Source organism: Oncorhynchus keta, chromosome 23 (assembly GCF_023373465.1).
Source record: "Oncorhynchus keta strain PuntledgeMale-10-30-2019 chromosome 23, Oket_V2, whole genome shotgun sequence".
NCBI classification, from domain to species: domain Eukaryota; kingdom Metazoa; phylum Chordata; class Actinopteri; order Salmoniformes; family Salmonidae; genus Oncorhynchus; species Oncorhynchus keta.
Genome location: NC_068443.1, coordinates 36,427,199 through 36,542,823, shown reverse-complemented (window position 1 = coordinate 36,542,823; position 115,625 = coordinate 36,427,199). Strand labels below are relative to the sequence as shown.

Here is a 115,625-nt window from a genome sequence, read left to right as displayed (position 1 = left end):
GGCTACAGAGGTGAGTGCTACTGGGCGGTAGTCACTTAGGCTGGTTACCTTGGCGTTCTTGGGCACAGGGATTATGGTGGTCTGCTTGAAACATGTAGGTATTACAGACTGTCAGGGAGAGGTTGAAAATGTCAGTGAAGACACTTGACAGTTGGTCCCCGCATGATCTGAGCACACGTCCTGGTAATCCGTCTGGCCCCGTGGCTTTGGGAATGTTGAAATGTCTTGCTCACAATGGCTATGGAGAGCGTGATGACAGTTGTACGGAATAGCTGGTGCTCTCATGCATGCTTGTTTCAATTTGTCTGCAATGAAGTCCCCGCCCACTATTTTCAAAGTTCAAGAATTCAATTTGAACATAGAGCTGCAGAAGTAGTGGAATGTCAGTTGTAAGAAATGCATTAAATGAGTCTGACTTGTTTTTCACGATGGAAAAATAAACACGTTAGTTTGGCTTTACATAAACCGGCCAGTATATGGTGATAGTATTGATTTTAGTGAGGGACCATTGTGATTGCTATATATATATATATATATAAAAAATTAAACCGTCCAGAAGATGGCGATAGTATTTGTTTTAGTACAGCGTGTCTAAACAGGTGCAACATCGCGAGACTTCCGGGAAGTTTGAAACAGACCATGCGGGGTTTCAGAAGTGAAAAATGTCTCATTAGTTTTATTTTCTCAAAATCTAAAGGCACAACCTAGATTTGAGCTATCGGTTTCCATCCAGTTGACGACAGATTGATGCAATGTGTCTAAAATCAGCGCATTCTCCCACCAGAGATGCGTTTCCATCAAATTGACTTGTTTTGGATAAAAGGCTGCATGTGATGACTCCTAAGGGGTTAAATTCCCATGTACCAAATAAAGATACAACTTAAATGGGTTTCCTGCACATTTAACTCAACTGATGGTTTCGTCAGAAAGTGTTATATAGCGATTGTGCCCATTCTGGTCTTGGCATATGCGCTATAGCCAACAGCTCACAGAGTGTGGGTATAGCCTACTAAATGAGTGTATTATGGACAAAATAGAACAATTATTTTGATTTGTTGGCAGCCATCATGTCACCAGAAGACCCTCAATTTATTGGAAAGGAGCATAAAAGCTCATCACCATACATTTTTACAACCCTGTGTAATTCATCTAATCTGTAGCCTAATAAAACAGAAAGAGTCGTGGGAGGACCACACACCAGATCACGTGACTCCAAGTTGATGGTTACTATAGCAATATGCCATAAGTGTTTCCACTGCCATGTCTCACATTAATTGTACCAACACAAAAAGAGCCCACCTTGTCTATTGTTTTGTCGACATTTGGAAAGTTAACCAAATTAGCAGTTTCCATCAGGCCTTGACAATTTTTATACCCGAAATGTGCTATTATGGAGCAATTTCAGTGCCAAACTTATTATTTGAATTCCAGACTTTTCAACGTGCTAGTGATATTTTTGAATTTGTAATGCACAAATTCAATATCCTAATGTAATCATTGAATTCATTAATTGAACTTGTATTTCATGATTTGAAATTGAATATTGCATTCAGTTTTGAAATGTGAATTTAATATAGTCAGTTTCAATATGGTAGTTATTGCAAGTTTAAACCATAATTTCAAGTTAATCAAAGTTTCATATATTAAACTTGTCAGATGCATTCAGAATCAGATAAATTCAGTTCTCTAAAGTCAGATTTAAAACCAGAGACAACATCCTGGCACTTTGCCAGCCAGGAAAGGTAGAGGAGCAGATAGAATCTGTCACGTATAAATAATTGGAGACAGGGGCAGTAATACGTAATAGGGGGTTTTAATACTTCACCCAAAAATACGACAGACCATGAAAAGGCACGGAGACAAAGCCCAAAAACAAGTATACAAAAACACAGGGATGAAACCCAAACAAAACCTTGAATAAATACACGGGACCCGTCATAACAAGTGCACAACAATACACAGGATGAGACCCGTAATAACGAGTACACAAAACACGCAGCACGAAAGCTGAAACAAAGCACTGGCACTCACAAGACCAGCGGACATGGAAACAATACCCTGCAAGACAGTGGTGAACAGAGAGCACATTTATACAATTACTAATCAGGGGGATATGGGAACCAGGTGTGCTTAATGAAACTGTTCAGTGACGCCTAGAGGCTGGTGACGTAGTCCTTTGGAACTGGTGCACGGAATGAACAGCAGTACCGAGGCAATCCGTGACAGAATTGAAACGCTCACTCTGGTAAACATAAACGTCTGGCGGTTTCTAAAGCCAATGTGACTTGTTGAATTTATTTCCTTCCTATGAATGTATATCTAGCATTTGAACCACTTTGGCTATGAGCTATTGTGACCGCAATCCTGAAAGCTAAGACTCTGGACTTTTGGGAGTCAGGGGAAATGTAGTAGAGTAAAAGTAAAAGTTGTCAAAAATATAAATAGTAAAACAAAGTACAGATACCCCCCAAAACGTACTTAAATAGTACTTGAAGTATTTTTACTTAAGTACTTTACATCACTCACCTTTGGTAGCTAGCTAGATGACTACATCCTGAGTTGTGCAGCCTATGTCAAATACAGATTTATACAGGGATTATTTAAAGCACTCATTGAAGAGGTGTTTTTGGAAGATGGGTAGGGACTCTTCTGTCCTTGCTTCAGGGGGAAGCTGGTTTCACCATTGGGGTGCCAGGACAGAGAAGAGCTTTGACTGGGCTGAGCGTAGGGGTCGGAGGGCCAAGAGACCAGAGATGGCGGAACAGAGTAGTAGGGTTAGGGTGTAGCGTGACATCCTAGGTCCAGCAGTAACTTAGAGGGAAATAGCTAGATAGTGTTGCTAATATCAGGGTGACAGCTAAAGCAAATGTATTGCCTTTGTATTCCGATGAAAACTGAAAAGTTCTGAACACTCACAAGTCCCAACTTCAGCAGACAAGTATCAAATTCTTGCTGAAGTTTCTAGCCGGAAGCATAAACTAGCTAGTTGGGGAAGGCTCATTAAGCTAAATCCATTCATCCCCACTCAACTCTTGCTGCACTACATACTGTACGTTATCAATTTTTGGCATCATGGCTGCATTCAGTAAGTTTTTATGTTCTGGAACGTTCAATTGAACAGAAACGGTGCTGTACTGAACGACCAGTTGAATAACGGGAGGGGGTGAGTTGGGGAACGCTGTCAGCATGGTCACTGCCCTTTCCATTTTTTTTGTGTTTTATGAGCATGGCCTTATTTCTATTACAGCATATTGGATGAATGTCATTCATATTCCATTCACCCAGCTCAACGTACCATCAATAGGTTTAGGCTACGGCATGATACTCATATTTTCCCTACACCCATCATGAGGTTACTACAACCTAGCCAAGAATGAAAGTTTACAACAAAGGTGCAAAGGCCGAGAGAAATTAGAGTAATCAAGGTGACAGACAGTGACATATTCAATACCGTCTTGCACACTCTTGCCTGCATCTAGCTGATCTAGGTTGTAATCTGATCCCGTTGCAAACGAGAGTTTCTATTGGACAAATTCAGGTATATTTATCCCTGTTGCGTTCTGTTTGCTTCTATTTAAGAAACATTTTTCAACAGAATCGGCGGAATGAATACACCCCTGATCACATGAAACACAGAACTATCCGCCACATAAAAACCGCATGATCACTTTGCTTGTGTCACGCCCCGACCTTAGAGAACCTTTTATTTCTCTATTTTGGTTAGGTCAGGGTGTGACTAGGGTGGGTAGACTAGTTTTTTATTTTCTATGTTGGCCTGGTATGGTTCCCAATCAGAGGCAGCTGATTGTCTATCGTTGTCTCTGATTGGGGATCATATTTAGGCAGCCTTTTTCCACCTGTTGTTTGTGGGATCTTGATTTTGTATTGTTGCTTTTTAGCCCTACAAAGCTGTACGTTTAGTTTCTTACGCTTTCTTGTTTTGTGCCGGTTATCATAAATAAAAAATTATTAACTTACCCCACGCTGCATCTTGGTCCAACCATCCTGAGCGTTACAGCTTGTTGCATATATAATTCCTTCTTGCGTCTACGCCCTCTTTTCCTCTCACATTTTCCCTTCGCTTGTGGACTTCAGTGTAGAATACAACTGCTGTCTGTGACCAGGCAACAAAAACATTCCAAGCAAACTTTCGTACCATAACCACTAACCGCTATACACAGCCTACATCGTTTTCACCAAATTAACGTCATAGTCAACATAGCTACTAGAACTAACGCGTTAGTAAACCCACTACAATCATGCAGTACAGTGTACAGCAAGCAGTTTAGCAGTTACACTGGCGGGCCTCGGTGGCAATAAATTAATAAAACCAAACGCTTACCTTGACTTGGAAGAGTTCCAGTGTTGGATAGCCATAACATAGCATCCTTACCTGTTTGAACCGGGTGTTTGAGTAGGTTAAACTAGTTAGCTGCATTCGCTAGCTAAGTAAGTGAAAGTCTAATATGTATACACATAGTACAAAATATAGCTAGCTCTCTCTGTCTCTCTTGCTTCTCCTTCATTTTGGAAGAAATTAATTTGTTCAAAACTGTTCAACTATTGTCTTTCTCTTTGAGTGAACTACTCACCACATTTTATGCACTGCAGTGCTAGCTAGTGTTAGCATATGCTGTCAATACTAGACTCATCATCTGATCCTTTGATTGGGTGGACAAATGTCAGTTCATGCTGCAAGAGCTCTGATAGGTTGGAGGATGTCCTCCGGTAGTTTCTAATAATTACTGTGGAAGTCTGTGGAGGGGAGTGAGAACCATGAGCCTCCTAGGTTTTGTATTGAAGTCAATGTACACAGAGGAGGACAGAAGCTAGATATCCTCCGGCTACACCATGCCCTTACAAAAATGTACCATGGTACTACTACAGTACTTTCATTCATACTACTGTGGTAGTTTCAATTATACCGTTGTATAGTCTGAATCATGGAAATGTACCATGGCTTTAGCCTTGAAGTATGATGGTAATACGATGGTACTGCCATTGTACCCAAATATTACCATGGTATAGATCTGAATCATGGAAATGTACCATGATTTTAGCTTTGAAGTATGATGGTAGTGCCATGCACTTAAATAATACAATGCTATTGTCTCATTTTTACCATGGTATAGATGTGGATAATGGAAATACCACAGTTTTAACCTGCATTATACATTCTACCATGGTAACGCACAATTATGATAAATGGTACCAAAAAGTAATTTATTAATTGTGAGTAACCATAGTACAATGACAGTACAATGCATTAAATAAACAAACCTCAAAGAGGTTGATTGGTATTATATTGATGAAATGATATACCAGCATGGGCAAGTTTCTGATAAAGTCAGAGGCAGGCTACAATTGTTGGTCCTAGTTTGTCTGTAACATCAAAGAAAAATGGAAATAGTTGCTATGAAAAATGGGTAATACTTTCTGTATTAACAGTATAGTTTTTTTTCTCATACTTGGGTTCCCTGTGTTGCCAACTTGAAATGTGGGAGAATGTGAGATATACACTTCATGACCAAAAGAATGTACACACTTGCTCGTCAAACATCTCATCCAAAACCATGGGCATTAATGTAGAATTGGTCCCCCCTTTGCTGCTGTAACAACTTCCACTCTTCTGGGAAGGCTTTCCGCTAGATGTAGGAACATTGCATCAAGGACTTGATTCCATTCAGCCACAAGAGCATTAGTGAGGTCGGGCACCGATGTTAGGCGATTAGGCATGGCTCGCAGTCGGCATTCCAATTCATCCCAAAGGAGTTAGATGGAGTTGAGATCAGGGCTCTGTGCAGGCCAGTCAAGTTCTTCCACACTGATCTTGACAAAGCATTTCTGTATGGACCTTGCATTATGCACAGAAGAATGATAGGGCCTTCCCCAAACTGTTTATACAAAGTTGGAAGCACAGAATCATCTAGAATGTCATTGTATGCTGTAGCATTAAGATTTCCCTTCATTGGAACTAAGGGGCCTAGCCCAAACCATTATTCCTCCTCCACCAAACTTTACAGTTGGCACTATGCATTCGGGCAGGAAGTGTTCTCCTGGCATCCACCAAACCCAGATTTGTCCGTCAGACTGCCAGATGATCCAATGGTGGCAAGTTTACACCACTCCAGCCGACGCTTGGCATTGCGCATAGTAATCTTAGGCTTGTGTGCTTGGCCATGGAAACCCATTTCATGAAGCTCCCAACTAACAGTTCTTGTGCTGATGTTGCTTCCAGAGGCAGTTTGGAACTCGGTGGTGAGTATTACAACTGAGGACAGACGATATTTACGCGCTACGAGCTTCAGCGGTCCCATTCTGTGAGCTTGTGTGGCCTAGACATTTCCACTTCACAATAACAGCACTTACAGTTGCCCGGGGCAGCTCTTGCAGGGCAGAAATTTGAAAAACTGACTTGTTGGAAAGGTGGCATGCTGTGACGGTGCAACCTTGAAAGTCACTGAGCTCTTCAGTAAGGCGATTCTACTGCCAATGTCTGTCTATGGAGATTGCATGGCTGTGTGCTCAATTGTATACACCTGTCAGCAATGGGTGTGGCTGAAATAGCTAAATTCACTCATTTGAAGGGTGTCCACATACTTGTGTATATATAATGTATTGTAGCCTAATCTTTGGCATTTTGTAATCATTTACAGTATTTATAGTTAAAGGATGTTGTGCTTATTTCGGCCTGCAGACGGAGCCTCTAGTGGTTGCTTCACGCACTCTCACTCTACAGTGTCTCTCGCGCTAGCCTGCCTTTTCGGCAGTGTTGCCAACACTATTCAGCAAGTATTCAGACCCTTCTAGCGACACATTTTCAAAAAAAATCGACTAGTGACAAATCTAGCAACTTTTTCTGGTGTTATTGGAGACTTTTGGAGACTGACGTGAAAGCACGTATTGTTTTTACTCTTCTCAACGAGCAGCATGTGCTGCTGTGGGCCCCACCCTGTCCCAAAGCACTCACAGGCGGCCCAGTCCTCGGCCAGCAGTCCCTCCCGGCTGCAGTCAGAGCAGGAGATGTTCACCCCTCTGCATCCAGACTGCAAATGAATAGTGCATGGCTGGCTGATCCCACCCTGGCTTACATTTTATTTTTTAACTATTAACCTGAATTAGGGCCAGACTAGTTACCATAGTTTTCTCACATTGCCATTGACAGTTTTTTCTATTGTCTCTTTTTGGTCCATTTAGATTATTAAATGTAATTGTATACAAAAAAATGTTAAAAATGTTATGGTTAAAAATGTTCATGTTTTACTGTGACTTGTAGGCTCCTAAGTGGACCATAAGGTTAAAAACCAAACCAAATTAAGAAAAGTAAACAAACAAAAAAATAATAATAAAATATTATTATTATTTTTTAAATAAGTAACTCCGCCAGAGTGTCTCTTTTGGGTCACTTTTGCCGGTCCCAACCCCGGATAAAGGAGGAGGGTTGGAATTCTGACATAAAAAAAACAAGAATCAACAGAAGAAAGTTCATTTGTAGTTCTAAACATATTTAGGGTGTTTTTTACTCACTTTTTGTCTCTCCCACGACGTTATTCCTCTCACCTTCAGCGTCCATCACAATTACATGCACCTGACCAATTATGCAAATTAGGGGATGACATCATTTAGGGACTTTTAGGACAGTCAATAGCTACTTTCCTTACTGAGGAGTTGGCAACACTGCTCAGGTGAGTCACTTGAATGAGAGAGCCAAGCCAACTGAAAACTAAAGAGAGAAGCACCAGATAAACAAAATATTTTAAACGTTTTCATCATGGTGGGCGAGTTATAAAGCATAGAATATGAAACACCAAGTTAAGTGGAGTGTAATGATATAATTGTTGTCATTTTTTGATAATGTTTTGATAGTTTAATTATTAAAAGTCTGTTAGCATAGAAGACTAAAGATAGCTCCAGTCAAGCTAGCCTGTCCTAGTCATGGTGACAGGACCAATGAACGTTCACACGTTCTTAAAAAAAGGGAAACATTGTAACTTGCTGTTTTTAGGGATATGTTGAGAATTACATGATGAAAATGTATCTATGAGATAAGATGCAATTTTACCATTTTACAAATGGTTTGTTTAGTGTGTTGGCTATTTAGAATAGTGTGTTGGCTATTTAGAATTGTACTATAAGAGTAGCCAAGTCTGTTGAATGTGAGAGAGCCAACTGAAAACTGTTTTGAAGAGAGATGCACCAGATAAACTACCTAGCTATTTTAAATCTTCCAAGGTTTCAGACTCCCTTCATTCTTCTCACCATATGCTATCCAGGTCCCAAGGTTTAAGAGGGTACACTACACTACTAGACCATGTGTGTTGTGGGTTTTCACTATAAACTAAAGGGATATAAGAGGGTACTCGGCCTATGCTTTGCCATTGCAGAGCGAGAAGTTAATGTTGCATTATGTGAGTATCATACATTTCTATGTTTTTGGTCACTACCCCAAAAAGCATGGTAAACAACTACCATGTATTCATGTTTCACTACATGCTGCTAGTACAAAACTATGGTATTGTTTTTATTGTACTACCATTTTTGGAAAAACATTTTTTTACATTTAACCTTTATTTACCCTTGGCAAATCCATGGTTCCAGTGGTATAAAGTACTTAAGTAAAAATACTTGAAAGTACTACTTAAGTAGTGTTTTTTTTGGGGTATCTGTACTTTACTATTAATATTTTTGAACTTTTACTTTTACTTCACAACATTCCTAAAGAAAATCATGTACTTTTTACTTCATACATTTTCCCTTACACTTAAAAGTACTCTTGAATCTTGAGTGCTTAGCAGGACAGGAAACTTGCCTAATTCACACATTTATCAAGAGAACATCCCTGGTTATCTCTATCTGACAGACTCACTAAACAGATACTTTGTTCATAAATGATGTCTGATTGTTGGAGCATGCTCCTGGTTATCCGTTAAAAAAGAAAACAAGAAAATTATGCCATCTGGTTTGCTTTATATAAGGAATTTTAAATTATTTATACTTTTACATTTGATACTTAAGTATATTTTAGCAATTACATTTACTTTTGATACTTAAGTATATTTAAAACCAACTACTTTTAAACTTTTACTCAAGTAGTACAGTGAGTGACTCACTTTCACTTTTTAGTAATTTTCTATTAAGGTATCTTTACTTTTACTCAAGTATGACAATTGGGTACTTTTTCCACCACTTTATATTTGATTTGTGTACCATGGTAGCTAGTACAATGAAACAAATGTTTTTTTTGTTCACTATCATGGCAGGAAAATGGAATGTTAGTACAATGAAAAAACTACCATGTTTTTTTTGGTCACCACAATGGCAGGCAAATACCATGGTATTTGCACCAGTAACATGGTATTTTCCTGCCATGGTAGTTGACCCAAAAAACATGGTTTTTTTTTTTTTTCATTTTTCTACCATGGTACATTTTTGTAAGGGTGACGCTACCCTACAAGAGTGCTGCTGAGGCTACTGTAGACGTTCATAACAGTGTGTTTTAATCAATTACTTGGTGACGTGAATATATTTAGCATAATTTTATCACTATTTTTATGAAATTCACAGAGGATGGTCCTCCCCTTTCTCATCTGAGAAGCCTCCACTGGAATGTGAAATTTGTGCATTTCTACATTTTGTAGAAAAATATAACTAAGATCAACAATAGGGAGCAAGAAAATATCTTCCTTTGGGCTAGAAACTCCTTGCACATTTTGAAAATCACTGTTTTTTAAAACTTTTTTACTTTTAATCCTACCCTGTGATGTCACAGATAAGCACATCTTATATTTTTAACCACAGATCATAAAAACGCGCCGTTTTCGCATATGTAGACTGGTTTAGTGCCTGAGATAATGAAAAGAAGGTTCAAACGTGGCGCAATTTCCCTTTAATTAAACCAAGTCGATTATTTTTCTCCCCTCCTCTCCGATAGAGGGAGAACTTTTGGGTTTGGGTTGGTGTTTGTTTTTGTAGACTGCATTCTGAACTCGGGAGGAAGGATTCTTCGTGTGTATTCAACAAAATAACTGCAAGCTAGCTCGAAAAACGACTGCGTAAATTCACATTTAGCCAAGATTTGAAAGTAGTTACATGCATTTGGCTCCTTTTCAAATTGTTAAAAAATAATATCAGGGTACATAGCTAATCAGTCGTCGTCTGGCTGGACCTTTGTGGAGCAAGGTGCTTCTGAATAGCTAGCTAGCTAGCTAGCTAACAGGATTCAAAAGAACAACTGGAAGCTAGCTTGCTGTGGCTAGCCAGAAAGCCGGGGGAATCAGCACCACGGGGAGCCGGGGCCCGAGAGGGAGCCATCCAGGCCCGCGGCTTGATGTACCCTGCCTGCCTCGCCCCAGCAGCCCACAATGGGGGAGACCAAAGTGATATATCACCTCGACGACCAGGAAACACCCTACCTGGTCAAATTGGCAGTGCCCGCTGACAGGGTCACACTTGCGGACTTCAAAAATGTTCTGAAGAAACCCAACTACAAGTTCTTCTTCAAATCTATGGATGACGATTTTGGGTGAGCATTATTAGCAAGCAGCGTATTATGGTAGTTAACTACTGTATGTAGCTAGCTATACTTTCAGTCTAAACCACAGATGAAATAATCATAATCTTTTTCAAAACTGTTACTATAGCCAACTAACCAACGTCTCAATGTTTCTCATCATGAATGATGATCATGGCTTGAGGTTTATTCCTTTGTTTAGCATTATTCGTCTCTCTGTTCTATTTCTTTTTTGCTTGTGACTAACGTAAGTTTAGCTGACATTACAACAGCCAAAGTTAGGCCTGGCAGAATTAACGTGAATACATAATCGTGTAACCGAAATTATGGTTAATAGCCATGACAAAAATAATGTGAACGTTTTAATACATTTATTTTAGTAGGGGGTGGATTTTAACGATAATTTACCCAATAGCAGTTACTTATTTTACTGTACATACTTTTAGGAGTAGAACTGCAGGCAATGATAACTAACGTTAAAGTAATTTCCAAAAGTTCCCAGGGGTCAAAAACATTAATTTTCGAGCTGTCGTTAAAGCTGTGTTGTATTTTTAAAAGATGCATTACAACAAGCTCAAAACATTTTGGAATAAAAATTATACATTTGACAATAACCGTGGCTATTTGCATGACAATTAATGTTACCCAAAATTCCATAATCGTTACAGCCATACACAGTCAAAATTCCCAATAATCGTGAAACCAGTATGGGACAAAGGAGATGAAGATGATGATATCTTCTCTGCCCAGAAAACTACAATTCAAGCTACCATTCACCAGCTCTGCAAGCATTATATCAAAATACATTATTTACTCAACAAATACACCAGCAACTATCATCATTTACTGCCTTTAAGGCCTGTATGTACTTTTAAAAAAAAGTATAAATAAGCACTTACAAGCAACCAAAACATTGAATCGCTTTTTTGCAAGAAAAGGTGCATGTTTTCAATTTACTGATGTGTGCAACTTAAACACCTGCACATAGTTCTTACATAGTTGGTTAGTAAATAAATCATCACAATGAGTACGTTTACATTTACAGTAATAATTCAATACCAAACTGACTATGGCAGGGTAGCCTAGTGGTTAGAGTGTTGGACTAGTAACCGAGCTGACAAGGTACAAATCTGTCGTTCTGCCCCTGAACAGGCAGTTAACCCACTGTTCCTATGCCGTCATTGAAAATAAGAATTTGTTCTTAACTGACTTGCCTGGTTAAATAAAAAAAAAAATAAAGTAGGCAGATTATGCAATAGTCATCTTACTTTGCTTATTTTAAAACCTGCAGTTTAGGGGAAGGGTGGTTCTACTAAGCTATATGGAATTGTTTTAAGGTCATACCAAGTATCATTTAGCTATTTGATTTCGAATTTTAAGACCCCTTGAAGTATAATAAAAAAATATATAAAAATGATAACCTTTATTTGACCTTACAGCAATTAGCACAAACAAACGCATTGAATAACAGATTTGCTACATGGAACCGATACCCCCCTAAAAATCGAAAGGAAGTTTGTTCTGAAGTGTCTGTCCTATATCTGAGAGAGAAAAGAAAAATCAGGAAACAGTCTCCATATATACTTTCATTCATTTTTTTCAACTAATACCAGGGGACCTTCAGATGAGTCTTGTGAGGCCCATGGGTTTCCTAGAACAAAACTCCACAGAGGGTGTTCCATTAGTGTGTAGCCCAAACCTTTCGGACTCTACAGACAGCATTTGGCAGATCGGCTGTACCGACTTCAAACGAGTCCCAAGATGCGTGTGGGGGTCGTAGAGCAAAACGGAAAAAACCATGGTGTTCGTGAGAGTCACATTTTCCCATAGAGGGGTAGGCCAAACCATTTTGGATGCTACAGATTTTGTTGGAAGACTGATTTTCGGGATGTCTCATGGTCTGACAAACACAGCTCTAACTCTGACCTTTCACCACAGATGCGGAAGTGTGACATCGGCAGATGTGGTGAATTGAGACCCTTTCAAAGCAAAAAAAACGATCTCTAGCGTAAATGGACAGATTTTATTATTATGCTAATTATATTTGCACGGGGGCCCAGACATCAACTCTATAGGGCTAATCGGCGTAAGTTCAAAATCTAAGTAAGCATACGTTGATTAAAACACCTGGTTTTCTGAGCAATCTTTCAAATTATGAAGACGTGTAAACGTCTTAATCGGAGTTCCAGCTGTGTATTTGATCTGTGCATGTGCTAGCACCCACCGAGCGAGCCTCCCTCTTTAGCGCGAGTGAAGTAAGTTCGAAACAACTTAATCTGTGTGTCTTAGAAGTAGTTTTCACATGCAAGCTATATGTCTGAACTCTGAATCTAATATGCTTCCCAAAAATAACATGGTTGCTGTGGTAAAACATTTATTATGATTGGCGATTTTTCTTCATTTATCAGAGTGCCATCCGGTAGCCTGATTTCAGATCTGTCCGTGTAAACAGGATTATTATGAAAATTGTTCTTCTTGCAAAGCATGTACATGTTTTAATCAAACTATTATATTAATCTAACTATCCACAATATTAATGTAACCGTACTCTATGGTGCAGAGGGTTACATTTTAAATGTGAATGATTCTCATTGCGATACAGTTCTAGAAAAATATATCTAAATTATTTTGCAAATGCAAAATATACTGTCTTAACCCTATAAAGGTGTGTATCAATTTAATGTTTTTTTAATAATTATTTCTCACTGATATGAAAGATAAGGTCCATATGCTTCCAAAACCTTATCGCAAGCGATGCGTGTTAATGTTCAGACTGAGCTTCGGGGCTCTTAACAGAACTGCCAGTAATAAAGACTCCATCGTACTATGACCTTATGTGTAATGGAACTGAGTCATGATCAAGGGGTAGACAGAACTATCTCCACAACTTTTCAGATTATTCCACATTTGGCTTTATCAGAGTTATACAGCAAGTAACTGCATGCTTTTCATGATCAACAAACATAAATTGATCATGTCATTTCATATAATTGAGTGTAACATTAGCCCATCCATTTGAAATGTAGCGAGTTAGCTAAGAAAACAATGTGTCATTTAGCTTGCTTCATCAGAGTGGTGCGTGCATATGTATTCACCCACTTTGCTATGAAGCCCCTAAATAAGATCTGGTGCAACCAATTATTTTCAAAGTCACATAAGTAGATTGCACACAGGTGGACTTCATTTAAGTTTCACATGATCTCAGTATATATACACCTGTTCTGAAAGTCCCCAGAGTCTGCCACACCACCAAGCAAGGGGAACCAAACAGGTCAGGCACAAAGTTGTGGAGAAGTACAGATCAGGGTTGGGTTATAAAATATCAGAAACGTTGAACATCCTATGGAGCACTATTAAATACGTTATTAAAAAATGCAAAGAACATGGCAACACAGCAAACCTTCCAAGAGGGCCGCCCACCAAAATTCACGGACCAGGCAAGGAGGGCATTAATCAGAGAGGCAACAAAGAGACCAAAGATAACCCTGAAGGAGCTGCAAAGCGCCACAGCGGAGATTGGAGTATCTGTCCATAGGATCACTTTAAGCCATACACTCCACACTGGTCTTTACGGAAGAGTGGCCAGAAAAAAGACATTACTTAAAGAAAATAATAAGCAAACACATTTGGTGTTCACCAAAGGGCATGTGAGAGACTAAAATTAAGCTTTTTGGCCATCAAGGAAAACGTTATGTCTGGCGCAATACCAACACCTCTCATCACCCTGAGAACACCATCCCATGAAGAATAGTGGTGGCAGCATCATGCCGTGGGGATGTTTTTCATTGGCAGGGACTGGGAAACTGGTCAGAATTGAAGGAATGATGGATGGCGCTAAATGCAAGGAAATTCTTGAGGGACACCTGTTTAATTCTTCAAGAGATTTGAGACTGGGACAGAGATTCGCCTTCCAGCAGGACAATTACCCTAAGAATACTGCTAAAGCAACACTCGAGTGGTTTAAGGGGAAACATTTAAATGTCTTGGAATGGCCTAGTCAAAGCCCAGACCTCAATCCAATTGACAATCTGTGGTATGATTTAAAGATTGTTGTACACCAGCGGAACCCATCCAACTTGAAGGAGCTTTTGCTTTGAAGAATGGGCAAAAATCCCAGTGGCTAGATGTGCCAAGCTTATAGAGTGACCCCAAGAGACTTGCAGCTGTAATTGCTGCAAAATGTGGCTCTACAAAGTATTGACTTTGGGGGGGTGAATAGTTATGCATGCTCAAGTTTTCTGTTTTTTTGTGTCTTGTTTTTTGTTTCACAGTAAAAAATATTTTGCATCTTCAAAGTGGTAGGCATGTTGTGTAAATCAAATTTTACAACCCCCCCCCCCAAAATCAATTTTAATTCCAGGTTGTAAGGCAACAAAATAGGAAAAATGCCAAGCCACTGTAAATACTGAGTGTACAAAATATTAGGAACACTCTGCTAATAGACTTGGGTGGTATACCATATATACCCTATACCGGGGTATTTATAAATAGCCACTGGATGTTTTTTTTTCAATATCGTTAACAATTTCTTAAGTTTTTTAATAAAAAGTATCAACAAATATTAATTTAAGTAAATTCCTGCAGTCAACTTGTGTAATACGTTAGGAGATAAAAGCAGATTGTGTTGTTCATTTCACCTGTCACATTAATTACATAATAAAGATTACCTTAGTTCCCCAGAACAGTTGAGCCAGTCAAGTTTTCGTTTGTAAATAGCACAACGTGAGAAAGCGGGAGCTGTCTATTGACAAGGGTCGCGTTTTATATTGAAAATCACGTTTTTTTTTTATGTTGCTTCAATTACAAATCAGCGTTTTTAAGCCTTTTAATTGAGACGTTGATTGTGAATGTGTGACATTCAGAGTGAGGGTGAATGGGCAAGACAAAAGATTTAAGTGTCTTTTGAATGGGCTATGGTAGTAGGTGCCAGCACCGGTTTGTCTAAAGAACTGCAACGCTGCTGGGTTTTTCATGCTCAACGGATTCCTGTGTGTATCAAGAATGGTCCGTCACACAAAGGATAACCAGCCAACTTGACACAGCTGTGGGAAGCATTGGAGTCAGCATGTGCCAGCATCCCTGTGGAACTCTTACGACACTTTGTAGAGTCCATGCCCTGACGAATTGAGGCTGTTCTGGGGGCAGAATGGGGGGTGGGGACAATGGCTCTGTTTCCAACTGACATTTTAGAGGCCAACCTCTTGGCCGCAGTGGTAAAATGTTGCTGTTTTACTCCCTAGAGGCGATTGACGCACCGGTGCATCAATCTAACTAACATAATATAAAATGCCTATCAAAAATCCAGTGATTTAAGCTAGAGGTACCGTATCTGTTTTTTGATATAGTGCATATTTTTGATACTGAATGTTATCAGATCTTCAACCAAACAAATGTATATAAAGGGAACATGAGTTTACTAATAACAAAAAAGTACATATTTTATTTATTTAGTTAACTAATTTATGCAACACCCAATTCCCCTTTGTGAAAAATAAATTGCCCCCTTACACTCAATAACTGGTTGTGCCACCTTTAGCTGTAATGACTGCAACCATGCTGTTGTTGATCAGACTCTCACGTCGCTGCGGGGTGGTTCTGGCCCACTCTTGCATGCAGAACTGCTTTAACTCAGTGACATTTGTGGGTTGTCAAGCATGAACTGCTCATTTCAAGTCCTGCCACATCTCAATTGGGATTAGATCTGGACATTGACAAGGCCATTCCAAAATGTCAAGTAAGTTCCTTTTTAACCATTTTCATGTAGACTTGATTGTGTGTTCTGGATCACTGTCTTGCTGCATGACCCGGCTGCGTTTCAGCTCACGGATGGATGCCATGACGTTCTCCTGTATAATTCTCTGATGGAGAGCAGAATTATTGGTTCCTTCTCTTAAGGCAAGTCGTCAGCAAAAGCATCCCCAAACCATCACACTACCACCACCGAGACGTTGGTATGAGGTTTTTATTGTGGAATGCAGTATTTGGTTTGACGGGTGGTTGGTGTGATTAGTTGTTTGAAGGGGTTTAGGTCATGGCTCTGTGCAGGCCAGTCAAGTTCTTCCACACCGATCTCGACAAACCAGTTCTGTATGGACCTCGCTTTGTGCACAGGGGCATTGTCATGCTGAAACAGGAAAGGGCTTTCCCCAAACTGTTGACACAAAGTTGGAAGCACAGAATTGTCTGGAAAGTCAATGTATGCTGTTGCGTGGAGATTTCCCTTCACTTGAACTAAGGGGCCTAACCCAAACCATGAAAAAACAGCCCCAGACTATTATTCCTCCTCCACCAAACTTTACAGTTGGCACTATGCATTCGGGCAGGTAACATTCTCCTGGCATCTGCATAATCCAGATTCGGCCATTGTACTGCCAGATGGTGAAGTGTGATTCATCACTCCAGAGAACAAGTTTCCACTGCTCCAGTGTCCAATGGCGGCGAGCTTTACGCCACTCCAGCCGAAACTAGGCATTGTGCATGGTGATCTTAGGCTGCTTGGTCTTGGCAACCCATTTCATGAAGATCCCGACGAACAGTTATTGTGCTGACGTTGCTTCCAGGCAGTTTGTCATACTTTTATATCTGTTTTTTTTAATCATATTTTTTGGGGAGTGGTTGCAACGATTTAGAAGCAGTGTGAATATAGGGGAAACACTTTAGAAATATTTGAAAGTTAGAAAAGTATATTTTCAACCACAACTCCTGCAGCCTTGTTAGCATGCTCAAGCGTACCTGCCCGAGTTGACTCACAGGACGGTGTATTATATTATGATATGCTGTGGCTTTAAATTTTTTTATTTATTTTTATAAATGTGTAGCCCGGCAAGCTGTCAAGTGAGACATGCAGTATGCAGCTGGTGGGAGTTGTAGTTCTAATGAAACAGTTTTCAGCTTCTTGCTTCTTCATAGCTGTCCAATACGTTGAAAACCGGCATATGGTATCAACATTTTGTCCAAGTTTAAACTTGTTTGACACATGCATTAAGGGAGAAAGGACCAAAATAACTGTCTCCTCTTTCTGTTGTTGTCAAAATGGAATGCAGACTGGTTGGACCCAATGGTTGGTCACTTACTCTGGAATGCCATGTTTTTCACTGGCTGGTTTACAAGCCAGCCCTTACGCATGAAACATGTCTGAAATGGGAAAGGAACCTCTAGTCTCAAAATGAGTCCATCTCCCATCCTATCACAGGAAATGTTTCCACTTAGATTGTTGAGCGAACTATCACTTTAACTTTAACATCAGGAATGTGCTTTGGATAAAGTGTTTGGGTGTCTTAAAATACGGAAGACTATGTGTCAGAGCCATGTCAGAAATAGTTTCTCAGTGTTGACCATTTTAGTGAAGTGAAACACTTCAATGGTCTGTTTTGGAGAATGGCTTAAGGCTTCCACATGCTTCCTAGCTGAAACATTTAGTGATATTTTTGTTTGTTTTTGGTGTTCGGCAAGGTTTTTTTGTTTTGTGCGCACATTTTTTATCATGGCAAGCCCGATGTCGGTCGAAGTCGTAGCTCCGGTGATTGGTCAACAGTAGGGATTATTCAATTAAGGTTTTGTCATTCACATATGTCATTCGCATATGCACATATTTTTTTGACTTGAGAAATACTGCTCCACACGCCTTCGTTAGATGTAAAATTGCGCGACTAAGATTTCTTCAGTCATCTTCAATTAATTCTGACTCTTGGAAGTGTTTCAAAATTGGCAAACGGAACTATTGCCATTTTTTTTGTTTTTCAGGCGAAGCTCTTTTTAAGGGAATATGCAAGCACACTCATTTGTTTTGCCTGTCTGAGTATGGTTAGGCGCCAGCCTAGCTGAAGCTTGTTGACACCTTTATGCCTAGCTGTCTAGCAAGACAGTGGAGAAATACAAGGTATTTTGCCAGATTGAGCTCCTGGTAGAATTCCAACTCCTCTGAGGGTCAAGATTGAGAGGTTCATATACAGTACCGGTGAAAAGTTTGGATACACCTACTCATTCCAGGGTTTTACTTTTATTTGTACTATTTTCTACATTTTAGTGAAGACATCAACTATGAAATGACACATGGAATCATGTAGTAACAAAAAGTGTTAAACAAATCTAAATATATTTTTGATTCTTCAAAGTAGCCACCCTTTCCCTTGATGACAGCTTTGCACACTCTTGGCATTCTCTCAACCAGCTTCATGAGGAATGCTTTTCCAACAGTCTTGGAGTTCCCACATATGCTGAGCACTTGTGGACTGCTTTTCCTTCACTCTGCGGTCCCAAACTAAGTAATCCCAAACCATATCAATTGGGTTGAGGTTGGGTTGAGGTTGGGTGATTGTGGAGGTCATCTGATGCAGCACGCCATCACTCTCCTACAAGGTCAAATAGGTTTGTTTTGGGTAATTGTCTTGTTGAAAAACAAATGATAGTCCCACTAGGCACAAACCAGATGGGATGGTCTATCACTGCAGAATGCTGTGGTAGCCATGCTGGTTAAGTGTGCCTTGAATTCTAAATAAATCACATGCAAAGCACCATCACACCACCTCCATGCTTCATGTTGGGAACCACACATGCAGATATCATCCGTTCACCTACTCTGCGTCTCACAAAGACACTATCATTGGAACCAAAAATCGCAAATTTGGACTCATCAGACCGAAGGACAGATTTCTACCGGTCAAATGTCCATTGCTTGTGTTTCTTGGCAAGTGTCGTCTTATTGGTGTCCTTTTAGTAGTGGTTTCTCTTTAGAAATTCGACCGTGAAGGCCTGATTCACGCAGTCTCCTCTGAACGGTTGATGTTGAGATGTCTGTTACTTGAACTCTGAAGCATTTATTTAGCCTGCAATCTGAGGTGCAGTTAACTGTAATGTAACTCTGGGTCTTTTCCAGTGGCGGTCCTCATGAGCCAGTTTCTTCATCAGCGCTTGATGGTTTTTGCATCTGGCACTTGGATAAACTTTCAAAGTTCTTGAAATGTTCCATATTGACTGATCTTCATGTCTTAAAGTAATGATGGACAGTCAAACAGGGCTCTTCTGTATAACCCCCCCACCTAGTCACAATGTTGGCTCAAACACATGATGTAGGAAAGAAATTACACAAATTAACATTTAAGAAGGCACACCTGTTAATTGAAATGCATTCCAGGTGACTACCTCATGAAGCTGGTTGAGAGAATGCCAAGATTGTGCGAAGCTGTCATCAAGGGTAGCTACTTTGAAGATTCTCAAATATAAAATATATTTTGGTTTGTTTAACACTGTTTTTGGGGGTTACTACATGATTCCATTGTGTTATTTCATAGTTTTGATGGCTTCACTATTATTCTACAGTAGAGTAAAAAATAAAAACCCTTGAATGAGTAGGTGTGTCCAAACCTTTGACTGGTACTGTATTTGATTTCAAAACGGTCTGCAAATTGCACTGAAGAACTATTGACATCGTGTTAGATTGGAATTTGAGACTACAGGTTTGTTTGTTTTGTGTTGAACAAAAATGTATATGCAACAATTTCAAATAATTTACTGAATGTCAGTTCCAATAAGGTAATTGGTCAATTGAAATAAATAAATTAGGCCCAAATCTATGGATTTCATGTGACTGGGAATACAGATATGTATCTGTTGGTCACATATGCCTTTCTTAAAAACATTTTTTAAAGATAGGGGCGTGGATCAGAACCAGAAAGCCAGTCAGTACCTGTGACCACCATTTTTCTCATGCAGCATGACATATCTACTTAGCATAGAGTTGATCATGGAATGTAGTCCCACTCCTCTTCAATGGCTGTGCAAACTTACTTGATATTGGTGGAAACTGTAACACGCTGTCGTACACGTCGATCCATAGGATACCAAATATGCCCAATGGGTGACATGTCTGGTAAGTATGAAGGCCATGGAAGAACTGGGACATTTTCAGCTTCTGGGAATTGTGTACAGAACCTTGTGACATGCGGTCTTGCATTATGCTGAAACATGAGGTGATGGTGGTGGATGAATGGCACGACGATGGTCCTCAGGATCTCGTCACTGTATCTCTGTGCTTTCATATTGCTATCACTAAAATGCAATTGTGTTCATAGCTTATGGCTGCCCATAACACAACCCCACCACCACGATGGGGCACTCTGTTCACAACTTTGACATCAGCAAGCCGCTCGCCTACACAACGCCGTACGCTGTCTGCCAATTGCCCAGTACAATTGAATCCCAAATGAATCCGTGAAGTGCACTTCTCCAGAGTGCCATTGGCCATCGAATGTTAACATTTGCCCGCTGAAGTCAGGTCAATTCTTTGGATGTGCAAACCCATAGTATCATCAGCTGTCTGGGTGGCTGATCTCAGACCATCCCACAGGTGAAGAAACTGGATGTGGAGGTCCTGGGCTGGTGTGGTTACACGTGGTCTGTAGTCGTGAGGCCGGTTGGACGTACTTCCAAATTCTCAAAAGACTTTGGCAGCGGCTTATGGTAGAGAAGTGAACATTCAATTTTCTGGCAACTGCTCTGGTCGACATTCATGTGGTCTGCATGCCAATTGCATGCTCCATCAACTTGAGACATCTGTGGCATTGCACGTTTTTAGTTGCTTTTTATTGTACCCAGCACAAGGTCCACCTGTGTAATGATCCTGCTGTTTAATCAGCTTCTTGATAGGTGACAGGTGTGGCATGTCTTCACAATGGAGGGATGTAAACAAATTTGTGCACAGTTTGTGCGTATGGAACATTTCTGGGATCTTTTATTTCAGCTCATGAAACATGGGACCAACACTTCACGTTGCGTTTTTTATATTTTTCGTTCAATGTGGTAACTTAACTAGCTAGCACAGTAATGTAACAAAGCAGGGATTTTAGACTGTTTTCCTATTGTTGGGACCGGGAGTATTTCTAAGTGATTTTGCATTCCTTACCAGCATTTGTGTACACATGGTGAGTCAATGTTGTTCTCTCTTTCCCTTGCAGGGTAGTGAAAGAAGAGATATCTGATGACAATGCCAAACTACCTTGTTTTAATGGCCGTGTGGTATCTTGGGTAAGCGCGTGTGCACACACACTTCATCTTTGTCTTAAGTGTTTGTCAATGACAACCATCTGTTGGGGATCCTTTGACCCCAAACGGCATTCCGTCCCTAGAGAGAAGCCCCGCCCATCTGTCTGATAATATCATTACTACATAATGATGTTAGGAATAACAGTGACACACACACACACACACACACACACTTTCTCTCACACATTCTGTATCTCGTCAATCTTTCTAACTCCCTTCCAAATACACTAGTTATTTATGTCTTTGTAAAACTCCTACATTTCTCATCTCACACACGGACCAATGATTCCAATCTCTCCATGACTGAGCCATCTGGTTCTTTGCTCTGCCTCTTTATACTCGGTTTCTCCGTTTTGAGATCTGATTAAGAGAAACTGAAATCACAGGATCGTAGACATCACTCCAAAATAAAGGGCTTCACTGCGCCTAATGAGGAGATTGAATCACAAGTCACAGAGCGGCGAAATGAAGGAGTGGTTTGTTTAAGAAGGAAATGGTTTGTGTGGGGGGAGGAGGCCAACCTTGTTACTATAACTATGGAAATCTCTGGGCCCTAGATATTGGCTTTATTCCGTACAGTGCGTGGTCAGGAAAGGACAGTCGTCTCTGTTCATGTTTCTGTACGTTTATCTCAGTTTTAATGCCACGTGCACAAGTGCAGTGAAATGCCTTTCTGGCAAGCTCTATATCCAACAGTTCAGTAATCGACATCAATGTAGTGCTGAAAAGAACATTGAGGTAGAACAAAAATCTGTCTGGATGTGTAATTGGCCTTGCCTCTGTCTCTGCCTATCTGATCAAGCTAGTGAAATGTTTGGTATCCAGTGCGTCTGTCTGTCACCTAGGTTACAGACCTGGCTTGCTGTAAAAATGTATTTGGAAAAAAAGAAAAGAAAAAAAAGAAAAAAGCTGCATAGTGCATGTGAATGCAATTTGAATGATTCTTCGATTGAGGATGTGATTCTTAGGGTCTCAAAGTTGGTCTGTCCACCTCTGTGTCCTCAGCTGGTGTCGGGGGATGGTGCTCATTCAGATGGTGGCTCTGTGGTCGAGAGTTTGTCCGAGTTGCCGCCACCCCCCCTGGAGAGGACTGGGGGCATCGGGGAGTCCAGACCCCCCTCTTATCAGTCAGTTCTCTCTAGGTTGTGTGTGTTTAGCTGTGCGCACACATTTTGAATTTGTTTGCATTTCTGTTTGTGAGATGTTGTGCGTGTGAGTAAGTGGGTTTGTCTCCGAGTGTCTTTATAGGCTTAGTCTTGATGAATAATCTCCATTGTGCTTCTAATATCTGCTGAATAACCATGACAACACTGAGCACAACAACATTTTCTCAATGTGGAAATAATTATCTCTGTGACCTCCCCCTCTCCATTTCTCACTGCAGCGGGAAGGCCACAGGTGGACGAGACTCGTTGGACAACGAGACGGAGACGGGCTCGATGGTGTCCCAGAGAAGAGCGAGGGAGCGACCGCGCCGGAAACACACTCGCGAGCATGGTCAGAGAGCAGTTGGCGCCCTCCAGTTCCTCTCTCAGAATTTCTCAACTATACTGTCCAGTTCCACGCATGACACGGGATCTAGCCTAGTTGTTGGATAGGTGTATGAGCTGTACAGCCATATTCCACCCAGACTAACAAGGGGCAATGTGGAGCTATTACCATCACTTTATACCTATCCAAACTACATGAAGTTCCCAGAGGCTAATTAGGAACTGGGCATATAGCACTGTGAGCCCCTCCCCTGTTTAACTCTTGTCACCTCCTCTCTCACCCTCTGCAGGTGGGAGGAATGGCTACTCGCGGGTGGGCCGAGGGGCGGAGCTGGGCCAATACGACAGCTGCTCGTCCTTCATGAGCAGCGAGCTGGAGTCCACCAGCTGCTTCGACTCTGAGGATGACGACGCCACCAGCCGGTGAGAACTTCCTAGATAACCATTACGCAACGTTCCGCCAACCTTCACTTTCTTGCCTCCTGTATATTTGACCTTTAGTTCTCGCAGGTTCTCCTTACCGTAACCCTATTGAACTTTGTCCCCCAGGTTCAGCAGTTCCACGGAACAGAGCTCCTCTCGCCTGATGAGGCGACACCGCCGGCGCCGCCGGAAACCCAAGACATCCAACATGGAAAGGGTGAGATGGGCAGACACGCGCCAGGGTTTCCGTGGCCAAATAAAATGAAACGCCAATAGATATAATTGTTGCCTGCCAAATTGACCGGGAGAACAAAACAACTGTAGGCAGGCTATCAGTGCGTCCCTTGCTCCGTGTCCACTATGAAGTTAGCGTAATGACTGGAAGTCTATGGGTATCTATTTCTCAAATGGCCTGTAAATTAAGGTCTCCCCGGTCACGTTGTCCGGTGCCACACACACTTTCTTACCTCTCTCGCCCCCCGTTCCCTCTTTCTAGTCGTCATCATTCAGCAGCGTCACAGACTCCACCATGTCACTGAACATCATCACTGTCACTCTGAACATGGGTAAGTATTTCTCTGTGGCTGTCTTTCTCGCTCCCTCTATTCTGCGGTCTCTGTTTCCTGATAACTTGCAATAAAGCTTTACATAGACCTCCTGACCACTCATTCTTTTTCATTGTCTTTCGCTCTCACTCTGCCCCTCTCTCTCTCTTCCTCTTCCTCTCTCTGTATCTCTCTCTCCCCCCTCTGTAGAGAAGTATAACTTCCTGGGCATCAGCATCGTGGGGCAGAGCAATGAGAGGGGCGACGGGGGCATCTACATCGGCTCCATCATGAAGGGAGGGGCGGTGGCCGCAGACGGCCGCATTGAGCCTGGAGACATGCTACTGCAGGTGCGTGCTCGTATGTTTGAGGGTTTGGGACTCTTTGTCACAGCCTTGAAACCAGAGTGAATTAAGTGGCCCCCATTGGACATAACAGCAGGGTTGTGTTCACGAAGTACCAAATGGAAGAAAATCGACTGAAGCGAAGGAATCTACCTAAATATGTCCAATAAGAAAATGCTTGTTTCGTTTCCAGTTTCAAAGCATTTTGCTATGGTGAACCCTAGTGAATACGACCCACTTTAGCCCGGCTAAACTCGACCCCACAATTTACGATGGAGTTGAGCGGGCAACTACTGTGGGCGGACTGGAGCGCTGACGTCACATAAAATGACGTTATTATCAAAAACGACTGATTTCAGCACCCAGAACAGCCCACAATTACCCAGAACAATGCCATAGATTGACTGAGAGACTCTCTCCGCCCTCCTAACAGGTGAACGACATCAACTTTGAGAACATGAACAACGACGACGCGGTTCGAGTGCTGAGAGACATCGTACACAAGCCAGGGTGAGTCACACACCAGCAAACACACTCAAGTTGCCACAAGTCTTAGGACATATTAAACCTTTTTAGCTTTCACTATCTTTTGGTGTTGTATTTAATCTGTAAAAAGACAGGTGCAAGTTTTGCCACTTTGCCTAAGCTGTATAAACATGGCATTGTGAGCATTGCCAGCTCTGTGTTAACTGTGTGTGTAAACTCTGTTTACAGCCCCATCACTCTGACTGTGGCTAAGTGCTGGGACCCTAACCCTCGGAGCTGCTTTGCTCTGCCAAGAAGTGAGTATTCACCTGCCGTGCTTCTTCACAACACACCCACAAATGTAAGACTTTTTATTTTATTTTTATGTGTGTTTTGTGAAGTCGATGTACTATGTCGAACCCCCCGTTTTTTTCTCCCCCTACAGGTGAGCCGATCCGGCCCATTGACCCTGCTGCCTGGGTGTCCCACACTGCGGCAATGACAGGGGTGTACCCTGCTTATGGCATGAGCCCATCGATGAGCACGGTCACCTCCACCAGCTCCTCCATCGGCAGCTCCGTCCCCGAGACCGAACGTGAGTCCCACACCTGGGTCCTGTCAAAACTGACCCAGTTAAACTGTATTTAAAACACTCAATCTTGCTTTATTGTGCCATGAAATCTACAGTTGAGGACAAGCTAGTATGCGACGGAGCACATGATATAATGTCTGTCACAGGTTCAGCTAATATTTGAAAGTCCCACAAAACTGCCATACACTGGAAGACCTCCATCCTATCAAAACTGCCGCACTGTCCCGTTGTAAACCTGTAAACCGCGATACCTACCTTCGCTAAGCCCAGTAACCCACCTCCCGATTTTGCTCCTCGCAGGCTTCGACGATTTCCACCTGTCCATCCACAGTGACATGTCAACTGTCGCCAAGGCCATGGCTTCCCCGGAGTCAGGCCTGGAGGTGCGAGACAGGATGTGGCTGAAGATCACCATCGCCAACGCCTTCATAGGTATGCTCACTCTCCTTTTCCTCTCGGTCTCGCTCTACCTCTCTCTCACGTCTGTCTTCCTGTCCTCTGGTTTTTCACTTTCTCCTTTTTGTCTAGTTGTCTTTCTATAATGCCCCCATTTTATGCCTTTGTCTCTTCTACCTAGTTTGTGAGTTAATTGCCATGGAATGTGTATTTTGTGTCTAGACTCGTATGTTTTGTGTTTCTGTATCCAAAGGCTCAGATGTGGTGGACTGGCTCTTTCATCACATGGAGGGATTCTCGGACCGACGGGAGGCAAGGAAGTACGCCAGTAACCTGCTCAAGGCCGGCTACATCCGCCACACTGTCAACAAGATCACCTTCTCTGAGCAATGCTACTACACCTTCGGAGACCTCTGTGGCAGTGAGCGTTTTCACTAGATCCTCATTGTATTTCATGGTTTGAAAACAAAAGCCCAGTCCCTAGCCCTTCTGTGTTTGCAGACAAAACGGCAACATTGATATTCATGATAACTCGATCTCTCTCTCTCTCTCTCTCTCTCTCTCTCTCAGACATGACCCACCTCTCTCTGCACGACCATGATGGCTCCAGCGGCGGGGCGTCGGACCAGGACACCCTGCCCCCTCTGCCCCACCCTGGTGCTGCCCCCTGGCCCATGTCCCTGCCCTACCAGTTTTCCCTCGCCCAGCCCTACAACCCCCAGCCCCAACACGACCTGCCCCAGGGCTTCCCAGGAGTAGGGGCGGGCAGTGCTGGCAGCCAACACAGCGAAGGTGAGGAGAGCTGGGACTCACCAGCGGTATTCAATCATACCCAGACATTAAGAGTGGGGGAACTAGTTTGAATTAACCAACACTACTGCCACTTTGTAAAAAGAAAGTATAAAATGATTTTTTTTTAACGAAAAAATCTATCATAATACTATCGTAACAATATTTTCTAATTTGTTGGCCAGTAAATATCAATGAATCTGTTGGCCCAGGCATAAATCATAAATCTCTCCCATGAGCTTACCCCAAAACGGAGTCACTGCTTCTTACATCACTGCACTAGCATGCCTGACAGAGCTCACAGTGTAAAATGATGATATAGAAAAAGTTGATAAGATTAATGACAGGAGAATTGCAGTAATAGATTATGTAATTTTAATGTTTGTCTTCACTCAACATGTACAGTAATGCACACAGCAAAGCCAGAACATACACCCAGTCATTCACAAAACACTTGCAGTTATGTATGAAGGATAAATACTTTAGTATATATATATATGTGGACACCCCTTCAAATTAGTGTATTCGGCTATTTCAGCCAACACCCGTTGCTGACGGGTGTATAAAATCTAGCACACAGCCATGCAATCTCCATAGACAAACATTGGCGGTGGAATGGCCTTACTGAAGAGCTCTGACTTTTCCGTCATAGTATGCTACCTTTCCAACAAGTCAGTTCTTCAAATTTCTGCCCTGCTAGAGCTTCCCCAGTCAACTGTAAGTGCTGTTATAGTGAAGTGAAAACGTCTAGGCATAACAATGGCTCAGGCGCGAAGTGGTAGGCCACACAAGCTCACAGAACAGGACTGCCGAGTGCTGAAGGGCGTAGCTCGTAAAAATCATCTGTCCTCAGTTGCAACACTCACTACAGCATTCCAAACTGCCTCTGGAAGCCACGTCAGCACAATACATTTTGTCAGGAGCTTCATGAAATGTGTTTCCATGGCCGAGCAGCCTCACACAAGCCTAAGATTACCATGCCAAGCTTCGGCTGGAGTGGTGTAAAGCTCGCCGCCATTGGAGCAGTGGAAACGCGTTCTCTGGAGTGATGAATCACGCTTCACCATATGGCAGTCCGACAGACGAATCTGGGTGTGGCGGATGCCAAGAGAACACTACCTGCCCCAATGCATAGTCCCAACTGTAAAGTTTAGTGGAGGAGGAATAATGGTCTGGGGCTGTTTTTTCATGGTTGGGGCTAGGCCTCTTAGTTCCAGTGAAGGGAAATCTAATGATACAGCATACAATGACATTCTAGACGATTATGTGCTTCCAACTGTGGCAACAGTTTGGGGAAAGCATTTCCTGTTTCAGCATGACAATGCCCCTGTGCACAAGTGAGGTCCATACAGAAATGGTTTATTGAGATCGGTGTGGAAGAGCTTGCACAGAGCCCTGACCTCGACCCCATCGAACTCCTTTGGGATGAATTGGAACGCCGACTGCAAGCTAGGCCTAATCACCCAACATCTCCTCACTAATGCTCTTGTGGCTGAATGAAAGCAAGTCAAGCAGCAATGTTCCACCATCTAGTGTAAAGCCTTACCATAAGAGTAAACCAGAAGAGTTGTTATAGGGCGGCAGCGTAGCCTAGTGGTTAGAGCGTTGGACTAGTAACCGGAAGGTTGCGAGTTCAAACCCCCGAGCTGACAAGGTACAAATCTGTCGTTCTGCCCCTGAACAGGCAGTTAACCCACTGTTAACCCACTGTTCCCAGGCCGTCATTAACTGACTTGCCTGGTTAAATAAAGGTAAAATTAAAAAATTAAAAATAATAATGCCCTTGATTTTGGAATGAGATGTCTGACGAGCAGGTGTCCACATACTTTTGGTTATGCAGTGTAGTTGGATACTAACACACTTTCTTTGTTTTGCTCCAGGGAGCAGCGGCTCCAACTGCAGTAAGACCGAGGGCCGAGGCGGTGCCGGGGGCTCCAACAAGTCGGGTGGGAGTGGCAGCGAATCAGAGATCAGGAGCCATCGGGTCCCCAGCGAGCGCTCTGCGGCCCCTAGCGAGCGCAGCATCCGCAGTTCCTACAGTCATCGAAGCGCACACTCGTCCCACTCACTGGCCTACAGCCCTGGCTTGGTCTACGGCCCCCCAGGCCTGCCTCCTAACCCCCCCCACCTGGCCACAGCTGCTCCAGGAGCCCCACCAGGCCGACAGCTGGCCAACGCTCCCCCAGAGCTCACCGGCTCCCGCCAGTCCCTGCGCATGGCCGTAGGCAACCGCGGCGAGTTCTTTGTCGACGTCATGTGACGCAGGTTATGTCATAGGCGCACCACATAATGGTGGTTAGGGATTTTTTTGTTTAGTGCTGAGGGGGACAGACAGGAGGAGGAAGTCTCTAGAAAATCACAGTTGGGGTCAATGTCATTTCCTTTTGAATTGCCAGAATTGAAATGGAATTGAGCCCAACCCTGCTGGAAATGTCCTCTTGCTCTTGTGCTCCTGAGAGTGTATCTGATTCGCTATACTTTCTTCAGTGAAGAACCCCCACCCTCGCAGATGGAATCAAAGCGCCTTTTCTCAGTTTCCTCCCTGTGAGGCGAGTTTGCTTGGGTCGTGACAGGGAGGGAGGCCTGGGGAACAGCTGGGGATGACTTGGCGCTTTTCTACGTGGATGTTTTTCATTTGTTCTTTTCTCTAGCTCCACGTCCTGTCCTCCCCAACCTTAGTCCGCCAGAGACAAAGTAAAAAAATAAATAAAAAAAACTCCTCTCCATACATCCTTTCACCTAAAATTTGAAAATGAACACTAACCTTTGAACCTTACGTGTACTTTTGTTTGTTTGTTTGTATGACTGAAAAAGAATGAAAAGTTAAATAATGTAGTGCAAAAGAATTGAGGCCCTTTCTGTTCTTATGTTTTTATCATAGCTGGTCGCCGATACATGTAGTTTCTTTTTCAACACTTAACATGAGCTTCCAGCTTAGACTGATTTTAAAAGTACATTTTCGTCTTAAGTTTTCTTACCAACTCTTTCACACTACTCCAGTGTTTCCCAAACTCGGTCCTGGGGGCCCTAAAGGGTGCACAATTAGCTTTTTGCCCTAGCAGTACACAGCTGATTCAAATAATCAATGTATCATCAAGCTTTGATCGTTTGAATCAGCAGTGTAGTGCTACGGCAAAAACAAAAACACTGCACCACGTGGGGGTCCCCAGGATTGAGTTTGGGAAACACTGCACTACTCTTGAGAAAATGTATTTTTATTTATAAATATAGTTTTATGACTTTAAGTTGGTTGTTGTTTTTTGTGTGTGTGTGTGTGTGTGTACGCGTAAGAAACCTGGAGTTTTCCAGGTGGGCGTAGGGACATTATTTGCACAAGCAAGGAATTTCAGTCTGAGAAGGAATGTGAAGGCAATATAGCTTGCAGATGTGTGCGTAGGCTTGACCTGACCATGTCTATTATTTTTTTGTATGTTCAAGCTTCCTTTGAACTGGGTGACCTGCTGCATCATCAAAAAGTTCCCAAATGTAGAGCTCTAGATTTGAGGACACTTTTTTTTATGAGGGGAATATGATATGGGAGCATAACTTGAAGTATTTTGAGATTAATTTGGTAGGTGTGCATCATACATGAATCTGATGTGGAATTCCTATATTATGTAGAGATACAATTGAATGTGCAGGAAATGAAATATTTGTTGATATCCTGCTGCAGTAGGCAAAAATAAATGACCAATGTGCTTATCTTCAGGGTGCGGTTTGCCCATTCCCAGTTCAGTTTAAACCCACCCACCATATCTATTTTATTAACAAACAGGAATGCGTACATACAAACTTTTTACATTGCCAGGAATCCTACATAAACTAGCCTTTTTCCTTGTTTCGACCATGACTTTTGTCAGTCGTGACAGTGGTCTAGGAACATATAAAGAAGGAGTTGTCCATAATAATAAATAAACTCCTCCCAAAGTGCGAGGCATTTCATTGTCTGCTTTCTCTGACCTGATGGGAGATCAAAGCAGTGGTGGAGACTGAGTGGGGGGTCTGGGTTGGAGATCGTTGCGTTTTTATCGCTGTGTAGAACGTTCGTACAGTAGATGAGGGGGATCCAATCGAAGTATACTCTTAAATTGTACACTGAACAAAAACAAACGTAACATGCAACAATTTCACATATTTTACTTAGATTGTATAATGAAAATCAGTCAATTAAATTCATTAGGCCCTAATCTATGGATTTCACATGACTGGGAATATTTGTTGGTCACAGATACTTTAGGGAAAATAGAAAGAAAAAAGTAGGGGTGTGTATAAGAACTAGTCAGTATCTGGTGTGACCTCAATTTGCCTCATGCAGCACGACACATCACCTTCACATAGTTGATAAGTGTTGATCGTGGCCTGTGTAAATGTTGTCCCACTATGCAAAGTTGCTGGATATTGGTGGTAACTGGAACACGCTGTCTCAGAGTATTCCAAACATGCTCAATGGGTGACATGTCTGGTGAGTATGCAGGCCATGGAAGAACTGGGACTGCTTCCAGGAATTGTGTACAGATCCTTGCATTATGTGGAGGTGGTGGCGGCGGATGAATGGCACGACAGTGGGTCTCACGGTATCTCTGTGCATTCAAATTGTCATTGCTAAAATGCAATTGTTCGTTGTCGTTGCTTAAGTCTGCCCATACCATAACCCCACCATTGGGCACTCTGTTCACAACATTGACATCAGCAAACCGCTCGCCCACACTGCGCCATACACACTTTCTGCCATCTGCACCGTACAGTTGAAACCAGGATTCACACATGAAGACCACACTTCTCCAGCATGCCAGTGGCCATCGAAGGTGAACATTGGCCCACTGAAGTCGGTTACGACCTTGAACCGCAGTTAGGTCGAGACCCTCGTGAGGAAGACAAGCATGAAGATGAGTTTCCCTGAGACGGTTTCTGACAGTTTGTGCAGAAACACTTCGGTTATGCAAACCCAGTTTCATCAGCTGGTCTCAGATGATCCCGCAGGTGAAGAAGCCAGATGTTGAGGTCATGAGCTGGTGTGGTTACACGTGATCTGCGGTTGAGGCCGGTTAGGCATACTTACAAATTCTCTAAAACGACATTGGATGCTGCTTATGGTAGAGTAATAAACATTAATTTTTCTTGCAACAGTTTGGTTGACATTCCTGCAGTCAGCATGCCCCCTCAAAACTTGGGATATTTTGTTACAACTGCACATGCTAGTAGCGTTTTTGTGTCCCCAGCACAAGGTGCACCTGTGTATGATTATGCTCTTTCATCAGTTTCTTAATATGCCACACCTGTCAAGTGGATGGATTATCGTGGCAAATGAGACATGCTCACTAACTGGGAAGTAAGCAAATGTGAGCGAAATACGTTTTTTGTGCATATGGAACATTTCTGGGATCTTTTATTTCCGTTTATTTAACATGCCAAGTTACACATCAAAATAGTTAGCGTCATATTACGGTCATTCCTCCCCTTCACACCAGGGCTGCCAATAATATGGTTGCCGTAAGAGTGACATAAATGGGGGAGGAATTGGACCTGTGATAAAACAATTAGGTACCCACTTTCATGAGACACATTCATTGAATGGTTGCGACCACAGCCATAACGAAAGGTCATTTAAATCGTTTTTTAATGCGTTTTTCCTCCCTGCTCTATGTATTCAATGTGCAACATTTTGAAATGTGGCTGTTAAGTGCGGATTTACTTCCGGGCTATTATCAGATCCTTTTCTGTATGTTCCTAGACGGTGGTCAGCTGATGTAGATGAGTGTGAACAGCAGAATTACCTGGTGTGTGTGACCCAGAAATATCTCCGAGAATAAAGGGCCGTGAACCTAGGTGTGAGAGAAGACTCCGGTAAGATGATAATTATATTTAAGACAATTCTCAGCATATTTAACAGTAAAAACGGTATAACTAGTTGAGCCTTTATACAAGCTAGGCAATAGTTAGCCAATTAGGCTGACTAGATTCTGTCTATTTTGCTAGTTAATTACCTTGCTAACTAGTTCTCCTAGTTCCTGCAGCTCAATAGTTGGTTAGCTCCCCATCGTATTTTTTCCCCAGGGCGAAGGTCAATCACCAAAGTTACTTCTGAAACCATAACTAACGTTAGTTAAGGAGAATATCAACAATGTATGAACTTGTCGAGATGGTTAGCTATCTTTTCCGGTCAGGCAGGCAGACATCTTGGGGCAATAAAATAGCAATTAAACCTGTTAAGTGACAGACTATGTCAGGGAACACCAACAACATTCCACTCTCGTGGATGGGAAATGAACTTGCTAATCCAGCTATGTGTGTGTCCAGTTAATAAGTAAAGCCATGTTGTGCTGGAATGGGGAAACTCTTGCTTTCTGTTCTACTGTAGTACTATACCAGGAAGTCACACACAGCTAGAATTCCAGGCATGTCTTTCATTTCATAGTATTAATACGCCTGATCATATTATAAACTATAACAAATGAATAATACATTATTTGGCATAATCAGGAAATTGTCTATTCCTTTTCCCAATACCAGAAACCCTCCACAATGAACCTGAAACCACACCCATAGTCATAGCAAGCTACTACTGGAGTTTTGTAACATTTACTAGCTTTAATAGTTACCATTATACATCTAACCTACCCAGCATGACTACTTTAGGATTTGTGTGTGTACATCACCGTTGTGACTGACTTATTCACCACTGTGGGATCCTTGATATCTGGGTAATTCAGAATCCTCTTTATTCTACATTTGCATGTACTGGGAATTTGACCCGGTGGAATGTAATAGGACCCTCTCAATCAGACGGAGTTCGTTTTCACCATGGCCAGTTTGGACTAAGGAACAGCCACGATGATCGGAGGACTGTTCATTTACAACCACAAAGGGGAGGTCCTTATCTCCCGTGTCTACCGCGATGATATAGGGTAAGTGAGGTGGTAACTGGTTTGGGGAGTTTTTAAAGGAGGTTCATAAGGGAAGACGGAGATGGGAAGTGGTGTCCACCTGGTTGGCCTGAAGTAAGTTGGGGAGATGATTCTGTTAGGGGTTCAATGTAATCCCCGAGCTGACAAGGTACATATCTGTCGTTCTGCCCCTGAACAGGCAGTTAACCCAAGCCGTCATTGAAAATAAGAATTTGTTCTTAACTGACTTGCCTCGTAAAATAAAGGTAAAATTAAAATACAAAACTATGTAGGTATTGAACTTACTCCTTAGGTCATTAGCACAGTGCACCAAACAAAATTACTGAGCTAATAGCTAGGCTATAATCATCTTGGAGATAATGGCTGTTGTATCAGGTCTTAGACAATGCAATATTTCTGCAGTAGCCAATGAGTGAACCCTTTTTTGCATTAACTCTTTTGACTCATCATATACGCTGCTGTTACTGTTTATTGTCTATACTGTTGCCTAGTTACTTTATCCCTACCTAGATACAGTATGTACATGTATCTCAATTACCTCGTACCCCTGCACATCGACTTGGTACTGGTACCCTGTGTATTTAGACAAGTTATGGTTAGTCGTTGTGTATTTATTCATCTTGTTATAATTTTTCAATCATTTCCCCTTTTTCCCCCTCTGTTGTTGGGAAGGGCCCGTAAGTAAGCATTTCACTGTCAGTTTAGGAAGCATATTTGAACATTTGATTAGATTTTCTCACCCAGCTATCTAACCCCACCACTACATCTCGGGTTGATGATCTTGCTTGGCACTACAAAAATAATGCCAAGATTTTCCAGACACAAGATTTGTTGACGCATTCAAATTGCCTTAGATTAGACTCCACACTCTCTTAAATTCAACCACTATTGGTGGGAAAAGTAATTAATTTAACTAATTTAGACTGCATTTGTCGGTTTACTACAGTGGTATGGCCTTTTAAACACCATGTTACTCTATCTGTGTACATGCACAAATGTCTTTGTACATTTTTGTCTCTTTCCTCTCCTTTATATCATCCCTCTACCTCTTTATCCTTCTGTCATTTTCCTCCATCTTGGCCACTGTAGAAATAGGTAAGCGATGCACCAGCCTATCAAGCATGTCCCCTGACCCAAGGCAACCAATCAGTGACTCCCAACGCATGTCCTCTGACCCACAGCAACTACCTGATGACCCTTTCATCATGTCACCTGACATATCAGTGACCAAAGAACACAAACTCAATTACTGCAACCAACTAATGCCTCTGATGTGCATCTACTGTCCTCCCCTTACCCACTAGTATCTCTTCCCTCCTTACTCGACATTGCTTTCTAAAAAACAGATCCTGTTAAATGATCATGTATGGTACCAGTGACCCTTCCGTCCCTATCTCCATCTCTCTTTGTCCTCTCATGGGGAGAGGCTGGCTAGTGCTGAGTCTGTCTCTGCAGACTCCCTCATCTAAAATTGGTTCCAGAGAGATTTGTATTTCTGGGAACTGGTTCTCAGAATCTGTACTGGTTTCAAATGAATAAAGGTATGATAAACTACGAGGCAGTAGCTTTGTGATCAATGTCAGTTTCACTGTCAAGCTCACAGAAGTTGTGGACCCTGCACCTGGGAATGTATTCCTGAATCTTGAACATCACTGATTGGGACTCCAGTCTTGTCTGGACATGCTGCCTCATCTGTAGTAAACCCTTCAGTTATTTATACATCCACACCAGATCTCTAAAGCACTCTAACTGTAACAGTATAGCTACCCGGGCTCGAACCAGGGAATCTCTGCACACAGACAACAGTCACCCACGAAGCATCGTTACCCATCGCGCCACAGACAAGTTAATATGTGCTGGCCTCAGCAAAGCGTACTATTTAGGATGTTTGGAGGGTTACTCGTTTTTTGTTTTTTTTTGGGGGGCAATAGTCTCTAATATTCTACCAGGAACTTGAATGTCAAGTAGAAGGTCTGGAATAAAGAATATGTTAGGTAGTGTAGTTGACACATGTTTGACAGTTGACTATTCCTCTGAAAGTCCCAGGGAGACAGTTGTACTTTATACACACTACTGGTGTGTGTATGTACTATTAACCAAGAGCGTATTGAGTTTGCTTTTGTTGTGATCAACTGCAGATGGAGGTACATCCTCTTCCACATTTACTCATAACATGAAAGCACTGCTTCTCTTCCTTGCTCTGTGTTGCCAACACATTTTCAGGGTAAGTTGCTAGAGGCAGGTTGATTTGTTGCTAAATGACTTTGTGATGTCATTACGTGATAACATAAAACTGCGTCATTACGTAGAATACACAATAACATTACGCAAATTGACTGGCCATCTCGGCAAAAAATATGATTTGACATTTGTTCAGGTACAGACTCCCACTCTTTTCTGTACTTCTGGCTGTACAATATTGATTGAGACATGTTGATTGATGTTGTAAGTTCTGTTTAAGATCAAACATTCGTGACCATCTATATTCATTAGGTTTGGCTCGTCGAACCCGTACTACTGCTGCAGTCAGCCAACAATGATTTGCAATTTGCTGAAATTGCTGCTGGCCTGCTGCTGCCTGTGCACGAGCTGAGCGTCTGCTGCTGACGTCACTCGCAACGTATTTTTGCAGCCAGGCACGTGTGTTGTGACAGAGAATCGTTTTTGTGTCATTTAGAAGGAGAATGCGTGCATTTTAGCATTTGAGTCACTTTTCAAAAGTTGCTAAAAGTTCCAAATACATTTTTTTTAAGTAGCTACATTTGTTGCTGGGTGCTGTTTGGAAAAAAAGTTGCAAAATCTATCAACAAAATTGCTAAATTGGCATCACAACTTGCTCTACCTTCTTTTCTCAGGCGCAACGCGGTGGACGCGTTCCGTGTGAATGTGATCCATGCCCGGCAGCAGGTGCGCTCTCCAGTGACCAACATTGCACGTACCAGCTTCTTCCATGTCAAGCGTTCCAACATCTGGCTGGCAGCGGTTACCAAGCAGAACGTCAACGCCGCCATGGTGTTTGAGTTCCTCTACAAGATGTGCGATGTCATGGCTTCCTACTTTGGCAAGATCAGCGAGGAGAACATCAAGAACAACTTTGTGCTGATCTACGAGCTGCTCGACGGTAACTGTGGCTGACCAAATTTCTCACTCTTATGCCATTTGATATCTATTTTTCCTGTTCGGTTCCTCTCTTACCCTCTTCATCATTTGGTTTCTTTGTTTTGTGCAGAGATCCTGGATTTCGGGTATCCCCAGAACTCTGAGACGGGATCACTGAAGACCTTCATCACTCAGCAGGGCATCAAAGGCCAGGTGAGGATGACAAGTATCTCCGTGTCACTGCCGTAACGCTCTGCGATGGGCTCTTTAGCAGAACTGTGGGCCATCTGTTTTTTGACTCTTCTTTTTCTTTCTCTGGGATTGTGGACACGGGCTGGATGCAGCATCAGGTAATGATGAGCCTCGTTTGGGCTGTTCTATTTGGGACATTAGGCCTGGTTGCAACCATACACTGTTTTCTTTCACTTGATATCCTGTTGATCTTTCTCTCTCTCCTTTTCCAGACAAAGGAAGAGCAGTCTCAGATCACTAGTCAGGTGACCGGGCAGATTGGCTGGCGTCGCGAAGGCATCAAGTATCGACGCAATGAGCTCTTCTTGGATGTGCTGGAAAGTGTCAACCTGCTCATGTCGCCTCAAGGTGAATGATGGTCATAACGCTTGAACGTAAACGGCCTACACAGTTCTGTTGAATATGCTAAGAGGAAAAGTATCTAGGGGAGTTGTAGGAGTAATGTTGTTTCCTCGTGATTGACCCTATCAATTTTACCCCATCCAGGTCAGGTCCTGAGCGCCCACGTGTCCGGCCGTGTGGTAATGAAGAGCTACCTGAGCGGAATGCCAGAGTGCAAATTTGGCATGAACGACAAAATTATAATTGATAAGGCGGGTAAAGGCGGGGTCACTAATGAGGCGGGAAAGAGGTGAGTAAGAGTGGCTGTTTGGACAGCCAGGGTTGGGGGTAGATTCCATTTAGTTTCAGGAAGTATACTGAAATTGCACATTTCATGAGGAGAATTAGAAATTTGCTTTAGTTTCTGAGTTGAAAAGCAATTCTGGACAGAGCTTGACATTAAAGGGCTGGGGCTAAATATAAGACTTGTGCTGCAGAATTGGATAAAGAATGTCTTGTATTGAGTTTACATTTTTTCAACTCAGACTGATGGGCAATTGTGTTGATTCTGACTTAACCTTCTGTGTACAGTAGAATGTTGTTGTTTCAGACAGTTTACTGCCCAAACTGTCAGTCCCTGGACTAAGACTTCTATTTACAGCTTTGCTTGAGGCTTACAATTAGTTTTCCTTTCAGTGTGTCTCCTTTCTCTTTCTGTGCTGTACCTCAGTGATTTAGGGGGAGGAGGAAGGTACTGTATTGATGTCTGGCCTTACCTCCATATGTCCCGCTGTCTTGGCTATCGTGTCATTTATGGTGACTGCTTTATTAAGCATTTGAGGAGGCTCCAATATTTACTGGTATTACTATATTCATTTGTGCTTCGGCAGTCAACTCGTGTGACTGCTAATTGATACAAATCTGACTCGCCTCTTCAAATCTTTAGTGGACTGCTCAATTGGTTGTTTATTTCTTAGTCATTACAGAGTGTTGTTTGTTTACTCGCTTGACCCTTAACCCTGACCCCGTCTTTGACAGTGATGGAAATGGTTAGCATCCACAGGGTTGCGGTAGCCACGGTGTCCCTTTTTATGTGTGTGTGTATTGAGTGTGTTTCTGTGGTGTTGTATTAGGATGTGGGGCATGTAGAGCAGTGCATTTATATGTTTGGTTTGTGTGTTCGTTTGAGTGTGTCAGTATGACCGGGTGGGTATGTGTGGATAGACGTTCAACTCTCTTCTCCCTCTGCCCCTGTAGTACCAGTGGAAAGCAATCTATAGCCATTGACGACTGTACGTTCAACCAGTGTGTGCGTCTCAGTAAGTTTGACTCGGAGCGCAGCATCAGCTTCATCCCTCCGGATGGAGAGTATGAGCTCATGAGGTAAGTGTGTCACAGGCTAAGCTTCAAAACTATATTGACCCTGTGCATGTGCTCACATGTTTTGTATTTGTCTGTATGCATTGTGTCCAATGATTGAGCCATTCCCCCCTGCGTGTGTCTGTTTGACACGATTTCTGTGGTTTTACCCCTGCGTCTAGATACCGAACCACTAAAGACATCATCCTACCTTTCCGAGTCATTCCGCTGGTCCGGGAGGTGGGCCGCACCAAGCTGGAGGTCAAAGTGGTCATCAAGTCCAACTTCAAACCCTCGCTACTGGCCCAGAAAATTGAGGTAGTTATTCGGCCTCTTCAATTATTATTTTTTGATTGTGGTGTTCTGTCACTTTGTTTGAAACTGGTCTTTCATGCGATCTTGGGGTAAATTGTACTCTTTTTGAAGTTAGTATGTTTTGTATCATAACCCTTTGTTTATGCTCGGTCTGTTAATTGTAGTTGTTCTTACAAGTTCACGTTTAGTCTGCTGCATGAGACTTTATCATGTTATGACTTGTCTACCGTTGCTCCAGGTGCGCATTCCCACGCCGCTCAACACCAGCGGTGTCCAGGTGATCTGCATGAAGGGTAAGGCCAAGTACAAGGCCAGCGAGAACGCCATCGTATGGAAGTGAGTTATGTCCATCTCCATCACAGTACACCCTTTTCAATTTTGAATGGCCCTTTCCGATGTTGAATGTCTGTTTCCTACATGGAGGATTAAGCACATGGCTGGGATGAAGGAGTCTCAGATCAGTGCTGAAATCGAGCTGCTGCCCACCAACGATAAGAAGAAGTGGGCTCGTCCTCCCATCTCCATGAACTTTGAGGTATGGCTGCAGGCACACGCAATGATAATTTTGAGCATTTCAGCTTACCGTATTAAAATTGCAGTTGCATACAACTCCTAACCTGGATATCTTTGTCCCCCTCAGGTTCCTTTTGCCCCCTCTGGGCTGAAGGTGCGCTACTTGAAGGTGTTTGAGTCCAAGCTGAACTACAGTGACCATGATGTTATCAAATGGGTGCGCTACATTGGCCGAAGTGGCATCTACGAGACTCGCTGCTAATGTTAGCGAGCGGTATACCAAGCAATGTTCCTCTGTCCTCCATCTCTCCCCTTATCCTTTACTCAATGTTGGGGATGAATAAAAATGTTTTTATAACGCACAGATGTGAAACGTTGTTTTTTTTAAACTAAGTGGTCCTGTAGAAAAGACCGTTTGTGGTCATATGCACATAATACAGAAAGGTCTATGCTTTAATGACAGCGTATTGCTCTGAAACAGATCTTCGCCAGGTCCGTGTCAAGGTCTTTGAAGTGACCCGTTGTTTTTCGGGTCCATCTTCTTTTAGCTAACTAGTTCCTTTCTCTCCTTTGAACTGCTCTGTCTGATCGCATGTGAGGTTATTGAGAATTCACTGTTTCGGTGAGTGGGACTCTTCCTGACCACAAGTGGCTTAGCTCTGACCTGCCCTTGTGGTAAGGTCACATTGCCTTAACTGGCTCCTTGTTTGTCAAATCCGATCATGTAACGTCTTGTCTTTGTTTTCACTTGACTACTTGGGATTTGTACACGCACTTTCTCTGTTGGGTTGCAATGTACATGAACACATGCTAGTGAAGGATTGGTTGTGTTCCAGGCTGACTACATTGTTGTCGTTGCATTGCATCAACCAACGGTTATGCCATGTCATGCGCAGTCGGGGATCAGATTGCTATATGTGGTTACTGGAGGTGATAAACACCTATCTAGGCATGTGAAATCAAGCCATGAGGGGATCTGATTAAGCTGGCACCGGGTGCCCCGTTCAAAGCGACGTATGTCAAGCACTTGGAGTAATGACTTATGAGAAACCTTGATATACAGTGGGGCAAAAGTATTTAGTCAGCCACCAATTGTGCAAGTTCTCCCACTTAAAGATGAGTTCTGTAATTAATCATAGGTACACTTCAACTATGACAGACAAAATGAAAAAGAAAATCACATTGTAGGATTTAATTAATTTATTTGCAAATTGATGGAAAAAAAGTATTTGGTCAAGTTTCAATACTTTTATATCAAATTTATAGCCCTTCGTACATCAGCTGATATCTCAGTGCTGTACAGAAACCCAGCCTAAAACCCCAAACAGCAAGCAATGCAGGTGTAGAAGCACGGTGGCTAGGAAAAACTCCCTAGAAAGGCCAAAACCTAGGAACAAACCTAGAGAGGAACCAGGCTGTGGGGTGGCCAGTCCTCTTCTGGCTGTGCCGGGTGGAGATAACAGAACATGTTCAAATGTTCAGCATGGTTGTATAATAATAAGGCAGAACAGTTGAAACTGGGGACGGCAAGGAGTCATGTCAGGTCGTCCTAGGGCTCAGGTCAGTTGAAACTAACTATATACCCTTTGTTGGCAGAGGTCAAACGTTTTCTGTAAGTCTTCACAAGGTTCACACACCGCTAGTATTTTGGCCCATTCCTCCATGCAGATCTCCTCTAGAGCAGTGACATTTTGGGGCTGTTGCTGGGCAACACTGACTACTTTCAACTCCCTCCAAAGATTTTCTATGGGGTTGAGATCTGGAGACTGGCCACTCCAGGACCTTAATGCTTCTTATGAAGCCACTCCTTCGTTGCCCGGGATCATTTCCATGCTGAAAGACCCAGCCACGTTTCATCTTTAATGCCCTTGCTGATGGAGCTTTTCACTCAATCTCACAATACATGGTCCCATTCATTATTTCCTTTACATGGATCAGTCGTCCTGGTCCCTTTGCAGAAAAACAGCCCCAAAGCATGATGTTTCCACCCCCATGCTTCACAGTAGGTATGGTGTTCTTTGGATGCAACTCCGCATTCTTTGTCCTCCAAACACAACGAGTTTCATCTGACATTCTCCCAATCTTCTTCTGGATCATCCAAATGCTCTCTAGCAAACTTCAGATGGGCCTGGACATATACTGGCTTAAGCAGGGGGAAACGTCTGGCACTGCAGGATTTGAGTCCCTGGCGGCGTAGTGTGTTACTGATGGTAGGCTTTGTTACTTTGGTCCCAGCTCTCTGCAGGTCATTCACTAGGTCCCCCCCATGTGGTTCTGGGATTTTTACTCACCGTTCTTGTGATCATTTTGACCCCACGGGGTGAGATCTTGCATGGAGCCCCAGATCGAGGGAGATTATCAGTGGTCTTGTATGTCTTCCATTTCCTAATAATTGCTCCCACAGTTGATTTCTTCAAACCAAGCTGCTTACCTATTGCAGATTCAGTCTTCCCAGCCTGGTGTAGGTCTACAATTTTGTTTCTGGTGTCGTTTGACAGCTCTTTGGTCTTGGCCATAGTGGAGTTTGGAGTGTGACTGAGGTTGTGGACAGGTGTCTTTTATACTGATAAATTCAAACAGGTGCCATTAATACAGGTAACGATTGAGGACAGAGGAGCATCTTAAAGAAGTTACAGGTCTGTGAGAGCCAGAAATCTTGCTTGTAGGTGACAATACTTATTTTCCACCATAATTTGCAAATAAATTCATTAAAAATCCTACAATGTGATTTTCTGGATTTTTTTCCCTCTCATGTCTGTCATAGTTTAAGTGTACCTATGATAAATTACAGGCCTCTTCTTTAAGTGGGAGAACTTGCACAATTGGTGGCTGACTAAATAATTTTTTGCCCCACCAAGTGCTGCATCTGCCTTCCCTAGGAAATGTTTGTATACATTACGGAAAAGGCACCATGCCGCCTTGTTAACAACCTGGCGGCGGCGATTACTGTTCGATTTGAGAAGAAACAGGATTTAAGATTAATATCATCCATGGATTTGACAAATTCCACAAGGTTATGGTTTAAGTTTTTTAAAGTTTTTTTTATTCCATTGACATGTTCCCTGGGATCTCATGCCTGCACATTCAGGAGCTAAACAAACTCAACCCAAACAATAAAATGTTTAAAACAATGTACTTAAAGCCAGGTACATTTTGTATCTGACAGATGTTAAAGGTTAGTACTGGCTTCAGAAAACTCTTGCTACCAAGAGATAGAGATATGTAGACCAAGTCCATATGACATGCCCTAAAGAGAAGCAGTATTTTAATGGATTATATCATCCCTTATACTGTATAGACAATCCAACATGGTTACGATAATATTCTTAAAATAATTATATAGGAAATAAAACTACCCGCTTTGCTGCCACAAAGACTAGCAAGGGTTGGGTCAACAGCCAAAATCAAGGGATCCCAAGTACAGGAAGGAGATATGTAACGGATAAAATTGTATTACGTATGTAGTCATTTTTAAAACGAGGTCTCGTTATTGCACACAAGTGTTTGGGTTCAGCTGGAACCTCCTGAAAACAAGTTCTCTTGAGCCCTACTGAACAAGATCCAGTTCTTTAGTTAAATGCTGGGCACTATGGTTTGAAAACCTCTGTCCAACGACTGACCTCGAGTGAGACCAACTATTAGTATTATTATAATGTGCAAAAAGGTCAAGCTGAGTCCATGGATGGAGGACATTGAGATGCCTACACATACTAGCAGTTTACACACTCACAGAAGCAAACAAACACTCAGAGGGGGGATCCTCAAGGGACTGATGGTTACTATATTCAGATAATCTGTGGAGGAATGCAACAGTGCACCGAAGACAAAACTGAATTTCCCACTAAACTCATGGGTAACTAAAAATCTACCCACTAAGGTTATAACATCCTGAGTAGGAAGCGTGCATCAAAATAATATCTATAAAATGTTCCTATCGGTGAGAAATGCAACATCGGCTGTCAAAAAATAATTCTGCATTAACCCCCCTCTGACTGATGTGGTACAGTTCAAATTAAATGGACACCAGCAATTTAAAAAGAGTGAAAAAATGAAGTGAGGGACAACGCTATACTTATGATTGGTTGGAGGGGCTTGAACGCTGATACTGTCGATGGACCGAAGAGCAGGATTAACAAACGCGAGAAATGGGAGCCCTAACCTTCGTAGGACTCGTCATCATCCTCACTGACGGTATATCCCCGTGCAGCACTGTGGTGGGGTGAGGCCAAGGCCTTGTTTAAGAAGGGCATGCGGAAGACGGGGGAGGGAGAGCGCTCACGGGTGGGACTGCTGCTGGGACTCTGTCTTGGGCTGATGGCCTGCAGCATCCGGCCCCTGCCCTCCTTCAACATGTGCTTCTACAGAGAAAGAGAAGGTGGCGTGTCAGTCAACATTACAAGTTCATTGGTTGTTCTTAGGCTATAGAACAAATTAGGCCGTGCACACTGATCTATAGCACGATACAAAATCTTCCATGGAAAACCACACTCATCACTATATTATTGCCCAGAGCAGGAAATTAGGATTGCCACAAAATACACCAGTCTACTTTACACCACGCAGAGAGAGAACAGAAGCTCTCTCACCAGTGCTCCCTCGGGGCCGAACATCTGCAGGAAGTTGCCGATGAACTCCCGGGACTTCTCCTCCCACCTCTGGATGAGGTCGATGCTCTTGTTCTCCACCTTCTGCACAAACTCTTTACTCTTCTCCTCCACGTCACGCACCTTCCTCTTCACCTTGTCCACACGCTCCTGCAGGTGGTACTTCTTCTCCTGAAAGACAGGGGCAGTGTCAAATCCAGACCGTGGCAAGCAAGGCTGCACTAGACTAGTAAAAATGTCTTAGCAGCTTTCATTCAACTACTTAAATTAATTCTGCTTCTACTGTCCTCTGACAAATAGACCGATGGCTAACTCAACTTGAGTCATAACTAGCAATAGTTATCACATGATCACCACAACTAATAAGAATGATAGCAACATTAAGTGTTAACGCACATTTATGAAGCTGACGTTGAGCTCTTTTGCAGTGTAGCCGCGTTGCAGGTTGCGTCTCACGTACACGTCGTAGTCGCGGACGATGCGTGTGATGATGTCCGAGGTGGAGATGCCCTCCGTCCGCTGGGTGGGCGCAAACATGCCTGTAGGCACAAGGGGTCAAAAGGGTCATCGTGACAGACACAGGGTACCAGGACGTTCATGTTTGTAATTCCTGCTGGTTGTTATGGTACCCACCCGCCTCCTTGATGTGCTTGTAAACGTCATCCTGGCCTGCTGATGTATATGGGATGTCGTCATGGGCAACAAAGTCGATCTGGTGGGTTATCGGGGTGAATGAGAGACGGATGACATCACACACACAAATATACACAGACAAAATATAAACCACAGTTAACGTGTTGGTCCCACGTTTCATGAGCTAAAATAACATTTTCCATACGCACAAAAAGCTTCTCAAATTTTGTGCACAAATGTTTACATCCCTGTTAGTGAGCCTTTGCCAAGATAATCCATCCACCTGACTGGTGTGGCATATGAAGAAGCTGATTAAACATGATCATTACACAGGTGCATCTTGTGCTGGGGGAAAAAGGCCACTAAAATGTGCATCACAATACCACATACGTCTCCAGTTGAGGGAGCGTGCATCTGGCATGCTAACCGCAGGAACACCAGAGCTGTGGCCAGAGTTGAATGTTAGTTTCTCAACCATAACCCACCTCCAATGTTGTTTTAGAGAATTTGTCAGTATGTCCAACCGGCCTCAACTGCAGACCGACCACGTGCAACCACACCAGCCCAGGACCTCCACATCCAGCTTCTTCACCTGCAGGATAGTCTCAGAAGAAGCCACCCGGACAGCTGATGGGTTTGCACAACCAAAGAATTTCTGTACAAACGGTCAGAAACCGTCTCAGAGAAGCTCATCTGCGTGCTCGTTGTACTCACCAGGGTCTTGACCTGACTGCAGTTTGGTGTCAAAGCCGACTTCAGCGGGCAAATGCTCACCTTCAATGGCCACTGGCACATTGGAGAAGTGTGCTCTTCACGGATGAATCCTGGTTTCAATTGTACCTGGCAGACAGTGTGTATGGTGTCGCGTGGGCGAGTTGTTTGTCCATCGTGGTGGTGGGGTTATGGTATGTGCAGGTATAAGCTGCGGACAACGAACACAATTGCATTTTATCGATGGCAATTTTAATGCACAGAGATACCGTGACAAAATCCTGAGGGGCAGTGTCGTGCCATTCATCTGCCGCCATCACCTCATTTTTCAGCATGATAATGCATGGCCCCATGTCCTAAGGAGCTGTACGCAATTCCTGGAAGCTGAAAGTGTCCCGGTTCATCTTCGGCCTGCAAACTCACCAGACATGTAACCCATTGAGCATGTTTGGGATGCTCTGGGTCGACGTGTACGACAGCATGTTCCAGTTACCACCAATATCCAGCAACTTCGCACAGCCAGAGGAGAAGTGAGACAACATTCCACAGGCCACAATCAGCAGCCTGATCAACTCTATGTGAAGGAGATGTCGCTGCATGAGGCAAATGGTGGTCACACCAGATACTGACTGGTTTTCTGATCCACGCCCCTACCTTTTATGTATCTGTGACAAACAGATACATAATCTGTATTTCCAGTCATGTGAAATCCATAGATTAGGGCCTAATGAATTTATTTCATTTGAATTTATGAACTGTAACTCAGTAAAATCATTGAAATTGTTGCATAATATATTTTTGGTCAGTGTACATACTCTCAGACCAATCAGCATGTCAATGCTTTCCATTCTCCCCTCCATCCCTGTAACTTTTTTTCCCTCTCTCGTGCTCACTCACTCGGTGCTTGGCGAGGAATTCGGGCGTAAGCGTCCAGGGCGCGTTCCTGACGACCTCGTCCACGTAGCGGCAGTGGCTGACTGCATCGTAGCGCTCATCCTCGTTCATCACTGTGAACCCCTTGAACTTGTGCGTCAGGTCGTCACTACACACTGAGACGGGATGAAGAGAAGCACAGAGGTTCAGGGAAATCAAATACACAATTAGTCCTAGTACTTAATTAAGCACCATCTATGTAAAGTTAATTCTCTGAAAAATAAATTATGCTGAAGAACCAAATGGACAGACATGTTAAGAGGAAAGGTTGACACGCACACAGCCAGAGTGAGACACTCACCGCCCACGATGAGGTACGTGTTGGGGAAGAGGCCCTTGGCCTGCATGAGTGCCCGGGCGTGGCCTGAGTGGAACACATCAAAGATGCCATCTGCATAGACCCGCACTGGCCTATGAACTGTGGGAGAAAGGAGGGATGTGCTGGTGATGACAGTCAATCACAAGTCACTTCATTAGCGCAACATTCTATACCCCTCAAACTCAACTTGAGTCTGGACCTTGAAGCCAGTTCCACTACATTTTTTTTCATTGTTCCCCTCTAATCAGGGACTGATTTAGACCTGGGAGACCAGGTGTATGCAATTAATTATCCAGCAGAACAGACAGTGGAGGAAAAAGTAGCTTAATAGAAAATGACTCAAGTAGAGGTGAAAGTCACCCAGTGTAATCCTACTTGAGTAAAAGTCAAAGTATTTGATTTTAAATATACTTGTATCAAAATTACATGTAATTAAGTATCAAAAGTAAAAGTACACTTTTTCTAATTCCTTACATAAGCAAACCAGGTGGCACCATTTTCTTTCTTTTTTCAAATGTATTTACGGATAGCCTGGAGCACGCTCCAAAACTCAACACATGATTTACAAACGAGTCCGCCAGATCAGAGGAAGTAGGGATGACTAGGGATGTTCTCTTGATAAGTGTGTTAATTTGAATATTTTCCTGCTAAGCATTCAAAATATAACAAGTACTTTTGGGTGTCAGGGAAAATGTATGGAGTAAAGTACATCATTTTCTTTAGGAATGTAGTGAAGTAAAATTAGTCAAAAATAAATAGTAAAGTACAGATTCCCCAAAAAAACTAATTAAAAGTACTACTTGAATACTTTACACCACTGAGAACAGAAAAGCAGCAGGCTCCCGACCCCGTGGGGTAAGAGTTGAATACTCCTGTAAGAGTTGAATACCCCTACATTTTCGGAACGGTACATTTGGGGTGAGAGGTTGTTTTTGAGTGAGTATAAGACCGTGAGTGTGCGCACGACTCACATGGAGTTCCCCTCTTGGCCTCCTCCATGCTGACTCGCAGGTATGGAGTGTCCTCAGCCGACTCCAGCTCATCAGCAAAGGAGGCGGGATCTTTTAAACCCTAGTGTAGGAACACACATTACTACAATGAGGTTTTCCTTCATACGAATCATTTCACTCACTTGCCTCTCTTACCCAACACATAGCAACTCCCCATAAACAAAGTCTGCGCACACACACAGACCCACAAAGCCTCTTCCTCACTCACCACGGTGGATTTTGGGACTTTCCCTGGCCGCTCTACCTCCTCGGATTCTCCCTTGGATCCATCTCTCCTCCTCTTCCTGGACAGGCTTGACCTGCTTGAGCTGTGGGCCTCCATCCAAGGGCTGAAAGGGCAAAAGTCACGGTCACACACATCAACCATCATCTTGCTTAGAGACCAAAAGTAATCACTTGCCGTTTTGATACTCTCAAACAGAATGTGTTGTCTACGTGGAAGAACAACGTTAACCAGTACCAGGATGTGCAAATAAGTCATCTTGACTCTACTGAAGGTCACATAGGCTTATTTCGTACAAATTATAAAATAGACTATTCTTTCTGCAGCGAGTCTTCATCGAATTACTTTGGTGAATTCCATTCAATTATTGGCCACAGGGCGGCGTTAATCCACGACCCGGGGGCAGGCAGGTCAGGTGGTGTGTTTCTGCGTTTGCCGCGTCGAATGGTACCGTTACCTAATAACCTGTGCATGTTCTCGGTGAACACATTCACTTGGATTTAAAATCACCCACACTTTCAAATCGACACTTGCCTCTGTTCAGGTTTAATGCTCGGATTTATGTTGAAATAAGAAATGCCTTTTTTTTAAGGAAATAGTTTAGCCCCTCCTCATTCCGGAAATTCATTCGCAATAACATTGAGGGTTAAAAACCGGGTTAAAGACCGTCGGTTTTAATAATCTTTAGTCAAAAAGTACTACTGGATTAGGTAGCTGGTGTGCATGTATTAGGCTATAGTTTCACAATCAACAGTGTGGTTGCATACCTTTGCAGCTCAACCTTTATTGGATAGCTTGCACAGTGTTTCAGAGATTTACATTTGCATGTCATGTCTGAAATTAGTAGCTATTTGCTCAAGGGCGATACTCTGGCAATTCCATGGTACCGGAAGTACGCTTTCACTCCGACGTTTCACTTTGAGATGTATGCCAAACAAAAAAACATTGATTTCAAAGTTGTTTTTTTATCATAAAACTATTAAGGACTACTTCCAACGATTTACACATAATAGTTCACAAAAACATATTTACTGGAAGAACTGTGCAGATGCAACATTTGGTAAAACAATTAAGGTAAAATATCCCGCGAAAAAAATCTGGAACCACATTTTCCAAATATCTGCTCCAAATGATGATTTAAAGTTGTCTGCAGAAAGAATGGGGTGTCAGCTATGACATGACAAATATTTTGTCAATTGAAATTGATTTACATCTGGTAACGGAATTCCATCATTTGTCCCTAATCTGTACTATACAAAAATGCGTTATTATTGATATGAATTTCACTATTCTACATAGCTACACAGAAGGTAAAAATATGCAATATCCTTATTTTGCATATTTGGGTATTATTCTACACACTTGCTATCATTGTAATGAGTTCCGCCTCCAAACAAGATCACATTTGGTTGACCAAATCTGAAACAATCATGGATGTCTATGTTTCACAAGTTTGGACATCACAGCATAGCTCAGTAGAGTAGGAGTACAGTAAATATGTTCAGCATAGTAGATATTGTATGTTCAGTACAGTATACTGTACTCTACCTTTTTTTTTTACTGTACTGTCCAAACTTGTGAAACAGACGTCTATGATTGGTTCCGATTTGGCCCGGTCAGGGCGGACTGACCAAATTTCAGCTACTTTTCAACTTCCATGGAGGTTCGGTGTCGATCGGTGCTCAGTGGGTGAGGATGCTGGTTACAGTAAATGGAAAGAGGGTAGGTGTCATGGTAGATGTCAGTAAGAGCCAGGAGAGGTGACATTAACTGAACTGGAGAGAGAGAGGGGAAGAAGGAGAGGGAGGGGTTGTCCAGACTGTTCAGTTATGCTTTGACCACCAGATAACAGTCAGAGGAAGAAAATAACAAAAACCGTTCTGAGTTGAACATAACAGTATGCCAGTGGAAGGGAGGACAGTAAGCAGGTGAACTATGGGAAATCATTGTTGCCAATTAAATTGCAGTAATTCTGTTACTAATTAATAAACAAACTTGAAATCAGTAAAAACACAAACTAATTGGTAGAGCTACCTTTACTTGTTACTTTATAAACTTTCATTATCCTTCCTCATGAGGGAGAGAAATTATAAAATATCTTAAAGATATAGTATGTGGGTTTTTTTGGTAACAAAATTACAAGGCAAAGTTTCTTAAACTTACAGAAAGCAAATCATTTCTCAAACAAAATGTGACGATATTAGTGGGCAGGGTTCTTTACTTCAACATGATTGTGTTTTGATGCATTTCTAATACCGTGTAAGACTTTTTCTGGTAGATGTTTTCTAAGACCCCTTTTCAATCTGTTATACCAGAAATCCTTTGCTTATTGAAAAATGTATATAATATGCCTTAATTAGAGACTCATCTTTCATTTGACACCCAATTTGACATGCTCTTATGAAGTTCACATGTTGGTGCTCATGGATACTTTCAGATTGAAATCCCCACATGCAGTTTGCAAAAGTCATAGGCTATTTGTAATGTTAGCTGGTGCCAAGCTGCAATGGCTTAAACACAATGTTCCCATAACTCTTTACCCGTGTGTGTCTTCCACGGATTCAGTTACTTTGGAGTACTAGTATTATTCTATTCCAGTCTACAGACATTATCTTCTAGCAAAGTGTGTGTGTGTGTGTCACGCTGTATGTGTAACTGCCAAAATAAAGGAAACACTTGAGTAAATGAGGGATACAAAGTATATTGAAAGCAGGTGCTTCCACACAGGTGTGGTCCTAGAGTTAATTAAACAATTCCCATCCCTTCATGCTTTAGGATCATGTCTAAAAATGCCCAGTTGCCCATTGTTTTTGTTACCATGGCTAGAAGAAGAGATCTCAGTGACTTTAAGGGGAAGAGGGGGGTGTTAACGTGTGTCAGTCACCAGATCTCAATTGAACACTCATGGGAGATTCTGTCGCACCACCATCAACAAAACACCAAATTGTGTAATTTCTCATGAAAGAATGGTGTTGCATCCCTCCAATGGAGTTACAGGCACTTGTAGGCTCTATATTAGTGGTCACCAACCTTTTGAGTCAAAATGCATGCCGAGATCTGCCGCTCTGATTTTTTTATTAAAATGACTTAAATGTAAGCCTATGCAACATTAACCAATTAAAAACAGTACTGTTGCAATGAGGTTTGTGCAGTAAGCTATAGGCCCAATACATTATTACTGCATACTGGCTTTGCTTGAATTTACCTGCCAATGCATTGTTGTTCGGGGACATTTAAAAAAAATATATATTCCAAAACTTGAGGTAGGCTATATGATCACACCGGTAGATCCATTGTTGTATTACTTGTTAGGCACAGCTGAGTGAGCATACATTTAAATTATTTGCTTTTTATTTTTTTTTGCATCTGATGGTCAGTTTTAGCGGAGGGAGAGAACAGCAGACTGAGTGTCCGTCTCAACATCCCTACACTCTCCCTTTCCTCCACTGACACTGACCAAAAAGGGACACGGTCTTCCAGCTGATGGCGAAACTCTAGTCGCACTGCATTATTTCTGCCTCATGCACAAATTCATGTTGTTACTCCTATGAACAGAGAAAGTGAAATATTGCTCAATATTTTTTTTAAAGACCCAAGCTGCTAATAATAACAACGCAAGCCTATCGATACACTTTCCTACTCATTCGTTACTATTTACTGTGCTTGTTGTAGCGCTGAGTGGAAATAGGAAGAACTCGCATTTTATGGCTTGAGTGGAAATAGGAAGAACTCACATTTTATGGCTTGAATACAAAGTGTTGACAAGTGCTGAGTAAGAACTCACTCACAAACTCCCTCCCTCACCTCATAAAAGCAACAGCTCTTTGCTGTATTCATTGACAGTCGCTCTCTAGTCATGGTTTAAATGTTTTGAAATCTCCCAGTATCCATTTTGCCATAGCTTTATTTTATGCCTGCTACATTACTGCAGACTCAGTCATCTGAGCAATCCGATTGGCCAGCGGTAGCATAGTGCACTTGATATCCTCTCCAGGCCCACCTGGAAGGCAGAGTTTGTACCTTCAGACACATGAAATGGCAACAGCTTGCCTACCCGGCACGCAGGGCAGCAGAATTGGCTGCACCTACCACCAACAGCCCGAGACTAATAAAATAAAATAGAACCGAAAGGCTTCATTGGGTTTTTTATACAAATGTTTGGCGATCGACTAGAAATGCCTTGGAGATCGACCGGCCGTTCTGGTGGCTTAACACCCTATTAAGGCACTGTTAGTGTTCCCTTTATTTTGGCAGTTACCTTCAACTGTTTCACACACTTTGGTAGAAGATGGTCTCTGGTCTGTAGACTGGGAAATAATGCTTGTTAAGTCACTAACCACTAGCTACTAACTGATCCCATGGAAGGCTCACTGATCTACACCAATTGATTGTCAGTTATACAAGAGAGAAAGGTGGCTAGGGGTTTTCACACGAAGCTTTAGTTTAGCTGCCTCATAGGGCAGCTGTAGTCTTAGCAAACAGTCGTTCATCTCTTAGGATGCCATGAGTCACCATGCAGACAGATTCCTTCTCTGACTCAGATTTGACAAGCCAACAAAGTATGCAGATAAGTAACCAGCTGTACTTGACAAGTACAACCCTCTGGAAACTAAATCAGTGGGCGGATTCGATTATGCTGAGGCGCGGGGCACTGCTCCATTGCCCGGAACGTGAACGAGCAAAAGAGGGCGTGCGGACCCAACAGTCATGGTGCTTTCAAGACAATCGGGAGAAAAAAATACGAATCATGACGTCAGTGATCTTCAGGACGTAAAATCTGGTCTAAAAAAATAGGCCCGGGTTCCCGACTAGGAATTACGCGTTGGATGACAGTTTAAACTATTTTTCCCATTCGGAGTTCGTTTTTTCCCCCGAGTTCCCTGTTGTCGTGAACGCACTGGAATCAGAGATTTCCAAGTTCCCAGTTATTTTGAACGCGGCATTATACTCAGATAACTAAAAAAGACATCATTCACGTACTTACCCTTCTGTGCTTGGGATTTGCTGTGTAGAAGTAGCTAACGTCACTGCTGAAAGCTATCTAGCTCATAGACAGTGTACTAGGGAAATCTTTTATAGCTACCTAAACGTTACTGCCAAGTTGGTTTGTTCTCTGTTGCTTGCTAACTGTTGGTTAATAACGCTAAATTCATTAACTAGCTAGCTAGAACAATGCACCCAACACTCAGGTAATGTTAGTCCAATGTCTCGAACTGTGCCACCAGCTCGATAGGAAGAGGACGCGCATTGGTTAGGGAGTAGACTAACAGATGGATTATCAGAGTATTTCGAGCTAACTAATGCAGTCCTCGGAATGACAGTTTACTCCACAGGAACTACAACAACCGGGACACGTTTCCAGGAAATGACGTACATTTTAAAGGGTGCCTGACATTTCCGGTAAAATCTCTTCAGTCAGAGAGGAAGATGCGAAGCGAGATGTTACTCTCGCCAAAACCTGGCAAAAATAAGCCCAAATGCCTACATGGGCTTTTTTTTAACCTAAACTTGTCGCCTGCCTTCCCGCCCAAGTACAGGTAGCAGCGTCCCAGACCAGACTGGTCCCAGATTAGTGGGTGTGTCAAAGGGGGTGCTGCTTGATTTCGAAACGCCAATTCCTTTCCATACACCCATACCAAAGATTTGTACAACTAAACTAATATTTATTTATTTACTTCCGTTTATTTGAGTAAATACTTTAACACTTTTCTTTCTTAAAACTGCATTGTTGGTTAATTAACAGCTTGTGAATAAGCGTTTCACTGTTAAGGTCTACACCTGTGGTATTCGTCGCATGTGACAAATACAATTGGATTTGCTAGACCACAGCCTGTCATTTCAAATGAGAACAAATTAGTCCTAGTGGGCAGAGTTAAATACGAATTAGCGAGATCCTATTGGCGCGTTCTAGCCACATTTACATATTTCCGTCAGTTAACGCCTACTCTGTGAAGTGCGCGTGTGCAATAACTCAATTTGCCTTTACACTATTTCTTAAACAACGCACATTTTTAACACGTTGGCATAGGGGAAATTATACAAAACCTCAGTCACTCTGTTCGTAACAGATACTAGTTTGGGGAACAGATAGCTTTATTGAGATTAAATGTTTTATCGATGAGACAATTTAGTAGAATGTCTTCTCCCACTGCCGGCAACCGGCTTCCTCTCACTACCACATTTGATAGTGAGTGGAAACGCCAAGCGGATGCTTCACATTTATACATCCGGTGAAATATTTCTCATTGTTCTATCTGTGCCCATACTCCGGTCGCCAAATGGGGACCACTGATGAATAGATTGGGACGCACATACTCCCTTATCTTTCTGCCTTTGGGACAACGACTCCCAATGTTAGGGCGGAGACATCAGCATCTCGTCATTGTATACAGATTTCTGTTTATTTTTTTGCATGGCCCGATGCCCCGGTTGAGTGAAGATTTCGCTTAATGAACAATATAATGGTCTAAAATAATTCAACTCCACGCACCCGGGACAACAGGCCATGAAAAACGAACTCTCCCTCTGCGGTGTAGAGAACGGACCACCGTGTAGCAACCAATGATTTATCTGTACGCACTAGACCCGAGTTGTGTTGTGTTTAAAACAATATTTTGAAAGCTATAGAAATGCATTTATTAATGTACAGACACCTTAATGCATACTTTTAAATTATATTATGTGAGCTAAACAAAAAAAACATTTACCTTAATGTATAGTTTGTATAGATTACTAATGTTACGGTCCCCACTACAACAAATCAATAATTTAATATATTTAATTTGGTCTTTTAAACATTTAATTGATGCAAGAATTCCATTAATTCCTTTGGGGGGAACTGCTCCTACTGGGGAGTGCCAATATGGCCAATACATGGCATTAACAATCCAGGATTTATACACAATACTGGTGGCAACGAACTGGGAGTGGATGAGGCAAAATATTTTATTCTCTACTCAGGCAAATACATTTTCAGGACACTACACTAGCTAGTATACTACACACATGCAAAGATGTGTATTTATTTTGGGTGATATGTATCATGCATAAGAAATGCACACAAAATAATGTACCAATTATCTTTTATTCATTTCTCTCATACATTGCCAGCATATTTTATGCAATCAAACAACCAGGTGGTCATTTACATCCATCCCTTAAGCTTTACTTCTAAAATACTGGTTTAGCAAAGATAATTACATTTTATCCAGTAAGCGTGAGCCTTGATCCATTTCCGTCAACTTGAGGACAGGACAATGTCAGATCAACTATCTAAGTATGAAGATGACCTCATCTTACTTTTGCTGATCCATATTCAAATAACTGTGGGCCAGATGACAATAACAAAGCCTCAAGAAAAGGCAGGGCAAATCAATAGAGACAAAATTGAGATAAAGTAGATGAGGACTAGACAGCAAACTGAAGATGCAAAAAATAGGACTGCTTATTATCATTATGTACCACTAGTTTCTACTATTGAGTTGTTCTTTTGCCATGAGAATTATATCCGGTTTCATATCTGGTGCCTAGACTTGTGTTAAACGTCTTCCCAGTCCAACCAAGGCATTTGGTCGTACTACCAAAACGGAACATTTTCAAAGCAAACATAACATTTCTTTCAATATACTAAATTAAAGTGGAAATTGTATAGTTCATATTACACCAAAATTATAATAAAGTGGTGGCAAATAAGACTTCCAAAAAGGACAACCGAAAACAGAAACAAAGCTCATGATTCCACAAGATGGTCAACTTGCCTGAGATTGACAGAACACATTACCTTATTATTTCAGAAAACCCACTACTGGAATGCAGCTTATGGCTTTTGTGTGCTGTAAAGTGTTCACCTTTATCATTTAAGGCACAAGGAAGGAATGACTTGATAGAGCTTGCCAAAAGTAACCAGCGAGACAAATAATATAGAAAAGGCCAAATAAAATAAGACAAAATAAGAACAAAAAGTCACAAAAAGTGCAAGATAGTGGCTCATCCTCCTTGGCCTAGCTTTGTGCAGCTTAAGAAGACTGAGAATGTTGAGTGAAGGATAATGGAATGTCACAGAGCAGAGACAAGAGGTGTTTCTTGGTTGGCCAGATACTGAGTGGAATGGATGGGTTGGACATGTCATCCTACATGCCCATCCGAATGCTCTGAATGATCTGGAAGATAGCTGTGGAGAGAAATTGAAATGTTAAGAAAATAAAATCACTGGAGTTCATGGTCAAAGAAACTTGGCGAGTCAAAGAATCTCTTGAATGACACTGGAAAACCCTGACCTGGAAAAAAAGTGTTTTAATGGGTTTTAATTCACTGATGACAGCAGTCGTTATTGAAGCTCAGAACACAGCTGGGAACTGACCAGAATGTTCCACCAGAATTGTCTACTTCACCCATTTTCTTCTAACTCGCCAGTGTGACTATATCCCTCCTTTCCTGCAAGGTATTAATTTAGATTTCCAAGGTGACTAATGTAATTGCTCAATTATGTTCTGATGGAATCTCTGAAAGGGTTGCCAAACCCACTGACTACTAAAAGCTTGGATTGGACAAACAGTGGGAGGTAGTAAAGCAAAATGTCAAACCAGACCACACAGAAACAGAACAAACAGATTATCTGACCCAGGATAAAAGAGAAACAGTCTTCAACAGTGAGCAGGCAGAGGTCCTAGAACACTTATCAAAACTTGTGTCCTTCCCCATTATTAGCGGAGGTGGGCAACAAGCACGTTGATATTGCCTTTTAAAGGCAAACATTGACAAAAAGATGTGTAAAAAGGCTGACAAAACCCTAGGGCTCTTACAAGAGACTAACAAACCCCTGAAGGGACCACTTCTTGGTTTAAATACTGCAAAAACTTTGTACGGTAAAGTTATGAAATCTGTTTTTAGACTCAGGTTTCGCCATCAGCTCGAACATGGTGTCACCTTTTTGGTCAGTTTTACTCTTAGCGGAGGGGGCAGAGCTGAGGGATGGTCCGACAGTGAGAAGCGGGCCCTCCGATGCTCTCCCTCCGCTGAGACTGACCATCAGATGCTGGCACAGTCAGTCCAGTAAAATAAAGAAAACACATTAATTCAATTTATGCACACTCAGCTGTGCCTCACAAGTAATACAACAAATGATCCTATACCTCAAGTTGAAATACAAGTTTTTTAATTATTTGAGAAGAAGAATTCAAGCATAGCCAATAATGTATTGGGCATATAGCCGCAAACAACCTCATTGCTACATAACTGTTTTTAATAGGTTACTGTTACATAGGCTTATGTGTTTAAGTCATGTGTAAAAATAAATAAATAAAATCTGAGCGGTAGATCTCTGCCTTCATTTTGACTCAGAAAGTCAACTAATCTCAGAAAGGTTTGGGGACTACAAGGATCAGATAGGTAAGCAATAGGGTTTCATCTGGCCTTATGACAAGCTCAGTAAAATGTTGGATACACCCATCCAATCCTTTTAGATCAACAAATGTGTGTAGGACATGGGATGGGCAAATGGCGGCCCACGGTGCAATTTCAAATATGGTTGTGCATCAGCAGTTTCTCTCTTGTTAAGTCAGTCACTGAGAAGTCAGTCAATTAGCCCATGTCAGCTACATTTTTTTAGATTGCCAAGTTAGTTTTGAACCAGCTATCTATACTTGTTATCGTGGTCAAATTACTGGCAGGTCCTCATTGATTTTGTTAGTCAGTCTCATTCAGATATCATATGAAAAACCTCTCCACCCTATGGCAAAATGTGTAGAATTGCAGCATAGATTATTTAAAACTTCAATCTTCTCTACACCCCAAATTCCTCTCCGCTGTCAAGAGAGGGGAGCCATTCAAATGTTTTGCTTGCAATGTGGGACAGGGGGAGAATATGGGGATCAATTTCAGAGCTGTTCATTTTCACTGGCAAATTAGTAAAAGTCAACACAACTCACCTGATCCACACACAACAAAGATGAAGAGCGCCAACAGCCAGGGTCCCACGGCTACCTTATCATCCTGAGGGTTTCTCTGTGGAACCAAATACAGTACACGTCATGCTATCGTGTCAAAAGTAATCATTACAAAAACGTTTTGAAACTGCAGTAAAAGTGCAGTAATTGCATTCGACTGTGGTATTTTGGACGTAGTAAGAAAATGACAGTATTAAAAATATATATTTGCAGCATACTGCTGTTAAACTGCACTTTGGCTGCAGTCACTCTACTGTATCATATTGGTCAAACATGCATACCTCTAAAAACCGTAATCAGAAACATACAGCGGTTTAAATAAAAATGTAACTCAATTTGGCATGATGTAAACATGTACTTTCATGGATACTATTAACGTTACAGCTGACCAAAGATTGACAGCATGAGCTGTTGGCACCTGGGCTAGAAACATTGATATATGTGAATATAAAAATAAAAAGCTAGCAAACAATCAGACAATTAAGCGTTTGCCTTTGACTAATTTACGCAGCGTTAACATATTCCTTAACTCGTTCGCAAACCGAAATAAAATGTAAAAAAAATAGTTTAAATTTTTTTACCGTGGATTTGGATACGTTGCCTCTTTGCGTGATATTCTTGCTGTGTTTTTCGTTGGCCATACGAATCCTCTGTTTGGCGACCATCTTCCAAATAAGTAGGTTATTAATTATTTTTACAATAAGTTGGGAATGTGAGTGATATGGTTAATATGGCTCAGTTATGTACTGCTGGCTCTAGTCTAGAGTGCCCACTTTTTAAAAAGGAAGAATAATAGCAGCGCAAATGTCTACGTATACAAATCTTAACCCCGCCCACACAGGAAGACCGCATTTCGAACTTGCAATGTTTATTTGGTATATCTTTCCGCCGCCCACTGTGTGGCAATATAGTTCTTCCCACTTCGATCATTCTACAGTAGCATTTACAATACTGCCTTTGCTCGTGCAGTTTCGGTCCTTGTGTTTATGTATAATTCCTATTTCCTTGACCAAGTTCACAATCCTAGTTCTTCAACTATTTCGACTTTGATGTAGTGAAAGCCAACCTAATGCACTTGACTTGGATGGTATTTGGCATTTTATTAGGATCCCATTAGCTGTTGCAAAAGCAGCAGCTACTCTTTCCGGGGACACATAAAACATTACATAATAAAGAACATTATTAGACAAGAACAACTCAAGGACAGAACTACATCAACTAAAAAACAAGGCACACGTAGCCTACATATCAATACCAATACATACACACAAACTATCTAGGTCAAATAGGGGAGAGGTGTTATGCCTTGAGGTGTTGCTAAATCTGTTTTTTGAAACCAGGTTTGCTGTTCTTTTGAGAAATGCATTGACAATTACATTTTAATTTCAGATTTCAGTACTGTCTTTATTCTTGTATAGGGGGGGATGTAAGATAGGTTAATGATCCCCAAACCAACAGTGATCAGAATGTACAAATATACTGAACAACAATATAAAGTGTTGGTCCCATGTCTCAGGAGCTGAAATCAAATATCCCAGAATTTGTCCACACTGTAAGAATATTTTGAGGATAAATACACAACGCAGAGGACGTGAGGTCAATAGAGTACTAATGATCAATGGAAATAGTGTTTTTTCTGTAATATCAATGGGTCAGAGACATGTGAGTAATTTCAGACCGAGACTCATAGCTACATGGCAAGTTCTCATTGGTCCAAATTGTTTATACATTGAACCTGAAATAGGATAGTTGTTATTTGGCCACTGGCCCAGTTTTATTGCAAGGAATTGTAATTGGTCAACCACAGGCTATGGCTGGGTTATAAAACTACATCCTGTTCCTTTGTTCTGTGGAGAGAGTCACTGAGGACAGGGGAGCATGAACATCTACTGCCCTGCATGATTTGTTCTCTTTGAATAAACCTATTTCCCTCCCCCTGATTTGCTTTGGTGTATGTGTTATTGAAGAATAACACCAACTGCTAACAACACCCACAAAAAGCAAATTTCTCTCAAATTGTGTGCACAAATTTGTCTACATCCCTGTTCGTGAACATTTCTTCTTCTGCCAAGATCATCCAACCACCTGACAGATGTGGCATATCTAGAAGCTGATTAAACAGCATGATCGTTACACAGGTGCATCTTGTGCTCAGGATAATAAAAGCACACTCTAAAATATGCAGTTTTGTCACACAACACAATGCCTCAGACGTCTCAATTTTTGAGGGAGCGTGCAATTGGCATGCTGACTGCAGGATTGTCCACCAGAGCTGTTTTTTAATGTTATTTTTTTATTTCACCTTTATTTAACCAGGTAGGCAAGTTGAGAACAATACTCATTTACAACTGCGACCTGGTCAAGATAAAGCAAAGCAGTTTGACACATACAACAACACAGAGTTACACATGGAGTAAAACAAACATACAGTCAATAATACAGTAGAAAAAATGAGTCTATATACAATGTGAGCAAATGAGGTGAGATAAGGGAGGTAAAGGCAAAAAAAAGGCCATGGTGGCCATGGTGGCGAAGTAAATACAACACAGCAAGTGAAACATTGGAAGAATGTGCAAAGTAGAGATAGAAATAATGGTGTGCAAAGGAGTTAAATAAATACAGTAGGGGAAGAGGTAGTTGTTTGGGCTAAATTATAGATGGGCAGTAATCTGTGAGCTGCTCTGACAGTTGGTACTTAAAGCTAGTGAGGGAGATAAGTGTTTCCAGTTTCAGAGATTTTTGTAGTTCGCTCCAGTCATTGGCAGCAGAGAACTGGAAGGAGAGGCGGCCAAAGGAAGAATTGGTTTTGGGGGTGATCAGAGAGATATACCTGCTGGAGCGTGTGCTACAGGTGGGTGCTTCTATGGTGACCAGCGAGCTGAGATAAGGGGGGACTTTACCTAGCAGGGTCTTATAGATGACCTGGAGCCAGTGGGTTTGGCGACGAGTATGAAGCGAGGGCCAGCCAACGAGAGCATACAGGTCGCATTGGTGTGTAGTACACTGCTCAAAAAAAATAAAGGGAACACTAAAATAACACATCCTAGATCTGAAAGAATGAAATATTATTTTCTTTACATAGTTGAATGTGCTGACAACAAAATCACACAAAAATGATCAATGGATATCAAATTTATCAACCCATGGAGGTCTGGATTTGGAGTCACACTCAAAATTAAAGTGGAAAACCACACTACAGGCTGATCCAACTTTGATGTAATGTCCTTAAAACAAGTCAAAATTAGGCTCAGTGGTGTGTGTGGCCTCTACGTGCCTGTATGACCTCCCTACAATGCCTGGGCATGCTCATGATTAGGTGGCGGATGGTCTCCTGAGGGATATCCTCCCAGACCTGGACTAAAGCATCCGGATGGAGCGAGACATGATGTCCCAGATGTGCTCAATTGGATCCAGGTCTGGGGAACGGGCGGGCCAGTCCATAGCATAAATGCCTTGCTCTTGCAGGAACTCCTGAGACACTCCAGCCACATGAGGTCTAGCATTGTCTTGCATTAGGAGGAACCCAGGGCCAACCGCACCAGCATATGGTCTCACAAGGGGTCTGAGGATCTCATCTCGGTACCTAATGTCAGTCAGGCTACCTCTGGTGAGCACACGGAGGGCTGTGCGGCCCCCCAAAGAAATGCCACCCCACACCATAATTGACCCACCGCCAAACCGGTCATGCTGGAGGATGTTGCAGGCAGCAGAACGTTCTCCACGGCGTCTCCAGACTCTGTCACGTCTGTGACATGTGCTCTGTGAGAACCTGCTTTCATCTGTGAAGAGCACAGGGCACCAGTGGCGAATTTGCCAATCTTGGTGTTCTCTGGCAAATGAAAAATGTCCTGCACGGTGTTGGGCTGTAAGCACAACCCCCACCTGTGGACGTCGGGCCCTCATACCACCCTCATGGAGTCTGTTTCTGACCGTTTGAGCAGACACATGCACATTTGTGGCCTGCTGGAGGTCATTTTGCAGGGCTCTGGCAGTGCTCCTCCTGCTCCTCCTTGCACAAAGGCAGAGGTAGGGGTCCTGCTGCTGGGTTGTTGCCCTCCTACGGCCTCCTCCACGTCTGCTGATGTTCTTGCCTGTCTCCTGGTAGCGCCTCCATGCTCTGGACACTACGCTGACAGACACAGCAAACCTTCTTGCCACAGCTCGCATTGATGTGCCATCCTGGATGAGATGCACTACCTGAGCCACTTGTGTGGGTTGTAGACTTCGTCTCATGCTACCACTAGAGTGAAAGCACCGCCAGCATTCAAAAGTGACCAAAACATCAGCCAGGAAGCATAGGAACTGAGAAGTGGTCTGTGGTCCCCACCTGCAAGACCTGTGTCTTGCTAATTGCCTATAATTTCCACCTGTTGTCTATTCCATTTGCACAACAGCATGTGAAATTTAATCAATCAGTGTTGCTTCCTAAGTGGACAGTTTGATTTCACAGAAGTGTGATTGACTTGGAGTTACATTGTGTTGTTTAAGTGTTCCCTTTATTTTTTTGAGCAGTGTATATGGAGTTTTGGTGACAAAACGGATGGCACTGTGATAGACTGTATCCAATTTATTGAGTAGGGTATTGGAGGCTATTTTGTAAATGACATTGCTGAAGTCGAGGATCGGTAGGATGGTCAGTTTTACAACGGTATGTTTGGCAGCATGAGTGAAGGATGCTTTGTTGCAAAATAGGAAGCCAATTCTAGATTTAACTTAAAAATGTTTGATGTGAGTCTGGAAGGAGAGTTTGCAGTCTAACCAGACACCTAGGTATTTGTAGTTGTCCACATATTCTAAGTCAGAACCGTCTAGAGTAGTGATGTTGGACGGGCGGGCAGGTGCAGGCAGCGATCGGTTGAAGAGCATGCATTTAGTTTTACTTGTATTTAAGAGCAATTGGAGGCCACAAAAGGAGAGTTGTATGGCATTGAAAATCATCTGGATGGTTGTTAGCACAGTGTCCAAAGAAGGGCCAAAAGTATACAGAATGGTGTCGTCTACGTAGAGGTGGATCAGAGACTCACCAGCAGCAAGAGCGACATCATTGATGTATATAGAGAAGAGAGTCGGTTAAAGAATTGAAGGCACCCTAAGGCACACCCATAGAGACTGCCAAAGGCCCGGACAAGAGGCCCTCCGATTTGACACACATTTGACATACTTCAGAGAAGTAGTTGGTGAACAAGGCGAGGCAATCATTTGAGAAACCAAGGCTGTTGCCAGAGGATTGAATGTTAATTTCTCTACCATAAGCCGCCTCCAACGTCGTTTAAGAGAATTTGACAGTACGTACAACCGGCCTCACAACCGCAGACCACTTGTAACTACGCAAGCCCAGGACATCCACAACCGGCTTTGTTGAAATTGTTGCATGTTGCGTTTATATTTTTGTACAGTGCATTCGGAAAGTATTCAGACCCCTTGACTTTTTCCATATTTTGATCAGAAGTGATGGTCGGATTCACGTTTATTGTTGAAGGAATGAGCGTTACACTGACGCCTGTACTCTGGAGCGGGATCGATTTGGAGGTGGAGGGTTCATCATGGTCTGGGGTGGTGTGTCACAGCATAATTTTTTTATTTAAATATTATTTTTTTATTTCACCTTTATTTAACCAGATAGGCTAGTTGAGAACAAGTTCTCATTTGCAACTGCGACCTGGCCAAGATAAAGCATAGCAATTCGACACATACAACAACACAGAGTTACACATGGAATAAACAAAACATACAGTCAATAATACAGTAGAACAAAAGAAAACAAAAAGTCTATATACAGTGAGTGCAAATGAGGTAAGTTAAGGAAATATATAGGCCATGGTGGCGAAGTAATTACAATACAGCAATTAAACACTGGAATGGTAGATTGGCAGAAGATGAATGTGCAGGTAGAGATACTGGGGTGCAAAGGAGCAAAATAAATAAATACCAGTATGGGAATGAGGTTGATGGGCTGTTTACAGATAGGCTAAGTACAGGTGCAGTGATCTGTAAACTGCTCTGACAGCTGGTGCTTAAAGCTAGTGAGGGTGAGAGTCTCCAGCTTCAGAGATTTTTGCAATTCGTTCCAGTCACGGGCAGCAGGGTAACATCTCACAGCAAGAACTGTCAAATCTGGTGCCGTCCATGAGGAGGAGATCCACTGCAGTACTTAAAGCAGCTGGTGGCCAAACCAAATACTGGCTGTTACTTTTGATTTGACCCCCCCCCCCCTTTGTTCAGGGAGACATTATTCCATGTCTGTTAGTCACATGTCTGTGGAACTTGTTCAGTTTATGTTTATGTCTCAGTTGTTGAATCTTGTAATGTTCATACAAATATTTACACATGTTAAGTTTGCTGAAAATAAACGCAGTTGACAGTGAGGACGTTTTTTTGTTGTTGTTGCTGAGTTTATATCTTTGTAGTGACTGGGTGTATTGATACACCATCCACAGTGTAATTATTAACTTTTCTATTCTCAAAGCGATATTCAATGTCTGTTTTTTTATTTTTCGACCAATAGGTGACCTTCTTTGTGAGACATTGGAAAACCTCCCCGTTGAATCTGTTTGAAATGCGCTGCTCGACTGAGGGACCTTACAGATAATTGTTTGTGTGGTGTACAGAGAGGAGGTCGTTCAAATATCATGCTAAACTATTATTGCACACAAAGTCCATGCAACTTATTATGCAACTTGTTAAGCACATTTTTTACTCCTGAACTTATTTAGGCTTGCCATAACAAAGGGGTTGACTACTTATTGACTTAAGTCATTTCCACTTTTAATTTATTCCACTTTGACATTACGGGGTATTGTGTGTTGGCAAGTGACACAAAGTCTCAATTTAATCCATTTTAAATTCAGTCTGTAATACAAATAAATGTGGAAAAAGTAAATGGATGTGAATACTTTCTGAAGGCACTGTAGAACCTAAAATGGTTCTTTGGAGAACCCTTTGAAGAAAACCCTTTTGGGATTTGAGCTAGAACCCTTTGGGGTTTCAGGTAGAACCCTTTTGGGTATCAGGTAGGACCCTTTCCACAGTGGGTTCTACATGGGACCCAAAAGGGTTCTACCCAAAACACAAAAGCTTTTTTACCTGGAACCAAAAAGGGTTATCCTATGGGGACAGCTGAAGAACCCATTTGGAACATTTCTTTCTAAGTGTGTACTGGGGCTGGGCCCAAGGGAGAAAAAAAAGGGGAAAAAAGTAACTTAATATTTTTATTATACACATTTTTTATCCAACCATAGGAGCCCGCTCTCAATGGTCAAAATACACCAGAGAGCATAATTTAACCACAGAAGATTTATAAGTTTATTTAAAAAAAATGTATTACGTTTTTATCACAAGCACATACAGGTATCTGCCAAAATAAAGGAAACACCAACACATCCACTCCACTGAATAGCAGGCTAGTGATTGCTTTGCAACGCTGTGTAATGTAGTTCTCCCCCTCAATGGCCGATGAGCACCGATACGTTTTTTTGCCAGTAGATTGTCGACTTGATTTATGACGACTGCTTGACTAGCTATAGTTTTTAAGAGATGATGTTAACATTCATATACACAAATGTAAATTTACAAACAGAAAACCACATTTTCGTACCCTACAAAAATAAATTGAACTGTATTTTAAGACGGTTAAATGCTCTACTAACAAAAAAGCTGTTAGAATTGTAAGTATATGCATGTCCCTTAAGGTCCTTGTGTAATTAATGTCCCTTAAGGTCCTTGTGTAATTGTAATGTGATATTGTACCAATATTGTGATATTGTAGCTCGATTGTCTATTGTTTGTCATTTATGTATGGTATGCTTGTGTTCCCTCATGTGCTTTATCTATTGATTTGATATAAAAAAAATATAAAAAATAAAAAGAGATGATGTTGACATGATCGGTCCAATCAAAACTACGGTAGATATAACGTGAATTGACGTAATTTAATCTCTGGCCAATGACCTTGAGCCTTGGATTGGCACTTCTAAAGTAAATCTATGGCAGCACCCAAAAGGGGCTTGAATTTTCTAGCTCTCCCTGGAGATTTTGCAGTGATGTAGCGCCCCCATGAGTGACAGAACACTGAGCCAATCATGGCGCAGCTGGAGATTACTTTACGCTCTGTATTTTCTGTCTGCTGCCCCTCCACCTGCATTTTGGACCTGCCTTACTCAATAAAGTAAAAAAGAGACCATGTTTGATTGTGGCTTTATTAACTCAATTATACAATTTTGTACATTGTTTCCAAACTGATATGTGACACATATTAATGCCAAAATAACATGCAAAACAGGCAACCACAAATGTTGTTTTATTTTATCTGCTAAACATGTTGGCCTCTGCCCTGAAATGGGTCGCCACTGCATACAGTGCAATTTCAACAGTGTTTTTGGTCAAGTTAACTAATTATTGTATTTTGTAGAATTTATATAACAACATTACAAACTTGTTTAGCATTATCTAGTCAAATTGTTGCATGATTCCGCTATTTTCCTCCGTTTGCATCAGTTTCAATTGGGGACATTTATTCTGAAGGCGAGCCGCCGATTACACTATTGTTGCTCACGACACACAGGTGGACAAATCGAAGGAGAAATGGCGAAGAGGTGGCTACCCTTTTCGCTCCTGTTTCTAGTTCTCTCCCTGTACTGTGCTGCGTCGGCTGATAACAGCGGCCTTAAGAAAATGAAGATGCAGTTTGCAACAGGGCCACTTCTTAAATTCCAAATCTGGTAAGTTAAGCGAGGACAACAATACACTTTGAGTAGACATCTTGTCTTGTTGTTCAGCTAGCATCAGCTACTTGCCCGTATGACGTTAGCTGTGCACATCATGTTAGCTAATTCTGCTCAGGAAATTGGGTGGGTGCAGTCAAAGAATCCTTACAGTATCCATGTAACACCGTATTTTGGTTAGCTAGCAACATCCACATGTCTATGTAACTAAATTACAACCGTGTTTTGTCTGTTGTTAATGATTATGTAGTTGCGAGGTTGAAAAAAAAACAACATACTATTCTAGCTACTTCCGCTGTCAAATAGCTAATTTTGCGATTTGCGTCCCCATGTGGTCACTACCGGTTAGATTAATATCTACCTTGTCAAGAGAATGGGATTAACTCAGACCAAGGGATGTGTTTGGAATGTGAAATGCCTTTAAGTATTTTAATAATGCATTTGGACAGTAGATGAACCGTGTGCCATACAGCAATCGAAGGTCACCTCATGCTTTGCAGGCAGCATACAATGCATGGAGGTCACAACAAGGGATCAAAGATAACCATGGACTCTTTGAAGTTTAGGGTTGTTTGGCTGTGGCCAAGTGTATATAGCCTTGCCTGTAAAGACAGTTTTTTTCCCAGCGTGTGTCACTGCCTGTTCTTCTCTGGCCATGTTTGTCTATCTCTCTCTTCTTCTCTCACCCAGCATCTCCTGAGGGTACAAGCGGGTGTTTGAGGAGTACATGCAGGTCTTGTACCAGCGTTACCCAGACATCCGCATTGAGGGGGAGAACTACCTTCCTCTACCCCTCTACCGGTAAATTACACTGTGTGCCACCATACTGTGTAAACACTTGACACGTGTTGCAATGTATTCTCCCCTGTGGTTGTTACAAACAAGTTGCCCTCCTTTCGACTCAGAGGTTTTTGCTTTTTTTGGACACTTGTAACTGCCATTGCCTTGCAATCTAAAGCGAAAAATGGTCTTGTATGATAACAGAAAGTAAACGATAAATATGTACGTGTATCAAATAAATGATAGTGGTGCAGCCTGTCCACAAGGTGACGCAGCGCCCCTCATACATTCTTTGGGTAGAACCCTTGACGTGCGTATGCTCTACCGTCTCTCTGGAAGTTGACGTTAATTCTCTTGTTTGCTGTCCTCAGCCACGTTGCTTCCTTCCTGTCCATGTTCAAGCTGGCACTGATCGGACTGATCATTATCGGCAAGGACCCCTTCGCCCTCTGCGGTATGCAAGCCCCAGGCATCTGGGTCTGGGGTCAGGAGAATAAGGTGAGACTCTCTCTTATGTTTAAAATTTGGTGTTAGCATCACAGGCATACCAGCTCTAATGGAAATTAAAGGGTAGATGTTGACAAGAATCGTCAGTACCTCAAGAGACACAGACCTTACCCATGGGATGTCATTAATAATGACTCATTTGGGAGAGTGAGGAGATGATGCAGTCTTTGTTTGTGTGTATTGTCAACCTGGATCTCCAAGGTAACATAAGTCCATGGTGCTGAAGTAGAGGGCACACAATATTCAAATTCCCTCCTTGTATATCCCGAACACACTGTGGGCCAATAAAAATTGACCTGTTATGTAAGCATTAATACGTCAGCATTCCTCTCTGTTCCTCTGCTATAACATGTTGGTGTGTTTCCCTGGGCTGGGTACACAGACAGAAGGTCTATGGAATTTTGCAACCTTGTCCTTGGCAGAACTGATGTGCATATTGACCAATTAAATATTCTAACTTGAAGTTCAACTTTCGCTCGTAATTGATTGATGGTGATATTGAATTTCTCTTTCTGTCTCTTTCAGATTTATGCCTGCATGATGGTATTCTTTTTCAGCAACATGATTGAAAACCAGTGTATGTCAACAGGAGCTTTTGAAATCACATTAAACGGTAAGGCTCACTTTGCCTTTGCGTAATTATGCACAAATCCTTTACGGACCCTGCACAGACGTCATTGTAAAATACCACACAGAGGAGTGTTGAGAGTTGATGTGTTTGTACCTCCCTGGGCAGATGTGCCAGTGTGGTCCAAGCTGGAGTCGGGTCACCTGCCCTCCATGCAGCAGCTGGTCCAGATCCTGGAGAACGAGATGAAGATGAATGTACCCATGGACCACCGCTCCTAACCCTGCCTTTACGCCCCTCTCGGATGGAGCCAAAGACCCCTCCACGTACGTAACCCCCCCCATCTTCTATCCACCACTTCTATTCACATGACCATAGTTGTCAAATTAGATTACTCAACCTACTCAACTCATTTTTTTGACAAAACTTCAAGGACTTTTTCATTTATTTATGCGCTTGATGCATTCACTTTCTTTTCCTCTGCAGGTTTGAGGTGGGTTTCTCAATGGACTGTGAGGTGATGTTTATGAAGGTCTGCGCTGAAGGCAGGAAGACTGCTAGCTCAGACTGGATGTCCCCATCGCTTCTCACCACGTCCCTACGAGATGCCCCTCCCCTAATGCTGGACTGGGATCCACGGCAACCGTGATGGCCATTTTCTCTACTATTACTACTGCAGATCATTCATCCTGGTGCAATAAACGTTCAGCTTTGGCTCTTGCGCTCACAAGGATCAATTCAAGCTCACCAATGTTGACTTTCATGTGGATGGTCAAATTAATATTGAGTTCTTTAGTTAGCCACACATAATCAATATGTTTTTTTTTTTTACCCATTATGTGTAGTTTAACCATTTGTTAGTCTTAATTTAACTTAGTTACATGTAGAACATCTTACATAGTCTGATCATGAGCATTTGAATGACGTTTAACATTGAAATTTCTGAATTCTGGTAATTTTTTAATCTTTGCATAGCTGGAAGTGGAGCTAAGACGATGAATAAATGTCTAATGGTGAAAGAGCTGTGTGAGCTCTGTCTGTTTGCTTGGACAAGATGAGCTGATTTGTTGGTACGAGAACAAGTAAATACTTTTCTAAAGTGACTAGACGAATGAGGGCATAACAACCACACCAGCCACATTTCAAAGGTTAGGTACATGTAGAAATCCAGGAGGGTACTATTTTAGTAAGAAACAGGCCTACAGTTTTATCATAAATTTAAAAGGCATGTAAATAAAGTTAAAGAAAACAGGAGACCAACTGCTAAGCAAATGTAAAAATGTATTGATACACTAAGTAGAGACCATCTGGCTTCTCATTATCCACCCTGATAAGGTTTACATGGTTTTTGGAATCCGTGGTTAGGGTTAAGTAGATCACCAGGTTAAATCCTTATCTAGTCAAGCTTCTACGAACATCCTTGTGTAAAGGGCCCTGCAAATTAGGCAGAGACGTCAAGTAAATTCCTAGAAACTCATGGAAAGCTAAACTTAATGGATCTCTTTAGTAAGAGACTTCCTTTAGAGATAGCGTTTCACAACTGAAGCTACTGTGTAAATGGTCAAAAACAAGTGAGTGACCAAATAACTAGGTGTGTTGCAGGGAATGATGTCCCCTACTGTAATTTTTAGCACCAGAAGCAATCTGCCACTATTTCTTGCAATGACACTTAATGAGAGTAAATTGCTGCCCAAAGACCATTGCAATAATAACCGTCTAAAATGCTATCAAGACTTGTATAGAGAAGCAGCCTACAGGAGCATATCTCTCAACTAGGTTCAACGATTAAGGGATTAAGAGTTTATTTGGACTGGAGCAGTGCAGGTTGAGTCTCTTAAAAATGTGATTTTCCTGTGTTTATATATATATTTCCACACTAAGGTCTGAATAATACTGAAATTGTGAAAATGATGATCATGCCCTTTTAGTGTGTAGGAGTTGTTTGAATAGACTGCCTGAAATGTCTTCCTGTTTTGGTGGGTAGGAGTTTTGGCCTGCCTAGTGATATCACCAGGTGGTAAAATAGTTTAGTCAAGTGTGGCTCAGATGGGAGAGCATGGCCGAACGGCATAGGCAAGATACAGTAGATGGTATAGAGTACATTATATGCATATGAGATTAGTATTGTAGGGTATGTAAACATTATATAAAGTGGCATTGTTTAAAGTGACTAGTGATACATTTATTACATCCAATTTTGAATTATTAAAGTGGCTAAAGATTTGAGTCAGTATGTTGGCAGCAGCCACTCAATGTTAGTGGTGGCTGTTTAACAGTCTGATGGCCTAGAGATAGAAGCTGTTTTTCAGTCTCTCTGTCCCAGCTTTGATGCACCTGTACTGACCTCACCTTCTGGATGATAGTGGGGTGAACAGGCAGTGACTCGGGTGGTTGTTGTCATTGATTATCTTTTTGGCCTTCCTGTGACATCGGGTGGTGTAGGTGTCCTGGAGGGCAGGTAGTTTGCCCCCGGTGATGTGATGTGCAGACCTCACTACCCTCTGGAGAGCCTTGCGGTTGTGGGCGGAGCAGTTGCCGTAACAGGTGGTGATACAGCCCGACAGGATGCTCTCGATTGTGCATCTGTAAAAGTTTGCGAGTGCTTTTGATGACAAGCCAAATTTCTTCAGCCTCCTGAGGTTGAAGAGGCGCTGAGTACTTCTCAAGGTTTCCCTAATCTCGGGGGAATGGAACTGTCGGCTGGGCAGTGATACACAGTGGTGAGAACTATGGAGATAAAACTCACCTACTGTTTGTGTGGAAGTACTGTATGTGCTTAGGATCCCTGCTGTTTGTGTGAAAGTATGTGCGCAGCTATAAAATGGAATTCTTTGTATAATCGACTTTAGAACGTTCTCTGAATAAACTGTACTATCTTTTTGCATAAGCTGAGTCTTTGACTAATTATTATTAAACCCATGGTCTTACAGATCTTGGGGATTGGTCAGAGTTATTCATTGTCAGTTATTATAATTGGGATTGAAAATTCTCGTGCTCGTGCTCCCTCTGCTATGTCCTGAAGTCCACGATCATCATTTACATTTACATTTAAGTCATTTAGCAGACGCTCTTATCCAGAGCGACTTACAAATTGGTGCATTCACCTTATGACATCCAGTGGAACAGCCACTTTACAATAGTGCATCTAAATCTTTTAAGGGGGGTGAGAAGGATTACTTTATCCTATCCTAGGTATTCCTTAAAGAGGTGGGGTTTCAGGTGTCTCCGGAAGGTGGTGATTGACTCCGCTGTCCTGGCGTCGTGAGGGAGTGTGTTCCACCATTGGGGAGCCAGAGCAGCGAACAGTTTTGACTGGGCTGAGCGGGAACTTCCTCAGTGGTAGGGAGGCGAGCAGGCCAGAGGTGGATGAACGCAGTGCCCTTGTTTGGGTGTAGGGCCTGATCAGAGCCTGGAGGTACTGAGGTGCCGTTCCCCTCACAGCTCCGTAGGCAAGCACCATGGTCTTGTAGCGGATGCAAGCTTCAACTGGAAGCCAGTGGAGAGAGCGGAGGAGCGGGGTGACGTGAGAGAACTTGGGAAGGTTGAACACCAGACATCATCTCGTTTGTTTTGTTGACTTTGAGTGTGAGGTTATTTTCCTGACACCACACTCCAACAGCCCCCACCTCCTCCCTGTAGGCCGTCTCGTCATTGTTGGTAATCAAGCCTACCACTGTAGTGTCGTCTGCAAACTTGATGATTGAGTTGGAGGCGTGCATGGCCATGCAGTCATGGGTGAACAGGGAGTACAGGAGAGGGCTGAGAATGCACCCTTGTGGGGCCTCAGTGTTGAGGATCAGTGGGGTGGAGATGTTGTTTCCTATCCTCACCACCTGGGGGCGGCCCGTCAGAAAGTCCAGGACCCAGTTGCACGGTGCAGGATCGAGACCCAGGGTCTTGAGCTTAATGACGAGTTTCGAGGGTACTATGGTGTTAAATGCTGAGCTGTAGTCGATGAACAGCATTCTTACATAGCTATTCCTCTTGTCCAGATGGGTTAGGGCAGTGTGCAGTGTGATTGCAATTACGTTGTCTGTGGACCTATTGGGGCGGTAAACAAATTGGAGTGGGTCTAGGGTGTCAGGTAGGGTGAATTAAACCTTGGAAACAGGAGACAAAGGGCTGTTAGACATGGGCTTGATTTTAGACACATGAAAAGTGGGATGAATACAGAGGGTACAGAGCAACAGAAGACGAACAGCAGAGGGGCTAATGACCTTGGAGATGGGGAAAGGGCAGATAAACAGGGGGGAAAGTTTGCTGGACTCCACCCGGAGGGGCAGATCCCGGGTGGACAGCCATACCTTCTGTCCGAGACAATTACTGGGGAGCCGGGGTCTGGTGGCGGTCCTCTTGTTGTCGATACCTGGAGGTGGTCTTGAGAAGAGCCGACTGGGATCTTTTCCAGGTACGACGACAGTGGCGTACAAACATCTGGGCCGAAGGTATGCCGACCTCTTCCTCTTGCTCAGGGAAGAGCGGGGGCTGATAGCCCAGGGAACAATCAAAGGGAGAGAAACCTGTGCTAGAGCAAGAAAGGGTGTTGCGTGCATATTCAACCCACACTAGTTGCTGGCTCCAGGTGGTGAGGTTGGCGGAGACCAGGCAGCGAAGAGAAGTTTCAAAGTTTTGGTTGGCTCGCTCCGACTCGCCGTTGGACTGGGGGGTGGAACCCGGAGGACAGGCTGGCCGACTACCTAATGACTGTGCAGAACGCCTTCCAGAACCGGGACGAGAACTGAGGACCCCGGTCAGAGACTATGTCTATTGGGAGTCCATGGATCCAGAAGACGTGCTGCACCTTGAGCTGGGCCATCTCTTTGGCGAAGGGTTGCTTTGGGAGAGGAATGAACTGAGCGGCTTTGGAAAACCGATCCACTACTGTCAGGATGGTGGTGTTGCCTTCAGATGGGGGGAGACCCGTGACAAAGTCCTGGGCTATGAGAGACCAGGGACTGTGAGGGACAGGCAGAGTTTGTAGGAGACCAGCCAGAGCTTGCCAAGGAGTCTTGTTCTGCGCACAGACCGTGCATGCGGCGACGAATGCGGAGAAGTCAGGAATCATGGTAGGCCACCAAAAGTGTTGTCGCACAAAGGCCAGGGTCTGACAGGTGCCCGGGTGGCAGGCAAGCCTGGAGGAGTGGGCCTACTCCAGGACCGAGGGGCGGAAACGTCAGGAACAAACATCCGGTTCTCTGATGATAATGGTCCATTCTAAATCCAACAAATTTCACAAATATATATATTTTTTAAGTTAATAAGACAAGATTAAATCAAAAATAGTCTTATGGGTGACAATATTATCCTATCACTTATGTATTATCACTTGGGAATGATGCTCAGCTTTTGTGCAGTAAGGAAGGAAAAGCACATGCCTTTTTCAAATTATAGTTGCACACCTCATGTAACCTAGCCCATAGGCCTATATGTTTGTATCACAACTAAAGTGGCCAAATAACCGTTAATATTAAACACATTAATCCGCTTTACAACCGGTGTAGAGCTTAACTGGCATACATAGGCGGTACATGAGTTTCAAGTTTGGGGAAGACATTTTCACCATAAAAATGCCCCTTTATAATAAAGCCTTACATGCATAATCGCATTTACGGTCACTTTTGAGAGTGGTGTTTTGGGTTAATGGGTTAATGTCAGTGAGAAAGACCCAATCACATGACGGGAATTTGCTAATAAGAACTGAGATATCTGAGAGAGTCATGTGAGTCAGAGGTGCTTTGAAGCCGAGAGAAGGGAATTAAAATAATTATATCCAGTCCAAGGGCACAACGGCAGCTGGCCACAAAAAAGCATGGATGTTTTTAGGAGGCATTACGGTCACAATGGGGATGCCACCGTGAAATTCAAAGCATTATCAAGTGCTTGTCAAATTGTGAATGAGAAACTGATGAAGTGTGTACAGCCTGCGCAACAAACAAAGCAGAGTTCATGCCTTTCACTTTTTTCATTAGAGTTGCATCATGCAGCCTTAGAATGTATAAAAAGTCTAAACATATAGCCCAACGTTTGTATCACAACTAAAGTTGAACAAATAACTCTAAATTAAACATATAGGAGGACCTGTTTGTTGTTAACCGCTCAACACAGAATAGCCGCATGTAGCCACGTGCGCATTCCCTCAAATTGTTTAGAGAAAATAACCTTTTTATACTGAATAATAATATAAACGCAACATGCAAAAATGTAAAAGATTTTTACTGAGTTACAGTTCAAATAATGAAATCAGTCAATTGATATAAATGAATTAGGCCCTAATCTATGGATTTCACTTGACTGGGAATACAGATATGGATCTGTTAGTCACAGATACTTTACCTTAAAAAAACGTAGGGGCGTGGATCAGAAAACCAGTCAGTATCTGGTGTGACCACCATTTGCCACATGCAGCAATGGCGGAACCCGGAGGACACATCTCTTTCGCATAGAGTTGATCAGGCTGTGGATTGTGGCCTGTGGAATGTTGTCCCGCTCCTCTTCAATGGCTGTGCAAAGTTGATGGTTATTGGTGGAAACTGGAACATGCTGTCGTACATGTCGGTCCATAGAATCCCAAACATGCTCAGTCGGTAACATGTCTAGTGAGTATGCAGGCCATGGAAGAACTGAGACATTTTCAGCTTCCAGGAATTGTGTACAGATCCTTGTGACAATGGTCATGCTGAAACATGAGGTGATGGCAGCGGATGAATGGCATGACAATGGGCCTCAGGATCTCGTCATGGTATCTTTTTGCATTCAAATTGGCATCGATAAAATGCAATTGTGTTCGTTGTCCGCAGCTTATGCCTGCCCATACCATAACCCCACTGTCACTGCAGGGCACTCTGTTCACAACGTTGACATCAGCAAACCGCTCGCCGGTTGGACATACTGCCAAATTCTCTAAAATGATGTTGGAGGCAGTTTATTGTAGAAAAATTAACATTAAATTATCCTCGGACAGCTCTGGTGGACATTGCTGCAGACAGCGTGTCTATTGCACGCTCCCTCAAAACTTGAGATATCTGTGGCATTGTGCTGTGAGAAAAAACTGCACATTTTAGAGTGGCCTTTTATTGTCCCCCAGCACAAGGTGCACCTGTGTAATGATCATGTTGTTTAATCAGCTTCTTGATATGCCACACCTGTCAGATGGATGGATTCTCTTGGCAAAGGAGACATGCTCACTAACAGAGATGTAAACAAATTTGTGCACACCATTTGAGAGAAATAAGCTTTTTGTGCATATGAAACACTTCTGGGATCTTTTATCTTTACATCCTTTTGTTTATATTTTTTGTTCTGTGTATTTTATTAAGCTATGTTCAATTGTATTCTTCATATTATAAAATAATATAAAACAATGCCACGGAATTCTAAGAACATTTTGTCTGCTAAATGAGCAGTGTAGCCCACAGCCATATGGCATAGCCAGATCAGGGCCTAACTATTCTGTTCTTCTGAAATAAACTACATTTTCTTCATATCATATTTCTTTTGACCTGTCTAAAATAAATATTGGATTCATTGTGTTTGTGTAGGCTATATTAAACAAATGTATTATGTTTTTTTTAAATGATGATATTGCAAAGGTCTGCATCAGTGACTTGTAGTCTATGCGTGGAAGCCAGGAGATGCTAAATGTGTTTATCTTAATTAACTTTCAATTACCATAAGACCGGCAATTTTTTGGCTTGACAGTCACCGACTGACACACACACACACACACACACACACACACACACACACACACACACACACACACACACACACACACACACACACACACACACACACACACACACACACACACACACACACACACACACACACACACACACACACAAAACACACGGCTGGAGCGGGATTAGTGGAACGGTATCAAATTTGTTCTTAACTGACTTGCCTAGTTAAATAAAGGTTCAATAAAATGGAGTCAATCATTTTGGACCTCAATGTACTGTACGTGTCACTCTACTGACCTGGGTTAATACCCGGTTGGTCGTTTCCCTCGTCCTTCACATAAATTCCAAATTTTTCACCTCTATATACAAAGCGAGGTCTTCTTTGCTTTCAATGTCTCCTCCAGTTCTAACATTTCCTCCATGGAGACCCCTCCTCCTCCGTTCACCCCATTCTGTCCACCACTATATATTTTCAGATCCTACTCACGACAGAGCGCACGCTCATACACAGAGTTCCACATTGCTGTGTTTTCATCCCTGAAATTGAATCACAAGAACCATGAAACATGGTTTTCTTGTCGTCATGTGTCTTTACTTGAAAGTCTCGAATGTCAGGTTTAGGTTTAGGTGCCGTAGGGCTTTTGAGTCACCCGCCATAGAGATCCACCACGGAGGCTGGAGATGAGTGACATCCTTGGGCGATCACTGCTGTACATCTCTCCCTGTCCACTAGTGGTCTTTTCCTCATGGTTGAATGGTTTGACTCTCGGCTCATCACTGTCCCCCGATGTGGGTTGGCATTTCGATCGCTAGTCTCTTGAGAAGCAACAGTGTCTCTGCAGTGACTGTAAGCATAATTTGTTCATGTTTTTGTGGCATGAGTGACAGTGGAGGCTGCTGATTGGAAGACGGCTCATAATAATGGCTGGAACGGAGCAAATGGAAAGGCATTGATGTATTTGATACTGTTCCACTGACTCCGCTCCAGCCATTACCATGAGCCTGTCCTCCCCAATTCAGGTGCCACCAACCTCCTGTGGTGTGTGATTAGATGACATGTCAGAATTACATTATGTGGTTCCATGATACGCACATGATAATTTGATGGTTTACTGACTGTTCTCTTTCAGTAACGCTGCTATAGTAGATCCTACATAGATATAGCTACTCCATATCTGTCCATCACTCTGAAAGGACGTTCACATAATGAGCCAACGAATATCGCTTTTGTTTCACGACATCACATTAGACGTATTCACGTATCAGGGCATATTTGTGAGTGGTGCAACGTAAACCTGTGCCCGTGTTGCGAATGTGGCCATGCACGTGCACCCTAAAAACACTCCTTTATTCATCTTTATCCTCTTACTCCCCGGGAAAATAGAGGAAAGGATGGAGATAAGAACTGACCTCTTGTCCCCGCCTCTGGGCCCAAGCAATAATTCAGCCCCTCCCCCATCGTTGAACCAGGCTCTTTCCACAGGCCCGGTCATCTAACGCAGAAGGACTTTGACATGGATGTGGATGAGCAGGACGAGAAGGGGAAACGCTAGGAGAAGAAGGCCATAGACCAGTGGTGGGTGAGCAAGTGCAACAAAGGCGCATGTGACAAAGAAAAACAAGGAAGAAGAAGAAATGTCGGAGGCGGGATGGTTAACAGCCTGAGTTGGGCTGAGGAGCTGCAGCACATTCTCATTCCTCTGGCTGACCGTCAACGGAGAGCAAGCAGGTCATTCGACATCACTGTAAGTGCTCTCTCTCTCTCTCTCTCTCTCTCTCTCTCTCTCTCTCTCTCTCTCGCTGTGTGTGTGTCTGTGTGTGCGTGTGTGTAATTGTAGATGTGTCTGAATGTTTGTAGAGATAGTCCACTGGATGATGCATTTTTTTTTTACCCTTCTACTCCAACACCAAACATACCAGCCAATGACAGTGTAGAGTAAGCAATTAGCTCGAAACCAATCCATGATTTGACCAATCAGTGGACCATTACAGATAAAAGCGTCTGCTAAATGGCATATATTATTATTATATTATTATATATTATATTATTATATTATATTATATATATTATATTATTATTATATTATTATATTATTATATTATTATTATATATTATAGTTGGGGCATTTCCAGCTACAGTCACTGGTTTTTAATGGTACCCCTGTGGACTAAGGATTTCCTCTCTATTCATTTTATAGCCACAGTATAATACATTAAGGGAAGTGATGGAGGATGACTCTAAAGGTTTTAGTTAGTTTAATCAGCCACAGTAGCACCCTGAGAGCCGAATGCGTCTGTATGTGTGAGTGTGCCTATTTGCGTGTGTATGTGTGAGTGCCTTCTCTGTGTCTCATGACTCACCACACTTGGACTGATGGTCAAAAGAGAGGAACAATCCTCCAGGAGGAAAACAAACAAAGTGTACACACAAAAAAACACACATTTACAAACATGTACACAAACGTGGCATTAGGTGAATGTCAGTGGCGGTCAGTCATGTTCATGTTGAGGGAGGATTATATATATTTTTTTATGAGCACGGCCTTATTTCTATTACAGCATGTTGGATGACTGTCATTCTTATTCCGTTCACACAGTTCAATGTAAGGTTGATAGTTTTAGGTTTAGGCTATGAATTTTCCCTATACCCATCATGGGGTTGCTACAACCTAGCCTATGAATGAAGGTTCACGACGTAGGTGCACACGGGTCATGAGAAGAATTTGAGATGACAGACAGTGACACATTCAATACCGCCTTGTACACTCTTGCCTGCATCTCGCTTACGTAGGGTGTAATTATTAGTCCAACAGTAGCAAACTAGTTTCTTTTGGACAAATTCAGGTATTTTTCTCCCCATTTCATTTGCTTCCGTTTAATAAATGTTGTTCAACAGAATGCGCTCTCCTCCTCTCAACTTTTCCCTTCATTTGTGGACTTCAATGCTCAACACATCAGCTGTATGTGACCAGGCGAAAAAAACTTTCCAAGCCAAACCATATCATAACCACTACACACAGCCTACATAGTTGTCACCATATTAGCAGTAACGTCATAGTCAACATAGTTAATAGAACTGTGTAAGTAAACCTGATACATCATGCAGTGTATAGTCAGTAAGCAGTTACACTGACGGGCCCAGGTGGCAATAAATTAATAAAACCAAAAGCTTAACTTGACTTTGAAGAGTTCCAGTGTTGTGTTGGATAGTCATAGCCAGCTAGCTAACATAGCATCCCTCTGTTTCAGCAGGGTGTTTGAGTAACTAAACTAGCCAGCTGTATTTGCTAGCTAAGTAAGTGAAACTGAAAGTGAATAAAAAAGGATGAATCTCACTCTCTCTCTTACACTCTTTTGCTTTCCTTCATTTTTGAAGAAATGAAGGAGCACTGCAGTGCTATCTAACTTTAGCTTATGCTTTCAGTACCAGATTAATTCTCTGATCCTTTGATTGGGTAGACAATATGTCAGTTCATAACGCAAGAGCTCTGATAGGTTGGAGGACCTCCTCCGGGAAGTTGTGATAATTACTGTGTAAGTCTATGGAAGGGGGTGAGAACCAAGAGCCTCCTATGTTTTGTATATCGAAGTCAATGAACCAAGAGGAGGATGGAAGCTAGCTGTCCTCCAGCTACACCATGGTGCTACCCTACAGAGTGCTGTTGAGGCTACTGTAGACCTTCATTGCAAAACAGTGTGTTTTAATCAATTATTTGGTGACATTAATATATTTAGTAAAGTTTTATCTAAAAAGGATACATTTTTCAATGTTTCACAGTTTTTTTTCACTGAAGAGGATGGTCCTCCCCTTTCTCCTCTGTGGAGTCTCCACTGGTGAATGTTAGACTTGTCAACATCCTGGTCAGCTCTCCTTTCACTGTTTTGCCTCCAGTGGAACAGATGATACTCCACATTATATAATAGTCTTGCTCTTTGCATAATATCCTGAATATCATTTCAATCTGGTAAATGATGCAGGTTACATTTAGTCTCTCCACCTCTCATTCACTCCCATCCTAATTCTCTATCTATCTCAAAATCTTTCCTTGATTTCTTCCTTCACATTTCTTCATCATCCCGTCTCTCCCTTTCACGCTCCATCAATCATGTTGTTCCCACGGTGGAACGGAGAGACAAGAAGATGGAGATATGAAGAGAAATATGAAGAAACAAATATGGAAAAAAAATGGAGGATACAGGGAAAGAGAGAGATGGAGGAGCAGATAGATCTGGGAAGCTGCAGCCATGCTAACAGTCACCAGGAGGAGAGTAGTGGAGAGCGCACTTGTCTTTCCATCAGCTGCGCAGACTCTCCCTCCCTCCCTCCCTCCCTCCCTCCCTCCCTCCCTCCCTCCCTCCCTCCCTCCCCCTCCCTCCCTCCCTCCCTCCCTCCCTCCCTCCCTCCCTCCCTCCATCCATTCATCCATCCATTCATCCATTCATCCATCCCCCTCCCTCCTTCTCTCCTCCCTCCTCCTCTCCTCCCTCCTCCCTCCTTCTGCGTTTAGCTGTGGTATATGAGTGGTTCTCCTGGGTCTGGCTCACTGCAGTGTAGGGAAGGGTAGCGCTGCTGCCTGTACAATGCGCTGAAGGATGGTGCATCAGGAGAAACGTGTCTACCAGGTGTGTGTTTAGTTCTAGTATAATGTATACCATGTATTCAAATACCATATGTGTTAGGTTAATATAGGTATGTTAGGTCAATGTGTGGGTTATGTGTACGTGTGTGAATTTATCATGTGAGGGCGTGTCCGTGTCCATGTGTATATTTGACCTGATTGTGTGTGTATTTGAGACTACATACTTTAGCCTGTAAGTTTTGCTGTGCCATCCTGTGTGTGTGTGTACATTTCTAGTCTGTATGTTTTTTTGTTGTGTGCATTTATGCATAGGTGCTGTTTCTCCTAGGTAGGTGTGAACACATTGCACATCGCATGAGAGTTTGTTTAAGAGTAGGTTTATGCCATGCTTTTTACAGTTCAGTAATACATAGCATATACCTAAAACATCATACAGGGTGTGCTGTTTATGTTTCATATGTGCTATGTGGTCTAACTACCCAGTAGGACAGTACCTGGCTGTGAGTATAGATGGTCTAACTACACAGTAGGACAGTACCTGGCTGTGAGTATAGATGGTCTAACTACACAGTAGGACAGTACCTGGCTGTGAGTATAGATGGTCTAACTACACAGTAGGACAGTACCTGGCTGTGAGTATAGATGGTCTAACTACACAGTAGGACAGTACCTGGCTGTGAGTATAGATGGTCTAACTACACAGTAGGACAGTACCTGGCTGTGAGTATAGATGGTCTAACTACACAGTAGGACAGTACCTGGCTGTGAGTATAGATGGTCTAACTACACAGTAGGACAGTACCTGGCTGTGAGTATAGATGGTCTAACTACACAGTAGGACAGTACCTGGCTGTGAGTATAGATGGTCTAACTACCCAGTAGGACACCTGGCTGTGAGTATAGATGGTCTACAGTACCCTGGCTGTGATAGATGGTCTAACTACACAGTAGGACAGTACCTGGCTGTGAGTATAGATGGTCTAACTACCCAGTAGGACAGTACCTGGCTGTGAGTATAGATGGTCTAACTACCCAGTAGGACAGTACCTGGCTGTGAGTATAGATGGTCTAACTACCCAGTAGGACAGTACCTGACTGTGAGTATAGATGGTCTAACTACCCAGTAGGACAGTACCTGGCTGTGAGTATAGATGGTCTAACTACCCAATAGTGCAGTACCTGACTGTGAGGATAGATGGTCTAGCTACCCAGTAGGACAGTACCTGGCTGTGAGTATAGATGGTCTAACTACCCAATAGGACAGTACCTGGCTGTGAGTATAGATTGTCTAACTACCCAGTAGGACAGTATCTGGCACGGTCTCCAGTGGGAAGAGACTAGAGTGGGTGGAATGTTGGTTGCTTCCTCTACAATGGGAGTGTCCGTCTGTGATTTATGACATTACATCATAGCCCATCTGTGTTCTGTTTGTTTCTATGTTGGTGGATGTGCGTGTTCGTGTACGTGTTTGTGCGTGTGTTGTTGTATTTCTGTGTTTGTGAGTGCTTATGTGTTTTATGGGCAATGTATAATACATTTGAGAGGAATATGTATTTGTTGTGATGTGTGTTGGTGTTTGTGTGTTGCGGTTATGTGGGAGTGCATGTGTTGGCACAGTCTACGAGTGGGCAGGAGAAAGTGTGGATAGAGTCTAAATTGGTTTGTGTTTAAATGTGTGTGAGTTAGAGAGAGAGAGAGAGAGAGAGATACAGCACACAGGACTAGTAGGCCTGAGGGATGTGGGCCCAGTAATGGACTCTTAATATGACATTTGTGTGGAAAAACTGGAAAGGAAAATCACGTTTACTGTAGCACGATGCATTTTCTTTGGTTCTCTTTCCCTATGGTTGCAGGAGCAGGTCTTTGAGAAGATAGGATATGTATGTCAGCCTAAAAGCTATATGACATAAACAACCTGCCCAGGACAAAATGCGCTTTGGATGGAGTGGGTAGACAGGGAAAAATAGAGAGAGGGGTGGATAATTGAATGAATAGTCAGGAAAGGAGAGGAAAGATGAGATGAAATCAATGCGAGGCGACTGGACGTTTACAGGCCCGTCAAAATCGTACGGATTTGTCGTCCTTTGACATGTCCAGTGAGTGTGTGTTGATCCCAGAGATCCTATCAAGTGACTCAAATTCCTGATTCTCTGGTGTTGACGGCCATTATTGATGACCTCACAATAGGCAGCCTGTCTACTGAAGGCTATTGATGGCGACCTCGATGAGTGTTTCTTTGTCGCTCCGCCACTCACTGTTGACGACTAGGATACAATAGTGAATAGAAGGGACGTGTGTCTATTTATGTGGCGTGTTTATACAAATACATATGAGTGCACATCTCTCCATCTAGAAATGGTCTTTGATCTATGTGGGGTGAACGTTTGGGATGGATGGAGTATTTTTATATGTTCAAGTGGGATCCTATTGGTTGTGTATGGTATATTGTGCAATATGTGATGTGTATGCGGTATGTGTATGATATGGTATTTGTGTGATAACTGTATGTGTGATGCATTCACTTGTGTGTGTGTGTGTGTGCTCCTCCTGGCGTGCGTAGCTCTTTCCCTTCTCTTCGCGGCTCATTGAGTCAACAGTGATTCCACCTCGAGCATGAACTCAGATTCCATTGCCACGCTCCATCCATCCCTTCGTCTCCCATTTCTCCGCACATCTCTTCTCCTTGTGTGCCTGTGTGACCATACTCCAATTCCACATCCCCCTATTGCTTTGCTTTAAGCAGGAGCGTGCGTCATATATTTTATTTTCCTCTCGTTCTATTTCACTTGCTCCGAATATTTGAATGTCGTCCAATGCTGTGCCTCTTAAAGAAGCCAATACATGGAAAATCCATCTTTATCATCAGGGTTTTTACTTCAGGTTTATTGTTGTACTGTTTGTGGTATTATATTGGAGTATTGATCTGTTCTACATGGCTCTACCTCCACCAGGCCCAGAGGAATGACAGAGAGTCCATCAGGCAGAAGCTGGCTCTTGGCAGTTTCTATGACGACGAGGAGCCAGTCATCTACAACAGCTGCAGCAAGAACGGCCTTCCCACCCGGTGGGTTATAACAGCATCATTATACAAATGTTGAGAGTCAGTAGTACAGCACCCTTTCCACCACTAGAGGATGTGGTGCTGTACAGCGCAATGAGTATTTAACATACTTTCTAATTGAAGAGAGCTAGGCACAGGTCACAGGTCACAGGATTAGCTTACCCTCTGCCAAACGCAGGCCGGCTTAGATCAGCGTTTCTAGGGAGCGACTCATCCTTGAATAGAGAGTACTCAAATATAAACCATGTGGGATTGGTGAATAGTATGTCTGTCCAACAGGCTGGGTGGAATTACTACCAAATTACACTAAGCAAAAATATAAACTAAGCAAAACTTCCTACATTTTACTGAGTTACAGTACATTTAAGGAAATCAGTCACTTCAAATGAATCCATTAGGGCCTAATCTATGGATTTCACATGACTGGGAATACAGATATGCATCTGTTGGTCACATACGCCCCCCGTGGAATATTGTCCCACCCCTCTTCAATGGCAGGATGAATATGCTGGATATTGGCGGGAACTGAAACACGCTGTCGTGCATGTCAATCCAGAGAATCCTAAACATGCTCAATGGGTGACATGTCTGATGAGTATGCAGGCAATGGAAGAACTGGGACATTTACAGCTTCCAGGAATTGTGTACAGATCCTTGTGCATTATCATGCTGAAACATGAGGTAATGGCAGGGGATGAATGGCACAACACTGGACCTCAGGATCTCATCCACGGTATCTCTGTGCATTAAAATTGCCATCGATAAAATGCAATTGTGTTCATTGTCCGTAGCTTATGTCTGCCCATATCATGTTCAGTGTATCTATACCTGTCTTAACCACTTAACCACTTCAATCTCCACATGAGCCTAGAGGATAGGGGGAAATTTGGGATCGGGTCTGGGAGCAGTAGATGCTCTCACTTTTAGGTGCCCCATGAAATGATTCATTTAGGTATTGAAGCAGAGGAAATCCCACAGGGGGAGATAAGAAAGTGCTGGGAGAGAAATGTATAGAGAGAGAGAGAAAGAGGGAAAGCTAGCTACATTTGTTTTCTCAGTCTTTCAGCCAGTAACACAAGAGCTTCATTCATTCTTCAGTGCAAAACAAGAGTCACTTACTTAAAATGGCTGAATGGGGAAGCATGCCGTGCTTCTACACCTGCATTGCTTGCTGTTTGGGGTTTTAGGCTGGGTTTCTGTACAGCACTTTGAGATATCAGCTGATGTACGAAGGGCTATATAAATACATTTGATTTGATGCAGACGCAAACACATATACGTCACGTGCACGGATTATGTACTTGCACACTGACTTGGAAATACTCATCAGCTCATAGCATAGTGAAACCACTAATGCACACACACACACACACACACACACACACACACACGCACGCACGCACGCACGCACGCACGCACGCACGCACGCACGCACGCACGCACGCACGCACGCACGCACGCACGCACGCACGCACGCACACACACACACACACACACACACACACACACACACACACACACACACACACACACACACACACACACACACACACACACACACACACACATAGTGAACTGTCACTTCAAATTACACAAATTTCACAGACTATTATACTGAGCATTCACACATAACCACTAAGCCCACACACCCAAAAACCGTACAAGAACATATTACACCCACACATGATAAGTTACCGAAATGCACGAGTATAGAGACAAGGTGAACCAAATCCCTCAGAAACGGGATGACGAGCGAACGTGAGAGCCTACACCTCGCTCTTTTCCTATAAAACAGTTCGGATTTCATTCAAATTAAAGGGGACCGCCCCTTGTCAGTCCATTTCAGGGAAGTGCTTGTCTTTCTGTGGTCCAGACACTGGAAATAAAGAAGTGTTGGCTTTTGACGTCCGCTGCTCCTATTGGATGTTCTGTCACGTGACCCTTAGTGAAGGTCAAAGTACATTGTAAGCTGAAAATTCCAATGTGAACAGGCATTTGGGGAGTTGGGTGTGGTTCCTCACTTCATGTTTTGTTAGAGCTTGAATGAATGAGGTTCAGTATGAGCTGTTAAGATTACACAAAAGTCTGGCTCACTGAAGGTGACAGAGAGTAGTTAACTCGTGACTCGTTGTCATCACTGTGGCCAAGAGACTGTCATCACTGTGGCCACAGATGGCTGGTGACACCTTAATTGGGGACGGCAGGCTCATAATAATGCCTGGAATAGAGTGACGTGTTTGATACCATTCCATACAATCCATTCCAGCCATTATTATGAGCCGTCGTCCCCTCACCAGCCTCCTGTGCTGTCAATGTCTCCAATTATTATGTAATGTTGTGCGTTTGGTTGTTTCATTGAACCTTTTGTGGTTGCTTGTTTTATCTATTGAGGAGGGAGCCTTTTTGAGCCGGGTTTCGTAACCCTTGACCTGATCTGTTACTTACAACAGTGATGGCATGATGTGAGCAATTGAAACAACACAATGCCCAAACACCCCACATGATCCCTTCTGCCCTCTTTCACTCTCCTGTGCGGATTTGAGATGCCTGGGCTGATGTAAAAGCAATAGTTCACCTTTCATGATTTTTTGAAAGCAACTCTCTGGAATGAAATGAAGACCCAGTCTGGTGCCCCCAGATCTAAGATCCTCGAAGGACAGTGAAATGAAGGCATTTTTTCCCCCTCCTCCTTGCACATTTGCTCGATTCATTTCCAAATTGACCACTAGCCACTACCCTTAGGGGCTTTGTGTAGATCTAAAAGGATTGGAAAGGTGAAAGCAATATGGTGAACATTCGACCTAATGTATATATCAGTGGTCCACCTTGAGAATATGAATATACCTACTCATTCCTTTCCTATCTCCAGGAAATGCCTAAGGATATAGGGTTATATGGGTCAGTGTGGAATTTAGCCATTCTCTATCCCTCTTCCTCCTTCTCTCTGTCTGTCGCTCCCTCTTCTCTAAGGTTGTAATTTGATCATACTCTCTCTCTCCCCCCTCCCTCCCTCTCGCTCACCGTCAGTCCTCCAAGTGGTGTGAACCTGCAGGTGTGTTTTGTGAATGACAGCAGCAGTGACAAGGACAGCGATGCCGAGGACAGTAAGACAGAGACCAGCCTGGATACGCCGCTGTCACCCGTGGTACACGCTATAGATGTAAATGTGTGTGTGTGTGTGAGTTTGTGTGTGTTCTCCACATTTGTTCACACAAGCGATACATTTGAACCTGACTTTTTGGGTGAAAAATAAGCACATTGACTGTGGAATGTATGTGTGTGAGCATACTCTCACACCGATGAGTTTGTGTGGATGATGACTTTGAAGTATGTATGTATAGGTGACGTGCGTGATCATACATTACCATCTAGGATTCTGTATATTGACTCTGGTGTGCATGTGTGTTTGTCTAGAGTAAGCAGAGTTCGTCGCTGTCCGACCGGGACACGGGCGAGGAGGACTCGGACCCCCTAGAGGACTGTGGCTTCTGGCGGGTGCAGCGGCGGCTCCAGGAGGAGGCCAGGGTGGCGCTGGCGTTGGCTCGCCCCATGGCTCGCATGCAGGTAGAGGTGGAGAGACAGATCCAGCTCCACCGTCGCTCGCCCGTCGCCGACCTGGTCAGTGTGTGTGTGTGTGTGTGTGTGTGTGTGTGTGTGTGTGTGTGTGTGTGTGTGTGTGTGTGTGTGTGTGTGTGTGTGTGTGTGTGTGTGTGTGTGTGTGTGTGTGTGTGTGTGTGTGTGTGTGTGTGTTGTAGACCCGTTATTTCTGCTAAGTTGACTTGGCTGGAGAGCGAGGAGACTTTGAGGCCATGGTGTGATTGAAGTAACACATTTTACACAGAATTATTCTGGGGACATGCATTACAGCTGCAAGATGCGAGAGCAAGTTACATCTTAGATGCAAGGGAATTATACAAAATGAATAGCATTACATTTCCGTTTACAGTTTGATGTCAAAAGCAGTGGCTGAAAAGCCCTAATGGCGAAGAAGAAAATTGTTCTTTTGAGTCTCAAGATTACATAGTCATTCTGAATTACGTATACATGCACCAAAACAAACGTGGGTTAATATGAAACTCCCACGTGAAAATAATCCCACAATTTTCTATAGAATATTATAGTACACTGTAAAACCCAATGTGCTGTCATTACTCACAACTTTTGAGGAAAACTGTTGCACTTAATAATATGAGTACAGTTACTTAAAGTGATTTTGTAGTCATCATTACTCAAACCAATAGTCACTCTGTATGAGGTCCAGATTTGAGTTGTATCGGCTTGAAAGAATGTAGTAACACCCCCACTAAGCCACGCCTCCTAAATCATTTCCCAGTGTGCCTTGCCTTTTCGAGTGAATTGTAAAGTTACCACCTATGGCTGTATTTGTTAGTGACAGAGACGTGGTTTTTGGATTTGTTCATTTTCAGTACTGTGGCCTTCACCAAGTGAATTCCTAGGCGAATGTCATCAATTTAAGGAAACGCTTTATGACAATACATTATGTATCTCATGAGGCCTTCTTTTGAGGCCTAGCGTTACAAGATACAGGTGCCTATAACTCATGGTTCACAGGCCACATCAGGCCTGCAAGTAGGGTTACACAATTCCAGTAACTTTCCAAAAATTCCCAGATTTAAAAAAAAATTCTAGTTGAAAGATTTCCAGGAATCATCCAACTGGGATTTCTGGAAAACCTGGGAAATATACTTGAATTTTGCAACTCTATGTGCATGTCACATTATGCTGGCTTGCATATTGAGGGCGGCAGGGTAGCCTAGTGGTTAGAGCGTTGGACTAGTAACCGGAAGGTTGCAAGTTCAAACCCCCGAGCTGACAAGGTACAAATCTGTCGTTCTCCCCCTGAACAGGCAGTTAACCCGCTGTTCCTAGGCCGCCATTGAAAATAAGAATTTGTTCTTAACTGACTTGCCTAGTTAAATAAAGGTTAAAAATAATAATAATAATAATATTCATGATGACTGCCAGGATTAGGAACAGTGTGAGGAGACTACAGTCATGACTGCAAAAATCTTGCGCTAAACACTACGGTGAATAATATAGTAGTATATAGTACTACTACAGTATTTATACCATACTATATACCCAGTATATAGTATTTTTTCATGTGGGCTGATACAACTTTCAGCTGAACAATGAGACTTCTGCTACTATGTCATGTTTCCTGGTACAGAGAGTAAAATTCAGCCGCTTCTGCTAGTTCAAGGTTGGATTGTCGGAGTTCCTGAGGCCTTTGAGAACTTGTTGACCTGTGTGATCTGAGGCCCTTTGTGTAGCATAAGATTAATCAATCACTCAATGTACATGCAAACACACCAATATTAAAAAAATAAACCTGCAGTAGAGCATGCTGGGGTAAAAAGTGAATTTGTTATCATATTTTTCAAAGAGTTGGTGTGACTTATCAGTTGGTGTAACTTATCAAAAAAAATATGTAATTACCACATAAACATTATAAGTAATAAGGACTTTTCATTGACTTTGAGTTCAACTTACTAGAAGTAGCTCAAAGCTCATCACTAAGATAAGGACCCTGGGACTAAACACCTCCCTCTGCAACTGGATCCTGGACTTCCTGACGGGCCGCCCCCAGGTGGTGAGGGTAGGTAACAACACATCCGTCACGCTGATCCTCAACACGGGGGCCCCTCAGTCCCCTCCTGTACTCCATGTTCACTCATGACTGCATGGCCAGGCACGACTCCAACACATTTATTAAGTTTGCCCCCCTTCTTTTATGCTGCTGCAACTCTCTGTTTATTATCTATACATAGTCACTTTATCTCTACCTACAAGCACATATTACATCAATTACCTCGACTAACCTGTACCCCCGCACACTTATCTATTTTTTTACTTAACACTTACTTTTCTTAAAACTGCATTGTTGGATAAGGGCTTGTAAGTAAGCCTTTCACTGCAATGCTTTCCTGTTGTATTCAGCACATTAGACACATACCATTTGATTTGATTTTGATTTGAGTATTTGAGTAAAAAGTGTAAAAAGTGTATTCTGTAGTAAACTGTAGTATAATGTAGAATAATATACTCTGCACTGTAGTATCTCAAACCCGAGATGGCATAGCAGTTCAGACGTCTTTTGTCCTCGTCTTGTCGTGTCCTGTATATATATATATATTTACAACTTTTTTCACATACATTTTATTTTTATTTTCCATCAACTCATCTTCAAAACACTCTCCTGCAACCCGCCTCACCAATTTATATTTATAAATAAGTATTATTTACCTCAAATCTGCAATCCTCCAAGAAGCTAGCCAGAAGCTAGCCAGAAACTCCAAGAAGCTAGCCAGAAACTAACCAGAAGCTAGCCAGGAGCTAGCTAGAAGCTAATCAGAAGCTAGTTCAGAAGCTAGTTAGCTTCTTTACTGGCAAATCGTTAGTATTCAGCTAACCACGGTTTGTGGTCATCAGCTATCCTTTAGCTCGAAAATCTATCACCAGTTTTTGTACGGCGCAGCTCGGAACGGAACATACCGGACCAATTTTTCTCTCCATGTCCTTGGATTTCAACTGCTCTCTGGACATTCATTCCCGGATCTCACAGCTAGCTAGCTGCTATCCGTGTGTCTATCTGCTCTCGTCGATTCCGGAGCAAACATCAATTACTCCGGAGCTAGCCAGCTCCGTCAATCACTCCTGAGCTCCGTCAATCACTCCTGGGCTGCAGTCACCTATCCGGACCCGTTTTACCGCCTACGCGGAGCCCCACCGGGCCTTCACAACTGGACTGCCGACGTTATCTACCCGAAGGAGATCCGGCTGGCTCCTCCGTCGCGACGTTACCTGAACGCCCATGTGCGGCCTGCTAACCGTTAGCTGTCTTACCGGCTGCTCTCAGAATAGACAATCAGACAATTTATTTATTTTTATTATTATTATGTTTCTTCTTGGGCCTCTATAACTATATCTATTGTTTTAATTTTATTTTTGTTGTTGTGTGATTTGGACTAATCCCCTCTACCACACGGAACCCCACTAATCTACTGACGGAACGCAAGAGGTGGCTAATAACAGACCTCCATCCTATGCTAGCTTGCTACCAATGTCCTGGCTAGCTGTCTAAATCGCCGTGACCCCCAAACCAACCACTCCACTCACTGGGCTCTTTTGATCACTCGACAAACGATGCCTCTCCTTAATGTCAATATGTCTTGTCCATTGCTGTTCTGGTTAGTGTTTATTGGCTTATTTCACTGTAGCGCCTCTAGTCCTGCTCACTATACCTTATCCAATTTATTAGTTCCACCACCCACACATGCAATGACATCTCCTGGTTTCAATTATGTTTCTAGAGACAATATCTCTCTCTTCATCACTCAATACCTAGGTTTACCTCCACTGTATTTACATCCTACCATACCTTTGTCTGTACATTATACCTTGATGCTATTTTATCGCCCCCAGAAACCTCCTTTTACTCTCTGTTCCAGACGTTCTAGACGACCAATTCTTATTGCTTTTAGCCGTACCCTTATTCTTCTCCTCCTATGTTCCTCTGGCAATGTAGAGGTGAATCCAGGCCCTGCAGTGCCTAGCTCCACTCCTATTCCCCAGGCGCTCTCTTTTGATGACTTCTGTAACCGTAATAGCCTTGGTTTCATGCATGTTAACATTAGAAGCCTCCTTCCTAAGTTTGTTCTATTCACTGCTTTTGCACACTCTGCCAACCCGGATGTTCTAGCTGTGTCTGAATCCTGGCTTAGGATTACAACATTTTCAGACAAGATAGAACTGCCAAAGGGGGCGGTGTTGCAATCTACTGCAAAGATAGCCTGCAGAGTTCTGTCCTACTATCCAGGTCTGTACCCAAACAATTTGAACTTCTACTTTTAAAAATCCACCTTTCTAAAAACAAGTCTCTCACCGTTGCCGCCTGCTATAGACCACCCTCTGCCCCCAGCTATGCTCTGGACACCATATGTGAACTGATTGCCCCATCTATCTTCAGAGCTCGTGCTGCTAGGCGACCTAAACTGGAACATGCTTAACACCCCAGCCATCCTACAATCTAAACTTGATGCCCTCAATCTCACTCAAATTATCAATGAACCTACCAGGTACCCCCCCAAAGCCTTAAACACGGGCACCCTCATAGATATCATCCTAACCAACTTCCCCTCTAAATACACCTCTGCTGTCTTCAACCAAGATCTCAGCGATCACTGCCTCATTGCCTGCATCCGTAATGTGTCAGCGGTCAAACGACCTCCACTCATCACTGTAAAACGTTCCCTGAAACACTTCAGCGAGCAGGCCTTTCTAATCGACCTGGCCGGGGTATCCTGGAAGGATATTGATCTCATCCAATCAGTAGAGGATGCCTGGATATTTTTTTTTAAATGCCTTCCTAACCATCTTAAATAAACATGCCCCATTCAAGAAATTTAGAACCAGGAACAGATATAGCCCTTGGTTCTCCCCAGACCTGACTGCCCTTAACCAACACAAAAACATCCTATGGCGTTCTGCATTAGCATCGAACAGCCCCCGTGATATGCAGCTGTTCAGGGAAGCTAGAAACCGTTATACACAGGCAGTTAGAAAAGCCAAGGCTAGCTTTTTCAAGCAGAAATTTGCTTCCTGCAACACTAACTCAAAAAAGTTCTGGGACACTGTAAAGTCCATGGAGAATAAGAACACCTCCTCCCAGCTGCCCACTGCACTGAAGATAGGAAACACTGTCACCACTGATAAATCCACCATAATTGAGAATTTCAATAAGCATTTTTCTACGGCTGGCCATGCTTTCCACCTGGCTACTCCTACCCCGGTCAACAGCACTGCACCCCAACAGCAACTCGCCCAAGCCTTCCCCATTTCTCCTTCTCCCAAATCCATTCAGCTGATGTTCTGAAAGAGCTGAAAAATCTGGACCCCTACAAATCAGCCGGGCTAGACAATCTGGACCCTTTCTTTCTCAAATTATCTGCCGAAATTGTTGCCACCCCTATTACTAGCCTGTTCAACCTCTCTTTCGTGTCGTCTGAGATTCCCAAAGATTGGAAAGCAGCTGCGGTCATCCCCCTCTTCAAAGGGGGGGACACTCTTGACCCAAACTGCTACAGACCTATATCTATCCTACCATGCCTTTCTAAGGTCTTTGAAAGCCAAGTCAACAAACAGATTACCGACCATTTCGAATCTCACCATACCTTCTCTGCTATGCAATCTGGTTTCAGAGCTGGTCATGGGTGCACCTCAGCCACGCTCAAGGTCCTAAACGATATCTTAACCGCCATCGATAAGAAACATTACTGTGCAGCCGTATTCATTGATCTGGCCAAGGCTTTCGACTCTGTCAACCACCACATCCTCATCGGCAGACACGACAGCCTTGGTTTCTCAAATGATTGCCTCGCCTGGTTCACCAACTACTTCTCTGATAGAGTTCAGTGTGTCAAATCGGAGGGTCTGCTGTCCGGACCTCTGGCAGTCTCTATGGGGGTGCCACAGGGTTCAATTCTTGGACCGACTCTCTTCTCTGTATACATCAATGAGGTCGCTCTTGCTGCTGGTGAGTCCCTGATCCACCTCTACGCAGACGACACCATTCTGTATACTTCCGGCCCTTCTTTGGACACTATGTTAACAACCCTCCAGGCAAGCTTCAATGCCATACAACTCTCCTTCCGTGGCCTTCAATTGCTCTTAAATACAAGTCAAACTAAATGCATGCTCTTCAACCGATCGCTACCTGCACCTACCCGCCTGTCCAACATCACTACTCTGGACGGCTCTGACTTAGAATACGTGGACAACTACAAATACTTAGGTGTCTGGTTAGACTGTAAACTCTCCTTCCAGACCCATATCAAACATCTCCAATCCAAAGTTAAATCTAGAATTGGCTTCCTATTTCGCAACAAAGCATCATTCACTCATGCTGCCAAACATACCCTTGTAAAACTGACCATCCTACCAATCCTCGACTTTGGCGATGTCATTTACAAAATAGCCTCCAATAGCCTACCCTACTCAACAAATTGGATGCAGTCTATCACAGTGCAATCCGTTTTGTCACCAAAGCCCCATATACTACCCACCATTGCGACCTGTACGCTCTCGTTGGCTGGCCCTCGCTTCATACTCGTCGCCAAACCCACTGGCTCCATGTCATCTACAAGACCCTGCTAGGTAAAGTCCCCCCTTATCTCAGCTCGCTGGTCACCATAGCATCTCCCACCTGTAGCACACGCTCCAGCAGGTATATCTCTCTAGTCACCCCCAAAACCAATTCTTTCTTTGGCCGCCTCTCCTTCCAGTTCTCTGCTGCCAATGACTGGAACGAACTACAAACATCTCTGAAACTGGAAACACATCTCCATCACTAGCTTTAAGCACCAACTGTCAGAGCATCTTACAGATTACTGCACCTGTACATAGCCCACCTATAATTTAGCCAAAACAACTACCTCTTTCCCAACTGTATTTAATTAATTAATTTATTTTGCTCCTTTGCACCCCATTATTTTTATTTCTACTTTGCACATTCTTCCATTGCAAAACTACCATTCCAGTGTTTTACTTGCTATATTGTATTTACTTTGCCACCATGGCCTTTTTTGCCTTTACCTCCCTTCTCACCTAATTTGCTCACATTGTATATAGACTTGTTTATACTGTATTATTGACTGTATGTTTGTTTTACTCCATGTGTAACTCTGTGTCGTTGTATCTGTCGAACTGCTTTGCTTTATCTTGGCCAGGTCGCAATTGTAAATGAGAACTTGTTCTCAACTTGCCTACCTGGTTAAATAAAGGTGAAATAAAAAAATAAAATAAAATCTCTTGATCATGTGTAGTACTTACTATAGAATTGTATAGTATACTGTAGAATACTATACTACATACTGCAGCATCCCTCGATTATGTAGTATTGACTATATCATTTTGTAGTATACTGGAGAATACTATACTACACACTGTAGTATCCTTCGATAATTTGTAGTATATAATTTTTTTGTATATTGTAGAATACTACAGTATTAATGCGCAAAAAAATGTCCACAAAAACACGACAGTTTAACTATAGTAATAATACAGAAATTTGAATTTGCATGTACCCCACCCACAAACACTAGAGTAGATATTACAGTATACTCCAGTAATGTCTGCAAAAACACTACAGTAAATACTACAGTATACTACAGTCATGTCCACAAAGATCTTGTGCAAAACACTACAGCAAATACTATAGTATATAAATATAGTAATACTACAGTATTTATACCATAGTATATTACAGTATTTTTTGATGTGGGCTGATACAACTTTCAGCTGAACAATGAGAACACTGAGACTTCTGCTACTATGTTCCCTGGTACAGAGAGTGACATTCAGCCGCTTCTGCCATTTCAAGGTTGGATTGTCGGAGTTCCTGTGGCATTTGAGGACTTGGTGACCTGTGTAATCTGAGGCCCAGAGTGATGGAAAAGAAACGTGTACTTCAGAACATTTTCACTTACTGTATGTGTAGGCAATTAAGCAGGTTACTCATATTGTGATTGTAAGCAAAGATATGTAGGACATGGCATCCGGCTTGGGTTCTGCTCCATCCGCAATGTGTGTATGTGCAAGAGGCCTGACAGGTAGCCAGGGTGGGACAATGCGTCCATTAGACACAGTTATTTACTGGAATTAAACCGTGCTTTTTTTGGAACAAGCAAAAGTGCTTTAGTACTTCTGAGAAATTGGGAGCTACCTTTTGTCCATGTCATTTTTTTTATTTTCCCCGCCCCAGATATTGTAGTGAATGAGTTGTAAATACAACTATATAGTCATTGTGATCAGGCCAAGCAATTACCCCCCTGACTGGAGTACTACTGCAATGTAGATGTGTGTGTCAGTACCTAAACAAACAATGGTGGGGATATGGGCATTTAACTCACCCAGGTCTAAAGAAACTGATCTATGATCAGGATAAATGAAAGGATTGAGTAATTTCCCACCTGGCACATACGGGTTGAATCGACTTTGTTTCAATGTGATTTGTCAACGTATTGTGACGTGGAATCAAAGTGCAAAATATAAAAAGTAATAACCAGTACTGTTTTCATCTCATTTCAACCAGCATTGTTAACATTGAAATTAGGGTAAAACTTAAACGTAAATACGTTGACTTAACCTAACTAACATTTGGCTATATCAACTAAACACAGAAAATATTTAACATATTTTTCATCCTATACAATATATATATAATATAGGATTGGGTGGTTGAAATATACATTACAATGAATATACACTATATATACAAAGTATGTAGACACCCCTTCAAATGAGTGGATTAGGCTATTTCACCCACACCCGTTGCTGTGTATGAAATAGAGCAAACATTGGCAGTAGAATGGCCCTACTAAAGAGCTCAGTGACTTTTAACGTGGCACCCTCATTTTTTTCAATACATTTAAAAAACAACAACCTTTATTTAATGAGGCACGTCAGTTAAGACCTAATTCTTATTTACAATGACGGCCTACCCCGGCCAAACTCAGACGACGCTGGGCCAGTTGTGCGCCGCCCTATGGGACTCCCGATCACAGAATTGGATAGGATGTCACAGTCCAAACAAGTCAGTTTGGTCAAATTCCTGCCCTGCTAGAACTGTAAGTGCTGTTATTGTGAAGTGGAAACGTCTAGGAGCAACAACGGCTCAGCCGCGAAGTGGTTGGCCACACAAGCTCACAGAACGGGACCGCCGAGTGCTGAAATAATCTGTCCTGTCCTCGGTTGCGACACTCACTACTGCGTTCCAAACGGCCTCTGGAAGCCACGTCGGCACAATAACTTTTCGTTGGGAGCTTCATGAAATGGGTTTCCATGGCCGAGCAGTCGCACACAAGCCTAAGATCATCATACGCAATGCCAAGCGTCGGCTGGAGTGGTGTAAAGAATCAATTGGACTCTGGAGCAGTGGAAACGCGTTCTCCGGATTGATGAATCACGCTTCACCATCTGGCAGTCCGACGGACTAATCTGAGTTTGGCGGATGCCAGGAGAACACTACCTGCCTAAAAGCATAGTGCCAACTGTAAAGTTTGGTGGAGGAGGAATAATGATCTGGGGCCGTTTTTCATGGTTTGGGCTTGGCCCCTTAGTTGCAGTGAAGGGAAATCTTAACACTACAGCATACAATGACATTCTAGACGATTCTGTGCTTCCAACTTTGTGGCAACAGTTTGGGGAAGGCCCTTTCCTGTTTCCTCATGACAATGCCCCCGTGCACAAAGTGAGAAATGGATTGTTGAGATTGATGTGGAAGAACTTGACTGGCGTGCACTGAGCACTGACCTCAACCACATCGAACACCTTTGGGATGAATTGGAATGCCGACTGCGAGCCAGACCTAATTGCCCAACATCAGTGCCCAACCTCACTAATGCTCTTGTGGCAGAATGGAAGCAAGTCCCCACAGCAATATTACAACATCTAGTGGAAAGCCTTCCCAGAAGAGAGGAGGCTGTTATAGCAGCAAAGGGGGACCAACTCCAAATGAATACCCATGATTTTGGAATGAGATGTTCGACGAGTGTCCACATACTTTTGGTCATGTGTTGTATTACTGGGTGGTTGAAATTATATCACAGTTTTTATTTATTTTGAATTTCCCCTTATTTCAATGTTGATTGTAAAATGGTGTGTTTGAATCAACGCCATCAACCTAAAAAAAAGATGTATATTGAACTAAAATGTGAAGCCACAGTCCAATGATTCCTGCCTGAACAGTGACTCCTGCTGGTATAAGAGGGGTAATTCACTTCAGTGAGAACAAGTCTGACATCCAGATGGCTACCTGTACAGTATGTACCCTGTTCTTTTCAGCTGAGCTATCATGTCAACACATTCAAATATTGATCCGCTTCCATACTGTGTGTAGACCACCTAAATAACGCTTCTACTTTTCTTGCACAGGCTGTATGCGAAAGTAAATTCAGAGTGAGATTGGGTTTATGTTGGCTACATTGACATCTGGTTTGCCCAACAAAGGACACCATCACTCCAATGTGTAGAGATGTATACTATCGTTCTTCCACGACTGATTGGAACTTTGGACAGTTAGAAGTAGTTACCATTAGCCCTATAAATAGGATTCCAAATGCATGATATTAATAATAAACTTTACCTTTGGATATTGTCTTTAATCTGCAAGTTATTAATCTGTTGGTTCTCCAACTCAACCAAAAATGGAAGTCGGAGAATAGGACTCAATCAAACCAAACTTTATTTGAAGTGAATTTAAAGTTAGATTTGGTGTCGTGCTATTTTTGAACTTGAGGGTTGAGATGCAGATGTGAATCCAACATATCAATCATTCATTTGTGGACAAACTGGATATTGAATTGTGAATGCAACCAAATATGAACATTTGAAGGGGAAGTTATCCTCTGCTTGGATAGTATATATACTGTAGGCTATATTATGAATAACATATATACAACACAATATCCAAGCTAAGGTTTATTATGAATCATTTGGCATCCAAATGATATAGGGATAATGGTAACTACGTCTAAACTTCCAAAGATCCAATCAACCATTGACGAATGACAGCACACATTAAATGGTGTCCTTTGGGCAAATCAGATGTCAATGTAGCCTACATAAACCCAATCTCACTCCGAATGTATTTTCACATACAGCTTGTGTAAGAAAAGCTATAGGGATTACTTTTCAACTACTAAATGTTATTTGGTAGTCTACGCAAATTAGTATGTAATCTGATCAATGTCTGAATGTGTTGCAGTGATAACCCAGCTGACCCCAACACAGTTTGTTTCCAAAGCTAAGCAGCGTACATAGAGCTAGGTGTCTGGATGGTGGACTTGTTCTCTTTGGAGTGCATTACCAGTAGGAGTCACTGTTCAGGCGGGAAACATTGAACTGAGGCGTCTCATTTTATTGCACCTCTTTATTTAGGTTGATAGGACAAAGTTGAAACAATGACGTTGAGTCAAGCATTCTGTTTTACTATCAAGGTCAAATAAAACATGTCTAATTAAATATGAAATTCAACATAATATCAACCACCCCAATATACAGTATATAGGGTAAATATTTTTTACATTTACACATGGAATTTTCAACGCAATTTCAGCACATACATAGTTCTGATGATTATTTGGAAATGACATTGATGTAACAACCTCTCAGTCAGGTTAAATCAAGTTGAAGTTTTACCCTAACAACGCTGGTTGAAATGAGAAGAAAACAGTGCTGGTTGTTTACTTTTTTTCAAATCCAATGTATTTCCCACATTGATTCCACGTCACAATACGTTGACAAATTACGTTGAAACAAAGTTGATTCAACCAGTGTGTGCCCAGTGGGTTGCGTCTAATAACCCTAACCCCAAATACGCAATCTATAGTGTCCTTATTTCTCTCTTCAACATTAGATCAACATGACTCTGCTGACTAATGACTGCGACCCCGGTTTCTATTTAACATTGTTCTAACGTTATCCCTGGGTCTCTCTGTGTGCAGCTGCCCCACCTGCCCCACATCAGTGAGGGTCTGATGAAGAGGAGTCTGAGGAGGGGCGACATGAGGGACATGAGCCTGGGCCAGCTCCAGGTCATCACCAACGATCTGCACTCACAAATACAGAGTGAGTACACACACACACACAACACACACACACACACACACACACGCTACACTAAACACACTTACGTACAGACACAATCTGCCTTCATCACCACCGTCATAACTCTGCTGTTCTGGTGCTGTGAGGATGTTGAGATAAAACAACAACAAAAATGGGATGACGTTGCAGGCCTGAATGAGGAGCTGGTGCAGCTGTTGCTGATGAGAGATGAGCTTCATGTGGAGCAGGACGCCATGCTGGTGGACGTAGAGGACATGACCAGGTGGAGAGCCCCTTTCATACCCAGTACTATGACCACAGAAGCACACACACACATACATGTATTAATATATATATATATATATATATATACACACACACACACACACCTGAGCACCGACACCACTAACGCAAATAACAATAGGCCTCTGTTTGTTCTGGAGGTCAAATGGGGCGGCAGGGTAGCCTAGTAGTTAGAGGGTTGGACTAGTAACCGAAAGGTTGCAAGTTCAAATCCCCAAGCTGACAAGGTACAAATATGTCGTGTTCTGCCCCTGAACAGGCAGTTAAACTCACTGTTCCTAGGCTATCATTGAAAAAAAGAATTTGTTCTTAACTGACTTGCCTAGTTAAAAAAAAATATATGTTTAAATGCCATGGAATGTCTCAGTTTAAAAATACATTCTGAAATGTCTCAGTTTAAAAAGGCATTCTTCTGAAAACAGGTCACCATTGCATCCTTTCTAAAACGTTTTATCTAAGGAGGACTTTTCCAATGCATTCTTTAACGTAACTGTTATTTGTTATTCTTTTTTTTGTCACAGGCATGCTCAGAGCCAGCAGAGACACATGGCAGAGAAAACCCTCTCCAAATAAAACCCCGGCCACCTGTCCCCATCATCAACCACGTCACATGACAACCACAACCACCACAGAGCAGTGGTCAACAACCCTGGTCCTGGAGACCAATAAGGCATGCAGGCTTTTGTTCCAGCCAAGCACTTTGATTCAACTCATCAATATCTTTTGATGCTTAGTTTATTAGGTGATTCAGGTATGTTAGTACTAGGCTGGACCAAGCCTGGACATGCTTTAGCTCGTCAGGGCTACCGTCCACTACTAGAGGACCCCACCCTCCCGGGAGTCACATAGGGCCCTGAGTTTCAATTGGTCAGGCAAAAGTCCAGTCCCCAGTCATAAACCACGTCTCGTAATGACAGCTTGATCACAGAAGATGACTAGAGTTCTGTTTGTTGCCCTGCTCAGCTAGTCGTGTGCTTTGTAGAATACTCAACACACTGCATAGCTATATCTATTGACAACATATTATAGTTGTTTGTGCCGTTGCTAAGGAATGAGCTCCTAGGCTTCCCAGGATATAAACTGTGCGGCAACTGCACAGCTCTTGTATGAATCATTTAGAAACACGTGGATGTAGTACAGCTGTTGTTGCTTAATTCCACCTGCTTTAACATGCTGATGTTCTGAAGAATTACTAGTTGACCCTTGATTTTGCCAAATTTAAAGACAGATTGCATTGACCTTATTTTCTGTCTGCATTATAGGTGAAGTGAAAGCTAAGAGTCTTTTTAGTGTTCTTTGTGGCAGGGTTTAAATAACTAATCTTACTTAACATCCGTGTTCCAAATATTAACATTGGTTTCGTCCAATATTTTTAGGACGCCCCAAACGTCAATCATTCTCCGTTTTGTGACCCTAATGCTAGTCCACAGTAAAATATTATTGACAAAGTAATGATCCCAATTATTAAGAACTAAAGATGTCTGAGCTGACTGATCTTGACACTTGTAAAGCGATAGCTGGTCAGTCTCGGCTGACTAAATACAAATTCTGTGCTGGAAGGAGACTTGGATGCCTCATTGCCTGGTTGTAGATGATGGTCATCGGTGTTCACTATGATTAGTCAATCTTCAGCATTTGGAGAATGTCATTTTCTAGCAGGTCTTTTGCATTTTTTTCTCCATCAGATTATACTAAAACTCATTCAAACGTATTCTGCAGCATTCAGAAACCATACAACGTTTTGTGTACAGAGATGAAAATGATAAATAAACGTTTAAGTGTTGTTATTGGTTCACTGGTCGTGGTCAGTCTTGGTAGCTATATGAACCAGATCTAACTCAACAGATGAGACAGGAACAGTTTAAATGAATTAATGAATGGTACAGAAGGTTGCTTGAGGGACCAAAGAAGGCTGCATTTGCCTACATGTACCTCTTAATAAATAAAACACATAAAACATGCAAATTACAAACCTCAAAATAAGGTCAAACTTAGGGTAGCGGAAGCCTACTAGTTGTTGTCTTCTATGGATGTCAAAAATCACATAATAAAATTAGGCATTAATGCTATGACATAGCTTCGCTGAATATAGGCCTGAAAATACAGCAGCAAGTTATTTCTGTGCTAAACAGGTTGCTTCTCCCCTCCTTCCACACCTTGCACCACAAGGCTCCAAACACTTACTGTATGTAATTAAGTTTTGTCCATAGTGAAAGCCCATACTCAATCATGGATGTGAGAAACTACCTACTGTAGTAGGCCACAACCAAAACATCAGATACAATCAACTCAACTCCAGCCAATGTTAATTCAAGTTCCACTATATCAAAACAGACCCTTTTTTTTTATATCTCTGGCATCTAGGAAAATTACAGATAGTGAGATTATGATACCTGAATTACTTTATGTATATTGGCAAGCATTGTTATAGTGCCCAGGAAATGCCTGCCCAGGAAGGTATAAAAACACAGAGGTGAAGCAAGACACACAAAATAATTTGGATAAACCAAGGATAAACATTGCTAATACCATGCTGCCAAACACCAAGCTTTATGCATAACCGACAGTCTTTCTTTTTCTTCTAGCGAAATTGTTATAAAATAGCTTATTTATTTGACTTAGAATAGGTTAGGATAACGGATTTCTAAAAAATCCTGCATGGGAATATTGCAAAAGCTTCTGGAAAAAAATATAGTGTGTATATTATTGACAAATGTATTTGTATAGAAAGTGTTAGTTTTAAGACTGTTCTATCCTCTTCTTGCACCTGTCAGATTTTGCAGATTGGCTGCTCTTGGTCGCGCTCACTTGTTCTATCTGGCACGTACGTAAACATGTCCAGTCCAGTTGTGACACGTAACGCCCCGATAACCGAGAATTGTGCCACTTCTGCAAAGGCACTTCTTTGGAACACCACCGAGGCGCTCACACAGGTGAGACACTTGACTCTTGAAACCAGCAATCCCGGATCCGGGATCGTAATTATAGCCTCAAGCTCATTACTATAACGCAACGTTAACTATTTCATGAAAATCGCAAATGAAATGAAATAAATATGCTGGCTCTCAAGCTTAGCCTTTTGCTAACAACACTGTCATCTCAGATTTTCAAAATATGCTTTTCAACCATAGCAAAACAAGCATTTGTGTAAGAGTATTGATAGCTAGAATAGCATTAAGCCTAGCATTCAGCGGGCAACATTTTCACAAAAACAAGAAAAGCATTCAAATAAAATAATTTACCTTTGAAGAACTTCGGATGTTTTCAATGAGGAGACTCTCAGTTAGGTATCAAATGTTCAGTTTTTCCAAAAATATGATTTGTGTAGGAGAAATCGCTCCGTTTTGTTCATCACGTTTGGCTAACAAAAAAACCTGAAAATTCAGTCATCAAAACGCCAAACTTTTTCCCAAATTAACTCCATTAACATGGCAAACGTTGTTTAGAATCAATCCTCAAGGTGTTTTTCACATATCTATTCGATGATATATCATTCATGGAAATTTGGTTTCTCCTGTGAATCACATGGAAGAATACTTGCAGCTGGAGATTACGCACCAATTTCGACGGAGGACACCAGGCGGACACCTGGTAAATGTAGTCTCTTATGGTCAATCTTCCAATGATATGCCTACAAATACGTCACAATGCTGCAGACACCTTGGGGAAACGACAGAAAGTGTAGGCTCGTTCCTGGCGCATTCACAGCCATATAAGGAGACATTGGAAAACAGCGCCTCAAAAATCTGGCTCACTTCCTGTTTGAAGTTTCATCTTGGTTTCGCCTGTAACATCAGTTCTGTGGCACTCACAGATAATATCTTTGCAGTTTTGGAAACGTCAGAGTGTTTTCTTTCCAAAGCTGTCAATTATATGCATAGTCGAGCATCTTTTTGTGACAAAATATTTTGTTTAAAACGAGAACGTTTTTTCAGCCAAAAATGAAATACTGCCCGTAGAGTCTCAAGACACATTTTTCCAACACTGTTTTTGATTGTAGGCTACGTTATCGTCTCCATATTAAATTAATATCTGCGGCCTACTGTAACTCAGTAAAACCTTTGAAATTGTTGCATGTTGCCTTTATATTTTTGTTCAGTGTATTTTCACTATTTCGATGATATAATCTTAATCAATTAATCATAGCACGTATTTGGGCTCATTCAGTAGTTTTTACCCTATAAAGTAGAATCCTATAAAATAATTATGTTAAGTACCATTTATAGTATATTACTAAAACATACATTTAAATGTTTACTGTTGGTGCTTCCTGTTTATTTATGGCCGAATGGGAAAACACTGGTTTAAGATGTCCAAATTCATAATGAATATGTTGAAATAGGCCTAAATTGTGATATTTTAAAGACCAATACATAGACCAATACAAGTGAATCACTACACACACACACACACACACACACACACACACACACACACACACACACACACACACACACACACACACACACACACACACACACACACACACACACACACACACACACACACACACACACGTGTTCAGATTACTTGTATTTTGCTAAATTAGTACCATCTACACTGCACAATATTGTATATTGTATTGAAATCATTGGACCTGGGACAATAACCGTGGCTACATGTACCGTTTCCGCTCTTCTAACAGACAAATCTCAATGAATTTGGGTATACCTTGGGTATACTATGTGTCTGCCGATAGATGACATAATAGATGACAACCCGGAGTAGCTATTTATCAAAGTATATCTCTGAGGGATAATTATTTTGTTAGATGGCAAATATGGAAAAGGAAACACTTTTTGACTGGATAATGTCAATGAATCACCATCTCACATAGGTTTCATTTGAATGATAGCTTAACCCTCAAATCCATTAATTCACGTGAGGCCAGAGACTTGTGGTCTTAAAATGACAGCTATGTTCTAGCATGCTGACCTCACCGCTCAAGTCGTGTGTGCGAGCGTTGCGAATGCTGCCATCTATCCATGGTTTCTGGTTAGCGTAGGTTTTAGTAGTCACAGTGGGTACAACATCTCCTATACACTTCCTGATAAACTCAGTCAGAGTCTCTTTGTATTCGTAAATATTATTATCGGAAGCTACCCGGAACATATCCCAGTCCGCATGATCAAAACATCTTGAATTGTGGATTCTGATGGGTGAGACCAGCGTTGAATAGTCCTTAGCACGGGTACTTCCTGTTTGAGTTTCTGCCTATAGGAAGGGAGGAGCAAAATGGAGTCGTGGTCAGATTTTCCGAAACGAGGGCGGAGGAGGACCTTGTATGCGTCCCGGAAGTTGGTCAACAGTGGTCAAGTGTTTTAGCAGCGTGAGTACTACGGTTGATATGCTGATAGAATTTAGGCAGCCTTTTCCTCAAATTTGCTTTGCTAAAATCCCTAATTACAATAAATGCTGGATATATGGTTTCCTTTCTGCATAAAGTCCACTGAAGTTCCTTAAGGGCCACTGAGATATCGGCTTGAGAGGGGATATACATGGCCGTGACTATAACTAAAGGAAAATTCTCTTGGGAGATAATACAGCTGGCATTTGATTGTGAGCTATTCTAGGTCATGTGAACAAAAGGACTTGATTTCCTGTATGTTATCACAATTACACCATGAGTTGCTAATCATAAAACATACATCCCGCCCTTCTTCTTCCCGGAGAAAAGTTTATTCCTGTCGGCGCGAAGAACTAAGAATCGAGATGGCTGGACTGACTCCGACAGTATATCGCGAGAGAGCCATGTTTCCACGAAACAGAGTATGTTACAATCCCTGATGTCTCTCTGGAAAGAAACCCTTGCCCTGAGTTTGTCAACTTTATTATCCAGGGACTGAACATTAGCGAGTAATATACTCGGAAGCAGTGGGTGTTGTGCGCGCCTCCTAAGTCAGACAAGAAGATTGCTCCGAGTACCTGTCCATCACCAGCTTTGTTTTTGGTCGGCTGTATGTAACACATAACATTTTCTGGGCTAACAACGTAAGAAATAATACATAAAAAACAAATATACTGTAAAGTTTCCCAAGAAGTGAGGCAGCCCTGTCTGTCAGTGCCATCTTACTCACCATATATTAAATGTCAAAGTAATTCAATATTTTAATTTGATGATAGTAAATGTAGCACACTCACACATTTTTACAACAATGACATCTATTTCTTCCTACTTTAACCATTGAGAGAGTTAAAAAATGCTCCTAAGCACAATTAAATTAACCAGGCACTCTTGCGGCCTGGTCTCATAGACTAGATGTAACATAGTAAAAGTAAACCTGGGACACTCAAATTAGTATGATATGTTACATTTGGCATGGTTACATAAGACAGATGGTTACTTCAGGAAAAAATGAAAGGAGGGTGGTTTGTTGGGGTGGACGTAGAACGCAAACATCTAGTAGGTTGCATGTTTGAAACTCATCACGGGTAACTTTGCATCTCCTTACTACTTTTTAGCTACTTTGCAACTACTTAGCATGTTAGCTAACCATTCCCCTAACCTTAACCCTTTAGCACCATTTCCCTAACCCTAAACGTAACCCTTTAACCTAACTCCTAAACTTAACCCTAACCATAACCCACGTTAGCACTAGCCACCTAGCTAACATTAGCAACAACAAATTGGAATTCTAAACCTCTAAATCATACATTTTGCAAATTCAAAATCAAGTTTGTTGGAACCTCTCCAGTGTGCTGACAATAAACAATGATTCATTTAAGGTCGACTTTGAGTGTCCCTGTGTAATAATTTCCACGACAGTAACATATCATACAAATTGTAATTCGTAACACTATCATACAAATTGTAATTCGTAACATATCATACAAATGGTAATTTGTAACATATCATACGAAATGGATGATGGACATCCACAAATGAATACATACCATACGAAACATAAATGGTCATGCTAAACGGAGTGTCTTAGATTTACATACAGAATGATATGAAATGCTCTCCAAAGGGTCTGTGCAGAAGGCTCAACATTTGACATCCCTACTGCTAGGCCTGCTATGCTATATTTTGGGGGTGGTATAGGTTTTGACTGAGCACAGCCAAGTTTCTGCACACACACCTCACACTGGACTTCGTTAAATCTCGAGAAGCGTGCGAATGCTATGCAGCTAACAACGCTGACACCTGTTTGCTGTAAACAATGGTAGATTTTTGCAGTCGGCTTGAGTTCACAAATGGCCTAATGTTAGGCCTTAGGCCTATGTTGGTCCCGTTATTGGAATAGCCTACTAGCTACAAGGGGCCACAGAGGACAAGTGATAATGTGGCAATACGTTATTCTTAGGGTAGCCTAATTAATGTCTTACGTCAATGAATTCAAACAGGTGTGAATTCATAAAGATTATGTTGACGAGGAATGACATGTCCATTTAAGGGCATTGTTGGATGTCTAAGAAATAAGGACCTGGGTCCAGGTGGGGCAGATGATGGGTACGAGGACAACGCTGGCACTTTGGACTGCATCATAAGTGAAGGGGTGCGGTTGGTAATCTATTGAGTGGAGTTGAGAGTGTTGGCGAGTACAAAGCAGTGTATATTTCCTGGAGGTTTTATTACAATTCCTAATGATTGGCCATGTACAGTTCAGAAGCCATCACAGAAACACAAGTCCTCCTCGTCATTCAATGGAATTGTAGGCCTACTACTGACACCTAGTGGCAGGTGCACAGTACTGTAAAAAGAGCAAAACTAGCCCAACAATTTTTTTTTGCATCTCCTCTCCAAGCTACTGCATTTCCACTGCTTGATACATCTTTTTACCTGGGCTTCATCCTCAGTGATCGAGGATGAAGCCTGTTCTAGTTGGATCGAGGGTGTTTTTTTAGAACTCTTTGTTCTTTCCATACTTTACTTATGGACTGTTTGTGTGTTGCTGTCTAATTCATGTTTTATCAATATTACTTTGACACGCTAAATATTAATAATGTAGGTGTTTAATTATTACTCTAAAAAGGAGGATCCTTTAGGTCACTTGTCAAACTCATTCCATGGAGGGCTTTTCGCTTCTCCAATGTACTTGATTGATGAAATAAGTGCACTAATTAGTAAGGAACTCCCCACACCTGGTTGTCTAGGTCTTAATTGAAAGGAGAAAAAAAATCTAAACCAGCAGACACTCAGCCCTCTGTGGAATGAGTTTGACAACCCCCGCAGTGTTCCTCAAATTGAAACTGTGGGGGAAGCCCCATAAGTTCTTCGAGGAACGCTTTATAAGGGTTCTTTAAAGAATCCCCGGTTATGGTTCCTCGAATAACCTTTTCGGGTGCATTTTTTAAAACCCCCTATTATTAATCAGCATAAACATGATACCACCATTTTTAAGTTGTCAGTGTTTATTATGATTTTAGTGGCAAAGCAGAATTTTAAAAAGCAAATATGAGGTAAACTCCCAGCAGAGCTCCAAGTCCAATGGATATATCCTCTGGCGTGTTGATGTCCTCTGTGGGCTATATTCATAGCCAGAATAATTTAGCAGTGCAATTATTAGAGGTGTAGGGAGGCCTTACCTTAAATTGAGGAGCTCTAGCACATTTTTCAGTTAAGTGTCTGCACCTGCTGTCCTCTCAAATCTACATTTTTCATTGGGCAGTTAAGTTCCTGCAAGAACCCCCAAGAACTAAAGAGGATCCTCTGTAAACACCACCTCCTATGGTGTTCTTGGAAGAACCTTTTGGGGGCATTTTCCAGTGCCAAGAACCTTAAGGTTCTTCAAGAAACTTTAAGGATCTTAGAATAAGCCTTGGTGAACCTCAAATTTGTAGAGTGTAGGCTACATACAGGAGTTTCTTCTAGTTCTAATTAGCTGATACCCCACCTGTGCTCAACGATTGGTCCATGCATGGATTTTGTATTTTAATTTCATGTTTGTAATTCTGTTTACTTATTTCAGTGGGTCTGCTAAGCCACCAAACTTGAAATTTAGATTGCAAGCTAAGGGCCTGGTTTTTCAAAGTGTTCTATCTGGATTTCACCTATCGGATAGGATTAAATGCATAAAAATAGAATGACTACAACGGACGAATCATTGACTTGAATGGGAACTACCATTCTATTCATTCTATTTCTATGCATTTCATTTCTATGCATTTAGTCCTATACGATAGGCTAAATCCAGATAGATAACTTGGATAACTCGGCCCCATTCAAGTCAGAAATGGAGCTTCAGCAAAAACCTCAGTGGTGGGTTACTATCCTGCTGACAATTACTATACTATGATTGTTATCAGTCTGTTCATCCCTGTGGTTATAGTTAGCAAGATGCCAGTTAGGCCAAATCCGTCAAAAAGTGCGCACAGCCACCTAGCGCCAAGGTTTCCCGAAAGCGCTGGAATTTAGATTTACGTCTTTCTAAAAACTTTTATTTGGTCCTCATTTTTTTTGTTGGTGTCTCCAGAACGGCCTTGATTTCAACATGCACAGACTTAGATTTTTGGTCTGGTACGGACCCAATCTGAACTAATAATATACATCTATGTTTCACACGTTTAGACAGCACAGTACATCACAGTACAGTGGAGCAGAGTACAGTACATTACAGTACACAGTACAGTACAGAAAAGTAGAGTACAGTAGAGTAATATACAGTACAATACAGTAGTTCATACTAGAGTACAGCAAAATAAAGAATAGTGTACTGTAATCTACCTTACTTTACTCTAATGTACACTACTGAACTAAACTGTACTGAACTGTACTCTACTGAATTAAACAATACTGTAGTCTACTGAATTAAACTATACTGCACTTTACTCTACTGTACTGTAATTTACTATACTCTACTGAATAAAACTTGACTGTTCTGTACCATAACATACTGTACCGTATTGTACTGTACTCCTCTGTGTTCTACTGTACTAAACTGTGCTATAAGGTAGTGTGATGTTCAAACTTGTGAAACATAGCCTACATATCTATGATTCGTTCAGATTTGGATCTGGTCTGCACTGACCACATTTTTTAATTGTTTGGGGGTGGAGCTCATTAGAATAATACCCTGCATGCTTTGCAAGTGTTTTTATTATTAACATTTTGGCCATTCAGCAGACACTCTTATCCTGTGTGACTTGCAGTCAGTGCATTCAACTAAGGTAGATAAACAACAACATACAGTTCCTTCAGAAAGTACTCATACCCCTTGACTTATTCCACATACGTATTCACACCTCTGAGTCAGTACATGTTAGAATCACGTTTGGCAGCGATAACAGCTGTGAGTCAAACTGGGTAAGTCTGTAAATGCTTTGCACACCTGGATGGTACAATATTTGCCCATTATTATGTTCAAAATTCTTTCAAGCTCTGTTAAATTGGTGGTTGATCAGCTAGACAACTATTTTCAAGTCTTGCTATAGATTTTCAAGCAGACTGGAGTCCAAACTGTAACTCGGCCACTCAGGAACATTCTCTGTCTACTTGTTAAGTAACTCTAGAGGAAATTTGGCCTTGGTTATTGTCTTGCTGAAAGTGGAATTCATATCCCAGTGTCTGGTGGAAAGCAGACTGAGCCATGTTTTCCTCTAGGATTTTGCCTATGCTTAGCTCAATTCCATTTATTTTTTATCCTGAAAAACTCCCTAGTCCTTCACGATTACAAACATACCCATAACATGATGCAGCCACCAATATGCTTTAAGAGTGGTACTCAATAATGTGTTGTATTGGATTTGCCTGAACATAACACTTCATATTCAGGACAAAAATGTAATTGCTTTGCCACATTTTCTTCCAGTATTACTTTAGCGTCTTGTTGCAAACTGAATGCATGTTTTGGAATATTTGTATTCTGTACAGGCTTCTTTATTTTCACTCTGTCAATGAGGGTAGTATTGTGGAGTAACTACTAGTCCATCCTCAGTTTTATCCTATCAAAACCAGTAAACACTGTAACTGTTTTAAAGTGGAAGGATACCAAAACAATTCTGCAGCATTGAAGGTCCCCAAGAACACCTTAATCATTCTTAGCTTGGGAAATCTTTTTGTATCCAAATCCGGCTTTAAACTTCTTCACAACAGTATCTCGGACCTGCCTGGTGTGTTCCTTGTTCTTCATGATGCTCTCTGCGCTTTTAACGGACCTCTGAGACTATCACAGTGCAGGTGCATTTATACGGAGACTTGATTACACACAGGTGGATTGTATTTATCATCATTAGTCATTTAGGTCAACATTGGATCATTCAGAGATCCTCACTGAACTTCTGGAGAGAGTTTGCTGCACTGAAAGTAAAGGGGCTGAATAATTTTGCACGCCCAATTTTTCAGTTTTTGATTTGTTAAAAAAGTTTGAAATATCCAATAAATGTCGTTCCACTTCATGATTGTGTCCCACTTGTTGTTGATTCTTCACAAAAAAATACAGTTTTATATCTTTATGTTTGAAGCCTGAAATGTGGCAAAAGGTCGCAAAGTTCAAGGGGGCCGAATACTTTCGCAAGGCACTGTAAGTGTGATATTTCATTTTTTTAAATAAAATCGAGCAAACATCCATGTAATCTCCATAGACAAACATCGGCAGTAGAATGGCCTTACTGAATAGCTCAGTGATTTTCAACATGGCACCGTCAAAGGATGCTACCTTTCCAACAAGTCAGTTTGTAAAATGTCTGCCCTGCTAGAGCTGCTCCAATCAACTGTAAGTGCTGTTATTGTGAAGTGGAAACATCTAGGCGCAACAATGGCTCACCCGAGTGCTGATTGGTTGCATCACTCACTACCGAGTTCCAAACTGCCACTGGAAGCAAAGTCGGCACAAGAACTGTTCGTCAGGAGCATCATGAAATGGGTTTCCATGGCCAAGCAGCCGCACGCACACAAGCCTAAGATCACCATGCGCAATGCCAAGCATCGGCTGGAGTGGTGTAAAGCTCGCCGTCATTGGACTCTGGAGCAGTGGAAACGCCTTCTCATGAGTGATAAACCACGCTTCACCATCTGGTAGTCCGACGGACAAAACTGGGTTTGGTGGATGCCAAGAGGACGCTACCTTTCCGAATGCATAGTGCCAACTATAGAGTTTGGTGGAGGAGGAATAATGGTTTGGGACTGTTTTTCATGGTTCGGGCTAGGCCTCTTAGTTCCAGTGAAGGGAAATCTTAACTCTATGGCATACAATGACATTCTAGACAATTCTGTGCTTCCAACATTGTGGCCACAGTTTGGGGAAGGCTCTTTCCTGTTTCAGCATGACAATGCCCCCGTGCACAAAGTGAGATCCATACAGAAATGGTTTGTCAAGATCAGTGTGGAAGAACTTGACTGGTTTGCACAGAGCCCTGACCTCACTAATGCTCTTATGGTTGAATGGAAGCAAGTCCCCGCAGCAATGTTCCAACAACAAGTGGAAAGCCTTCCCAGAAGAGGGGAGGCTGTTATAGCAGCTAAGGGGGGGACCAACTCCATATTAATTCCCATGATTTTGGAATAAGATGTTCGACGAGCAGGTGTCCAAATACATTTGGACATGTAGTGCATCTTGATTATATGTTTAACAGAGATCTTAAAAAATAAAGTGACGCGGTAGGGAAAACCCATCTGACAACGCACTTAACTGTTCTACAAGTTGTCAGTAGTTGTTTTCAAGTGCAACTTTAGTAACGATGGTTTTGGGAAACAGCTCAGAGATATAACTATGCTCGAAGGTTCTAACAATGATGTGACGACCCTCCCACTCTGTCTGCCGAATTCTTTCTCTTCGCTCTTGTTTTTAGGATGTCGGTGGGAGGAGCCGGGAACGTTGTCTGCGAAATGGGACACACCTGGGCCCCTCTTCCCCATTCATTGAGGAGACTCTCTCCATGTAGCCACACTGTTTGGTTTTGGTTGTGGCATTTTTGTGGCCGTTTTGTTTGTTTTGGAACCTTTCAACACCCCGCATTATCACATCTATACACACAACCACTCGCTTACACTACTGACTACATACACCATTGTTTATTGTATATAGGTTACTTCAGTTAAATATATTTTTGTTATTCATTATCTCCATGTTGTCTCCCTTTTTGTTACGGGCTTCGATCCGGTTCATGACAATGAACTTAGCCTTAAGATGCTTTTGGTAAACCAGACCAGACTTCCTAGATCGAGAACCGTCCTCGCAAAGTGCCACGAAGACTCGCTTATTTTCATTTTTATTTCACTTTTATTTAACCAGGTAGGCTAGTTGAGAACAAGTTCTCATTTGCAACTACGACCTGGCCAAGATAAAGCGTAGCAATTCAACAACACAGAATTACACTTGGAATAAACAAAACATAGAGTCAATAATACAGTCGTATTATTGCACGCTTAAAGTGGTGCTGAAAGCTGAGCTCTTTGACATGTGAATTCTCGTGGAAGGCAGCGATCAAATTCAATGGGCAGCAAGGCCGCTGAAGATTCTTGCAGTTTAAACACCCTGGAAGAGGCAGAGCTCACCATCTTGGCCTGTTTGACCGCATTTGGAACCAAACTCTCAGTAAGTTTTTTGATACATTTTCAAAAGCACTTGAGCTTAATTATCTCATCATGACGCAGCTCTAATTAGGTTCAAGCGTTTAACCTTCAGAGCAAAGGGTATGGATGGAACCTTTGCAAGGGGTGCTATGCAAAAAAGAAGAAATATTGTCCAGAAAACATCTCCATGGACTCCACAATGGTAAAAACAGTTTTGTGAGTCCATGGCTACATGGACAGAAAGGGGCACACCTCCCCATATTCCAATATCAATGAGACAAGGTCTAATGGCATCCTATAGCGACAGCGTGCAAGTTAAGTTGTGGTCCAATGGCTGTAGTAGCAACATGTGTGGCGCGTCAGAAGCCACATCCATAATCGGCAGACTGCTCCGATTGGAGAATTACTGTTTGCATCACCAAGCAGTGACCCCCCCAAATCAAATATGGATGCCAATGTTTTGTTTTGACTTTGCGTGCACATGTTTCCTCTACTTCCCGTCTTGGCCAGCATGGTGCCCATATTGCAAGGCTGATTAGCTAGACAAACAGGTGTGAAACAGACCGGTGTGCACGCAAAATGAGAACACAACATGTTCAACAACATGTAGCTAGCTAGCCAACGTTAGCCAGTTAGTTTGGGTGCTTGACTGTCGTTGTGAGGTCAGAAAGCTTGGACCAACCCTACTCTTCGGGCCAGAGTGTCTAGTGTGTGCTACAAACTGACAATCTGATCTCTTGGATGGTCAGCCTTACATCCATAGCCACCAATCAATCAACCATTTTTTTTATAAAGCCCTTCTTACATCAGCTGATGTCACAAAGTGCTGTACAGAAACCCAGCCTAAAACCCCAAAGAGCAAGCAATGCAGGTGTAGGAGCACAGTGTCTAGGAAAAACTCCCGAGAAAGGCCAGAACCTAGGAAGAAACCTAGAGAGGAACCAGGCTATGAGGGGTGGCCAGTCCTCTTCTGGCTGTGCCGGGTGGAGATTATAACAGAACATGGCCAAGATGTTCAAATGTTCATAGATGACCAGCAGGGTCAAATAATAATAATCACAGTGGTTGTCAAGGTTGCAATTCAGCACCTCAGGAGTAAATGTCAGTTGGCTTTTCATAGCAGATCATTCAGAGTAACTCTACCGCTCCTGCTGTCTCTAGAGTGTTGAAAACAGCAGGTCTGGGACAGTTAGCACGTCCGTTGAACAGGTCAGGGTTCCATAGCCTCAGGCAGAACAGTTGAAACTGGTGCAGCAGCACAACCAGGTGGACTGGTCCTAGGGCTCAGGTCCTAAGAAAGAAAGAAAGAAAGAAAGAAAGAAAGAAAGAAAGAAAGAAAGAAAGAAAGAAAGAAAGAAAGAAAGAAAATTAGAGAATTAGAGAGAGCATACTTACAGGACACCGGATAAGACAGGAGAAATACTCCAGATATAACAGACTGCCCATAGCCAGCCGACACATGCTGCAGCATAAATACTGGAGGCTGAGACAGGAGGGGTCGGGAGACACTGTGGCCCTGTCCGACAATACCCCTGGACAGGGCCAAACAGGCACAATATAACCCCACCCACTTTGCCAAAGCACAGCCCACACACCAACAGATGGATATCTTCAACCACCAACTTACCATCCTGAGACAAGGCTGAGTGTAGCCCACGAAGATCTCCACCACGGCACAACCCAAGGAGGGGCTCCAACCCGGACAGGAAGATCACGTCAGTGACTCAACCCACTCAAGTGTCGCACCCCTCCTAGGGACGGAATGGAAGAGCACCAGTAAGCCAGTGACTCAGCCCCTGTAATAGGGTTAGAGGCAGAGATTCCCAGTGGAGAGAGGGGAACCGGCCAGGCAGAGACAGCAAGGGCGGTTCGTTGATCCAGTGCCTTTTCTTCCAGCTTCACACTCCTAGGCCAGACTACACTCAATCATAGGACCTACTGAAGAGATGAGTCTTCAATAAAGACTTAAAGGTTGAGACCGAGTCTGCGTCTCTCACATGGATAGGCAGACCATTCCATAAAATAGCCACGTCTATGATTTTGAGTGTGGTTACATTTCTCCAGCCCCATCCCTAAGCTGTTTACCTAAAAATGTGGTAGGGTGTCCGCTTTGTTTGAACTGCAAAATTCCCCCTAACCCGTTAACGGGATGATATGACATCAGCCAGTGAAAGTGCAGGGCGCCAAATTCAAAACAACAGAAATCTCATAATTAAAATTCCTCAAACATGTATTTTATACCGTTTTTATGGTAATCTTGTTTTTAATCCCACCACAGTGTCCGATTTCAAATAGGCTTTACAGCGAAAGCACCACAAACAATTATGTTAGGTCACCATCAAGCCATAGAAAAACACAGCCATTTTTTTCCAGCCAAAGAGAGGAGTTTTAAAAAGCACAAAGAGATAAAATTCATCACTAACCTTTGATGATCTTCAACAGATGACATTCATAGGACTTCATGTTACATAATACATGTATGTTTTTTTATAAAGTTCATATTTATCAAAATATGAGTTTACATTGGCGTGTTACATTCACTAGTTCCAAAAACATCCAGTCATTTTGCATAGCCACATCATTCAAAAGAAAAACTCATCATAAATGTA

At 42.3% G+C, this 115,625-nt stretch overlaps 4 protein-coding genes and 1 pseudogene across 7 annotated transcripts; 3 read left to right on the top strand and 2 right to left on the bottom strand.

The window, feature by feature from the left end:
- Positions 1–9,916: 9,916 nt before the first annotated feature.
- LOC118402268 (segment polarity protein dishevelled homolog DVL-3-like) lies at positions 9,917–30,524 on the top strand. 2 transcript variants are annotated; one of them, XM_035800321.2, is made up of 15 exons: positions 9,917–10,522; positions 21,463–21,532; positions 22,556–22,692; positions 22,935–23,047; positions 23,331–23,463; positions 23,590–23,680; positions 23,960–24,029; positions 24,219–24,358; positions 24,786–24,862; positions 25,067–25,134; positions 25,263–25,412; positions 25,710–25,841; positions 26,059–26,226; positions 26,376–26,597; positions 28,475–30,524. In XM_035800321.2, exons 1-15 carry the CDS (start codon positions 10,362–10,364, stop codon positions 28,852–28,854), a joined length of 2,112 nt encoding a protein of 703 aa, XP_035656214.1. In that variant the 5' UTR covers positions 9,917–10,361; the 3' UTR covers positions 28,855–30,524. The 2 variants fall into 2 exon arrangements, with proteins under 2 accessions (XP_035656214.1, XP_035656215.1); XM_035800322.2 differs by having other exon boundaries at positions 9,918–10,522; positions 22,556–22,677.
- Positions 30,525–31,914: 1,390 nt separating this feature from the next.
- Positions 31,915–39,720, top strand: LOC118402267 (AP-2 complex subunit mu-A-like). The gene is made up of 13 exons (XM_035800318.1): positions 31,915–31,933; positions 32,326–32,438; positions 33,363–33,499; positions 36,355–36,620; positions 36,729–36,811; positions 36,943–36,948; positions 37,063–37,198; positions 37,337–37,481; positions 38,429–38,554; positions 38,713–38,848; positions 39,084–39,181; positions 39,269–39,380; positions 39,486–39,720. The coding sequence occupies exons 3-13, from the start codon at positions 33,426–33,428 to the stop codon at positions 39,618–39,620; spliced, it is 1,317 nt and encodes a 438-aa protein (XP_035656211.1). The 5' UTR covers positions 31,915–31,933; positions 32,326–32,438; positions 33,363–33,425; the 3' UTR covers positions 39,621–39,720.
- A 2,658-nt stretch (positions 39,721–42,378) lies between these two features.
- LOC118402265 (choline-phosphate cytidylyltransferase A-like) lies at positions 42,379–53,297 on the bottom strand. Of its 2 annotated transcripts, none has more exons than XM_035800316.2 (9): positions 53,166–53,297; positions 47,777–47,897; positions 47,530–47,629; positions 46,541–46,657; positions 46,204–46,355; positions 44,596–44,674; positions 44,359–44,501; positions 43,945–44,133; positions 42,379–43,716 (listed from the first exon to the last, which is right to left on the bottom strand). In XM_035800316.2, exons 2-9 carry the CDS (start codon positions 47,888–47,890, stop codon positions 43,513–43,515), a joined length of 1,098 nt encoding a protein of 365 aa, XP_035656209.1. In that variant the 5' UTR covers positions 47,891–47,897; positions 53,166–53,297; the 3' UTR covers positions 42,379–43,512. The 2 variants fall into 2 exon arrangements, with proteins under 2 accessions (XP_035656209.1, XP_035656208.1); XM_035800315.2 differs by lacking the exon at positions 53,166–53,297 and adding an exon at positions 52,776–53,156.
- Positions 53,298–54,856: 1,559 nt separating this feature from the next.
- LOC118402264 (stress-associated endoplasmic reticulum protein 1-like) lies at positions 54,857–58,555 on the bottom strand. The gene is made up of 3 exons (XM_035800314.2): positions 58,317–58,555; positions 57,718–57,793; positions 54,857–55,961 (listed from the first exon to the last, which is right to left on the bottom strand). Exons 1-3 carry the CDS (start codon positions 58,398–58,400, stop codon positions 55,921–55,923), a joined length of 201 nt encoding a protein of 66 aa, XP_035656207.1. The 5' UTR covers positions 58,401–58,555; the 3' UTR covers positions 54,857–55,920.
- A 7,740-nt stretch (positions 58,556–66,295) lies between these two features.
- LOC118402263 (thioredoxin reductase-like selenoprotein T1a) lies at positions 66,296–69,331 on the top strand (annotated as a pseudogene). The gene is made up of 6 exons (XR_004829465.2): positions 66,296–66,452; positions 67,146–67,256; positions 67,607–67,733; positions 68,268–68,355; positions 68,479–68,636; positions 68,797–69,331. The product of XR_004829465.2 is annotated as a thioredoxin reductase-like selenoprotein T1a (transcript).
- Positions 69,332–115,625: the final 46,294 nt, after the last annotated feature.

Coding starts and splice junctions, on each gene's coding strand:
- LOC118402267 (XM_035800318.1), top strand. CDS start 33,426: ATGATCGGAGGACTGTTCATTTACAACCACAAAGGGGAGGTCCTTATC. Junction 39,182..39,268: donor GAGAACGCCATCGTATGGAA/GTGAGTTATGTC, acceptor TCCTACATGGAG/GATTAAGCACATGGCTGGGA. Junction 39,381..39,485: donor CCATCTCCATGAACTTTGAG/GTATGGCTGCAG, acceptor TGTCCCCCTCAG/GTTCCTTTTGCCCCCTCTGG.
- LOC118402265 (XM_035800316.2), bottom strand. CDS start 47,890: ATGGAGGCCCACAGCTCAAGCAGGTCAAGCCTGTCCAGGAAGAGGAGG. Junction 46,658..47,529: donor GGCCAAGAGGGGAACTCCAT/GTGAGTCGTGCG, acceptor TTTCTCCCACAG/TTCATAGGCCAGTGCGGGTC. Junction 44,675..46,203: donor AATTCCTCGCCAAGCACCGA/GTGAGTGAGCAC, acceptor ATAACCCACCAG/ATCGACTTTGTTGCCCATGA.
- LOC118402268 (XM_035800321.2), top strand. CDS start 10,362: ATGGGGGAGACCAAAGTGATATATCACCTCGACGACCAGGAAACACCC. Junction 23,048..23,330: donor GAAACACACTCGCGAGCATG/GTCAGAGAGCAG, acceptor CACCCTCTGCAG/GTGGGAGGAATGGCTACTCG. Junction 25,413..25,709: donor CTCCGTCCCCGAGACCGAAC/GTGAGTCCCACA, acceptor TGCTCCTCGCAG/GCTTCGACGATTTCCACCTG.
- LOC118402264 (XM_035800314.2), bottom strand. CDS start 58,400: ATGGTCGCCAAACAGAGGATTCGTATGGCCAACGAAAAACACAGCAAG. Junction 57,794..58,316: donor GCAACGTATCCAAATCCACG/GTAAAAAAATTT, acceptor TTGGTTCCACAG/AGAAACCCTCAGGATGATAA. Junction 55,962..57,717: donor CTTTGTTGTGTGTGGATCAG/GTGAGTTGTGTT, acceptor TTCTCTCCACAG/CTATCTTCCAGATCATTCAG.